This window comes from Homo sapiens, chromosome 6 (assembly GCF_000001405.40).
Source record: "Homo sapiens chromosome 6, GRCh38.p14 Primary Assembly".
Classification (NCBI taxonomy): Eukaryota; Metazoa; Chordata; class Mammalia; order Primates; family Hominidae; genus Homo; species Homo sapiens.
Genome location: NC_000006.12, coordinates 139364882 through 139509060, shown reverse-complemented (window position 1 = coordinate 139509060; position 144179 = coordinate 139364882). Strand labels below are relative to the sequence as shown.

Below are 144179 nucleotides of genomic sequence, written 5' to 3'. Positions count from 1 at the left end.
TATATCTCATAATACAGAATATTCATGAAAGTTTCTATATGATAACTTTTTAATGGTATAATGCAAAGAAAAAATGACAAAAGCATAAAATCAGAACAGATGTATAGCATTAATTCAAGGCTAAGTAGAACATATTTTTGTGGTCACATAGACCATTGACTGGTGAATATGAAGTTCAAGCCCTCTCTTTTCCAATTTTTCCATTAGTTAAATGGGGACAATAACTCCATTCACCTCCTAAGGGTGCTGGAAGCATTCGTGAAGCAATGTTTATGAAGCACTCAAAGTTCTTTCAATGAAAGATTCTATGTAAACACAACCTTGTACTATTCTATCCAACCATAACCACACTCTGCTTGTTGAAAACTCCACCTTTATACCCCAAAAAGGAGAAGTCACATTTCTAATACTATACTATTTGTAGTTAGCTTGCTCTGAGAAATCGGATCATATAAATAGATGGATAAAATTAAAACTATATCTTGAGGTATATGATATATCAATTTATTTCTCTCTCCACAGATTGCCTATGTAAATATTATTTTTAACACCAAGAGCTTATTTTTAATTAGTGACCCATTTTCACTGTTTCTAATTGAAGTGTTATGGGCAATATCAAACATCAATCAAAAGTGCTTTGGAAAGCACCACTGTTCTCATTTGACTTGACTGAAAAGAAGATATTAGTTACTGAAATGAGGCTAAGGTACATGGAAAAAGAGAAGCTACATCTTGATAAGAGTGAAGCTGCCTGTATAGAATAAGGAAGCTAAAACCGGTGTCGCCTCCACTGTAGGATGGAAAAAAAGACTTATGGTTTGTTCCAGATTATTGCCCCACAGCTGTGTTTTGAATTACACCATGGATTTGATGTCACATCATCTGATTACATGTGCCAGGGTTCTCCTCTCCACCCTCAGGAATTCCTGACTATTCCTGCCTATGTCTCACAGGATATGGCCATTCCCTTATGGGGGCACATTCCATCTTTAGTTTTAGAACCTTATTTAAGGAATCCTCAAAGATCTTCCAATGAAAATTGTGCCGGGAAAGAACATAAATGATTTCATTAAAAAAACCATAGTTAAATATTTATTTACATATGAAACCCTCCTATACCAAACTTGAAAAGCTAGAAAGACAGAAAGCATTCACAAAAATGTCAAACAAATTGGCAGCTTGTATTCAATTGAATTTATTAATGATTTATTGAACTCCAGGATTAAGGATGATGCTTCTTGTTTCAAGTGATACAAAGATGATTGAGGTAAAATCTTGCTCTCACAGTTACATTCTATCAGTGCAGGTGAAAGGATAGGGAAGAGAGGTAAAATGGTGAAATTGACACACAGTAAATATAATCAATAGATACCAAGGAGAAGTACAAACTGCATTGGGATAACTAATGAAGAAGAGATGACATTGGGTTGAGGTACGAGGAAAATCTGCATGGAGAATGTATGGGTTTTAAATTTTTATTTTATTTTTAATTTTTTTGGTCACATAGTAGGGATATATATTTATGGGGTACATAAGATACATTGATACAGGTATGCCAAGAATGAATATTGCTCTCACAATGGACCTTAAGCCTGGCCAGGAGCAGTGGCTCACGCCTGTAATCCCAGCACTTTGGGAGGCCGAGGTGGGTAGATCACAAGGTTAGGAGTTTGAGACCAGCCTGGCCAATACAGTGAAATCCCGTCTCTACTAAAAATACAAAAATTAGCTGGGTGTGGTGGGGGGCACCTGTAATCCCAGCTACTCGGAAGGCTGAGGCAGGAGAATCGCTTGAACCCAGGAGGCGGAGGTTGCAGTAAGCCGAGATCGCGCCACTGCACTCTAGCCTGGGCGACAGTGCGAGACTCCATCTAGAAAAAAAATGAAAAAGAAAAAGGAGAATGGACCTTGAAATATGGTTCAAATTTTATAAAGAAGATAATAGAAGAGAACATTTGGAACAAATATAGGAAAAATGAATTTTTACAGTAGATTTGGAGGATTGCAAATGTTCTAGTTTAAATGGAGCGGAGCATACTTATACTGGAGTAGAAGATGAGAGCTGAAAATAGTGGGGGCTAAATTGGGAAGGGTCTTGAAAATCACAATAAGGAGTAAGAACCTAATTAAATAGACTGGGGGGCCACCAAAGTTTTTGAGCAGGAAAACAGCATAAGAGCTATGATCTGGGATAAAAAAAATTAGTCTGCTGTTGTGTAGACTGATTATAGGAGAGCCAGTGAGCAAAGAGAATAGTGATAAAGCTTTTGCAATATTCCAGGTAAGCGGTAATGGGGGCCTAAACCTGGATGGTGGCAGTAGGCATGAAGAGGAAACGCCACAGATGGAATTCTCCAGGAAACATACTCTGAGCCTCTGAAGTGTTTATGCATGAAGTTTACTGAGGAGCACTCCCAGAAACATTTTTTAGGGAATAAGGAAGTTAGGACTGGGTAAAGGGAGAAGTTAAACTGAAATGCAGTTGCAGCAGAGTACTGAGTCCATCCCATGCGAGGTTCTGAGGCTGGGATCGCCCTTCACAGGTCTCCAGTTGAAACAATGGGTCTGGGCCTTTGTACCCACAAGTAGACCAGCCACTGAATATTGGGGAAAAGGGGAAAAGTTTGCTGAATTAAAATCTGCATGAAATACCAGCTGATATGATCTAAAGGTGGAAGGAGAAAGGAGAGCAAAAGCCAAGGTTTAGGAACACCCAGGAAATACCTAGGAATGAGGTGGAAGACCTGGTTTGGAGGTGAAGGTGACAATGTCATTTGGGACACATTGATACATTCCTTGTTTTAGGTAACGCTCTCATTAGAATCATACCTAGAAGGGTGTAAGCCTGTAATACATCATGCTTGTGTGAAAGGAAAATAAATCTTGGGGCCCCCAAATCACTAAGCTAAAGGGGAAAAGTCAAGCTGGGAACTGCTAGGGCAAACCTGCCTCCCATTCTATTCAAAGTCACCCCTCTGCTCCCTGATATAGATGCATATCTGATTGCCTCCTTTGGAAAGGCTAATCGGAAACTCAAAAGAATGCAACCATTTGTCTCTCACCTATTTGTGACCTGGAAGTCCCCTCTCTGCTTCCTGCCTTTGCTTCAAGTTGTCCCGCCTTTCCAGACCAACCAATGTACTTTTTACATATATCAATTGATGTCTCATGTGTCCCTAAAATCTATAAAACTAAGCTGTGCCCCGACCACCTTAGGCACATGTCAGGACTTCCTGAGGCTGCCACAGGTGCGTCCTCAACCTTGGCAAAATAAACTTTCTAAATTAACTGATTTAATTTCTCAGATTTTTTGTCTCAGATTTTTTTGGTTCACACTTGTGTTCATTTGGGTATCTTAATAAAACAGAAAAGACAGAGATACCTTAAGTATTATATTAACAGCAAGGGCCGCATGGAAGAGGGCAAAAAGTGAGAAGGGATTCCAGACACATGTGACAAAAATTGGAAAGTAAAAATTAAATTCTCTCTATTTATAGATGATATGATATAATCCTTGGGAAACCTTTAGCCATTCAGTGATAAAATGCAAACAATAGGCTGGGCGCGGGACTCACCCCTGTAATCCCAGCACTTTGGGAGGCCGACGTGGGCAGATCACCTGAGGTCAGGAGTTTGAGACCAGCCTGGCTAACATGGTGAAACCCCGTTCCTACTAAAAATACAAAAAACTAGCCAGGCATGGTGGCACGTGCCTGTAATCCCAGCTACTTGGGAGGCTGAGGCAGGAGAATCACTTGAACCCAGGAGGTAGAGGTTGCAGTGAGGCAGTGAGCCGAGATCATGCCATTGCACTCCAGCTTGGGTAACAAGAGCGAAACTCTGTCTCAAAAAAAAAAAAAAATGCAAACAATAAAATAATTCAATAATATATCAGGATACAAAATTAATATATAAAAATCAATAACATTCAAATATACAAACCATAGTCAATTAGAAAATATAATTTCTTTGTAAGAGCCACAAAAATAGGTAAGATAATTAGGAATAAACTTAAGATATATACATATATATATATATATGTGTGAGTAAAATTGTAAAGCTTTATTTATTTATTTATTTATTTATGTTTGAGACGGAGTTTTGCTCTTGTCGCCCAGGCTGGAGTGCAATGGTGTGATCTTGGCTCACTGCAACCTCTGCTTCCCGGGTTCAAGTGATTCTTCTACCTCCACCTACTGAGTAACTGGGACTACAGGTGCGCGCCACCACACCCAGCTAATTTTTGTATTTTTAGCAGAGACGGGGTTTTCACCATGTTAGCCAGGCTGGTCTCGAACTCCTGACCTCAGGTGATCCACCCGTCTCGGTCTCCCAAAGTGCTGGGATTACAGGCGCGAGCCACCGCACCTGGCCATAAAGCTTTAAAACACTTCTAAAAGACACTAACTTAGACTTCATACAGTAAAAACACTTCTCTTTCTCTTGGATGGAATGCCTCAACATTACAAAGATATTGACCATTTCATCTCAAGTTAATACATAAATTTAATTGAATCTTAATTAGAATACCAATAAATCTTTGCTGGAGTTAGTCAAGTAGATTCTAAAATGTATATAAAAAACAAATACACCGGCTGGGAGTGGTGGCTCACGCCAGTAATCCCAGCACTTTGGGAGGCCGAGGTAGGCAGATCACGAGGTCAGGAGATCGAGACCATCCTAACACGGTGAAACCCCGTCTCTACTAAAAATACAAAAACCAAATTAGCCGGGCGTGGTGGCGGGCGCCTGTAGTCCCAGCTACTCGGGAGGCTGAGATGGGAGAATGGCGTGAAGTCGGGAGGCAGACCTTGCAAGTGAGCCGAGATGGCGCCACTGCACTCCAGCCTGGGAGACAGAGCAAGACTCCCTCTCAAAAAAAAGAAAAGAAAAAATAGCTAGGAAAATCCTTAAAAAAATGTAATGGGAGGGGGGGAACTAGCCCTACTGATATAAAAGCACAGTATAAAACCTCTGTAATTAAAAAAATGTGGTACTAGAATATGAACAGAGAGATAGGCCATGGAATAGAACGGAAGATAGACCCAAAATAGATAATAAAGATGATGTTGCAATTTAATAGAGAAAAGAAAGACTCATTAAATGGTGCTAAGAAAAATGTAACCCTGGCCGGGCGCAGTGACTTATACCTGTAATCCCAGCACTTTGGGAGGCCGAGGCGGGCTAATCACAAGGTCAGGAGATCGAGACCATCCTGGCTAACATGGTGAAACCCCGTCTCTACTAAAAAATACAAAAAATTAGCCAGGCGTGGTGGCGGGCGCCTGTAGCCCCAGCTACTCGGGAGGCTGAGGCAGGAGAATGGCGTGAACCCGGGAGGTGGAGCTTGCAGTGAGCCGGGATCGCGCCACTGCACTCCAGCCTGGGCAACAGAGTGAGACTCCATCTCAAAAAAAAGAAAAATGTAACCCTATTTGGAAAAAAATAAGGCTAGATTCATACACCAGAATAAACTTCAACAATTACAGATTCAATCATAAAAGATGAAATCACTTAAGTAGTAGAAGAAAACAGAGGAGTAAATATCTTTAAAACATGTTGTAGAGAAAATCTAACTATGATTCAAATACAGATATGTAAAAATACACAAAGTGGATCTAAATAAAATTTTTAAAATAGCTTGGCATGACAAAAAAGTCGTGAGCAAGATTAAAAGACAAGTGACAAATTGAGAGAAAATATTTGAAACATATATCACAGATAAAGACCTAATCTGCCCAATATATTAATATCTCTAAAAAATGTCAGGAAGGAAATAATGGGAAAATGAGCAGAAGACATGTACAAACATTTCACGCACACAAAAAAAAAAGATATAAAAGGATACAAACATATGTAAAGATGTTCAACCTTATTCATAATTAAAGAAATACAAATCAAAACTATACTAAATCTATACTGAGATACTTTCTTATTTATCAAATTGGCACAAATTCAAAGTTTAATGACACATTTTCTTACATCTTGCAGTTGGAAGTGTAAAATGGTATACCCTATGGATGAGAATGTAGCAGTATTTAATAAAACTACATATGCATTTACCCTTCAATCTAACAATCCCATTTCTATGAATTTACCTCAAAGATGCACCTCCACAAATCTAAAACAACATATGCACAAAGGTATCCATTGTGGAATTATTTGTATTGGCAAAGTACTAGAAACAACCTAACTGCCCATTCCTAAGAGATGGCGGAATCAACTATGGAAGAGCCACACAATGAAATACTAAGCAACTGTTTTTAAAAAGTGAGGAAAATCTGTATGAATTATTTTGGAGTGATTTCCAGGGTATATTATTACTTTTATTTTTTATTTATTTATCTATTTTTGAGACGGAGTCTCACTCTGTCGCCCAGGCTAGAGTGCAGTGGTGAGATCTTGGCTCACTGCGACCTCCGCCTCCCGGGTTCAAGCGATTCTCCTGCCTCAGCCTCCCGAGCAGCTGGGATTATAGGCGTGCGCCACCATGCCCAGCTAAATTTTTTGTATTTTTAGTAGAGACGGGGTTTCACCATGTTAGCCAGGATGGTCAGGATCTCCTGGCCTTGTGATTCACCCACCTCAGCCTCCCAAAGTACTGGGATTACAAGAGTGAGCCACCGCACCCGGCCTTCCAGGGTATATTTTTAAGTAGAGAAATCAAAGTTGAAAGAGAATATATACCATCTTACATTTTATGTAAGAAAATTCACGAAAATAGTTATCTGTAGATGGTGGGTTTGGAAAAGGGTGGCAGCGATAGGGATGAGAATAAGACTTTACTGAGTCTATCTTTTTTTAATATTTTTTTTACATTGGAACCAGGCAGATGTTTTATTTATTCAGAAAAATAAAATTTAATTTAAAGCTGTAAAAGGAAATTCTAAGATTGAATATAAACAGAAATAAATGACCAAATATATAAAATTGAACAGCATGATAAAAATAATTCAAGTAGCTTTTGAAAACAATAGTCAGGCTGTATGTACCCTCTTAGTGGAGTGATTCTCAACAGAGGACAGAGGACATTTGATTATGTTTGAGACATTCTTAATTGCCATAACTTGGGGGTGGGAGTACTGGCCACCCCCAGTACTAGAGGCAGGGAGGCTGCTAAACATTCTGCAATGCACAGGGCAGCCCCTACAACAAAGAATGATCCAACCCAAAATGTCAGAGTGCTGAGGCTGAAAAAACCTATCTTAGTGAGAGATAATCTAAAAATCAAAACACAAAAATTAGGAAGAAATTTTTTTTTTTTTTTTGAGACAGAGTCTCGCACTGTCACCCAGGCTAGAGTGCAGTGGCACGATCTCAGCTCACTGCAAGCTTCACCTTCTGGGTTCACGCCATTCTCCTGCCTCAGCCTCTGGAGTAGCTGGGACTACAGGCACCTGCCACTATGCCCGGCTAATTTTTTGTATTTTTTAGTAGAGACGGGTTTTCATTGTGTTAGCCAGGATGGTCTTGATCTCCTGACCTCGTGATCCGCCCACCTCAGCCTCCCAAAGTGCTGGGATTACAGGTGTGAGCCACTGCACCTGGCTGCAATTTTTTAACTTTACTATGGTTTTGTTGTTGGGAGAAGTACTGATGTAATCACTCTAAAACAATTTTGTGTAGATTACGGAATACAGCAAATAAGCAAATGTATTCACATTGTTGAGAACCAAGGTTCTCACTGTAAGAGGAGGAAGCTATAACTAGGGAATAGGGGAAGACAAGGAACCCTGTAATTGCTGAGTATGAACTCCTGATTTAACAAAAAGGAAAAAAGAGATCTCCTAGCTTTCCTCACTGAAAAGGCCTAAAGTAATGACACCTCAGTGGCCATAGCACACTTAGTATTCAGATCATGGTTACTAAATACCATTGTTTACAAAAAGTAGCCAGGTGTCCTTGGGAAGCTGCTGACTCAAGGGTTAAGGGACAAGGTGAGTCAGAATATCTAGCTGTGCCAGAAAGCAAGAAAGTGCTCAAAGACCAATGAGAGTATACTAAAAGAACTACAGGAACCATCTCGAAGGAGCTCTATTGGCCAAATTAGAATAATATGAAAAAGAATAACAATGATAATAAATTATAATACATTGAATCCAAAAGAATACATGAGTTCACAGTTATTCAAAAAATGGAGGATTAAAGTTCTTATTCACAGAAGAATATCAACTATAGACAATATGTTAATATTAGAAAATCTCATTTTGCAACCACCAATGTAATAATTGATGCAGGCAAGATCAGAAGTGGATGCTAAAACCTTTTGGGGGGTGATAGGCCCAAACAATCTCAAAATACTACCCCGTATATTGCTTATTAATTATAAAAGGGAAGAGTCCCCCTTACTGTTGTAACATCTGGCAGACTTCAACTTAACCAAAAAGTCAAGCTTTGCATCACCAATATTGGAGTAAGTGACAAGATATGCCATAATAAGAAGTAAACTGCATCACTTCTGTAATATACATGCACCATCCCCCAGGAAGCAGGATAAGGGGCTCCGGGTCAGGCAAATTTCAGTCGCTATCCCAGCAAGATGAGATAATCACAAGAATTTTAAAAAGAGACATGACTAAATAGTATGCATAAGCCTTCGCTGAGTTAAAAAAATCACAATTTAAAAAGACATTATATTGGAACAAGATGCAATTTGAATATGGATTAATTATTAAATACTATTAGTTTATTTATGTTAAATTTCATTCCTATGCTAATAGAATTGTGGTCAGGTAGACATGTGCTTTTCCTTAGGAAATATATGCCAAAGTATTTAGGAATAAACTGCCATAATGTCTGCAACTTACTTTCAGGTGGTGCACATAGATAGATAGATATAGCAGATGTGGCAAACTGTTAACAACTGAAGCATTAAAGTAAGGGGCATACTCTGTCAACTTTTCTACAGATTTGAATTGTTTCATTTAAAATGAAAGTGATGGAAAAAGATCAGATTGAATCCATAAGTTGATAGGGAACCAATACATTATTTTAAAACTGGTAAAAGGAAGGCATCAAGCATTTATTCTCCCTTCCCTAAAAGAACTGTAACGCAGGGTAACCAAACAGTTCACTAAGGAATTTTCTTTATATAGACATTTTCTGTACAATAAATGGAGTAGAAGTTGAGTAGCACCATTTGTAACTCCTAATGGATTAATGGATCTAGACATAACTGCCAACCAGCATGCTAAAGAGAGAAACACCAAAATATACTTACCACCTGATGGAAGTAGACAGTACCACCCATGACGTAGTCTTGCCAAATCAAACAAACAACAACAACAAAACTCTGATCTTACCAAGTTTCTACATTTGACTGTCAATATAGAGGAAACAGGGAGGTGGGAGGTGGGGGATGGGGAGTGGGAGGCGGCGGGGGTGGGGAGCGGACAGAGCAATATGGTAAACATCACCATGGGGATGCAGTCATTCACATTTGGGAAGAGGTTCCTGGGAGACCTACAGGCCAAACAACCTAGTTCTTGCCCAGTTAAATTACTAGAGGAAAAATGTGGAGAAGGACAACTATTATCTTAAAAGAAACTTAGAAGACGTTGTGATTTATAGACCTTATTTATAATCTTCATTCATGTAAATAAACTTATGGAGGAAAAAAGTATGAGAGAAACGAGTGGAAAATGTAAACATGGCTGGGATATTCATGATGTTAAGGAATTATTTTTAGTCATTTTTAGACAGATAATGGTATTTGTGTTCTTAAAAAGAGCTCTTATCTTTTAGAGATATCCTTTGAAATATTTATGGATGAAATAATATGATGCCGTGGATTTACTGCAAAATAATGGGGTATAGATGGAGCAAGAATGTACAAGTTGATAATTGGGAAAGTAACTGGTGAAGGGTACAGGGCTATGCCTTACATTAATCTCCTTGGAAAATAATTAGAAGTTTGAATTTTTCTGAAATCAAAGATTAGTTGAAAAAATAAAATGAAGTCAGCTTTGGAGAAAAAGTCAGACAAAAGTCAGCTTCGGCAAGTGCCTCCTACTTTGCTTGAGCCCCTACCATGGGGCACTTCCATTCTCTCATTTAATTCTCACAGTCACATCCTCACACAGCAGGCGTTGCAGAGATTCAGCATGTATCCTCTGGTGTCAGGTCTCCTGGTTTCAAATCTCAGTTCTGCCAGTGGCTACTGGGCCAATTAGTCTCAATTTCCTTATCTCTAAAATGGGGTGACAATAATATTTGCTACTTCACAGGATTGTAGTGAGGATTAAACAATGAATTAGTGACACAATTTAGCTATTAGGGCTTGTTGTTAGTAAGTGATGGAGCTGGGATATGATCTAATTTGTTTGGCCTAGAAACTATCATCCTGCACTTCGCTGCCTGGAGGATAGTGGGTATACATGTACGTGTGCATCAGTTTTCAGTACTCTCTGCCAAAGCCACTTCATCCACCCTGTTAGGCACATCTTAAATTTTAAATATCAGCAGCAAAATTTAGGATATGCCAAGAAAAAGGATTGTGCTGTTAACAGAATCATATATAATAACTTAGGTGAATACTCATGGATTTATTGATTCATTCAACACATATTCACTAAACTTGGCTCTGCAATAGATGAGAACAATTTAATAACGTAGATACAGCCACTGTTCTCACAAGTTTACTAATCAGGAACCATGTTGGGACTTCAACTACAGAGCTAGCTGGGAGGTAGAGGATGCCAAGTGGGGCAGAAAGATCCATCCTCTGAGGCTGGCCCAGCAATGACCAATGAGCAGTAAGTCCAGGATTTAATCAACTCTAGCATAATTCTGGAAATCATCAGCAGTTGTAGGAGTAAACCAATAGGCAGATCTCAGCCACAGTGACTCCAGGCAATGATCAAATGTGTGGGAACCAGCCAGGGAGCAGAAGAAGTGTTTCCTGGAACTCTGTCCATCCATAGAAGAATTTTTTTTTAAGAAGCTGGGGAATGGAAGGGAAGATTTCAATTTCAGAAACAAGGTTTGAGGCTGGGTGCCGTGGCTCACAACTGTAATCCCAGCACTTTGGGAGGCTGAAGCGGGCAGATTGCTTGAGCTCAGGAGCTCAAGACCAGCCTGGGCAAATGGTGAGACTCCGTCTATACTAAAAATACAAAAAATAAAAATAAAAAATTGGCCGGGCATAGTGGTGCACGTCCGTGGTCCCAGCTACTCGGGAGGCTGAGGTGGGAGAATCACTTGAGACCAGGGGGCGGAGATTGCAGTAAGCCAAAATCGTGCCACTGCACTGCAGCCTGGGTGACAAAGCAAGACCCTGTCTCAAATAAAAAAAAAAGAAAAAAAAAAGAAAGAAGAAAGGAAAGAAAAGAGGTTTGGCAAGAATAAGAAAGGATATTTGCGCTCTATCATACCAGCAGGGCCCTAATTCTGAGGGATCTGTGGTCCCAGCCAAGAGAGGTAGGAAGACCATGGAGACTATGGGAGATCAAGGTCAGAGGCAAGTTCTGAAGCCTAGACCATGAAGGGTGGGGCCAGGGAATCCTGCCCTAAAACTGCTATTTGAATATTCACTGTGGCCCCTTATCTTACTCTGGTTTCCCAGAATGGTACCCTGAGATAAGAGTTCATGTGCAAGTGGCTTATGAAGAAATTCTCCCAAGAGAAGCGAGGAAGGGAATGGAAGAAATGAGAACAGGAAAGAAGGAGAAGAAGAAAAATATAGCCAGACAAGGATTGCAATTTCAGGCAAAGTCTCAAGGGATAGCTTCGACTGGATCCTTCAGAACTTCTGGAGTATATATTTTGCCTGTGTTTGTTTCAAATGGAGGCAAGAAAGCTGGGCTTTTCTGCTCCTAGATAAGACTGTCACAGGCTCAGGGCTTCCTGTGAGAGATCTACGTTCTCAGGCACTTCCAGGTCTTTGCCTTTCTGGCCAAAATGGCTGGGATAATTCCAGGGCTGACCTCTGAAAAGTGTCAGGTGCAGGCTTGTCAAAGCAAAGAAACCCAGAAGCCAGTTGAGGAGCATACAGACCATCAAATGGGTTCTGAAGAGCTCTGGGCAGAGTACCAGTCATGTCCAGCTCACATCTCTACTCCCAGTTCTGGGCTTACTTGTCAGTAAAGGACCATCTGGGAGATGCCCATGGGTCTAGCCATTGTGAGTATGCTGCAGAGCTTTAGTGCACATGTTGCAAATTACTTTCAACTTCCAAGTATGACAGAGCTAAACAGCTGGTAAACTCAGGGACTTTGATTATTGACTCAAAATTGGGTAACATGGAGCCAACAGGTTCAGAACGCAGGCTCCCACCCATGCCTGATGCCTGTGGATGTCAGTTCTGGTTATTAAGGGTGGCCTGTTGGCCTCAGAGCCACTGGGAGCCCTGGCTGCAGGCTCTCAGCACCACTGCTCTCTCTGCCTCTCTCCAGTATTTCCAAACAGCAAGATCCCAAATCTGTTCCCCACTCAGGTCTCTCCTCATTCCTTCCAGATCCATTCCTTGAAGCTAGATGCTGTTCCTGATCTTCATTGCCTCATATAAATAGGAGGCCTGGCAAGGCACGGTGGCTCGGGCCTGTAATCCCAGCACTTTGGGAGGCCAAAGCAGGCAGATCACCTGAGGTCAGGAATTTGAGACTAGCCTGGCCAACATGGTGAAACCACATCTTTACTAAAAATACAAAAATTAGCCAGGCACGGTGGCACACACCTGTAATCCCCTACTTGGGAGGCTGAGGCAGGAGAATCGCTTGAACCCTGGAGGTGGAGTTTGCAGGGAGCCTAGATTGTGCCACTGCACTCCAGCCTGGACAAAAAAGCAAGACACTGTCTCAAAAAAATAAATAAATAAAAATAAAACATAAGAGTGCTTCACATTAGACCTATGGACTTTTATATCGGAAATTAGAGGAATCTGTGATAACTAAATGAGAATGTGCTGGTTTGCATGTATTTGTCCAGAACGAGGAGTGGGGGCTGAGAGTGGTCCTAATCCTGGAAGGCAAAGGAGAAAGGATTGTCTAATTTATCAGTCAGACCACAGCCACAGATGAAGTGGGCAATAATAACTCAGGCGTGTACAGGATAAAGGGGAGATGGAGACTCCCAGGAACTAAAATGGCTACAGCCAAAGATTATACTTATGAAGACAATAAAGTCCAAGCCACAGAGGCAATCCCGTAGACGCTCAAAGGATGAAAACACTCATCAAAAATCTTGTAGCCTTAAAAGTTTTTCCTACCATATAGCATTGGGAAATGCAGTGCTTTTTTTTAACCTTAAAAAAAAAATCTTTAAGAAATGGCTTCAATCCCTTAACCTCAACATTGATCAGTGTAAAAGACTCCAAATTATTCCACTAGGACCCCAATTAGCCAATTAGAAATGACATCATTTAACTTATCTGTACTGCCAAGATTCCGGAGTCAGAATTCAGTACTGTAGTCAGTAATGTTACTTATTGAAAAGATTATGGTCATGGTATAAACATTTTTTTCCAGGGTTATCCTCACAAATGCAAACCAGGTGTACCTGTTTTTATAGCCATTTTTCCAAAAGGATTGTCAATAAATCACTTACATCTGTCCTTTGACTCCAGGGTGGTAAATAATTAAATTATTTAAGATAAGACTGTTACATTACAGATCTCCTGATGGATGTGTGTAATACAAAAAAAAAAAAAAAAAAAAATCAAGCCTTAGTCTCATCAAGCTTCCAAATCTAGTTACCAATTTAGAGAAAATTCAAGGGTCAATGGAGCATAAGTATCTGTATGGTGGAGGCCGGGCGTGGTGGCTCAAGCCTGTAATCCCAGTACTTTAGGAGGCCAAGGCGGACGGATTACGAGGTCAGGAGATCGAGACCATCCTGGCTAACATGGTGAAACCCTGTCTCTACTAAAAATACAAAAAATTAGCTGGGCATGGTGACGGGCACCTGTAGTTCCAGCTACTCCGGAGGCTGAGGCAGGAGAATGGCGTGAACCCGGGTGGCGGAGCTTGCAGTGAGCGGAGATCGCGCCACTGCACTCCAGCCTGAGCGACAGAGCGAGCCTCCGTTTCAAAAAAAAAAAAAAAGTATCCGTATGGTGGAAATGCTACATCATGTTGCGCTACTGCACATCTCTTCCCACCTTCACATTATGTAACCTCATGCTGGTAGATTGAAACTGGCCATGGTGGGAATGCCTACACCACAAAAAATGACCAATGCTGCAGTCTAAGGTTTTTATTTCCTGAGAGCCAGTCGTTAAACATTTACCGGCATACCACTGCGTTTGTCAATTCCGAAAATGCCCGTGGCCAATACCACCCAATACAAGGAGGAGCATGCCAGAAGGGAAATTGAAAAGGAAAGGGGAAAGCCCAGATTGCAATTGGTCTTAACCAGTTGCAGTTCAAATATCTTACTTTGCAATCTTAAAAAGTCATAAGGCCACTGCTAGTGAGGGGGCCTTGAAACATAATCTTCATTAGCTTCTTGGTCTGCTTGGCTGATTCTTTCAGGTCATTCAAATCTTGTGCAAATGTCAACTCATCAGAAAAGCCTTCCATAACCATTCTAGCTAATCGCTCTCTTTGTCATTCTCTACACTTAATACTGTTTCATTTTTCTTCGGGGTGCTTACCCCTATCTATTATAACAATAAACTTTCTATTCATAATGAATGTATGCTCCATGAGCACGATTCTGTTCTGTTTTTCTCAGTGCAGTGTCCCAGCAATAAGCACAGTTCCTGGTAGGTGCTCAACAAACATGGGATGAATAAATTAAAGACCATAGGCAATGATATGGAAAGATGTGCCTACATTATTGTTGAGGAAGGAAAAGAAAACACATTATAGAAAGATAAAGAGTTGATCCTCATTATTCATTGATTCTGTTTGTTAATTCACCTACTCACTAAGCCAATTTGTAATCCCAAAAGCAACACTCATGACACTTTCTCTGTTATATACAACAATGTGCATTCCTAGCTGAGGCTGAAGAAGAAAATGACACTCTGCCTTCTTGTTTCAGCTCTCATACTGTAAACAAGTGTCCTTTTTGCAATCTATTTAGTGCCATGTTTTTGTATTTTCTTTTGCTGTTTATAATGTCCCCAAACATACTGCTGAAGTGCTATCTAGTGATTTTTGTTTTTTTTTTTTGAGATGGAGTCTCGCACTGTCTCCCAGACTGAAGTGCAGTGGTGCAATCTCAGCTCACTGCAACCTCTGCCTCCCGGGTTCATGTGATTGTCCTGCCTCAGCCTCCCAAGTAACTGGGACTACAGGTGCACACCACCACGCCCAACTAATTTTTGTATTTTTAGTAGAGACAGGGTTTCACCATGTTGGCCAGGATGGTCTCCATCTCTTGACCTCGTGATCCGCCTGCCTCTGCCTCCTAAAGTGCTGGGATTACAGGCGTGAGCCACAGCGCCTGGCCACTCTAGTGTTTTTAAGGGCACAAAGTCTGTGATGTGCCTTACAGGGAAAAGGACCATTTGTGCCATTGGAGAAAATACGTGTGTTTGATAAGCTTTTTTCAGACATGAGTTATAGTACTGTTGGCTATGAGTTCAATGTTAATGAATTAATGTTCAGTGTTGATGAATTAATGATATACACTGAATAAGCTGTCTTTAAACAGAAATACACATAGAACAAGATTATGTATTGACAAGTTGGTGATATGGTTTGGTTGTGTCCTCACCCAAAATCTCATCTTGAATTGTAGTCCCCATAATCCCCCATGCTGTTCCCGTGATAGTGAGTGAGTTCTCATGAGGTCTGATGGTTTTTTGTTTTTGTTTTTGAGATGGAGTCTCACTCTGTTGCCCAGGCTGGAGGGCAGTGGCACAATCTTAGCTCACTGCAACCTCCGCCTCCCGGGTTCAAGCAATTCTCCTGCCTCAGCCTCCCAAGTAGCTGGGATTACAGGTGCATGCCACCACACCTGGCTGATTTTTTTGTTTTTTGAGACGGAGTTTTGCTCTTGTTGCCCAGGCTGGAGTGCTATGGTGCGATCTTGGCTCACTGCAACCCCCACCTCCCGGGTTCAAGGGATTCTCCTGCTTCAGCCTCCCAAGAAGATGGGATTACAGGCATGCACCACTGTGCCTGGCTAATTTTGTATTTTTAGTAGAGATGGGTTTTCTCCACGTTGGTCAGGCTGGTCTTAAACTCCCGACCTCAGGTGATCCACCCGCCTTGGCCTCCCAAACTGTTGGGATTACAGGTGTGAGCTACTGTGCCCAGCCTACCTGGCTGATTTTTGTATTTTTAGTAGAGACAGGGTTTCACTGTGTTGGCCAGGCTGGTTTCGAACTCCTGACCTCAGGTGATCCACTTGCCTCAGCCTCCCAAAGTGTTGGGATTACAGGCGTAAGCCACTGCACCCAGCCTATCTGATGGTTTTATAAGCGCTCGGTAGTTCCTCCTGTGTTCACTTCTCTTTTCTGCCGCCTTATGAAGAAGATTCCTTGCTTCCCCTTCACCTTCCACCATTATTGTAAGTTTCCTGAGGCCTCCCCAGCCATGCTGAACTGTGTGTCAATTAAACCTCTTTTCTTTATAAATTATCCAGTCTCGGGTAGTTCTTTTTTGAGATGGAGTCTCCCTCTGTCGCCTAGGCTGGAGTGCAGTGGCGCAATCTCGGCTCACAGCAAGCTCCGCCTCCTGGGTTCACGCCATTCTCCTGCCTCAGCCTCCCAAGTAGCTGGGACTACAGGCACCCGCCACCACGCCCCGGCTAATGTTTTGTATTTTTAGTGGAGACGGGGTTTCACCGTGTTAGCCAGGATGGTCTCGATCTCCTGACCTCGTGATCCACCCACCTTGGCCTCCTGAAGTGCTGGGATTACAGGCGTGAGCCACCACGCCCGGCCTTTTTTTTTTTTTTTTTTTTAGATGGAATCTTGCTCTGTCGCCCAGGCTGGAGTGCAGTGGCACTATCTTGGCTAACTGTGAGCTCCACCTCCTGGGTTCACGCCATTCTCCTGCCTCAGCCTCCCCAGCAACTGGGACTACAGGCACATGCTGCCACGCCCAGCTAATTTTTTGTATTTTTAGTAGAGACCGGGTTTCACCGTTGTTAGCCAGGATGGTCTGGATCTCCTGACCTCCAGATCCGCCCGCCTTGGCCTCCCAAAGTGCTGGGCTTATAGGTGTGAGCCACCATGCCCGGCCAATCTCAGGTAGTTCCTTATAGCAGTATGAAAACGGACTAATACAGTGGGAAAAAAATGTAACCATAGGCTCACAGGAACCTAACTCTGTATTTCCCCTAGGAGCAATGTTTTAGTATTAACTAATTCAGTGTTCATGGCAATTTTATAAAACATAATTACTGTAAATAATGAGAATTGATTATACATAGATGTTACATTTGCTAAAATATATACATATATAATAGATATAACAGATACAGCCACAGTTATAGATAGATTTGTGTAGACATATCTATCTATTTTCTACATAGCAAAATATCTGGACGTATATAAACTATTAATAGCAGTTACCTCTGGAGAGTGGGATTAAGGACCTATTAGAACAGTTTCATTCTTTGCCATTTTTTACACTTTTATATTTTTGATAATTTTTTCAACAAGTAATTACTACTTTGCTAATTTTTCACACTAACATTTTTAACAAACTAAAACAATAAATTTTTCCTTAAAAAATAAAAACACAACCTTGCTCTCTCCCCCCCTCCACAAAAATAAATAAATATATTCATAAACTTCAGCAAGATTTAGGAAAAAGCTCATATCCTTGGACAGTTTCATTTTAAAAGAAACATCAACAAGAAAGTGCAGGCCTATAAAGAAATAAAAAGTAGACCAGATAAGTGATTGAAAGGAAAAGTAGTATGTGAAAATAACATTTTTTAACCAAATTGCTAAATCAATAATTATATAAATAAATAACAAATATATGCAGGAATGAAGCTGCCCTTAAGCTAGCATGAAAGCAAATGAAAGAGAGCATGAAGGAAAAAAAGAGAGTCTTCAGGTGTGACATGATTGTCATCAAAGAACCAAGTTGGAAAAGCAAAATAAAATACAAAAGCTTAAAAGAAACAAAAGTGTCCAATTCACAATGTAGTAAAAAGAAACAGGTTCACAGCAAAGGAGGTTTTTTGTTTTTTTTTTTTTTTTTTTTTAAGATTGGACTCTTTTCAGCATTCTACACTTAAATAACTGGAATATTTATAAGTAGAATCCTAGTCAACTCTTTCAAAACGATTGGCCCTTTAAGTGTTAAATTAAGTTTGGCCTAAAGCTGCTTCCTTACACATTTTAAGTTTGCCATAAAGGTTTCTCCATACATAGTGAACTGTTATCTAACTGGATGTGTAAACAGACTAACCTACTCTTGCACCAATCACTGAGTTTCAGCCAATCACAGGCAGCCAACTGTTCAAACTGTGTTCAAATAAGGCAAATACCAAGCTGTAACCAATTCAGCTGTTTCTGTACCTCACTTCCGTTTTCTGTCTGTCACTTTCCTTTTCTGTTCATAAATTTTTCTTCACCACCCGGCAGTGCCACAGTCTATTCCGGTTCAGGAGGCTGCCTGATTCTTGAACTGTTCTTTGCTCAATTAAATTCTGTTAAATTTAACTAGTCTAAAGTTTTTCTTTTAACATAAGAAATGTGCTTTTTATTGTCTCCAAAGAAAGAACACCATGTCCATGATGGCTTCGTTACTTTCTGTAAGAGCAGGGTATCTTTCATACAGTGTAGAGTACTGAGTAAAAGTCAGGGATTACTGCTAATTCATTCCAGGCATAAGAGACTTGGGGCATGCACAGGTAGATGAAGTAACAAGAGTTAGCACCCATTTCTAGCATAACACCTGAGAGGTAAAGGCTGTTCTCAGAGATGCAATCATTCTTCACGTTTCATAAACAGAAACCCATGAGGCAAGAAGAATTTGGGTGATATTTTTCCTCTTTCCCAGATAGCAGCAGTATAGAATAGAATAGCACTAATTGGGCCTTAAAATCGCAAAAGTTTAACTCTATTCTCCCTACCTCCTCACCCCTTCATCCTCTCACCAGCCTCAGCCTCATAAGCTCCTTTTTCTGTGGAGCTCCCTATAAGATGTTTTTGTTTTTTGTTTTTAAATAGAGACAGTGTCTCACTCTGCCACCCATGCTGAAGTGCCGTGGTGCAATCATAGCACACGGCAGCCTCAAACTCCTGGGCTCAAGCAATCCTCTCACCTCAGCCTCCCAAATAGCTGGGACTACAGGTGCCTGCCACCATGTCTGGCTAATTTTTTTACTTTTTTGTAGAGATAAGTCTTATGATGTTGCCCAGGCTGGTCTTGATCTCCTAGCATCAAGCAATCCTCCCACCTCAGTAAAGTACTGGGATTACAGGCATGAGCCACTGTGCCTGGCCAGATGTCATTTTTTAAAAGAATTCTGGGGACTAAACATTTGAACTGATGATCAGTTTATCATCAGTAACCAAGTTTAAGAAATTCTAGACAATCAAATGAACCATCTTGAAGTTTTTCCCCTGGAAGGAAAGAAGTTGGAGGAGTAAGTCTCCATTGAAAACTGCTGTAGTGTGAGGGTGTCACTTGAGAAAGCGGCCTTATAAAATGATGGATCAAGGTTTTTACCACCATAGACTTGACTGGCATACATTTCAATCATCAATGAGAAAAAGCCATATAGCTACATTTTGCCCTTTAGAGTCAAGCATACCATATCACAGAATAAGAATTAGGAATCTTCAAAAGGGAGGCTTTTCCCAAAAGGGCCACAGGTAGCATGAGTATATGTCTGCTCAATGAGCATGAAATTGTACTTTCTTTCTTTCTTTCCCAAATGCATTTTGTTTCCTTAAATAAGGCAAAAATTCACTTAAAAAAAAGAAGGCTTCCACGGCATGTATTGATCCTTTAGCATGAACATTTATATTAATGGTTAAGGATAAAATTTAAGCATTTAAGGGGAGAAAAAAAAATCAGTATGCAAGCTAATCTCATGCTAAGCCTGCAGCCCATCTAATTGAATTTTAAGTACAGTTGTGAGTTCTTCTTTCTTCCCACCTCTAGTATATTTTACTGACTGTAGAGATAATTTTTTTCACTGTATATTTAAAAGCGCATTAATAGACAACATTATTGCTCACAGACAAACTAAGAAAAGCCTACTTCTCAGGTTTTTGTTCTTCATCTTACGAAGTCTGCAAGAAAAGAAAAGGTGGACCTTCAATAAAATTTGGCCTTGATCATTTTTAGGGCAAATGAATTATAGGGAAGCCTCCTAGAAAACATCACCAATACTCAGTAAAACAAATATACTTTAGGAGCTCAAAGTTAAATTCACCTAGTGAACCAATAATAAATTTTTTTTCTAGGACTGTTTGCCTAAAGGATTTCGGCTTTGTTATTGGAACATAAGAAATCCTAGACCCTGAGAAAGGCCACTTGGCTAAGCATGGCTGATACTTTCAAATTCCCTGATTCCAGCTCCCGATAGTTTCTCAATTTAAAAATTCATCTAGTCATCTGTTTGAAACAATAAAATGATGCTCCTAGTTTCTCTAGAGTTTTTTGGCAACTGCTTAGTTGAGACATTTATCTTCCAGGTGAGAGTATTTTGGCAATAGCACCTCTTTCTTTTCCTACTGTCCTATTTGTATAAGGTCAGGTTGGCCTCTATACTGTGAGCATGAAGAGCTTAATTGGAACAATATTATTATCCTTCACAATTTACAGAAATATATTTGGCCCTCATGAACTGTCATTTTCCTCAGGGAGAATACGCTGCTTTCTTATTAAGCCTTGCGGAAAAACAGAAATAATTCTTCTGAACCCCTTGGTGTTGCCTAGGCATTCTACCATGTTGCTCTTAAGCGAAAGAACAGAAGAGACACAATGACCTTGAAACTTCATTCTAAAACAACCCCCAAAAGTGAAAACGTAGCAAAATCACTGAGTCAGTTTTGGAATTGGTAGATTTCACGGAAGAATACCTCCCATAGGACCCACGTAGAAAGGGATTTAGTTTGTAAAAAGACAGCATCCGCCCCTCACGTGATCTCCATGAATGAATCTATCTTGACCCTTTTCTTTGCAAACCCAATTCTGATGCCCTTCCCCATTCCAATGTCTTCGTCTCCCTTTTATAGAAGGATGGCACCTGTTCCAGGCAGCCACATCTGTTGCCTCTCTGTCCCTCAAAATTTTAGCCAGAAAAGCTACAACCAGAAATCTTGCCTTTTAAAGATCACAATTAATAAAACCATTGGCTTTCTAGAAAAACTCCTTTCTCGTTCAGATTCTTCTCAATCCTTTTCACATCTATTACTCACTCTCACCTCAACATCAGAATTTTTCACCACGACCCCAACTATTGCACCTTCCTTGGTTTCCCTATATTTTCCCTCAATGGTATTACTTTCCTCAGCCTTTTGTTCTTCAAATTGCCTGGCTGCTTTTCACTGCCTCTTTGTTTGCCCTGTATGCACAGAATCTCGCCAATTCTTTAAGATATCACCCAGGTTTACTTTTTTCCTCTGTGTTTCCACAGCCACTGCCCAAGGTTTGACCCTCTTTACCACATATCTTTATATTACTAGAAAATTCTAATTATTGGTACTTAACATACCTGCATCCAGCTCTTCCATCCCATCATACACCATCACACACCATGCAGCCATCTCTACCTTTCTAAAATACCTTTTTCAGTATTTTGACTTCTATTCCATCTTCTCCATAAATTTCCACCCTAGCTTAAGAACCTACCCTAAAATGGCCGGGCGTGGTGGCTCACGCCTGTAATCCCAGCACTTTGGAAGGCCGAGGCGGGCTGATCACAAGGTCAGGAGATTAAGACCATCCTGGCTAACTCGGTGAAACCCTGTCTCTACTAAAAATACAAAAAAATTAGCCGGGCATGGTGGGGGGTGCCTGTAGTCCCAGCTACTGAGGAGGCTGAGGCAGGAGAATGGCGTGAACCCAGAAGGTGGAGCTTGCAGTGAGCTGAGATCATGCCACTGCACTCCAGCCTGGGTGACAGAGCGAGACTCCATCTCAAAAAAAAAAAAAAAGAACCTACCCTAAAACAACAGCAGTGACCATGCATTAGCTGGTTACCTGCTGCAATCATCCTAGGTGCTATACAAGTTGCTTTTCATACATTATATTTAATCTTCACTATCACCCTATAAGTTTGGTGTCGTTATTACCATTTTGTAATAGAGAAAACTGAAACAAAATAAATAAGCAACTTTTCCAGGAATGACTAGAGCTCAAATTAGAATTCTCATCAGTTCGACTTCCAAACCCATGCTTTCCCCTGATTACAAAGGCCCCCAATTACCTAATGGATCTATCAAAACTCTTCCAACCTCCAGTTTAAATAGCCTCATGATGTGGCACACCTGATCTACTATATCACCACAAACCTTGTGCTCCAAAAGATGGTAGTTAAGGTCATGCAGTCTGGGTTCAGGTGCTAGCTCTGCAACTTACCAGTTCAGTGAGCTGCAACAAGTTCCTTGACCTCTCTGCACCTCAACTTTCTCATAAATCCTGATAATAGCACTCTGAGAAATGTTACATTTGTGGAGGGCATGCTCTCAGGACAAACACCAGTAAGGCAATGAGAGAAGCAAGATTGAGGAAAGAGAGAAGTTGAACGGTGAGGCAGCGGCAACAGAGGCCTCAGCTGATCCCACTAATTCCAGCTCCGAAGCTGGCGTGGCCCTGAAGAGATATTGACCAGTGATTGGATACAGGCCTGAAAAAGTCTGTAGCCTTGGACAGGCAGCTCCTCCCTGCCAAGAGCAATTTCTAGGGAAGGATTTAGCTATGAGCTGTCAGCAGACAACACTTCTGGAAATGGGAGCAATGCCTTGGGCCTATAGGGGGACACCTGTGTGACACACCACAGCATCCATTACAGTTAGCATAAGCACTATATGAATTATTACCTATAAATCACTTAGCTGGCATATTTTAGCCCAAGGTAAGTATTAGCTCTCACATCAGTTTCAATGCCTAGAAAGTTTCTTTGCTTTACCTGAAGGCTGCCTGACTAAAATTTTGAAAGAAGGGTGACAGTGTGGATTTTTGTTTATTTGTTTTAATGCCCAATGCAGCTAAACTCTGTAAATATTTATACATTTATCTGATTATGTGTTTGCTTCTGCCTATTACATAATGCTTTGGTTTGTTGTACTTTAAAGTGCTTATTTCCCTACTGTCTATCAGAGCTGAAAGCAAATACAGAAGAACAGTGTCTTCTTAACTAAATATGGTCATCAGTGAACACATGCCAGAGCAACTGCTGGTTATTTAAAGAGTATTTAAAATTAATCCACGTAGTCTTGAAAAGGAAGATGAAAATTTTTAAACAATACAAAATTGAAGGGCATACGTAAATTCCACCAGCACTAGAAATCAACAAATCCTTCAATCCTCTCAATTATCCTTTCAGTCTTCTTCTCCTGTTAGAAATATTCCTGAAGTCTTAATTTCCTCAACCTGAGCTCTAGACACCCAGCAACCAAAAAGCGTGGGGACTCTGGGGCTAATATTGCAAGGGGTGTGATATATGTATCCAGCTACCAAAAAGGTTGTACATTTGTTGGCCAAAGAATGCAAAATTTCAGCTAGATAGGAGGAAGAAATTCAAAAGATCTATTAAACAACATGGTTATCTGTAGTTAATAACAATGTATTGTATTCTCAAAAATTGCTGACAGTGAATGTTAAGTGTCCTCATCACAACAAAAATAAGCATATGAGATAATACATACGTTAATTAATTTAATTTAGCCATTCCATAATGTATACCTATTTCAAAACAGGTTGTACATGATAAATATATGCAATTTTTGTCAATTAAAAATAAATATAGAAATAAATAATAGTCTATGTCTCTCACCATATATATCATCCCCAAAAATTATATAATACTGTAATTAATAATGTATAAACTCATTTAATGACATTACTGAATAAATATATAGTTCTCTAGCATCATGAATTTCCTTAATGTTTAATATTTACAAATATTATTGGCCAGGCTCGGTGGCTCACGCCTGTAATCCCAGCACTTTGGAAGTCTGAGGCAAGCTGATCATGAGATCAGGAGTTCGAGACCCGCCTGACCAACATGGTGAAACCACATCTCTACTAAAAATACAAAAATTAGCTGGGCATGATGGCAGCCGCCTGTAATCCCAGCTACTCGGGAGGCTGAGGCAGGAGAATCGCTTGAACCTGGGAAGTGGAGGTTGCAGTGACCTGAGATCATGCCACTGCTCTCCAGCCTGGGCAACAGAGCAAGACTCCTTCTCAAAAAAAAAAAAAAGGGAAAAAAAATCACACACATTATGATAAGAAAATATTTCTATAGTCAATCACTACATTTTTTGTATTCCTTTTTATCCCTAATACAATGTATCTTTTCATCTTGAAGGCAATAGAGACACTAAGCGTCCCCATAAGGGCTAACAACAATTATCTATCTATGTATTCCTATAGTATCTCTTATACAGTAGAAAAAGCAAAATATATCATAATTTTACAAATATTTATTGCACACTTGGTTTGTTCCAGATATTGTGCCAGGTCCTAACGATATAATATTAAACTAAATATATTAGTTATCTATTTATAGGTAGCTTACAGTCTAGTAGAAAAAACAAATCATGAAAAAGAAATCTGGCTGGGCGTGGTGGCTCACGCCTGTAATCCTCAGCACTTTGGGAGGCTGAGGTGGGCACATCACTTGAGGTCGGGAGTTTGAGAGCCTGACCAACATGGAGAAACCCTGTCTCTACTAAAAATACAAAATTAGCCGGGTATGGTGGCACATGCCTCTAATCCCAGCTACTCGGGAGGCTGAGGCAGGAGAATCGCTTGAACCCCAGAAGTGGAGGTTGTGGTGAGCCAAGATTGTGCCATTGCACTCCAGCCTGGGCAACAAGAGTGAAACTCTGTCTCCAAAAAAAAAAAAAAAGAAATCTATACTTTTGATAAGTGTTGTGAAAGAAAAATAAAAGGTGTGATGAGTGATGAGTTTAGGGGAAATTGTTTCAGATTGGGTGGGCAAGAGGAGAGAGGGAGATGCTAGGAAAGGAAGCCTCCTTAAAGCTGATATCTAAAGGATGTGTGGGAGTTAATCAACAAAACTGATCAATGCAGAATTCTAGGCAGAAGCAATACCATGTGGAAGTAAATAGAGGAATCTTCAATGTTGCCATGTGCGGAGGAATAGGTCTGTTTGCAATTTATAAGAACATAATTCAGAGATAATTTTTTTTTTTTTTTGAGACAGAGTTTCACTCTTCTTGCCCAGACTGGAGTGCAATGGCACGATCTCGGCTCACTGAACCTCCACCTCCCAGGTTCAAGATTCTCCTGCCTCAGCCTCCTGAGTAGCTGGGATTACAGGCATGTGCCACCACACCCGCCTAATTTTTGTATTTTTAGTAGAGACGGGGTTTCTCCGTGTTGGCCAGGCTGGTCTTGAACGCCCAACCTCAGGTGATCCGCCCGCCTCGGCCTCCCAAAGTGCTGGGATTACAGGTGTGAACCACTGTGCCCGGCCTATGATAAATTTGATTGAAAACTTAAAATGCAAGTTTTTTAAAAATGTGCTTACTTCAGGCCGGGCGCAGTCACATGCTCTCCATCCCTTTCAAATGCCTCCTTCGTACTCTGTCCTCCTTCAAGGCCCTCCCAGGCTCTTTGACATTTGCAGGCAAAATAATCTCCCATCAGCCATCCTGTAGCTTTTGCTGAGGCTGCTATTGTAGCATTTACCATAGAGCACATCTCCAATTATATGCCACTTCCGCAGGAGGCCTCCTTTGAAGTTAATGGCCCCTTCTGGGGTTGTCTTACCTCTTTGTCCTAGCCCCTTTCCCAGGACTTGCTCCTCCTTCCTGTAATGGTCTGTCAACCTCCTCTTCTGGCTGAATCGCAAGCCTCCGGGGGGCTAACACTATCTTGCTCACCTGGTATTAACACACCTACCGTGATGGTCGATTCATAGTGGAATGCATATTTCACTGTCAAACCAAAAAGTGTGCTTTCTTATCATTGTTTTTGATAAGAAAACCTTAAAACATTTTTTAGAAGAGAAATAAGTTGAATTATACCTAAAATTAAATTAATACGCCAAAAAAAAATTTCATGTCACTTTAAAAGCAAATCCAAGTGATTCAGTATTATTTCATTTAATTTTTTACAACTCACTGTTTTTCTCAATTCAGTGAAAGTGTGTTCTCTTAAAACTCCATGTTTACATTTCAGTCAAACTTTTTAAAATTAGCAGCTCTCATCTGCTGAATCTCAAGAGACCCAGTTGTACATATGGGCCTTATGACAGATATCCCATACCTTTTTAAAAAATAATGCTAATAATGGAAACCACACTATCTCAGCATTTCCTGAGTGTTGCAACTTTGATAGTATGCTCTTTACAATGGCTTGGCATTCTAGAAGATGTTCATTTTGGGGTTTTGTTTGTTGTCTCTTCAGACATGACCTTCAGTATCAGCTCTTTCTTAATTAAACCGCTGAATAGCAAACTCAGCTTTTCCCTGGGGAACTGGAACGTTGTAATATAATCCTTCTCTGGGTCCCAACAAAAGACTGTGTCACTTGACTCCCACAGACTCCTTAGACCCCAAGTGTTTGAGTTTAAATACCGATTCCCTCACTTGTGTGAGTAGCAGAGGAACACTGAGTAAAGAAGAACAAGAAGCAGAAGTGGAGGAAGCAGAAAACAAGAGGCAGGAAACAAGAGGTCTGGAAAGGAAAAAGGTAAAACAATTTACTATAGAAAACAGCCAGGAGAAGAGAATGCCCATGAACTCGAGCCCCTTCTTTGTCAGAGGTGACCAGAGTGTCTGAAGTCCGAAAAGCCTAAGCAGTAATTTCATTACAATTTTGGCCACATTTTATAATGATCAAGTATTCCCAAGAGTCTAAGTGCCTTGCATTTTTTAGTAACTCAATTCAATTCTGATCACAGTTCTAAATATACTGGTGCATCCCATCAATACGACCCAGTGGGCCTGTACTAAAAGCAAGCCTTTCTCTTGAAGAACTCCATCCACTTTACTACATAGTAATCAACATATAGGGTAAGAAAAAAGGATAGAAATTGCTGCTGTCTGCACATTTTAGTCAGGGGAAGTTCCAAAGAAATGTATTCTAATGCCTAAGGTCACATGGCCAATCAAAGGCAATGCCAACCCCAAGAGCCATGCACCACTCTGTGGGTTCAACTTCAATGTCTTATAATAGATGACTAGTTTAAATAGAACCATTCTTTAGCCATAAAGCAAACAAAACGGGGATCTTTTGTGATGGATGTAATTTTTTTCCTTAAAAAAATACCCTTTGCAGGAGGAATATATTCACACAATAGAGTGTAGTAAAACTCTTCCTGTAAGTTTTTGAGCCATTCATTGCAGGTGTGAGCTTCTTTCACGTATAACATCTCTCTAAGCTTTCGTCTGCTGAGAGTGAAAATCTGAACCACAGGTGTACATTGTATAGTAGAGGAACCACCAGCCTCTGCTGGGGTGTTACCTAATATTTATTTGAAAAACAATTTTTAAGCCGGACGCAGTGGCTCATGCCTGTAATCCTAGCACTTTGGGAGGCCGAGATGGGCGGATCACGAGGTCAGGCGTTCAAGACCAGCCTGGCCAACATGGTGAAACCCTGTCTCTACCAAAAACACAAAAATCAGCTAGGTGTGGTGGCAGGCACCTGTAATCCCAGCTACTCGGGAGGCTGAGGCAGGAGAATCACTTGAACCTGGGAGGCAGAGGTTGCAGTGAGCTGAGATCATACCACTGCACTCCATCCTGGGTGACAAGAGCGAAACTCCCTCTAAACAACAACAACAACAAAAATTTATTGGGATTCATGCTTCATTTCATGCTTTCACTAGATCTGCATGTGAGAAAGCACAGAGTGCGATGTAAAAATTACTGCACATGAGACCGATTTTCAGCTCTGTGTTCGCCTCTGGTAAAGTAACTCAACTTCGGTATTTCAAATAGGGTCTTCTCATATCTCTAAGTTGTTCTTGGGGACCCTGAACAATACATGAGCTCCTGCTACTGTTCACAACAGCACAGCGGTGGCTTTCAAATGCAGTCATTCAGTTAAACCCAAGCACAACAATGGGAATGGTGGATCTACTCTCCAGCTGGTGTTAAATTGTGCAAGGTATTATCAAATCCTTTTCCCAAGGCTTGCATCTTCCCTTCAATTCAGTAAATTTCTCTACAGAATCCAAATACTTCAGGGTTCAACAGTTGCATGGTAAGCATTGACAATCACCCTGTACTTTCTGCAGGGCATACGCATACACAGTGCTGGTGGCTCAAAGCTTTCAGCAACTTAGACAATCTTGATTGAGTCTTGCTTACAACAATCAAGTTCAAAGATAACATTTGCCACCACCCTGAAACGCAACGTGAGAGAATTTTACTTTATAGAATCATTGAACATAAAGGGGCAGAAAAGAACCCAGAAACCTAAATCCAAATGTTTTACAAGTGAGAGAAGAGATTCTAAGAGCTAAAGTGACTTGTGCAATCTTACATCAGCAAATACTGACACAACCTGGGCCTTGACCCCTGGGGTGTCCTGGCTTCAGCCTGCCTCTCACTGTATCGTATGTCCTACACTGTAAGGTGCAGGAGTGCAGGAATTGCACCTAGTTCATTTGTCACCACATACGCAGATTCTAGCACAGTGTCTAACACATAGCACAGAGGAAAGGAAAGAAAGGAGTATTTAGCAGTTGAGTTCCAAATCTAACTCATTTTTCTGTCTTAAATATTTTAGCTTAGTTAGAGGGATCTGTGAGAATGAGATTATGGTGGAGAAAAGATAGACTCAGACAAAAGGACCACATCGGGAGTGGGTTATGAGGTTTGAAGAGAAAGAATGGGGTTGGCTTGAAATACCAGAAACTTATAACTGGAGAAAGAACATCACAGCAGGACATCTGGCCCCAAAGTATGGCTCTCTGAAGTCACATGTCTCAAAGACATTGTGTTGGTGTGAGTGTGAAGGGGACACAAGAGATCCAGGACAGAGCAGCTGACACACTCATTTTCCCTACCAAGGCAGCAGCCCAGAGCATGAGATGTGGACACTTCCCAGAGCTCTCCTCTCCACTGAGTTCTGACCCATGCTCCTCTTCTAGAAGACTTTATTCTCCATGAAGCATAGCTCAAAAAGTGACCTTTGCAGTAGTAATTTTGAATCCAGCTCCCTGGACCTCTCACAAGGATGTCAGCCAGAGCTCAACTAACGCTAGATTCTACTGCAAGATGTGAAGGGAAGCAGCGCAGGTAGAAACTCACCACTTGACGATCAAAAGCTCCTTTAATGCCTCACGCACCCTGCCAGTCTTGCCCCAGCATTGTAACAACCCCCTCCCCACCCCTCCTCCATCCTGACACTCTGTGTTTACGTTATGTAAATAATCTCACACTCCATCATGGTCTCTCACAAAGTCAGTATCTACTTTCTAGTTCAACATCTCTCCCGACTTTCATTCTAAGACATTGCAGCTGCATGTCTTCAAGGCATATCAAAAGCAAAATTTCCAAATTCCAAACGATTACAGTCAATCTTTATGATTCACAGATCCCACATTTGTGAATTTTTCTCCTTCCTAAAATTTATTTGAAAACCTGAAAATAAAAACTCACACTGTTTCCACACTCATTTCCAGACATTCAGAGAGCAGTGAAAATTTTGGGTAGTGTGTTGGTCACACATGTTCCAAGCGGGGTCAAACAAGGCAATGCTCTACTTTCTTCTTTCAGCTCTTACACAGTCAACAAGTGTCCTTTCTGCAGTCTATGTATTGCCACATTCTTCATATTTTTGTGCTTTTTGCTGGGGATTTCACTTTTTAAAATGCTATCCCCGGCCAGGTGCGGTGGCTCATGCCTGTAATCCCAGCACTTTGGGAGGCCGAGGTGGGCAGATCACCTGAGGTCAGGAATTTGAGACCAGCCTGGCCAACATGGCAAAACCCCATCTGTACTAAAAGTACAAAAATTAGCTGGGTGTGGTGGTGGGTGCCTGTAATCCCAGCTACTTGGGAGGCTGGGGCAGGAGAATTGCTTGAACCTGGGTGGCGGAGGTTGCAGTGAGCCGAGATCATGCCACTGCACTCCAGTCTGGGCTACAAGAGCAAGACTCTTGTCTAAAAAAAAAAAAAATGCTACCCCCTTGGCCAGGAGTGGTGGTGGCTCACACCTGTAATCCTAGCATAGCACTTTGGAAGGCTGAGGCGGGTTGATCACTTGAGGTCAGGAGTTCAAAACCAGCCTGGCCAACACAGTGAAACCCCGTCTCTACTAAAAATACAAAAAATTAATGGGGCATGGTGGTGCATGCCTACAATCCCAGGTATTCAGAAGGCTGAGGCAGAAGAATTGCTTGAACCCAAGAGGCAGAGGTTGCAGTGAGCCAAGATTGTGCCACTGCAGTCTAGCCTGTTCAACAGAGAGAAACTCTATCTCAAAAAACAAAAGAAAAAAAAATAAATAAATTAAATTAAATTAAATGCTATTCCCAAGCGTAGTGCTGAAATATTCTCTAGTATTCCTAAGCACATGAAGAGTGTGATGTGTCTTGCAGAGAAAATGCATGTGTTGGGTTACCTTCATTTAGGCATGAGTTATAGTATTTTTAGCTGTGACTGTGATGTTAATGAATCAACAATACATATTAAATAAGGTGTCTTTAAACAGAAACACATAAAATAAGGTTATGTATCATCAGTTGATGAAAATGTTGTGACCAGAGGCTCAAAGGAACCTAACCCTGTATTTCCCCTAGAACAGTAGTTTAATGTTCCTTAATTCAGTGTTTTAGGCAACTTTATAGAAGTAACTACAGTAAATAATGAAAATCAAACTGTAACTATCTCTTTACTCCATCTTAATTTTCCATCAGTATCCATAAGCTCCATTAATGTCCCAGAAACCTGAGAGTTATCTTAACCTTCTCCTTCTAAACACACCCCATCAGTCCTCAGCCTAAATAAACACATTCTGTCCTCATCCCCACTACCTTGAATAAGGTCCTCATTATCTAGCATGGAAATTAATCACAATGGGCTCCTAACCTGTCTTCCTTCTTCCCTCTTTTACCTTGCATTTCATCCTCTGCCCCTGTGAAGTGACTGTGACTTTCTCTGCTTAAAAACCTTACCTTTGCAATCTCACCATGCCTGAGACCACAACTCCAAATTCCCCAGGGGAAAACTTAAAGGTCCAGTGATAACAAACTGTTGGAGTTCTCTGCATTTGTCAAACTTCTCACCTCTTCTTTGCATATGTTGATCTCCCTACCTAGGATGTCTTTTCTTACTTTTTAAGTTGGGGAACACCTATTCATCTATGAGACACAATTCAACCCACACCTCCAAAATGAAACTTTCTCTGATCCCAAGAAAGAGGCAGGAGCTCCTTGCTCAGTGCTACTTCTGCCCCAGTATATAATTTTCTAATTGCCTTGGTCATATTTAAGAGTAACTGTTTACATTTTCCTACTCCTTTGCCCTACTAGACTAAGCTCATTGAGAACAAGGGCTGGCTTTTCAAGCTTGATCTCATGAGAAGTTTCCTATACTGTTTGGAAAATGGTATTCAGTAAAGGATGGTGAAAAATCAAATGTGTGAACAAATGAATGGGATGATTCCCACAGACATCACTTTGACTTTTTCTCCTGTGTCTTAGGTGAACCTCATCTTTGGCCCCAGCTCTCTACCTGCTTAAAGTCATTATAATTTAGTAACTATCCACTCAGCGAAGAGGGCAGTGGTTTCTGGGCTATTCTATAACTGCCAGGTGTTGACTATTTTAAAGCTTATGGATGAAACCAGAAAAATATTTGACCTTTTGCCCAAGACTTTGCTTTGACATGGAAACTCCCTCCCCCTTTTTTCCATTATCTACAATTTATCCTTCCTTTAGGGTCTAAACTTTTCCTTCTCCAAGGTGTCTTCCCAGCTACCCTCCCATTAACCCCAAACCTCTGACTGCTGTATTTTCTGGGCCCTGTAAGAGTGGCCTCCACCACTGGGGGAAGAGGGCAGGATAAGGGTGAGCTCCCCAGAAGGGCCCCCCCATAGAAAGTCGAATCTGGGAGTGTCTGGAATTAACTGTGAATGCTTTAACCTGAGGAAAAGAGACTGCGACTTCTCTACCCTATTTGCTTTGTTCCCCCAGGGTATCTTCACCTTGGGCAAAGGTCAGTTGTGTGTTTGTGCCCACCCTTAGGGCTGAATTCTCCCTTAGGCACATCGGAAGCACAGTACCCAGGGCCCACAATACTTTTAGGGGTTTACAACAATGTTTTCATTTTATTTAAAATCATAAGAAAAAAACTATATAATAATAACGAATATGTAAACATGAATCCAGCCTGGATTATATGATCTTACACCAATACAGTCATAAAATATGATTATCAATATTTTTATGGAGGAAGAGGCCCACAAAGGCAAAAGCAAAGCAAGTGGACCACTTACCACCAGACAAGCCACAAAAGTCATAATGCAGCGCTGACAATTGTGTGAGCTGGAATCCAGTGAGCAAGAAAATAACATTAGGAAGAAGTACAGAAAATTCCTGAACGCTAGCGCCCTATGTTTGGGAAAGAAATCCCTCTCTTTTGGGTGAGGACAAAGAAGTTCCCATATCCTACCCACCCTCCTGCCCCCACCCCAGCAACAATGCAACTCATAGAACATTCTGTGCCCTATCACATTCATTACACCTATGGGACGCATTCACTCATCAAAGATCACCCGGCTACTGAGGCATCCTCATTTCTATCGTTCAGTGGTCAAGCTCTTCTTCCCGTTCAGCGTACGTAGTACCTAGTCTGTTGAGGGTGCTTTAAAATGTTTAAAGAATGATAATGATCAATTTCTCCTATTTTTTTTTTAGCTTTTGAATCAAACATTTGGAAACATTGAATTTTCATGCTGCATTCTATGTATTAATTATGAAATAACTCTCATGATTGGAATATTCTAAATGAAGAAAACAGAAAAGGAGTTACGTCTTTCTGTTATTTTTCACCAAACACAGTACACTGGGGCTTATAAATACACTTTATCAAATCCCTCTGTGCAAGTAGTCCCGAGTGCTCCCCCTACCAACCCTGCACCATGAGAGAATGAATAAATGAATATCTAACAGGGCCCACACAATACCCACGAGATAATCGGCATTCTGAAAGTGTCTGAAGATATCATGTATGATAGACACCAAAGAGTGACCCTGTGCATTTCACTCCTGAATTACTGGTTGGCAGAAATGGCTGAGCAACACAAACAGATCTGAGAAGGACAAAACAGATAAATTCAGAAAACAGGTCAGCATGATTAGTAGATGTCAGAAATGATACTTTTCTGTCCCCCACCCCCTTCTGATTTATGCAGGACACTGTTTCTAATTTCCTTTGTTTTTCAACCCCAATATATTCCAGCTCCAGTTATTCACTACAAATGGCCACACTGTTTACTGAAGGCTGGCGTGTCAGTTGTTGAAGGAAGAAGGGACCGAAGTAGTGCCTGTCTCCAGAAGCCCAATTTCTAACCCCTCTGGGGTTCCAGCCTCCTAGCGAGTAGACGAAGACTGCCAAAGGTTGATCTCCAAATTGAGTTTCTCCAAGGCCAGCTTGCAGAGGCCTGGCAATCAGAAGAGGATACTAAAGGAGCATCCTAACGACAGACACACTGAAAATAATTATCCTGATTCACAAACACCCTCAAAGCTATGAGAATGGTCTTATAAGCAAGGTCTGCTTTAATGGAAACATAAGTATTATGCATTGCAGTCTATCGTAAATTGGTTGTAATTTTCTCCTGACACTTTCTGAATTAAACTAGTTAGTATACGAAAAATAATAATAATAATAATAAAATAATAATAATAAATGCCACAAAGCAAAAGCAAACTGGGTGTCTGAAGGTTAATGATTGCTCATGAAAGCCACAGAAATAAATTATCTGCCTAGGGACACTGTCACATGATCAGCACAAAAGCTGCAACAGCCAAAAATGTTTATGTAGAGGAAAAAAACACATCAGCGTCACAGAACCCTTCCCCCCACAGCTAAATTCAAGTCCTGAGCCAGCCAGCTGCTCCTGACTGCTTACATTAAACTAATTTGTGCTGCTACATTGCAGCTGCTTAATTTTTAGTCTGAACTTTATCACCAATAAGTGTTACAATAACAAGCGATATGATGGTATCTCTGAAGAAATATCCATCAACCCCCAAACAATGACAACCTCACAAGAGTACACTGCAGAAAAACAAATTTAAAAAACAACAACAAAAAAAAACAAAAAAAAAACACAAAAAAAGAAAGGAAGAAAGAAAATTACCCCCACACTGCCTCTTTAAAGGGGGGGAGGGGCAAACTTTTAGTGGGAAAGGCTTTAAAATGCTGCTTTGTTCCAAAGGCCATTCTGCAATGATGAAGGGGGATGATTGAAAAGGTTAGTAGCAGGGGAAGAGTTAACAAGTAAGATGTGCTTTTGCTAAGAGGGGGTGATTTGCAAGGTGAGAGCTTTAGAAGGGGGAAGGCAATTTCCTTACAACAATGCAATCGGTACTTTCTGTCTTGCTCACAGTCCTCCAAGACGTTATGCAAACCCAAACTGCAGCCTGGGCGGTAATTTCAGAGTTGCCCCAAACATTATTCTTTGGCCAGCCGGGTACTGGAGCTTACAATATTCCGTGTTGTTCCCCATGTTTTCCTGTGTTATTTTCCTAGCTCAGTGCAAATGCAGAAACTCTTCTTTGGGCAGAAAGAGACACTGACCTGAACTGGTTTAAATTCCTGCCAAATATGCAGGCACTGTTTTTGCTACATTTTGGAATTTGGCTTAGACCATATGTCAGGCATTTATTTGTACTCAGAACTAGAATGGAGACCTAACAACTTCAAAAAATAAAAGCTTTTTTGTTTTTAAAGCATTAAGAATGTCCTGAAAGTTTTCTATTATTAATTAATCTGAATATGATTAATGTTTTTAGTTAAGATATCTCATTACACACTCTCCTGTTTACTGCAGGGGAAATTCAGCTTCACCCTGCTCAGTAATTACAAAAACAATTCCTTTGAAAGCAAGGGAAGAACACCCGTGTCAGCTATTTACAGCATTTAAAAAATTCTGTGGTTTTCAGAATTAAGGTTCAAAGTGAATGTTATTAATGTTGAGTAATAAAGTAGTTTTTCTTGCACAGATATACTAAATGTAAAAAGAAATGTTTACACTGGAATGATTTTCCCAGGGTGGGAATCGGGGCTGGGGAGTTGGAGGTTTGGGCCCACCCTAGGTTTTTCAACTTGACATCTTTACATCTTACGGTTCCAGCCCAGGTCCTAGCAGATTTCTTTTTTCAGAGAGCTGGTAAATCACGCTACGGGACTGACTCAGAGTGCCACGGGGCATGGCCTTGTTTCGTGGGTTTCTGTTGATGATCCTCCACCGTGGCGGGGCAACTGTGTTTGCAAGAGCCCTCCAGGAGAGGATCCCGGGGAGAAGTAGATGGATGAGGAGTCCCTGGAGCCCATCAGGATTTCTCTTCCCCTCCCCCTCTCTGGTGCCAAATGGGTCACTTGCACAGTGCAAAGCTTTCTCTCCACAGAGCTCAGCGTGATACCTCCGTCTGCTGTTGGCAAAGCTTTAAGACTGCTGGGAACTCAGACGAAATCATCCACAGGCTTGGAGGTGTGGCAGGGTGTAACTAGAATGAGTGCAACTTTTTAAACGGCTCCTAACCATAGGCAGGCTGGGAAGGCCCCAAGACGGAAGGGCAGCCGAGGGGAGGGTCGCTGAACAGCAGCTTGATCTTAATGATAGAATTGGCAGCGGTGTTTGGTTGCTCTTGAACAGAGTAAAAGACCTTAATAGGCCAGACGTCCTATTAAAACCTCAATTGTGAAATTAGAAATTAACTTGATGGAATGTGACAGTCTATCTTACCTATCTGTTCTTTCAGAGCTGGACTAAATTGGTCTAACTAGGACACTTGAAGGCTTGTGAATCAGTTCACACGATCAGTGTGAAAAGCGGGTATGAAGACCCAGATGCTGGTGTGTACGTGTGCATATAAGCCCCAACAGGTATGAATTCAGAAGCAGTGGATATGCGGGTACTCTTCACTCTCAAGCAAGCCCCACATGACAGAAAGTTCTTGCTACCAGCCAGGAATGATCTCACAGGGTTGAGCAGTTTGAATTGGCTACTTTCCTGAAAATCTCTAGAAACAAATTCTTTTCGACATAGCCTTTTCCAGAACAGCACCAAATTAGAGTAAACTCCACAAATCCTGAATTAGAATCGTAATTCCGAAAAGCGGCTATCTTTATTCTTGTGGGTTCCATAAGCAGCAAGGGACTCTGGTCACCAGTTCCTTCATGGCGTCTCTGAACTTCCCTCAATCTCGCTTTGCTTTTTAGCTAGAAATCAAGCCTTTCTGGCTTCCGATTGTTGGAGAAGTGGAAACAGTTAATGGAGTATGCAATGAGGTATGTTGTAATTTCCAATTCACAGCATTAACGCTTGTAGTCATGAACTTGAAATGTAGCATTTTTCACAGAGGCAAAGTGTGGAAAGTAGTATATATGAGTAAGGAGTACAAATGTTGTTTTGCATTTTTGCTTACATCTGAGAGCATAGGCCAAATTATAGAGTGACAAAAGTCAGATATATAATTGTCTTTCATAGCATTTTTCTTCATAGAATTATAAATGACAAATGATTTATCTAAAATTAAAACCACTGTTACTATTAATATTTTTATATAAATATAAAGCATTTTTCCTCCTAAGATCTTACATGACTTTACAGATTATCAAAAGAGATAATGTATATGAAAGTGTTTTGCAAACTATGGATGCTATTACATAAAGATTATTGACATTATTATCACATCTGTCTCCAAATTTTTTTTTTTTATGGTGGAGTCTTGCTGTGTCACCCAGGCTGGAGTGCAGTGGCACGATCTTGGCTCACTGCAAGCTCTGCCTCCTGGGTTCACGCCATTCTCCTGCCTCAGCCTCCCGAGTAGCTGGGACTACAGGTGCCCACCACCACGCCTGGCTAATTTTTATATTTTTTAGTAGAGATGGGGTTTCACCATGTTAGCCAGGATGGTCTCAATCTCCTGACCTCATGATCCTCCTGCCTTGGCCTCCCAAAGTGCTGGGATTACAGGCGTGAGCCACCGCGCCCAGCCTCTCTCCAAATTTTAACAAGTAATTTATTCTAAGGGCTGGGTGCAGTGGGTCACACCTGTAATCCCAGCACTTTTGGAGGCTGAGATGGGAGGATTGCTTGAACCCAGGAGTTTGAGACCAGCCTGGACAACATAGGGAGATCCCATCTCTACAAAAAAATAAAAATTAAATAGCTAGTCATGGTGGCACACGCCTCCTACTCCTACTCGGGAGGCCGAGGCAGGAGAATCGCTTGAACCTGAAAGGCGGAGGTTGCAGTGAGCCAAGATCGCAGAACCCGGGAGGCAGAGATTGCAGTGAGCCAAGATCACGCCACTGCACTCCAGCCTGGGTAACAGAGTGAGACTCCTTTTCAAACAAACAAATAAACAAACAAAAAAATCTATTCTATCTTTTATTTGAAAGATAGGTAAACAAAGGTATATTGATTGTGCAAGATCTTCCAAGAAACAGAACTAAAAGACAAAAATCTTGTAACAATTCTTCACTCAACTAGAATGTATTGTCTGGTTACTGTGTGTATAGTAAGGGGGCAATCCTGATGTCATGCGACTGAAGACACACTCTGAATAAGTTCTTCTTTCTCAAAATATATATCTCCACCCACGTAAAGTGCCCTCCCATTCAAACATCAGGAAACTAGACAACAGAATGAGAGGTCAGTGTCTCTGAAATCCCTCAGTTGGCATGCACCCGGCTATGCTAGATCCAGAGCGGTGAATGGTGGGGAAGATTTGGACAGAGCAACTCCTACGCAGAGCAGAGCTATCCGTGAGGCTCACCTGACATCGTGCTCAGAGGCCGTGATACTTTTAGGTGCCCATGAAAATGTTTTAATTTCTTTTAAAATCAGAAGAAAAAAAAGGAACTTTTAGGTCAAAGAAAGTTTTTTTGTTTGTTTAGACAGAGTGTTGCTCTGTCACCCAGGCTGGAGTACAGTGGCGCGATCTTGGCTCACCGCAAGCTCCGCCTCCCAGGTTTAAGCAATTCTCTGCCTCAGCCTCCCCAGGAGTTGGGATTACAGGCGCCTGCCACCACGCCCGGCTAATTTTTTGTATTTTTAGTAGAGATGGAGTTTCACCATCTCGGCCAGGCTGGTCTTGAACTTCTGACATTGTGATCCTCCTGCCTTGGCCTCCTAAAGTGCTGAGATTACAGGTGTGAGCCACCACGCCCGGCCTAGAAAGCCTTTTTAATATATACCATATTCATCTTTATACCAACATGATCATAAAATACAATTTTCTACTTTTTCACTGGAGGAAAGAGCCCATGAAGGCAAAAAGTGCCTGGGTTAGTTTCCTATTACTGCTGTTACAAGTTCCCACACACTTAGTGACTTCATTATCTTACAGTTCTGGCGGTCAGAAGTCCAAAATGGGTCTTACACGACTAAAATCCAGATGTCGACAGGGAGGAAGAACTGAGGATCCTACATCATGTTAGGGAGCAGCAAGAGCACTGTAGTAAGACATAACCCTCCTTTGCCTCTCTATGTCCTCTGCCCCATGCTGCTTATGTCCTTATTGAAGTTAAGAGTCCGGCTGTCATTGAGAACCTCTGATACTGCACCATTTGATGAAGGGCTATGAAAAATTCCCCCGAGAACAGCAATGCACACTGATCCTACCAGCTCATTCACTAGAATACACTTTCTAAAGCCAATACTAATGGCTGTAGGCAAATAGAGCAGGACGGTCAAGATACCTCTACCCACTTCATTCTACGCATAGACTGTCTGGTTCTCTGAGGTCACAGCAGTATAATCTTAAGGTGACCATTAAGATCTGATTGACACATTTTCAGGATTTAAAGTAAAATTAAAAGAACGTGGAAGGCAGCTGTTTGTGGCACTGTAACAGATAGCCATGTTTACGAAAACAAATTCAAGTTGAGCAATGATCTGGCAGATTTTGTTTGCCAGGGAGGACCATTGAGCCAATGGGACCCACAATTTTCCCACTTCAAGAGATTTTTTTTTTCTCAATGACATTATATAACTGATTCAGATATCATTTTTCCTTTACATACCCAGACACAACCCTAGAGATGCCGAGCCCCCAGATATTTCACTTTTTATCAGATATTTGGCACAAAGAAACACTTCTGCAGTCTATAGTTTAAACTATACAACTGTCTGGGAAAACTTTGTGATTGTAGGTGCTAATTTCAACTGTCCTGTAACTCATTCCTCGGTATTACCATCTATAAAATGGATGTAGCAATAATAAATTAAGTCATGAAATTGTTTATGGGGAATAACCACTGATGGGATTATGTGGCACTTTACATACGTAAAATCCTAAGTAGTCCAAGCAATCAAAAGTAACATTTTCCAGTGACATCTCCATAAAAGCCACTTTCTTCTGAACAAATACAAACTTTCCAGAGATGTCTAAGCCACAGAACTGCACAGGCAGATGTGAAATGTAAGCCCTATAGAGAAACAGAGAAACGAAACAAAATCTGCATTTGAACATTGGAGTTTTATCACAATTGCAATACATCTAACAGTCTTCTTTGTTTTAGTTACTATACTTTTTCTTACCATCATGAAGAAAAGATATCACAGAAAATGATGTTAAAGACAGGCCTAACATACATTTTCTGAGCTTTCTGGTGAAAGATTATGTTTTCAAAAAACTTCTCCAAGGGAAACTCTTTGAAGTGTTTTTACTGCCATTTGATCAGTTAAAATTTTGTTATTTGCATTATTTTGAAATGTCTTTGTACTCTAAAGGCTGGTAAAAGAATGCATAATTGTGGAAAACAATTTAATAAATAAGAGAAAACTAACAACAACAATATAAAATACTTATGGAATTTCTGACTCCGAAGAATTGAAATGGGGAGAGGGTGACTAAAATGAAGAGAAAAGTTGACAAGTGAAATTTCAAGCAGTTTTATTTTTAATGGGAAAAAAATTCTCCACCATTAATGTGTAATCTGCACAAAGACAAGGTTAAAAAAAAGAAAGAGCAAAGTCAGGAAGGTCAGGGTGTTACATCGGATTTGTGCAGATAAATTATATAATAACACTTTGGATAGACGACTTAAGTGAAACTGGAATAATGACATCCTGAATACTGTTTGGCCACAAACAGTAGAAATTTCTCCCTTTGTAATGCCTTCCACCTCATCCCTGCAAAACAGGATAGGGAACGGAGCAAACTCTGAACAGCAGAGAACTACATCCAACCAACAACAGCAAAGAAGAGAAAAGAAACCATGAAGTGGGGTTATATTATTCCAAAATATTCTTTGACATTCCCTAGATTTTTTTTTTTTCCATTTTGCTACTGTACTTGCCCAACCATGCTGGGGTGTTATGCTATTTTAGACATGAGTTAACAGGTCTCTTTACATACACACATTTCCACATTCCAGTGAGACCTATTATATCCTTTTTCCTCCCTACCCCACCCTTGCAGCGTGCACACACACACCACCACTCTCTCTCCTTCTCCACCCACACAGTACCATCCCCCTCTAGTATTTTTTCCTTGTTGTTCAACAATTCCCCATTACTGAATGTTTCCAAGGCCATGCAAATCCACATGCCTGAGAAAGGTTTTCTACCATATGACATGGTTGATTCTGTGAAATAAAATAGCTGTACACAGAAAGCAGGTAAAACAGAACAAATGGCAAGAAAAAGGAAGAGCTTTGACTTGGCTGGTAATTGAGAGGGTGGGAATAAACCTCAGGGGATCTTGTAGCCCTTGCTACTCAATATGCAATCCATGGACCCATAGCCTCAGCTGGGAGCTTGTCAAAAATGCAGACTCTCAGCTGGGCATGGTGGCTATAACTATAATCCCAGCACTTTGGGAGGTTAAGGCAGGTGGATTTCTTTTTTTTTTTTTTTTTTTTGAGATGGAGTCTCGCTCTTGTCGCCCAGGCTAGAATGCAGTGGCGGGATATCAGCTCACTGCAACTTCCGCCTCCCAGGTTCAAGTGATTCTCCTGGCTCAGCCTCCTGAGTAGCTGGGATTACAGGCGCCCGCCACCATGCCCGGCTAATTTTTGTACTTTTAGTATAGACGGGGTTTTGCCATGTTGGCCAGGCTGGTCTTGAGCTCCTGACCTCAGGTGATCCTGCCGACCTCGGCCTCCCAAAGTGCTGGGATTACAGGCGTGACCCACCACGTCCAGCAGATTTCTTTATTATTATTGTTATTTCAATAGTTTCGGGGAAATAGGTGGTGTTTGGTTACGTGGATAAGTTCTTTGGTGGTGATTTTTGAGATTTTGGTACACCCATCACCCGAATAGTGTACACGGCACCCCAGGAGGATCTCTTGAGCCCAGGAGTTTGAGACCGGCCTGGGCAACATAGAGAAACCCCATCTCTATGAAGAATTTAAAAATTAGCCAGACATGGTGGCACACACCTGTAGTCCCAGCTCCTCAGGAGGCTGAGGTGAGAGGATCACTTGAGCCTAGGAGTGCAACACCAGCCTGGGCAACATAGTGAGACCCCCCCCATCTCCAGAAAAGAAAAATGCCTACTCTGCATCACACCTACTGAGTGCACATTCAAGACAGAGAAACATTTCACTGTGTCAATCTCCACTGAAGACACACTTGTCAATGATTTAAATATTTATATCCAATGGGGAGAAAACTCATAACTTCCCTGGGTACATATTCCAAGAACTATTAGCCTAAGTAATCAAGATGCAGCTGCACTCTCACCCTTCACCCATCGGCCTTCTCATAATTTATTGGGATTTTTTTTGCTCTATGTGCAGATTCCTATTCTCTCAACAACTTCATGGCAATGTAAGGTAATTACAGTCTGGCTGGATGAGATGGCTCACACCTGTAATCTCAGCACTTTGGGAGGCCAAGGCGGGCAGATCACTTGAGGTCAGGAGTTCAAGACCAATCTGGCCAACATGGTGAAACCCAGTGTCTACTAAAAATTCAAAAAAAAAAAAGAAAAAAATAGCTGGCCATCGTGCCACATACCTGTAATCCCACTTACTTGGGAGGCTGAGGCAGGGGAATAGCTTTAACCAGGGAGATGGAGGTTGCAGTCAGCCGAGATTGCTCCACTGCACTCCAGCCTGGGCAACAGAGACCCTTTCTCAAAAAACAAAACAAAAAAAAAGGATGACTACAGTCTAAAATGGTGGGCTTTGGAACAAAGACCTAAGGCCCCAATACTCTCTACCCACTCAGATATTTAATACTGTGATGGGTACTTCATCCTCCATCACACCCAGTGAAACTTCACAGAGAGAGAGAAGGGTGAGAATAGTATTACTCTCCCAGAGGCATTTTTATTTGAGTAAAAGAAATGACTGAATCTACAGTATTTGGCAGAGGAAAAGAAATTTTATTTTTTCCTTTTTATGCCAAGAAGTTGGGCTGGAGGACGTTCCCTTTATCAGGTCTTACAAGCATCAGCCTTGTTTACAAGGCCAGCCCTGCCTTCACTGCAGAGGCAGAAGGTTATTTTTTAAGCATCACTTGGAAGTTTATTGGAAAGTGCTTCCTAGGTCTTTGAAATAATGGAAAACAAGACATGAAGGATCAGAGCAGAATTATGCAAAGTCACCTTTAAAAAGGAAGAATTGCTCCGTGAAAAAAATAAGTCTACCCTAAAGGGGGCTCATTGCCATGGAAGGATGGTAAAGGAAGACTCCCAGAGGCAAACAGTGGCAGGGCCCATCCAGGTGCTCTGGGAATGTCCGCTCCCTCATCAGACTTTGAGGTTGATTGAGCATTTTCGGACCCACTGAAAATTCATTCTTTTAGTAGAGATGAATGCAAAACATGCTGCTAGACCTTAACAATTTCTGGTCCTATTGGCAAGATTATTCCCAATGCTGTTTAGATGTTTCAAGCCAACTTAACCTGATGCCACTATATATCCAATGTATCTAAATCCTACTTTTCAGATTCTGCCCTACAAAACAAATTTGAAGTATGGGTTGACTTGCCTTAAAGTTTGAGTACTCAAGGAAAGGGCTAATCATGGAGGTTCTAATATTCTGGTTCTTAAGGCCGTAACTTGTCACAGTCAATAAATGGGTTGACTTTCTAAATTATACATCAATCTTAAAAGCTGGGTTAACGTGACTCTCCCCACTGAGAAAGGAACACTTGCTCAAAATGTTGACACCTCAGCTTTCTGGGCCTACAAGCCTTAGGGCTAAAGACAAACTATGATAAGTTAATCAAAGCCCAAATGGCTGCTCTATGAAGCTTCTCCAGAGATAAACCTGGGCCCCTTAGTTTGTGGTTACCATACTATTATGAAAATGGGATTACAAATAAATCTCTAAGGTCTGTGGTTCATGAAACTTTCAGGACTCTGTTTTTTGTGTGTGTGTGTGTGTGTGTGTGTGTGTTTCTGAGATGGAGTTTTGCTCTTGTCACCCAGGCTGGAGTGCAATGGCTCAATCTTGGCTCACTGCAACCTCCGCCTCCCAGGTTCAAGTGGTTCTCCTGCCTCAGCCTCCCCAGCAGCTGGGATTACAGGCATGTGCCACCACGCCTGGCTAATTTTGTATTTTTAGTAGAGATGGGGTTTCATCATGTTGGTCAGGCTGGTCTCAAACTCCCGACCTCAGGTGATCTGCCCACCTTGGCCTCCCAAGGTGCTGGGATTACAGGCATGAGCCACCGCACCCAGCCACTTTCAGGACTCTTTAGAAATATTTAGAAATGTATCCTGTTTGCAAAGGCACAATAAAGTTGCGTCTTATAGACTATAGGCAATGAAGCTAACAATAAACCTTATTTAACACAAACCACATCCATATCCTCTGTTCATTTGATTTTGGAAAAAGTCTAGCATATCCAGTAGTTTCAGGGAATTCATTTTAACTTTAAGAATTCTCCTTTAATTTATAAATTTTGGACTGATTTTAATAGAGTTTTGGAAAACTATAAGAAATGCTTTGTTAATGTGTGTATTCCTATGTAAAACATATGGCTTCTCCTGTGTATATTTTTAAAAATTAAAGAAATGCACATTTAAAAAGTGAAAAAAAAAAAGAAAAAGAAATATTTACTTACTACTCCATAAAATGCTGGGAATACCATGGGAATGTCAAAGCACAATCATAAAGTCATCAAGGGGAAATTTTCACCTATCTATTTTTCCACAAATATTTTCTGTGTTTCTCCCATGTGCCTGGCACTGTGAGTAATTCTGAGAACACTTTGAATGGGGAAATAGACAAGTAAGAATCCAGAATGCAATGCGCTAGTGCAATAACAGAATAACAGGGCAGTTTTCTAAATTGTATCTGAGTTGAGACTTAAAGGGGACAAGGATTTGGCCAAGTTGGTGATCTAGGGAGAGAAACTGACTGATGTGCAAAATAAAATGGCTGAAACCATAAAGCAGTTAAAACAGAATGAACGGCAAGGGGAAGAAAGAACCATGACTCCTCTAGTAATTAAGAGACAGGATGAGCATAGATCCTGTAGTCCTTGCTGCTAAGATGTGGTCTGTGGACCAGCAGCATCAGCTGACATCTTACTAGAAATACAGATAGTCTTTTTTTTTTTTTTTTTTTTTTTTTTTTTGAGGTAGAGTCTCACTCTTTTGCCAGGCTGGAGTGCAGTGGCTCAATCTCGGCTCACTGCAACCTCCGCCTCCTGGGTTCAAGCTATTCTCCTGTCACAGCCTCCCGAGTAGCTGGGACTGCAGGCATACGCCATCAACCAGATGGTCGGCAGGGAGTGGTGGCGCATGCCTGTAATCCCAGCACTTTGGGAGGCTGAGGCGGGTGGATCACCTGAGGTCAGGAGTTCAAGACCAGTCTGTCCAACATGGTGAAGCCCCCGTCTCTACTGAAAATACAAAAATTAGCCGGGCGTGGTGGCGGGCGCCTGTAATCCCAGCTACTCGGGAGGCTGAGGCAGGAGAATCGCTTGAGCTCGGGAGGTTGCAGTGAGCTGAGATGGCACCATTCCACTCCAGCCTGGGCAACACAGTGAGACTCCGTCTTTAAAAAAAAAAGAAAAGAAAAGAAAAAGAAATACAGATGGTCCCCAATTTATGATGATTCTCCTTAGGATTTTTCAACTTTACGATAGTACAAAAGCAATATGCATTCTGTTCACTCATTTACTCATGATGAAGTTAGGTCTGGAAAAATCTATTATAAATTGAAAATATTGTAAATTGATGAGTTTATCTGGATGTAACCCCATTGTCAGTTGAGGAGTGTCTGAATAGAATTTACAGCCCCATCTGAATTAGAATCCGTATCGTGGCATGTTTAGAGAACTACATGTCTTTCCGTATTGTTAGACGGTAAAGTCGTTAAAAAATAGCCAGAGACGAACCAAAAAAGTAAGGGAGGGCTAGATTGTAAAGAGTCATATTTGCCATATAAAGGGGTAAGTTTGGCTGGGCGCAGTGGCTCACGCCTGTAATCCCAGCACTTTGGGAGGCCGAGACGGGCAGATCACTTGAGGTCAGGAGTTCGAGACCAAGACCAGCCTGGCCAATGTGGTGAAACCCCGTCTCTACTAAAAATGCAAAAATTAGCCAGGCTTGGGAGCACGCACCTGTAATCCCAGCTACTCGGAAGGCTGAGGCGGGAGAATCACTTGAACCCAGGAGGCAGAGGCTGCAGTGAGACGAGATCCCACCACTGCACTCCAGCCTGGGCTACAGAGAGAGACTCCGTCTCAAAAAATAAATAAAAATAAATAAATAAATAAATAAATAAATAAATAAATAAAGGGGTAAGTTTAAGAATTGCAGAGTGGAGAGATAACAGATTTTTATATTCAACATGTCTCTAACAGCAGGGTGATCACTTCTCGGGCTTTTGGCTAAGATTAAGCCTAACAGCAGGGTGAAGAATGGATTCAATCTAAGACAAGTTTACTAGTTCTAACCAAAACAAACAAACAAAAAGTGGAATTAAGGCAGATCTAGTAAGAGTTTTTTGAGAGGCAGACGGGACAAGAACTAATGACTGATTCATCTAAAGATTAAGGGAGAGGAAGGAGAAGACTAAGATTCTTGTTTCTAACTTGGATACCTACCTGGATGATGATGCTAGTCATACAGATGAAAAAAATGGGAGGGAAAATATGCTTTGGGGTCAGAATGGTCTCTCCCAGACATGTTGTATATGAGGAAGTTTGTACACAACTATGTAGAAAGAGCTATTTATATATTTGGACCAAAGGAGTTATATGTTTGAAGCAAAACTAAGGAAAGTTACAGAAACGCAGACCTAGAAATCACCGACACAGAGAATAATTGATGCCACAGACAAAGATATTATTTAATATTTGCCAAGAAGGTTGTGAAAAGTGAGAAGAGAATCTTCCTCCTGCTTATTTCTGCACAAAGTTCTCTCCTCTTTCCCTTACTGCCCCCCAACAAAAATTCTAGTGTACTGTTGTCATTGCTGGTGAAGATCAAGTTCTAGTTTCTGAAATTTTTTGTGACATTTCTAATTATCTCTGAAACATATCTGCCCAAAATTCCGCTTCATTATGGTTATACCTTGGATCAGATGATTGTATGTGAATCTGATTTTAAAATGCATACCTATAATTTCTGAAAATTAATGTATTTTCCACTCTCAGAAAGATGTGCATTTTGCAAGGTCATTTACCTAGTTCTTATGTTTAGAGCAATAGCCAAAGATACGTAATTCCCTGGTGATTTCTAACACCCATGGCCCACCAATATCAGGCATTTTGGAAAACAGACGAGCTTTGCGCTGATCTTCCTACCACACCGCTACATAAATGCTACTAGTTCTCTTCCCCCTTTCTCTCCCAACAAAAGGCCCATTAAAACCAGGAATGAAGTGATATGATGTCTTGGATTGGATTTAAAATAATCCAGTGGTGTTCAGATGGAGAGAGAAAGGGGTTGGATGGGAATATATATGAAAACAAGACTGGTCATGAGTTTATTATGGTTGAAGTTAGATGAATAATATTGGAGTTATTTTTGTGTATGTTTGAAATTTCCATAATAAAAAGTTTTCTTAAAAAAAAATAAGAAATTATGATCAGCGATTGACTCTAATTTCTTGCTCAGGACCACATTTCTAAGGACAGGGCAGTACACAAAGTAAATAATAGTTTATCTTTGGATTGGCCAATACTCTCCAACTATCACTCTTTGCTTAAGGCGTTTTTGTCATTCCAATTAATCTAACATCATTCAACATGTTCATTAACATTATACTTACTACATCTTCCAAATCATAATTAATAGAAATAAGACCAAGTGTTTTATGGTGGTATAAATCATTGGGAAAACCTTCTCAATTATATAGTTGATGAAAAGCAATAAATGATAATAATTCTGCAAATTCACCTCGAGATGATCCTCAACAGATCCACAAGGTTCATTTATTTAATTTAAATTCCTACATAGTACATTGAAATATCTCCAATATTTCAAAAGCCAAAGTTAAAAAAATAAAAGTATAATGACAGTTATGTCTAATTTAGCTTTTAATCTATTGTTGGGGGGTTGGGGGAAAAAAGATATTTTTACAAGAAATATTTACAAATAGAGCCGCAAAGTCTCTCACTCAGTTCACCAATTAGAAACAAATCAGAAAATACATTTTTTAAAACATTGATTTTTTGAGCACATGTATGAAAATTTCTAATATCAAGTGAGTAAAGAAATATGTGTTTATTTTTGATGCCATAATATGTTGCTAAAATAATACAGAGATAAAGAATTAACTGGACCAGAGATGTTATACATTGTTGTGAAAAGGATTCTTGAGTCCAAAAAGGTAGAGAAATAATTAATGCTGTGTTTCAATCCATGTTAATATTCTTACCCTCAATAAATGTATACAATTATTATTATTATTATTATTATTATTATTATTATATATTTTTGACATGGAGTCTCACTCTGTCACCCAGGCTGGAGTGCAGCGGCATGATCTTGGCTCACTGCAATCTCTGCCTCCCGGGTTCAAACAACTCTCCCTGCCTCAGCCTCCCGAGTAGCTGGGATTACAGGCATCCGCCACCATACCCAGCTAATATTTGTATTTAGTAGACATTGGGGTTTCACCCTGTTGGCCAGGCTGGTCTCAAACTCCTGACCTCAACTGATCCGCCCGCCTCGGCCTCCCAAAGTGCTGGGATCACAGGTGTGAGCCCCTGCGCCCGGCCTCAACAAACATTTATAAACATCTACCACAGGCCAGGTACTTTCTAGGCACTGGAAATAGAGTGCTGAGTGAAAGAGACCAAGCAGCTAGAATAACCTTATATTCTAGCAGGAGAGACAAGCACAAATAAAGGCATAGATATGTGCTGTGCAAGTAGCGATAGGTGCAAAGAGAAATTAAAAGGAGTAACGGAGATGAAGAGATTGAGAGGAGGCGCAGGCCACCTATTTTAGTGGCTTCTCAAGAGCACATTGTTCCACAGTTTTTAGAAGGTTTTCCTCTGGATATAAATGTTTAAATGGTTGGCATCCACCTGTTTTAGTTTCTCAGAGTAGCAAATGATCTAGTTAATCTCCTAAGGTTCCTTTCTGCCCTATTACTTTATTATCAACAACTTCATAATTAACCACATTATGAACAACTCTGTTTTTAGAAATTTGTTCAAAATTTAATATTTATGAAATTCTAACAGTTTCATGGTCCATCTTCCCTAATTCTCTTTTCATTCTAACAGATTCTTTCTCTGTTCCCTGTCCCACTGGCCACACAAATTACTGACATGGATCATAAGTCAGGTATTCGATGTGGAAATACATTAATAATTGTATATACTGAAAAAGCTACACAAATTGTGTTCAGTAATTTTACTACTCACATCCCAGATTCTCCCTGCAGAAGCTGCTGACATATCACAACCTGGCCACAAATTAGTGGACCAGGGTCAACTTCTGAGTCGAGGTCCAGACTGGTCATCAACTCATGGGAACACCAGCACCAAACCTCTGCCCTAAACCAGGTGCCTTAAACCAGGTCTCATGGGATACTATCTCATGGGAAATTTAAAACTGAGGCTCGGAAGTATGTCAGCAAATACAAAGCACTGTGGAAATAAGTGTGCAGTCAGTGCCATGAAGCAATAGAAGCAGAGTGTAATAACAAGGCACGTTCTATGGAGAATGAAAGTGAAGAGAGAATTGCACTATGGAGAAAAAGCAGGTAGACTGGGCACGGTGACTCACACCTGTAATTCTAACACTTTTGGAGGCCGGGAGGGTGGATCACTTGAGGCCAGGAGTTCGAGACCAGCCTGGACAACACAGTGAAACCTGTCTCTACCAAAAAATACAAAAATTAGCCAAGCGTGGTGGTGTGCGCCTGTAGTCCCAGCTACTCGGGAGGCTGAGGCATGAGAATCTCTTGAACCTGAGAAGCAGAGGTTGCAATGAGGCAGGATCATGCCACTGCACTCAGCCTGGGCGACGGAGTGAGACCCTGTCTCAAAAGAAAAAAAAAAAAAGGAAGGTAGAGGAGTTTTGTCCCAAGAATAGCCTCCTCAGAGAGATGCTGTTGGTCACCATCTATCCTCCCAGCCTCCTTGAAGCATCACTGTATGGCATATGCCAGGAACTTTCCCGAGATAAGTCCTCCTTACTTCCCCAGGGTTTATTCTTACTTAAAAGCCTGTCAACTGAGGTTAACTGACAGTTACCAAACAGGATTAAAACTACATTTAATGAAGTTTACCATCACCATTTATGCAACAAGATGACCCTCTTAGTCTGGCTGATGAGGCCACTTATCAATAACATATTCCAAAGGCTCATTGTATGCAGAGCATTCCAGAAAACATAAATGGCACAGGAACATTATGATCCCATGAAAGGGAAATTAATAAATAGTAGCACTCTGCATAAAGTTTTACAGGAAGTTTAACGTGAAGAATTGCATCACTGCAATACAGTCATGATTAGGAGCACACACTCCGGACCTCTAGACTGCCAGGGTTTGGTTCCCAGCCCCCCAGCTAAAAGCTGTTCAGTTTTGAGCAGATAACTCCAATCTTTCTACACCTCAGCATATTCATTTGTAAAACTGAGAATATTAATAGTTCTGCTGCAGAAAGTATTGCAATAATTAAGTGAGTTAATATGTGTAAAATGCTTATTGTTTCACTAATAGTTTATGATAGTGAAAAGGATGGAATCTACAAGTACAAATATTGTGAATGATAAAAAGAAAAAGATTGGGCTGGGCGCAGTGGCTCATGCCTGTAATCCCAGCACTTTGGGAGGCTGAGGCAGGCGGATCATGAGGTCAGGGGATCGAGACCATCCTGGCCAACATGGTGAAACCCCATCTCTACCGAAAAAAAAAAATACAATTAGCTGGGTGTGGTGGCGCATGCCTGTAATCCCAGCTACTCGGGAGGCTGAGACAGGAGAATTGCGTGAACCCGGGAGTCGGAGGTTGCAGTGAGCCGAGATCTCGCCACTGCACTCCAGCCTGGCGACAGAGCGAGACTCTGTCTTGAAAAAGCAAAAGCAAAAGAAAAAGATTGTTTCTATGATATATTTATCCTTTACATTGGTGCTAGTGTTTTACCATGCATAAAGCCTCCCCAACAAGACTATAAACTCTGGAAAATTCAGAACCATGTTTAGTTTGCACGTTGTTGTCTCTTGGGAACTCTCACAGTTTCTAGCACATAGTAGGTGCCCAGTAGTATTTGTTAAATTAACAACTGGCTAATCTCAGCCCTCTTGTATATCCTTGTCAATATACTCAATTATATACTCAATAGTACAATCCTGCCTCACATTTATTTTTACTTTTTATCTTTCACATATAGGTTTTATCTATTTACCTTGCCACTTCATTTATCTCTGGATGCATAACTCTCCTTGACAGTAGTGCAAGGGGATTCACACTTACTGTGACCATATTCCTGCTTGCTAAAACACTTGTCCCACTTAGAAGTCTTTTCTATCTATTCTTTAAGTGTAAACACTTTATCACATGTATGCTTCATTCTAGATTCTGCCAGAAACGGAGTAGAAAAACTGTGGCTCACCCGGGACCCAGTCTTTCCCCAGGTTCCCCACAGATGAGCTCTGAATCTGTTATAATTGACTCACCACGACCTGCATGTACACATGGAATTCCTCATGGCATCCTTAGATCTTTTTTGCCACATCCTTTTGCTCTGACTCGAAGAGGAAGCCAACCCATCTCTTCGCTGGCCTGTGCCACAGATGCATTCCATGTCAATACCATCTGTGATCCCGACGGAAATGATAGTTAAAATTTGTTGCATCTGTTATTGAGCCTATCTTTGTAGTAGGAGTAATGAAATTTGGCTTCCAAACTAATTCATCTTTATGCAGATAGCCCAAACTAACCTGCAATTAAAACACTGAAAGTAGTCACAACTGGGAGATACAAAATAAATGTGGGAAAAAGTTCTTTTTCAATAAAGAAGCTTGATTAGTTTGAGAAACATCAACTCCAAGGACTATAATCTAAGCTGGTAGAAATTAAAATTATGGGAAAATAGAATTTTGCCGATAGACTTGAAACTGTGAAAATAAGTAGTGTTTGATAACCTGAAATAAACTCTTTCTAAAGCACTATTTTTATAGTGGAACCAGGGGCAGCTATTATTTTGTTATTATTTTAATTGTTTGTGAACATATGGGATAAAGAAAAGGAGCATGAATGTGATTGCAGCTACAGTATATCTAGAAGAGTCAATTAAATTTATGTTCTAAAGGAGCATAAGAATGATGATTCTGTCACTCAGAATTGAAGATGTTTAATGTATATTGTAAACTGGTAATGTTTAAGATTTTCAGATAGTGTGTATATTGATTAAACAAGATATTGAGAGATTTCAAATGGCCAAAAAGTAGAATTGTCTTTATGTATATCAAAATATATTTTTGAAACTTCTGAATTTCTCAGTCATATAAACAATAAACATCTACCTCTAGAAGAAAATTTAATCCTATTTTACTTAGTTGGACATACTCTTTCATACACAAGAACACTTTGCTGGTTTTCCAGTGATCACACAAGTGACTGGTGATAGTTGGACCACAGCCCCATTGCTCCACACTTCCTCCGGGCCCCTGTGAGTCCACCCTGTACTCAACAGAGTACAGACAGTTTAACTAGTTAGCCAGAAAATCCTGGGAAATCTGTCTCAGTGTAGACTATTCAAAGCTGGTATGCATCATTGTAATTTACTAACAGTGAATATTGATTCTGCCACAAAGATAAAATAATCTTTGCTTTCAATAAAAATAAAGAATTGGCCAGGCGCGGTGGCTCATGCGTGTAATCCCAGCACTTTGGGAGGCCGAGGCGGGTGGATCATGAGGTCAGGAGATCGAGACCATCCTGGCCAACACGGTGAAACCCCATCTCTACTAAAAATACAAAAAAGTAGCCGAGTGTGGTGGCGGCAGCCTGTAGTCCCAGCTACTCAGGAGGCTGAGGCAGGAGAATGGTGTGAACCCAGGAGGCGGAGCTTGCAGTGAGCTGAGATCGCACCACTGCACTCCAGCCTGGGTGACAGAGTGAGATTCCATCTCAAAAAAAATGTAAATAATTAATTAATTAATTAATTAATTTTGCCAAAGATTCAAGAGATAATTCCTTAGTAAAGAGATAACTTTATGGCTTTAGTTTCATGGATTAATCTATCTTAAACTATGAAGATTACAGAATAAGACATTCTTAGGGCCATTTCACATAGATGAATCAAAAATTCAATCTTGAGAAGTACAAACAAAAGCAAAAATTAAATGCTATTCCAGAGAAACATCTTTCGAGTCTTACCCTACCATATTGGTTGCTCAGTGTTGCATAGGTATAAAGCAGGATCAAAATTGTATTTAAAGAAGTTTTACCAGCATGATTTATACAGTAACATGGCCATCTATGGAAAGGAGCATCACTCTGGGGTTAGGTTGCCTAGATTCAAATTCAGGCTCTATAATTGCCTAGGTGCACACCTCAAACAATCTGCTTAATCTCTCCCAGTTCCCTCATATGGAAAAAAGTGTATAATAGTATCTAATACTTCTAAGGATTACTGTGTGGGTTAAAAAGCTAGTGTAGGCCGGGCACGGTGGCTCATGTCTGTAATCCCAGCACTTTGGGAGGCCAAGGTGGGTGGATCACGAGGTCAGGAGATCGAGACCATCCTGGCTAACACGGTGAAACTCCGTCTCTACTAAAAATACAGAAAATTAGCCAGGCGTGTTGGTGGGCGCCTGTAGTCCCAGCTACTCAGGAGGCTGAGGCAGGAGAATGGCATGAACCCGGGAGGCAGAGCTTGCAGCGAGCCGAGATTGTGCCACTGTACTCCAGCCTGGGTGACAGAGCGAGACTCCGTCTCAAAAAAAAAAAAAGGTAGTGTATAAAGTGTTTAGAACTGTCTGGCACATACTAAGTGCTCAATAAATATTAAGTTGCTATTATTGTTTTTATTAGTGCTAAGTAAGTAGGTCATCAATAACACATATTCATGGATTGTGAACACTTTAGAAGACATTGTGGATTTTCCAAAAGAAAAATATGACTTACCAAGAAGATTATGGTGCAGTGGAAGAAGAAAGAAAAATGCAAATATAACTGATAAAAACAAAAATGTAAATAGGACAATAAAGTCTAAGTTAAGTGGAATAATGTAAACAAATGTTACAAGTGTTAATAGCTATTATAATTACCCTACTACTATCCATTAGTGATCAATATTTAGTAAATTGTGCTTAAGTTCACACTTTTACCATCAAGACAATGGATTTTTTTTTAAAACAGGTGGCTGCAAAATTCTAAGAAACTCTTAATCCAAACAACATATTTTAAAAGCAACTATTGATTACTTAGCATGAAAAAGAACATTTATCTCAAAAAGCAGCTAAAATATGTTCATAAAACACTCAATCCATTCCTTTTAAAACAGGGATGCCAGCATTGTTAATCTTGTTCTACGCATTCTAGTCAATGCAGTAAGAGATGAAATGGAAATAAGAATTATAACTATTATTATTCATAAATGATGCTATGGTCTACTTAGAACTTTCAGGGAATACATTGAAAAACTATGATGATAGAACTAATAAGAATGTTCACCTAATATGATCGAAAACAAAGTACATACCCCCAAAATCAGTACCTTCTTAAATAATGCCAGCAATAGCAGTAAATGTAAGGATAAACAGATTCTTTTCATGATTGCAGTTTTAAAAAATGTTAAATACCTAGAAATAACTTAGAAAGGGTACGACTTCTGTATTTCCCCACCTCACACACACACAAAACACCTACAACAACTTACTGAGAGACAAAAGAAAACTTGAATAAAGTTCATATACCATATTCTTAGATGAGACTAAATATTATCAAAATACCTACTTTCCATGCATTAATTTATCATTTCCAGTCAATTATAATAAAAACATCAGTGAAGTTTTCTCAAAGTTGGCAAGGTGATTGTAGTATCCTCTGGAAGGATAATGCCAGATTTCATTTGGATTTAAGGAAATTAGAAAACATGTCATATATCCAAGCTTATGAAGCAAGGGTCATGCACATGCATATGCATAAGAAAGCCTGGAAGAAAATTATTTTAGTCATGTTTATCTCCGGATGATGGGATTATGGGTAGATTTTTGCTGTTGTTGTCCTCCTGCATTTGAGAAAATCTTTACAGTAACTACTTATCGATTTTTTTTTTTTTTTGAGACAGAGTTTCACTCTTGTCGCCCAGGCTGGAGTGCAGTGGTGCGTTCTCGGCTCACTGCAACCTCTGCCTCTTGGGTTCAAGCGATTCTCCTGCCTCAGCCTCCCGAGTAGCTGGGATTACAGGCACCCGCCACCACGCCCAGCTAATTTTTGTATTTTTAATAGAGACGGGGTTTCCCTGTGTTAGCCAGGATGGTCTTGAAACTACGGACCTCAGGTGATCCACCCACCTCAGCCTCCCAAAGTGCTGGGATTACAGGTGTGAGCCACTGCGCCCGGCCTACTTATCAATTTTAGAATTAGAGATAATATACATTTTTAAGAGAAAAGAGGAAATGAAAAAAATAAAGGAATAGCTTGGGCTTTGCAAGCAAAGATGAGAATTTTGCCATGGTAAGTAAAAACTGTATTCATACACTGAAAATCCACTTATGCGGCCTTTAAGCATATCATTATTAAATCCCGTGTTGCGACGAGGCAATCACACAGGTATAATCTATTAAACTTGTTAATTATTAATTTGTTAATCTGTTTTTGTTAACTATTAGCCTGTTAATTATTTATTAAAAAAAACATTTAATGCCCTCTAACTGAATTTGGCATTCAAGAAGAAGAAAATGACTAGAAATGGGAAAACCATTGAGGTGTGCTAAAAATGAAGATGCCTTTTGAGGAGAAGAATGCATGTGGGTAGTTGAGGCACCGGAGAGCACTTGGGCAGACAATGAGATGTGAGGTGGCTGCCAATGAGAAAGAATAGATTTTGCGGAATCTGTGCTGGCACTGGGTCAAGATTCCCAAGGTTCCTTACTCAATTTGAATCCATTTCACAAGGATTGAGAGAAGTCTCCTGTGACCTCAGCACACTATCAGATGCTGTAATGGCCACAAAAGCGATGTAAAACAGGGGCCTTGGGCAGGTGCAGTGGCTCACGCCTATAATCCCAGCACTTTGGGAGGCTGAGGCGGGCAGATCACCTGAGGCCAGGAGTTCAAGACCAGCCTGGCCAACATGGTGAAACCCCGTCTCTACTAAAAATAAAAAATTAGCCAGATGTGGTGGCACATGCCTGTAGTCCCAGCTACTTGGGAGGCTGAGGCAGGAGACTCGCTTGAACCCGGGAGACCGAGGTTGCAGTGACCCGAGATTGCACCACTGCACTCCAGCCTGGGTGACAGAATGAGACTCCATCTCAAGAAAAAAAAAAAAAAAACCATGACCCTTGCTCTCCAGGACCTTTCAATCTGGTTGTGAAGGCAAGTCAACACATGGACAATTTGAAAACAAGACAAAAGAATAAATAGATTAAGTGCCCATATGAGAGGCTCAGAGAATTGGTGTAATAGAAGGCCACTGAAGGATAAAATTTAGGGGCCAGAGTAGAAAGAGGAATGTTCATGCCCCAGGAAACATGTTGTGACTTGTAAGTTCAGCCCTACATCCTCCGTTCCCTCTTTGATGTTGCACAAGAATCACAAGTCCTACAGGCAAGCCCGTCTCCAAACTAGAAGTCAGCCCTTAGAAATAGCCCATCTGTTGAACAATAGCTTGGTCTCAAATTACATTCTTCTTTTTCTTATATCAAGGATTAATCATACCACTTTTTCCTGACAACACCCTTATATTTCCTAAATTCATGAAGCTGATATACCAAGATGTTTTTACACTAAAGTGAATTTATCCAAGCTGTGATAGTATGAGGGACTTGAGAGAAACCTTGGTCTAAACAGCTTTGAATCACATACAGAAAAACAATGTGGGCAATGATCCAGTATGAGAGCATGCTTTTCACATAGACTACTCTTGAGATCCATGTCAATATCAGATTGCATCAAAAATTTCAAAGGGAATTGGATTATTCTGTTGTCTTTGATTGAGATTCAGAGGCAAATGGAATTCAGGGTGAGATCTAAAGAGATAAGACCTTTGTTTTTGAAGAGATACCAAGGCCTTAAAGTGCTCAGAGATCATTCCAATAGAGAGGAGTTCAAATTACGAAGGAATTTAGCCTAACACACACAATTACATTGGATCCCACAGATAAACATGACATATAACAACCAGTAGTAGGTTGATGTAATAAAATCACAGTACAACTCATTACTTCAAGTTTTTTGTTATGTCATATGAAAACCAAAAATCTGTAGGAATTGGTGCATTTTTTTTACAATGAATTACTTTAATCATCCAGGATATTTCTGGAGCATAATGAAATATAACCCAGAGTTGGAATTTATGCATTCCCTGGATAGAGATACTTGGTCTCATATTCTGTCCTTGTATCAGGCAATAACACTGAAGATAATACACACTTAAAATGCACTTCAGCTTCTTTGGTAGAATTTCTTTGGCACCTGTTAAATTTTAAAGGGCTCTGTGAAAAGCATTTTCTTAACCATCCACTGGCTCTTGATTCATTCATGTGCATAGAAACACTCTGAAAGTTTAAAATTGAAAGTACATTACTTACCAAAAATTTTTCTCTGGCGTTTATTCTCACACGTCCGTGTTACAGGCCTACTCATAAGTGAACAGCCTATTTGGAATCCTTATGGTCCAGAATCATGAAGATCTCATACTGTCTGTTGTTTGGATAAATAAATATGAATGAATCTCATCATGCATTTATAATAAATTTTATCTCAAGTCCATGGTAATTTAGGTTCCAATTCTAAATAGTGGAAACTGAATCTTACAGCTATGTCCATGTGATTGAAATAACCAGATCTCCATTCACTCCGTTATTTCAACCACTTATTCATTGATGAGTATCACTGAATAGACAATTGTGTAGACAAAAGACAAAATGTTGATAAAATTCAAAGTACCAAACACAGGCCTCAGAAAAGTTGATGGCTTATACAGGGATGCTTAAAACCATACACAACAACCTACAATCCTCCCCAATGGGCCGCACCCTTCACTCTTGGGTATCATTATAAAAATTGCCCTTTCCTAAAATACCTTTCTCTTTTTCACCTGCTGATCCCTTCAGGAGCCTCCACCTCCAGGATGTCTTCTCTGATTGTGAGATGCAGAGACTTGAGCTCCTGAACACTCTCTTTCTTTTTTTTTTTTTTTTGAGACAGAGTCTCGCTCTGTCACCCAGGATGGAATGCAGTGGCACCATCTCGGCTCACTGCAAACTCCACCTCCTGGGTTCAAGCGAGTCTCCTACCTCAGCCTCCCAAGCAGCTGGGACTACAGGCACTGCCACCACACCTGGCTAATTTTTGTAGTTTTGGTTGAGATGGGATTTCACTATGTTGGCCAGGCTGGTCTCAAATTCCTGACCTCAAGTGATCCTCCCACCTCAGCCTCCAAAGTGCTGGGATTACAGGCGTGAGCCACCACACTTGGCCCCTGAACACTTCTCAAATCACAGTGCACCATAAGAGAACACTCCTGAGGAATTAGGCAGAATGGATTCAATCACAGCAAGTTGTTTGTTAATTGCACGATCCTAGGCAAGTTCTCTCAACTTTAGTTTCCTCCTATGTAAAATAGAGTAATAACATTGCTTGCCTCACTGGACTGCTGAGAAGATTAAAAGAAGCAATGCTTATACAAAATAGCAGAGGTACCTGGCACAGAGAGACATTCATTGAAGATTAGCCCATGGATATTCAGTTAGATCCACCGTTTTTCCTTTAATACATTTAAGCTATTTATTTAGGCTAGGGACTTATTTTGACAGCTTACATTAGTTTTATATATTATTAATATTTTTTAGAAATTCATGCAATCTAAATATGTAATCTAAATGCACTTGTTAAACTGTTGAAAATGATTTCATAATGAATGGGGCCAAATTACTATTCCAGACAAGCCCATCTCCAATTTTATCAAGAAAATGAGTAAGAATATAGGCTTTGGGACACAGAAAGCAGATTTTCCTCACCCCTGGGAATACATCAATTCTGTAATTTAAATTTCTCGTGCCTGGCTGTAACTATGTAGCCTTCATGACCAAGAAGAATGATAACATATCTTATTTTCAGATATTCAAGCCTATTCAGTAGGAAAAAGTAGAATGATTGGTCGTCAAAAGCTATTAACAAATAATGTAACTGTTGAAGATTTTTTTAAAATCATGCACATCCGATTTTTCTCCTTCTCTATAATATTGTTTTGGTTTTTCTCACAGCTTGACAGTTCTTTAAAATTAAAAAAAAAAAATTAAAAAAAAAAAAGGTTGGGGGGAGTATCAGGCAGGAAATAATCACAAAAGAAAATTCAGCCTCCTTGCTATGAGAGCTTTAGGATTCCAGAATCTGAATGTCCTTCCTGATAATGGCTGACAAACTGCTGAGTCAGAAAATGTTAAAAAGCAAACAAAAACAGAAAGGAATCTTAGTGAGATTATTGAGTTACAAGGACAAAGAGAAAAAAAATCTAAAAATTTTCCAAGGAGAAAAAAACATGGGTAACCTAAAAGAACAAAAATCAGTTTGTCATCACATTTTATATCAACAAGTACTACATAACAAAGAAATTGCTTTAAAAAGAGAAGAGAAAACTCTCTTGAACCCAGAATCCCATAACCAGAGAAAACATCAATCTAGAATGCAGAAAATATAAAGATATTGTTACACATGCAATGATTTATAATCCTTACCACCAGGATGTCTATTCCAGTGGAAAAAATTAAAACTACAAAAGAGCAATTTAAAAAGAAATGACATGGTGCAAGAGGATTTCATTAAATACAGAAAATGGGAGAGGAGAGGGAAAAGTAAAAGCGTGCTACCGGTTTGGTCATGTTCAGGAGAAAGAGGAAGTTATAGATTCAGATAAATTCTCCATGTTGATTAAAATACGGTAGATAGATTTTACTATGTTTGCTAAAATTGTAAAGATGGGTAGCCCAGACTCATGTGGGCAGCTTCCACATTAGAATGTGAATCTGGAAGGTGTGGTGTGGTGGGGGCAGCTATTGGAGGCCAGCTACCACAAGAAGAGTCTATCCAAGTGACCCAGCAGCTCTACTTTGAGGAACTCAGCCTCAGAAATCTTGCATGTGTGCACAAAGATATGTATGTAGTTAGCATTGTGGAAACCAATCCATGTATTCTTCTAAATGGAATTGGTTTACAGGGTATGCATTCCTTAACGTAGAACACTATGTAGCCATTAAAAAGATTGAAGTAGATTGATTCATACAGACACGTGAAGATATATTGTTATAAGAAAAATGTGCTAAAGAAAGTGTATACTGTGATCTCAGTTTATGAAATTAAAAAACTCAACATGTACGCATATATGCACATTTGTGTTTATAATGCCTAGAAAAAGTATAGTAAGCAAAATGAATGAAGGAAAATAATTGAGGATATATAGCAAAGGAGATTTTAAAATTTTACTATATACAATTTTGTATTTTGGATATTTTCTACAATATAATGTATTACTTTTGTAATTTCACAAACACTAATAGAGCTGTCAAGTACCTGAGATGGGTACAGTCTCACTCAACAAAAAAAGTCCTCTTTCAGACTATGACATGACTTGAATTTGTTGTCAGCTTATATTCTGTGAAATGTGGTATTTATCTCTGAATAGATAAGGGTCTTTTCAAGTAAACTTTCCATCTGAACACAACAGCTAAAAAACTGCTAAAGGGAGAGAGAAGCAGATACAGATTGTCAGGGCAGCAGTTATTTTACCTTTGGGAACTGAAACTATTTTTACTCAAAAAGAAAGTTTGCAGAGACAGCATTTTCACATTAGACTTCATAATGCTACACAAAACAAATGATTTGCAATGGAAAACATATAATAAAGTGGGTGCATATCAGTTGCCCTAGAAAAACAACCCAAAGACAACAATAGCCAATCTGTCTATCGGTCTCTCTTTCTCTCCACATTGATCCAACTTGCATTTTGTGACTAGATAAAAGGTTTTAAAGTTGAAAATGACATCATCTGGGCCTTCAAGGAGCTGAAGGAAGTGTGCAAGATGGAAGCACCTAAGTGGTTACTCATAGAACAATTTGGGAAGTTTTGTCATAGAGATAAATAATACAAAGTACATTCTCACTTGGCTACTTCATAGGCTATGCAGTTTTGAGCAAGATACGCCTCAATTTCCTCATTTATAAAATAGGTATCATGATTATACTCCTTCCTAACTGTTCTGGGGACTAAATGAGACAACACAGAAAATCCACGCACAAAGTAATCAGTCAGTAAAAGTTAGCTACTATTATTTGGGGAGGTTATTCAGACTCCCTGGAATTGAAACTTTATTATGGGACCCTGGTCAAGTTACTACATGGAGTCTTAGGTTCCTCATCCAAAATTGGTAGAGTAACTTTATCAGAGGCTACCAGGCAGAATGAATGAGATAATGTGTGTGAAAAATTTAGATCAGCAATTGGCACCTAAGAATTCCATTAATGTAAGTCATTATGTCTATCAAAATGCTTCAAAAAGAAGAAAGGAAATAACAACTAACTCTTCCTAAGAGTGACAAAGAACAGATAGCAGGAGAGCTGGTCTTGAATAATTAGCGGGAGTGCTCCAAGCTGGTGTGGTGAAAGAAGGATGTAGGAAGCAAAGAAAACAGCATGTGCAAACTGGTGGAGAATTTAATCATGATGATCATGATAATGGTAATAATAATAACAGTAATACAGCCTGTTCAGAGAAAATAAGAGATGTCCTATAGGCCCTAGGAAATATGAACTGGACTTCAGCTGAGAAGTTATGAGCCACAGAACTTTATCAATGCTTATGGAGCTATTAAAGAAATTAGAATAGGGCAGGAGTGTGCAGTGTGAGCTGACCATAAATTGATCCCCTAGAAAAACAACATCAAAGGGTGGGAGAAACCAGCAAAGGAAGCCCAAGAAGAAAGCTTAGAGAGGCAGAAGCTGGTGAAATAAAAGAGGCGGAGAAAGAAGAGAGAGTTTCAATAAGGAGGGACTGGTCAACCGTGTCAAATGTTGCATAAATGTCAAGTAGGATAACAAGAGAAAGTGAGGCCATTGAACTGCCCACTTGGGAGGATGTTGGTCAGAGAGTATTTTTAATTGAGTGGTGTTGGTGGAAGCCAGACAGTATTGGGTTGAGGAATTAATGAAATGTAAAGACACTAAGTATAGACCAAGTGTAGACCTCTTTCAAGAAGTTTAGTGATTTAGAAAAAAAAAAAAAAAAGTGAAAAAACCGTAGTATTTTAGCCTCATCAAAACTAGAAAATGAATTCTTAAATGTCCAAATGAGCATAATTCACATTTGGCAAAAAGGGTAAACTTCCCAAGATATAAAAATAAATAAATAAAAAATAGAAAACTACGGGGAGAAAACAAAGAAAAGAACTTACTACTTTGCTCGAATGGGATTAGAGGATTAAGGTGAAGGACAGGTGGAGGAGAAAATCGAAAAACAGCAAATTTGAAATGACTAGGAAATTAAGATTTTAAAAAAGAGGAAAGAGGAGAATGAGGAATCTCATGGATTTGTTGAAAGAGCAAGAGGCAGGCATAGACTGCCACAAATGAAAGTGATCAAAACAAAACCACTCCTCTCTGTCCCTCAGACTGAGCCGGGGTATAGTAAACCCAGAAAACATGGTCCTGATTAGAATTCTGTCTCCTGTGTGCTAAAGAAGCCTTAGCTACAAGTCACGGGCAAACTGCTAAGCACAAAGGCCTACGTTGGCAGCTGTAGTGGTTTATCTCTAGCTGCAGGTATGGTTCCCTCTACCCAGGGGCAGACTCTAGGTCCTTCTCTTGGAATATTTGCCCCCCAAGACAGTTTACCAAAAATTAGACCTGGCCTGAACTAGTCAGCATGAGAAATTTGAGAGAAATATGGGAAAAGACTGTAATATGAATGATTGGATTTTCGAATAAAAGAGAATATTGGATGAGTTTTTTTTCTAGCATATCTAGAAAAATCTGCCTTGAAATGTTTACATTAGCTCTTGGACCATAGGCCAGTGCTTTTAGAAAATGTGATCAGTCATGAGGTCAGGTGTTCGAGACCAGCCTGGCCAACATGGTGAAACCCCATCTCTACTAAAAATGCAAAAATTAGCCTGGCGTAATGGCCGGCCCCTGTAGTCCCAGCTACTTGGGAGGCTAAGGCAGGAGAATTGCTTGAACCCAGGAGGCAGAAGTTGCAATGAGCTGAGATCGCTCAACTGCACTCCAGCCTGGGCAACAGAGCAAGACTCCGTCTCAAAAAAAAAAAAAAAAAAAAGAGAAAGAAAAAAGAAAATGTGGTCAGTCACTTTGCTCTGTGTGGTTCTCCATTTCCACAGCTGTAGAATAAGGAAGATTAGATTAGTTTTAAGTCCTTCCAGCTCTATTATGAAATTTAATGATTCTGTCCTTTACATTTCTTTCATTTTCACAAGGATATCTGTCCCTGGTTTAATACTAATGTCCTATCTTCCTAACCATATTGTTAGCCCCAATTTTGTTTTAGTTTCCTTCTTTTGTCTAAAAGGAGTCAGAAAGTGTGTTAAAAGATAAGACCATCTTAGGACACCCTGGGTGAGGCCAGTTTTTGTCCAATCAGGAGGCTTTTATGTGGAAAACACCCCTTAACCAGGCTGAGCCTACTAGTTTGAGATAAACATTTTGATGAAACATTCAGTAAAGAAGAACTGGATCTTACATGAAGAAATTAATGCCTACGCCCCAGTGCAATAGTTAATTCCTCCCTGAAACATTTTCTTATTGTTATGTAAACATAACCTAAGTGGGTTTGTTAGAGATAATTAGAAACATTCTCTTAGCCTAGTGACTTGGGGAAGAATAAAAAGAGATGGGAATTATTAAGACGGGATATACAGGCAATGGGGGAAGGGCTAGTTCGCATGGAACAACCAAATATATCTTTTGTAGGCCAAAGACTCTGAGAAATTATTTTTGTACCTGCTCTCTATTTCTATTTCTATTCTGGTTACTAAGTGGACAGGTGACTTCTCAGCCTCTCTTTGAATACTTTTTTCTATGTGTGTGTAAGTATGTATGTCAGAATACCTTTGCATCTTGGATGTAAATGTGGACAAAATGCATTTCTAAGTTAAAATAACATTTAAATTGTGAATACCCAATTTTTAGAGATAAGAACACTGTCTTTTTAGTACAGTTTCATGTCTTCTCTCCATATTCTATTTTACCAACCTATTTAGCAAAATAGCCAAGACCCTCCTTCTGAGTTAGCCAAGAGCCTGACTGCCAAAATCTCCTGAAGACCTGTAAAGATACCTTTCTTTAGCTGAATCCTTGGCAGCTAAAGATAGATAACAAAGATTTTTTTTTAAATAATAGCTCAAACAGAAAGAGATCTAGGGATTTTGCTCCTGATCAATCTCATAGCAAAGAAGTATAAGGCCTTATCCAGGAACTCACAGTTTGGTACATTATATATAATTTCAGTGTTTGTGAGATGGCTGTTGCCTGTGTCAACCCCATATGAGATTTGGTGGGTCCAACGAAAGGCGTGGGGTGAACTCTCCAGGTTAAAAAGGGCCTGGCAGGGGTGGCCATGTTTCTGACTTGGGACACTCAGAAATCTGCACAATCCATGGTAAGGGTAACCTGGAGCTCCGTGAGCCAGCATTTTTTTTTTTTTTTTTTTGAGATGGAGTTTCACTCTTGTTGCGCAGGCTGGAGTGCAATGGTGCGATCTCGGCTCACGGCAACCTCTGCCTCCTGGGTTCAAGCAATTCTCCTGCCTCAGCCTCCTGAGTAGCTGGAATGACAAGCATGAGCCACCACGCCCGGCTAATTTTGTATTTTTAGTAGAGACGGGATTTCTCCATGTTGGTCACGCTGGTCTTGAACTCCTGACCTCAGGTGATCTGCCTGCCTCAGTCTCCCAAAGTGCTGGGATTACAGGCATGAGCCACTGCGCCCGGCGAGCCAACACTCTTTAAAGGAAGAGCTGCCAGGTCTGAGATGAGGTCTTCCTCAGCAGAGCTGGCTCTTTCCAATCCATATGGGCCACTCTGCCTTTCCCTGCCCTTTCAGAAAAATTTCATGTTTAACCAGCACTGCAGGTAAAAAACAAAAAGCCAGCTTAAGAGAGGGCAGTGCTCTAACAAACCTGCGAATTTTCAATTCTGGCCGAGATTCTCATGTTTTTTTTGCCTCTGACTTGATAGGAAATGTTAAGACACCAGCAGAGCAGCTTGGTGACTTGGTTTACCTCTCCAGGAAAACATTTGCGCTACTCCTCAAGGTTGTGAAATAAAATGGCCTCAGGTTGTTATGAACTTCCACGTTTGCATAATCTTTTCTCTAGCATTTAAAGTTTGTGGAACTAAACCAGAGGGAGACCTGCAGCAAAATCCGAATTCAAATGAACCAGGTGGAAGCAAGTTAGCACTATCGTGTTATGAATGAGGCTGCGCCACACTCAGTTACATGAGCAAAGAGGAGCAGCCTGCATCCCTTCTGTGAGACGCAGCAGTTTCTGGTGGGAGTTTTTGTTTGTTATTCTTGTTGAGTGAATCTCTAACAGAACACACTTGGGTGACCACTGCGAGACAAAGAGAGTTTAGGCTTTAATTATTCTTATATTCTGATTAGGGGAAATAGTTTGAATCCAAAAGGATGTCATTGAGTGCAAACACAGTCCTGGAACTGGGCCCGTTGGGCGTGAACCTCAGGAGCTATTAATCGACATGCTTCAATTTGTAAGTATGCGGGAGACTGAGTCAGTAGAAAAAAAAAATTTTAAACATCTGTGGTATTCTTTCTGTTCCAGATTAATTACACTGCTTGTTTGTTGATGCTGACCAGAATTTTCAATCCTCTGATGCTATGCTTGGAACGTCATAAGTATTTTTCTATGTGTTTATCATTGCGTCCCATGAGACTTTATCTCTGTCACAGTCTGCCTTTCATAATTTATTTTAGGTCCCAGTTTTGTTCTTTTGCTCACCTGCCTTAGACTTCTTGTTTTTGCTTTTATACTGAGCAATATGCAACTCTTTCTCATTGAGTACTTATTATTACTTTTAAGAGACACCTTGTTAATACACAGCCCCACGTACACACACATCATTCAATCAAAATGATGATATAAATGAAAATCCAAATGTGCTGTTTAATCAACTGGAGAGGCTGGTAATTATTTTCAATCAGCTAGGATTGCTCTGCTAGCTCAAAGAATTATTAATAAGAGCCATATTTGTTAATAAATTGTGAGCAGCCCTTTTCCGGGAGTGGGGGCAGGTATCAGGGCAGGCTATTTCAGAAGTTGTTGTCCAGCCTTACATTATACCCTAAAAAGCCAAACCCCTCCTTCTAAGTTAGCCAAGAACCCAGCTGCTAACATTTCCATCCTAACATCCATAAAGATACCTTTCTTGAACTGAATCCTTGGCAGCTCTAAACAGAAGAGAATCACAAAGATATTTCTTTCTAAAATAGCCCAATTTGAAAATGAGAAATGGGCAGGCCCGTTGCTGTCTGTAAGGCAACCGTAATCCCTAACCCTTCCCCCAGTCAGCTTTTGGGGTCACCTGCCCTTGTCTCATTTCCCCACCATCAATACCCAACAGTGTCTTGTGACTTCTGTGGCCCCAAGATGACCAAAGAGCTCCTGTTTGAGGACCCAAGCTCCCTCCCCTCACTCTTAGCCCCAACGGCTTCTCCTCAAACCCCAGCCTATTTACAGGCTCTTCCTTTCCTCTTTGCCAAACACCTGAGATCTCAGGTTGCTTTGGGTCTCTTTCTAACCTTGCCACAATCCATTCTGTTCCCTGGAGTTTTCTCTCTTTAGGCTGAGGAGAGTGAGGCCTCCTGTGCTTCTTTCTGCTCACTTCCTTCCTCCTTCTCGTGATAAGCCCACAGCTCTTTTCGTTTCGTGGGTTTTACTGAGAATTACCAAGGAGGAAAAAAAAAAAACCAAAATAATTCATATGGAAGAGATGTGACTGTTTGAGAACTCCTATAATTGCTCAGCTCAGCAATGAACATACACTGATCACTTTTTATATGGTGATCATGGATGCCCTCTGAGATCCAATATTTATTGTTTCTGGGCTACCCTTGGGTGATCCTGGAAGCCCCGTTGGCCACTCACTGCCGTTGGCAAATAGTTCCCTAGCCTTTCCTGCTCTTAGCAATGAACACAAAATTAAAAGTGATCAGTGCTCTCTCCTTGGCTAATTTTTTTTTTTTTTGAGACAGAGTCTCACTCTGTTGCCCAGGCTGGAGTGCAGTGGCGTGATCTCGGCTCACTGCAACCTCCACCTCCCGGGTTCAAGTGATTCTCCTGCCTCAGCCTCCCAAGTAGCTGGGAGTACAGGCGCCCGCCACCATGCCAGGCTAATTTTTTTTATTTTTAGTAGAGGCGGGGTTTCACCATGTTGGCCAGGATGGTCTCGATCTCTTGACCTTGTGATCCGCCCACCTCAGCCTCCCAAAGTGCTGGGATTACAGGCGTGAGCCACTGTGCCTGGCCGCTCCTTGGATAATTTTTATTTCTCTACAGCACCACACATATGGATAGCATATGTGTCAATGTTCTCCTACCTATAATGACATTAAGATAACATGAATTGGCCGGGTGCGGTGGCTCACGCCTGTAATCCCAGCACTTTGGGAGGCCGAGGCGGGTGGATCATGAGGTCAGGAGATCGAGACCATCCTGTCTAACATGGTGAAACCCCGTTTCTACTAAAAACACAGAAATTAGCTGGGCGTGGTGGTGGGCGCCTGTAGTCCCAGCTACTCGGGAGGCTGAGGCAGGAGAATGGCATGAACCCAGGAGGTGGAGTTTGCAGTGAGCCAAGATCATGCCACTGCACTCCAGCCTGGGCGACAGAGCGAGACTCCGTCTCAAAAAAAAAAAAAAAAAAAAAAGGTAACGTGAATTAAATTAACAGATACACACATGCACAAGATCTAACTGTAATAATAATGAAATTATTTGACATTAAGACTATTTTGAAAACTTCGGATTCTGCTCATTTTTTCACACTCTGTCTACCTGCTTTCCTCCCACTATTGTGTTTTGACCAATGAAGTTTTCTGTGGAAATCAGATGGTTGAGCGTCTATCTGCTGACGTGCTTCTGAATCTGCTCTCTAAAAAGGACAGACATTGGATGGCATAGCCTCCAAAAAACTTTTTTTAAGCTAAAAGAACAGACAAACAAACAAAAAAGTCTTGATTCATAACGTTTGACCATTTCTATGATGTAAGTAGTTCCCCCATGGTCAATTTTATTGGCAGAATGATTTCAAACAACCAGATAGCAAGAGCTCTTCCAAGCCAGTTGAAATCAGTTCTAGCACACCATCTATCCTTCCAGTCTTTTCCCTTATCAAAACTTGATCTGGGCCTCATCTCCAAAGGACTGTTCTGGAATTGGTTTTCATTTGGAAAAGCAATATAATAAGCAAATTCCAGCAGTGTTAATGATAGAATGAAAAATGCTTGATGTGTTAACCCTGCCAGGGGTGTCTGCCTGCAGGAAGCCCTCCACCCAATGGATGAAATCCAGTGTCAGAACTGCAGGGGAACTCTGAGGCCCAGGGAGCAACCCTCAATGTCAATTCAGAGATAAACAGGGGAAAGCCCAGGCCAAATGCCTGGAAAAGAGCATACTTCTGAGCCAGGATGCCAAGGTGTATTATTGGGCAAAGTTACTGAACCTCTCAGTGCCTTCATTCTCCATTTGTAAAATGGGAATATTAATATTGCATTTCATGGAATCTAAGCTGTCATTGTAAAACACACCATTATGTTATGGTCCATTAAGAAATTTTAAAATGCTGCCCATTAAACTATGTCACACCATCAAAAGTAAGATACATTCTAAGTTCACAAATGTTAAAATGTGAGAGAAAATTGTTTTACAACCCATGAATTACAGTAGCACCTTCCACATAGGGTTGTTGGAAAGATCAAATGAACTGCTATCTGTAAAGTGCTTAGCACGATGCCTGGCACATTACAGGAATGATGGAAGATTTTGCTTTTATAGTATCTTTATTATTACCAAGAGATTAATGAAAAGGAAAAAGAAATGCAAAATCTCTGATTCACAAATTAAATCTTCCAATGTCCTCATAAGTGTGAATAAAAGTGGTCCTAAACTAACATTTTTCAAGCTATTTTTCTGATAGCCACGTGGGCCTCAGGGACTGCAGCGGTAAAGAAGTAGAGTTGAGAGTAAGGGTGAGGTGAAGGCCAAGAGTGAGAAATTTTGTCACCTCACTCAAAACCCAATCAAAGCAGCTCCATTTTTACCAGTTGAAGGCACTGGAGTTCAATGTAAGGTTGCATTTAATTGTGTATATATAAGTTGTGCCCAGCCACCTTAACAAAACACCTGCACCCAGGTAGAGAGGGACCTGTGCAGCCACACAAAGGTGACTTTTCCCAATTGTAAACTAAATTCTCATTCAAATCCACAGATCCCTGGGTCCAGAAAGTGCTCTTCTTGGTCTGTGGGCAGAAACGGCTTCCTTCCCTTCCTTCCAGCAGCCTGCACTATCTTCTGTGACAATGGCCTCTGCCAGACCACATCCATCACTCCTAGGACATTTGTGTCTTAACTGGAGCTGTTTAAATTTTCAAGTACAATAACCAAGGACTGCTGCAAGAAATTTAAATATGATAGCAAAGTTTATACCCTCACCGTTTCTCTAGCGGTTCCCTTAGCAACAGCTCTTACTTTTTACGACTCACCTTGGCTACACACTGCCTTCGCAATCGTTTGTCAGACTGATTTCCAAAACAGCTCAGATCCCTCTCAGAACTAAACATTCAGAGCAGGAGTTGAAGTGGAAAACATAAAACCTTTTTGAACAGAGGTTTAAAATCTCCTTAAAAGTCATCATAGCTTCCCAGGTCAACGGAAAAAAATATATATGTCAAAAAATAAGTGGGGAAAAGTAAAGAAACTACAAAAAGCTGTTGCACTGCAATTCTAAGTATTTGACAAATGTATACAGAGATGAAGAATAACAGCTGAAAATGAAAATAGTTTTATTGGTGTATTACGAAAGTAGGAGATTAAAAAATAATATTATATTCTTGTTATATTTGTTTTTTATAAAAATGTCAAAACACCTCTCATGCACTCATTCAACAAACATTTATGGTACTCTTAACTTGTGTTTACCTTTGTTTACTCCACCCTCCCCTCATCTTTTTCTCATCTCTCCTATGCCTTCAGGTGTTTAATCAGTCCTTTAATATTTGCACCTGTGTGTATACTTTCCCTCCCGATCGGGCTTTTCGATGGCAATGGATTGTCTATTTTTTTCCCCTATAAACCTTCACTACTTCTCTCCTGTGGATAGTATACTTGAGTTACATGAAACAAGTTCAAGTTTACAAGTTCAGCTAACATACCGGATAAAATACAGAGAAGGATCTTCATGCCTTCCCCCACTAGGGTTGGTGGTCCCCAAGAGAGGATAAACAACATCTGAACACCAGGGCCACCGTTTTAAAAGGGATGCTGGTATTCATTTAGGGTAAGAATGGGTGTGTGAATCAAGGTTCAATGAGATAAGCAGAACTACCGTGAGTGATGTAAAATAGGGATTCAAGTCTTAACACTAGTATGGGAGCTAGTGGAAAAGTCTACATGAGGCTGTGGCTTCTGTGACTGGCATGGGCATGGAGTGGCTGTGGACCTGAGCCAACAGTCAAGAAGGAAAGCTGGTCGTCAGTGCAGGAGCGCAAGGACAAACCAGAGCGTAAGAGAATAAACTGGGCCAAGCACGGTGGCTCACGCCTGTAATCCCAGCACTTTGGGAGGCCGAAGCGGGTGGATCACTTGAGATCAGGAGTTCGAGACCAGCCTGGCCAACATGGTGAAACCCCATCTCTACTAAAAATACAAAAAGTAGCTGGGCCTGGTGGCATGCACCTGTAATCCCAGCTACTCAGGAGGCTGAGGCACGAGAATCACTTGAACCCGGGAGGCAGAGGTTGCAGTGAGCCGGAATCGCATCACTGCACTCCAGCATGGGCGACAGAGCGAGACTCCTTATCAGGAAAAAAAAAAAAAAAAAGGAGAAAGAGAGAGAATAAACTGGAACCCATGAGGACAAATTGGAATTCACGTCTGTCTTTCATCCGCTTCAGCATCAGTGACAAGGAAATCTGCATGGTAAAGCCAACACACTTTACCATGGAGCTGTGCATATATCAGGCTAGAGATTCAGAGAAGCCAAAGGAAGATCCGTGGTTGCTGGAGGAGCTGTGGCCTGGGTGGTCCACAATGTGAACTCATGACCGTCATCAGTTTGCATAATCTGCCACTGCACCTGCAGTTCTACATCCACCTTCAGTGGGTGAAATATGGCTGCTGCTTCACTTTCTCCTTCCAGATCTTGTTCAAATCTTTTTTGTGCCTAAATGTAACCTGGAGCCACAATGAAAGGGATTACGAGAAATGGAGTTTAACTAAGATGACCCAGTACAAAGGTACACAATAGATGTCTCCATTTCTCTCCCCGGAATGAGTTTGTAGAAACAACAGCTATAATCATTCTAAATTCAATTTAATCCTAGGCTTGGCACCAAATCTCAAGGTTCTGGAATTTCCAGAAGACTTGCTTAAGGGTCTCATTCTCATGTCTAAATGTAGGAATGGAGAAGTCAACTAAATAGGAGATCCTTACAGAAACAAGAAGAAATGAAGGATTGGAGTTGGGAACTATTTGAAATTATACTAATGATCATGTCTTCTATTGAATTAAAAGCAACTACCAGTAATGTACTAAGGAGTTTTCCAAATTCCTAATCCTCTCTGTTGCCCTCCAAAAAAAAGGAGAGAGACAGAGAGAAAGATAAAAGTAGCAAGCTGCTCTTTGCATGAAGAAGTCATTCATGTATTCATCGACAAGAAGCAGCAGCCAAGCATTTACAGAGTACCTATCCAGCTACTCGGGCAGGCTGGGCACTGTGCTAATATAGCGTCCTACATGGGGACTGTCTTACAGAAGATTGGAAAAAGGATAAGAATCCATTTTTAGCATATTTGAACAGAAAGTTGCTATGCAACAGCCTCACACCTAAGCAAAATGCTGGCTGCTGGCCTTCAGCCTGGGCATGGCCCAGGGCAGGTGGAGGCAACTGACACCAAGGACATTCTCTCAGAGACAAGACAGCCCCTGGAAGCCCCACTAGCAGATCTACCTGGGATCCTTAGATTAAAAATTATGTGCAAATAGCTATCAAAATGTCAGAGAACACTCAACTAAAAGCATGATCATGATCGTCATCATCATCATCATCGTCATGACTCCTGCTACCCACACAATCTGCAAATAGCAAGACTTTTGTCCTTCTACACAGACGTGGAGTCCAGCCAAATACCTCTGTGGCCTGAGGCATCTGCAGATCTGGACCCAGTCAACAGAGGTTGAGTGATTGGATGTGGGCCAGAAAATTCCTTACTTTTATTTCTTCCACTTGGTGGAATAAGAACACAGTGTTGTCTTGGTAAAACCCGCTCCTGTGCTTCTTCCCTTTGCAAAAGGCAGGCTGGACATCATTACTTTGAAAACATGACATTTTTTGCATTGGTGAGTTGGGTTGGGTTTTGTTTTGCTGTTGTTGTTTCCTGTATAATGATTATTCACATACACCTGACTAATCACTTGTCACATTAAAAGTCAAAGGCCTCCCATCAGGAATTTAGAGGATTTATTTTCCCCACCATGGAGTTCTCATCAGGACTGACCTGTTAGAACCAGTTTGATGGCCACAGCTGCTTGCATCCCCATGACTGCCGCACAGTCCCTTTAATCACTTCTCAGAGTCCAGGGAGGTCCCTGGGAAGGCTGATTCCACTGCGGGATATTTATCTGAAGTAAATTCAGAAAATGGTGTCATCTCTTGCCATGTGGATGCAGAATATCATAATAATATCATTCCTATTCGTTCCAGTAAGGTTCATTTGACTGTATCTGCTTTTATTTTAAAATAGAAATCTTGCCCTGCTGTGGATCACACATTTTCCCACCCAAGTTAATTGGTAATGCCAAAAATGTACCTTATAATGGATTTTTACTAGGCATTAAAAATATATAATTGGCCAGGCACAGTGGCTCACTCCTGTAATCTCAGCACTTTGGAAGGCAGAGGCGGGAGGATCGTTTGAGCCAGGGAGTTCGAGACCAGCATGGGCAACATGAGACCCTGTCTCTATTTTATAAATAAAAAATAATAACAAAATTTTAAAATACATAATCAAGTAAGAGCAGCTATATTGAAACATTCATATAAACTCTAGTCAATACATTTGGTTTCTCAGCTATTCCTCCACAGTGAAATATTTGGTATTAAATAAGTGTATGTTAAGTGGTAATAAATCTTCAACTTCAGTCATTTCAATATTTTGCTAACCTCCAAGCAATTGACTTTTAAATTCATCTAATTTTTATTATTATGATAATACATAAAATCATGTTCATCAATACAAAATAGATCCATTTAGCTCATCAGTATTTTATATATTCATAAATTTTATAAAATATGAGGAAATTTTCATGGTATTTTCTGATGTGCCTTGTTAGAGAATAAAATTTATGCTTTTGAAAAATTATATTTGGTTACTAGTCTTTCCCTCTAGTCTTATAATTTTCTGACAAAAAATACACCCTCTACAATAAAACATAAATATTCAGAATTTGAAAACACATGACAATGATGAATTGGTCACATTTACATTTATTAACTATAACAAAAATGTAATATCTACCATCAGTAAGAACTTGCTATATGCCAGGTGCTGTGCTAAACACATTATGTGGGTTACCTCCCTTAATCCTTATAAAACTTCTGTGTGTGAGTACTGAGTACTATAAGTATTAGACCCATTTCATACATAAATAACATATGCTGTAGAGAGGTAAAGTAAATATACAAGGCTACCCAGCTGGTAAGTGGTACAACTGGGATATCAGTCACAGGTCTGATTCTAGAGTTTGAGCTCGTGCCACACAGACTAGTGATCTTCAGTTTAAGGGGGATGAAGGGTTACAGAGTTCTCTGAGAAGCTGGTTAAAGTTACAGGACCTCTCACGAGGAAAATGCAACCCCCCCCACACGTACACACACATTTTCACTGCATACAGTTATAAGGGTTTCTAGAACCCCTTAAAAACCATCCAGCATTTCCTTGGTATCCATAAGCCCTAAATTATGGCACTCCTATTTAAATATTTCCTTAAGTATTAAGGTGTAGGGATTTGATTGCTGACTATCTAAAGACATTGCTCTGCAAATGAAAATGTTACATGAATGTGGAGAAAGAGCAACCCAGATACTTAGACACCTGAATGTCCTACCTGTGGTCAGAGCCAGGGAGTCAGAAAATAAGGAGTCCTGCCCTACAGGTGTCTGTGTTAGGTTCTTCCAGTTACTGCAAGAAATGAGGGAGGAGTGGTGGTTGTAAGAATACACACTGGAGAGAGAACCTCACAGAAATAAGAACAAGCACTGTGGTAGGGCCAGACCTTTCTGAGCATGAAATTGGACAAGAAGATTGTGCAGGTCCAGAGACAATTCTCTGCCAGCAGCAGCAGGGTTATGTGGTGGGACCCCTGTGATCTGTCTCTGCTCATCCACTCAGTTCTCTTCTATCTAACTGATTTATTCTTTACTCCAGATTGTATGGTTCACACCTCGGGGACTCCCACGTGGAAGTGCAACCTCTGAATTCTTAAAAATTCCAGTTTCTGCTTCTTCATAACTTCAGGTTACCATGACACTTCATGGTTCTAACTTTACCTGAGTTTCTCTCTTGCATCTTCACAGCTACCATTTCCTCCTCTGGAATTAATGGAGTTAATGGTCCCATTCTCTCAGTATTTCTCAATTCAAGAGTCTGGTTGCAGCTGATGTCTTTTGCATGAGGTCAGGCCACAGGTTTTGAACCAGTTCATAGTCTGGCTGTGCTGACAGACACCACCCCTAATCCAATCAGCAGCAGCTGGTGGCAGAGAAGATAGGGGACTCCTCTAGGGAACTGAACATGCCCCTGTACTAGACCAGCATAGGGTCCTTTCCTCATGGGCTGGAGAATTTCCTGTACATAGGTATAGGGAGAAAATATCTAGTACAGACCCCCAGGATAGGCTGTCTGTGAAAAACACCATGCCACCATCTACACTTTGAACTGATTCCATCTACTATCCAGTCCTCCACACCGTTCAGGTGGGTGTATGTTTAGATAGGGATTAAATGGCAGTAGAAATCCACATTCCTGATGAAAGGCCAGGGATTAAGGAAAACATCTGGAGCTGAGACCGGCCAGGTGTGCCCATCAGTTGCATGTTGTCCAGGATACTTGTGCCAAGAGATTTTTGTGTCAAGCTTCAGGATACATCATACTTCCTGGTATATTTCACTGGTTGCTCACTGAGCCTTTTAAGGAGGAAGTAGCTTAAAGGGCACTGTGACACATGCAGCATAATAGAATTACAGAGTTAGACCTTTAAACATCATCTAATCTACCCACATATATTATGGAGAGGGAGCCTGGCCTGGGAGGAGCTAAGTGCTGTAAGAGAAGCACACAGAGAGTTAGCAGTGGGCTCCCCATTTCTAAGCAGTCACATTTGCTCTTTATTCCCTTGCTGTCTTTGAGAATGCTATCATTCTGTAGCAAAATTTTAAAAGAAAACTAGAAAAGCCTATCAAATAGTATCTCACATTAAGGTTTAACCCCAATTCATGTATATGTACAGAGTCTCTCTAATCACAGATAAATAATTTATTAGGAATAACCCTAGATTAGAGGACTCACTCTGTCCCTCTTAGACATGTGAATTAACCTTTATTTCTTCATATGAGAAATAATTCATTATGCAACATGTATTTATCTAACAGACACTAACTGAACGTCTGCTCAGTTTGGGCTCTAAGTGTAAAATGATGTATTAACAATTGTCTTTTCTTTATTTAAAAAAAAAAAAAAGGTGGCCAGGCGCAGTGGCTCACTCCTGTAACCCCAGTACTTTGGGAGGTCAAGGCGGGTGGATCATGAGGTCAAGAGATCAAGACCAATCCTGGCCAACATTGTGAAACCCTATCTCTACTAAAAATGCAAAAAGTAGCTGGGAGTGGTGGCACACGCCGTAATCCCAGCTACTCGGTAGGCTGAGGCAGGAGAATGGCATGAACCCGGGAGGCAGAGGTTGCAGTGAGCCAAGATTGTGCCACTGCACTCCAGCCTGGCGACCAGGTGAGACTCTGTCAAAAAAAAAAAAAAAAAAAAAAAAAAAAAGCTTTTATACTCTAGTAGGGGGTATAAAATAGCTGCAACACCCAAGGAATTATGGTAGCAAATAAAGAGAAGAAAACTCACTCTGCCTAGCTAGAAGGGGTCAGGGAAATCTTGCCAGATGGACATAACAAATGTAAAGGTGCAGGTATAGGAAGAGTTAGCCAAGCAGAGTGGGGCTTTGCAGGCAGACGAGGGACAGCATGGGGCATTGAGGAAAGAAGTACAGAATGAAGCACAGACATCAAGGAAAAGGCAGAGTGGGAATGGCAGAAGATGAGGCTGGTAAGTAACACTAGTACCAAAGAACTGCACACAGCATCCTTTCTGTCTGGCCATTGGCAATGAGTAATGCAGGCAGGTTTTTATTTTACAACTGTTATCCCAATGGCAGTATAGAGTACGTGCATGGAGAGCTTACAACCACGAAGACAAGTCCAGAGACTGATGCAGTGGTAGTGGGGCCAGAGAGGATTAGGCATATTCTAGAGACTTTTTAAAGTATAATTGAAGGTTTTGAGGTGGATTATAAGCCATGGGTAAGGATGTGAGGGGAGAAGGAGAAGTGGAAGATGCAGCCGTGATCCTGGCCATGGTAGGGGGAGCAGGAACTAGTGGGTTTTGTTTGGGACATTTGATTGAGGCTCTAGTAAAACAGCCAGGCCTAAAGTTCCTGTAGAAGATTAGGTAGTAGATCCAGAGTTCAATGAAGAGATCGGCTAGGAATGTAACCATTGGCATCTATAGGTAGGTGGTTCCCAAAACAGAAAGGAATGAGGGCTGTCAGATTTACCTGGGAAACTATTTCCAACTACATCTACCAACCCTTTGACATCCTCCAGTGCCATTCCTCCCATCCCCTAACTGCAAGCCATTCCAATTATTGGGTTTGTCAGCCATCAGTGGAGTACATTAACACCAGTGATAGAGAACAGGAGATAGTCTCCTTAGGGACACTGATATTTAAGGGGTAGGATAAAGGAAAAGAGTGGCAATAGATCCCAAGGAGCATCCAAGAAGACAGTAAATGCCTAGCCTGTCTGGGCCACTATAGCAAAATGCCATAAACTGGATACCTTATAAACAACAGCAATGTATTTCTCACAGTTCTAGAGGCTGGGAAGTCCAAGATCAAGGCAGATTCCACATCTGGTGGTGAGGACCCACTTCCTCATTGACAGCTGTCTTCTCCCTCTAACCTCACATGGCAGAAGGGGTAAGAAATCTCTCTAGAGCCTCTCTTATAAGGGCACTAACCTCATTTATGAGGGCTCTGGCCTCATGACCTAATCATCTCCCAAAGGCCTTGCCTCCTCACACCATCATTTTGGGGGTGAGGACTTCAACATATGAGTGAGGGGATCCAGAGGGATGGGGGCAGACACAAACATTCAGACCATAGCAGTAAGAAACTATTGGTTCAAAGTCTCACAGACACCAGGAGAGAATGTCAACAATAAGGGCATGGCCAGTCATGTCAAACACAGTAAAGAGGTTATGTGAAGTAGACTCAAAAGGATTGGCACTGTCTGCACTGCCCCACATAGCTGTGACAAGGACCAAATAAGAAATACATAAAGGTGCTTTCTAAAATACAAAATACGATACAACATAAGCAGTTATTATTATTATAACCTAAGACTCAACTCAGGCCCAGCTTATTCTGGAGAGCTTCACTGTCCCTCCAAGCCACTCCACTGAGGTTCCTCAGCACCAAGTAGCAGCCCGGGGCAGAGGCTGTGTTTACTCAGCCTGTGCCCAGCATTAGAATGGCGCCTGGCCTCCAGGAGGCAGGGAGCATATGCTCATGGGATGAGTGGAGGACTACGATTGCCTCACTGCATCCCATGATTTCCTTAAGAGGAGGACTAGGATTGCCTCACTGCAACCCATGATTCCCTTCAACATGGAAAATATACAGATTCAGATTGCTTTTTGAAAAAACAGAATCCAATCTGCTTATTTCTTTTTCTTGGCATATATTTGTTTCTGTTTTATTTTATGCCTTCACAGTTTAGGAAAATTGAATCAGCTCCTTATAATTATTGAATAAATATAAATCTAAGAAGTATTCCTTGTGGAGAGCCTTGTCCTCCTCCTCCTATCTCCCTTTCTGCTGGGCACCCTGGATCTCACCAAAGCCCATGCTGGCTGTCTAATTTCCAGCATGCTCATATCCAAATGAATCTGAACTCATTTTGCAAGTAAAATGTTTTGAGAGCTGACCCAAAGTGCTTTCCTAAATTCTGAATATTTAACATCTGTTTGGCCAGACTCAATTGTTAGTCTTGTAAGTCTCCTTAAATCCACCAGTTTGGCTTGCCGCAATTGATCACTTCGAAATCTATGTTATTTATTGCCCTTGATTACATCAACAAAGGTATTCTGAACTGTTTTTGTGGGTGGCAGGGGGGATCTTTTTCTTTTTCTTTTTATCTTTTTTTTTTTTTTTTTTGAGACAGAGTCTCACTCTGTCGCCCAGGCTGCAGTACAGTGGCACAATCTCGGCTCACTGCAGCCTTGACTTCTTGGGCTCAAGCAATCCTCCTGACTCGGCCTCCTGAATAGCTAGGTGTTCAATACTGCTGTTGTTTCTCTCAATTTTTCTTACATTGTCTTGTGAAATCATCATATCTAATTTACTAGGAGGTCATTTCCAGACACCTTTTTTCCAGCCATTGCAAATTTATTCCTGAATCTCCTCCCAGCTCTATGGTGCATTGTAAAGGATAATAAACTCAGAAAGTTTATCTTCTAGACTTGCAGATTTTTCCGAGCATTTACATTTCAGACACCTACTTTTAATGAGCAGATATTTTTACAAGGTGTTTCTGCTAATCATCTATTTTTGTTTCTCAGGTGGTTATGCAATCTCTCCAAGGCTGAGAGGAGCTTTTTAGTCTTTAGGGCATGCGCACCTACCCCCCACCACCACACTCCTTGTGTACACACTCTGTCCCTCTGCAGTATACCGGCCTTCCTCTTTTTCCTTTCTTACCCAACAGGGAGCCATGAAGAGAACATCCCCACCCTGCAAGTTTTGTTAGCAGCAGCTACCATTGCTTTCAGCCTCACTTCATCCTCTCACCCTTTCAGCCTCAGGCCTGGCAGCAACAACAGATAGGGAAGGGGGAGCTAGCAGTTGCTAAGCGCTATCATAGTAACATGAACAAGCCGAGGAGACTCTTCTGGGCCTCTGTGCTCACCCTGCAACACACAAAGACAGAATGGATTTCTGCCTCTTCCTGCGGACGGGGAGGTTCAAGGCAGAAGAGGGATTAAAACAGAGAGCTGAACATACCTTGTTCAGATGACACAGGGGTGCCTGTTAGTAAACTCCTGGCCAGGCTCAAGATTTGTGAAATACCAGAAGCATCAGGCATCCACACAGACAGAGAGACACCCTTCTCAGAAGTCTCAGGAGCAGGCAGTCTTGAGCCACCACTCTTCCTTGCTATGAGTTTGATCAGCACCCAGGGCTTCTAATCTTGTGTCTCTCAGTGCCATATTCACAGGAGAGAGAAGCTTACATATCAAGCTTGGATCAAGAATTTCTGGACCAGTCAGCTAATAGTCAGGAGCAAAGAGTTCATGTAGATACGGAGATCTTGCAAATTTCTGTCAACCATGGCACCATCATAATTTGTACCTTTGACATCCTAAAACACCAGCTCTTCCTTTAAAAAAATATTTCCTGCTCACACTCCCATATCTCTGCCAAAGGATCTCAATCCTCCAAACTGCTAAATTTTTCTCTAGCGAACCTTCTAAATACGCTTTTCCTTGATCAAAAGTAGAAATAAAAATTGTTGAGGTTCTTCGTTTCTTCCAGCTCTGGAAAAACAAAGGAAAAAGAACATTTGGAGAAGTCATCAGGTAAAATATTGATATACAGGCTGGGGCGGTGGCTCACGCCTGCAATCCCAGCACTTTGAGAGGCTGAAGTGGGAGGATCGCTGGAGCTCAGGAGTTCAAGACTAGGTTGGGCAACATAACGAAACTCTATCTCTACAAAAAATACAAAACAACAACAACAACAACAAACAATTAGCTGGGTGTGGTGGTGTGCACGTGTGGTCCCAACTACTCAGGAGGCTGAAGTGGAGGGACTGCTTGAGCCCGGGAGGTCGTTGCAGTGAGCTGTGATCATGCCATTGCACTCCAGCCTAGGTGACAGAGTGAGACCTTGTCTCAAAAAAAAAAAAAAAAAAAGATACACAGGTTAAAATATGTAACATCCTAAAGCCTCATTTTGTTTATTGATAAAGCGGTGATAATTATGTCTATCTCTTAGGGCTGTGGAAACTGAAGGAGCTATGGAATATAAAGCATAAAGCATCCCACCTCAAAAGAGCTCAATGACTATGAACCATAGTTGTGTATGTAGTGTGTATGTGAGTACATATGTTGTCTTCCTTAAGGTTTATTGCCTTGTTGGAAGTACACCAGCAAGATCACCCTAACATTGGGAGGTCGAGGTGGGCAGATCACTTGAGGTCAGGGGTTCGAGACCAGCCTGGCCAACATGGTGAAACCCCATCCCTACTAAAACTAATACAAAAATTAGCCAGACCTGGTGGTGGATGCCTGTAGTCCCAGCTACTCGGGAGGCTGAGGCATGAGAATTGCTTGAACCTAGGAGGCAGAGGTTGCAGTGAGCCAAGATCGTGCCACTGCACTCCAGCTTGGGCAACAGAGCAAAAGTCTGTCCCAAAAAAAAAAAAAAAAAAAAAGATCACCCTAACTTCAGTATTAAAAACAAGTATGTTTTCAATGAACCCTCAGTCCTTCATATTATGAATTAGAGCATTAGTATGTGTAGCAACCATGGGTCCCTGAGTGTTCAGTAGGTAACTTCTTGGTTGGAACTCTGTTTCACCTATCTGTTTGGGTTCTTTGGCTCTCTTGGGTCTTCTGCTGCACCCTGGGGCCCCTCCTCTTCTGTGGCTGATAGCCAAACATCCTGAATGGGCAAGTAATTTATTTGCCCCTGAATCTTATCAGGGGGCACTCTACCAACCTAAGGGAAACTGCCCACCTGGTGGAGAAATTCTGACTGTGGAAAATTACTGATCCACCCTGAACTACATAAAAAATCCATTTGCAAAAATCCTAAGAAGAGCAAATACTTCCCCTGGCAAGTTCTCCAGCAGGGTCCTTGGCTGGCAGGAGCAACCACCCTCGCTAGGCACCAACCAAAAGCCCAGTCCTGAGTGGTGACAAATCTGGAATCCTCTGGCAGACTCCAGCCCAGGGCCTCCTGCACAAAGGAGGCCCTTCTTACAAAGTGAGCACTGAATATGAACACACTTAGAATTAGTTTTGGCTGTAAGGGAAAAGCCAATGTGGAAAATATAATCTGATGGATAGGATTTGAAATGAAAGACAAAATATGGCTCAAGCTTCCAGAGCCTAAGCTCTTGGCAGAAGCATAAACACTTTGTGGAATCTAAGACCAGGACACAATATGATACCTCAGCAAGAACTCAAGGATAGCAAGGGATTTAAACATTAAAGGACTCACTCCACTTTTCAAACTGTGAATCACAGACTCTAAATAGAGAGGAAAAGGTGTATCAGCCAACATTTACCTTGCCTCCCCTGGGCTGAAAAACTCTTCTAGTGCCTGCAGCACTCTCTTACAAAGATGAATAAGCCAAGACCTGGCCCTTGAAGAGTTTGTACCTGGTTGGGAAGGCTGGCAGGTAACTAAAACACACGTCTTAGTATGGGACGTGCCAAACGTTGAATAAAAGTGAAGGGCAGCAGGACAGATAACTCCAGTCTTCAGGGGAGGGGGATAAGGTTTCCCAGAAGAGAAGAGAGGGCACCCTATCTGGGTCTTGGAAAGACAGCGGGATTCTGAGAGGAGCAGCAAGGACAGAGGCAGCTCAGAGAGGCCAGGACAGGGTGTGGGGAGGAACCGGGCTCTGCATGGGTGTGGCAGCTTCTCTGCCAATCGGGGTCGGCGATGGGGAGGTTTTGAACGTCCAGGGACATTGGACTTGACTCCTTGGTTCTTTCGAACATTTCAGGTCTGCTTTCAAATTGAAAAGCAACTCTGCCCTGTGTATCAATGATGAATTAGAATCAGGGAGAGAACTGAAAAGAGTATCTTTGCATATGCTTTTTGTTTCTTTTCTGCTATTTGAAAAAGTGATCACACATGCAAATCAACGATTGGCTCTTCGCTGTATCCAGCAAGTACTTATTCCTGAGTACACATTTACTCTCCACAGCAGTACTATAGGGGGTTCCCTCACCCCTGCTTTGTGGGGCCCTACCAGACCAGATCAACTTTTAGCTTAGAGGTTTTATCACCCATGTGTTCTTGGCACATTGAAGGCTAGCCTTCAATACAAAAGGGTCATTATTACCATTGCAGGGGCACAAGTCCCTTGAAATTATCTACAACATTGTTCCTGTTTGGTTTTTGTTTGGTTTACTGGGTTTCCTCTGCCTATTCTGGATGCAAATAGGAGTTAAAAATAATTCTAAAGGGATGCTATTAAGTACTTAAGCTTTCTTTTATATTATAAGAAACAATCCCATGTCTTGTTGGTAAAATCAAAACTATGTTGATGACAATTTAGACATGAAATACCCAGCAGAGACAGACCATGATTATTTATGAAAGGCTCTATCAGGAAATTATTTACATCTTTGGGCAATTTCCACTTTGCTTGTGATTTAAGTCCTATGAGTATATTTCATCTAGTTATTCACACAAAGTTAATGGAGCTGTCTCTACTGTGTTTTTGATAGCACAGCATGTTGAATCTGACTCCCACCTTCCTTTCCCTAATTATTTGTAAGCTTTCCTCACCTCTGTTTTATTTTCTTTGCAGAGTCATTCTTTATTTCAGAAGGAAGGCAACATGTGGAGTGTGAGATGTGGTTTTGGAATGTTCTCTATTTCCAGAGCCGTTGTTTGGGACCAGGTGCTGACCGGTCAGATTACAAAAACAGGAGAGTAATTTGTACTTGTCACCTGGAGAAGCTCTTGTCTAGAGATATCAAATACTATCCTTTTCACCTGATTCAGAGGAAAGAGGTAGCATCTTGGTGGCACCATTGTGCCCTCTCAAAGTGCCCTCTAGTCCTCCAAACTGTAGCTTTATTTTCTCAGTACTGAAATCATTGTGCTTTTCCCAGGCATTGAATTAAGAGAGAAGCAGTTGACTATAGGATGGGTTACTTGTCAGAAACTCACGCCTGTGGTGCTGATGGCAAAGAAAGTTCTGGCACCAGAGTTTCAAGCTGAAGGAAGATTTATTGAGAGACTAAATCAGAAGAGTATCAGTTATTTCTCCAGCACATTTTCAAATTAGATGAACATACCTGACCTCCTAATTCCCAAACCAACAGATTTTAAAGGGCAAAACAGTCACACCACAATACTGAAAGAGATCAGCCCACAAGGCAGACTGTCATTTTTAGCCACAGGTTTAAATGAGTGTGTCTTGGAATCAACACAGTGGGAAAGAGAATACATTTTCCACCATAACACACATGGGGAGCCAACACCTCCAGGACACATGGCAGACTGTGTGAGATTGTTCTAATGGAGAAATAAACCAGTCACATAAAAATTTCATTCCCAAGAAAGCATCATCACCAAACGAAGGGGGAGAATGTAGAAGGGGGGGGAGGAAAGATGGAAACTGACATATCCTGAGTATATTCTATCTAAATTTCAACCACTTTCTCCATTACCCCTTTTATATCCCTAAAAAGATTTGTAAGGTGTAACTTTTCCTCCCATTTTACAGAAAAAGAAAAAGAAACTAAGTTTCAGAGAGTAAGCTAAATAGGCTAAAGTCACACAATTAATAAAATATTATATCAGGTTTTGCACCCAAGATTCCTTATTTGAAAGCCCACCTTCCCTTTAAGGGACCACACTGCCTAATTTTAACCTGTTGTAATTCAATATTAGTACTGAATTACAACATACTCTAAAAAGCATACTCTAAAAAAGAGAAGAGTGTGGAAAGACACTAAGCTAGAAGTTCCTCAGTTGTTCACATCACTGGTAAGAGCAGGATTCTAGATTATTTTGGATAGGGTACAGAAAAAAATCATTTACATGTGATGTTAGAATGCATTACATAAGAATATTTTTGCTACAACAGAAGTAAAGTTACCTTCCCTAATGTGTTCTGATTGTACTAATACTGAAATTGGACCATGGATACAGACCACCTAGCAACTGATTAAAAGGCACCAAGAGCTTTCATAGAAAGCCAATCTAGGGACAAAAGTTTTGTCACAGATTGCAATGTTAGGAGGAAATTGTCTGGCGGCAGGAATAGGGGACCAAAGAAATTCAGAGATAAAACTTTCACCTTTATAGCCTGTCAAATTATATACCCTGAATGTACACAGACAAATTCCCCAGGCACTTTAGGAATCACATGCGGGTGTGTCTATGTGTGTGTGCGTGTCTCTATGTGTCCCATTTGCCCTCTGAAGAAGGCTTAACTAGATTATATCAAACGATGCAACCCATTTCCAGAAGATGCAATTGACGTTAAATCCCAGAAGGCAGGCTGGTATCTGCCAGTATCATTAGGGTCTAGGGAGAAACCAAAACAGATCTTGCACTTCACCAATTTTATGCTGTGGAGAAAAATGTCCCCCCACCATGATGAGCAGGGCAGGTTGCCAGCTCTCTAAAGAAATCACAGGTGGCCTGTAAGGATAACCTGGTATCAGGAACCACAGTGGTGATAATCGAGCACACAATGTAAGCAGATTTCTTTTTAACCACCACTTTCCCGGAACTGGAAATATGCCATCAGGTGTGAACCTACTTAATCACTATATTAGAAGTTGCCAGCTGGGCACAGTGGCTCACGCCTGTAATCCTAGCACGTTGGGAGGCCGAGGCGGGTGGATTGCAAGATCAGGAGTTCGAGACCAGCCATTTCAAGAATAACCTGGCCAACATGGTGAAACCCCATCTCTACTAAAAATACAAAATTAGCCAGGCCTGGTGGTGCGTACCTGTAATCCCAGCTACTCAGGAGGCTGAAGCAGGAGAATTGCTTGAACCCGGGAGGCAGAGATTGCAGTGAGCCGAGATCGTGCCATTGCACTCTAGCCTGGGTGACAGAGTGAGACTCCCTCTCAGAAAAAAAAAAAAAAAAAAAAAATGAAGTTGCCAACAAATAGCCAGGTTTGCTCTAAATAATTGTTTTGAAAAAAATTGAAGCAAAACAAAAATATTTCCCACTTAAGTCTGAAAAAGAATACTGAGAAAAAAAAAAAATTCAAGACACTCAGCTTTTCAAAGACTCCATGAACCTTGGGCTTTTTGTCTGTAAAATGCTCTTTCTGCCCAAGTTGTGGTAGTATTGAAAGGAAAATTTAGAAAATGTTTCACTGAACAGAGCCAAGGCACTTCCACATTACGCAATGCATAAAGTGTATTCATATAGAATGAAATTAGTCTCAAGCAATACTGTAGTCACGCTAGCAACGAAAAAAACTAAAGAATAAGAAATTATAATATGAAGAAAATATTTGGGGGTATTCTAAATGTTGGAGCTAAAGAAAAACTAAAACGCGAATGATGAAGTAAATGATGGCTTTTCCTTTCTTTTCTTTCCTTAGTTCCATCACCTTCTAACATGCCATTTAATTTATTATCTTTATTGTGTGTCTGTCTCCCCTGCCAGACTGTACCCTCCCTGAGGGCAGGAATCTTGATAGGTTTGTTTATTCATTGCTACATCCCAAGCATCCAGCACAGTGACTGGCACATTGTAGTCAGCAAGCACATATTTCTTAACAAATTCATTTATAATGTGATAATGATGAAAGGCGCCCAGTGCACCTTTGAGAAAGACTGATGGGATGACTTTGGGCCATTTCACAGGGGAAAATCTTCTGGCTGCTTTCTTTTAGTCAGGGATTTATAATGATGGAGGAATCTGGGGTTGCTCTGGACACCGTAGATCTCAAGGAGCTGGAATGGTGTTCTCTGAATATTTTGTGATGAAGAGTGAGAGCATCCGTCACCTCCTGGTCACCTCAGCTGCTCCTCTTCCCACGCTGGGTGTGTGTGTGCTAACAACACGCTGGTACATTCGCTTTTGGCTCTTCCACCCAGAAGAACATCTGAATCCTCCATGGGGTCTTCCTCTCTCTTCCCCTGGGCCTGTTGTTGGCGTTTCCCTTAGCAGAGTTCCATCCATTTTCCTAGAAACACTGCCTATTATCAAAAGGTCTGGAGCTAGGGGCAGGGAGCAGGTTGTGGTGTGAAACCCTCTAGACTCTTTGGTGGAAGGGAGGAAGCTCCAGCCCACCCCTCCCTTTGGGGTAGGAGGAAGAGCCCAGGGTTTGCTTACCCAGGGGAGACAGTTCTGCTGGGATCCAGCTCCCCAGCCTTGCTGAAGTCTGTGTTCTCAAGCCAGCCCTGTCATTAACCAATGTTTCTTATTTAGTTCTTAGAATTTTAGAGTAAACTTAGAAATACAATTTAACTTCCTCATTTTAGAAAAAAGAAAACTAAAGCTCAGAGAGGGAAATTGACTTGCTAAGGTCACACAACTAGCAAGTCGGAGGCAGAGAAGCCTTCACCACCTTGACGACACCTGTCCTGGCAGCACTAGGTGTGTCTGGTGAAAGTCAGGCATGACCTTGACAAGAGTCAATAGTAGCAACACGGTAAGAGTAGCAGCAAAAGTTGCATGCCTTTGTAGGAATGAATCAGATTTTTGTAATTTTTGAAATGATACAGCCAGATAAATCCAGTAATAGTTACTTGATTTATATTTTTTTAGAGTACTCATCTTTTTTTCCAAAAGGCTTTCCCAGCAGGTTACTTAAAATAACCTATTCCCACAATGTATTTGAAATATGGTTTCATTCACACATTTTGCTGCTTAATCTCAATGCACTGTGTAGTCTTTTAAGGTGTGATTGAACTCACAACTTCCTGATGTAATCATTATGACAAATGAGTTGTCTTTTTCAAGAGATGTGGCTGAGTTTATTCTTATTTATGGGTTAACAAAGTTAGGCTTTGGGGTGGTGAGTGAGCGGGAGTAAGTACAGGTGAAATCAAGCAGATCAACCCTAAACAATATTTTGGCAAAAAACAAGTTATAGATTGGTGCCCTTGTGGGGAGTAGAGGGTTGCCCCTAAAGTCTAAATTGGCAGATTAAAGAAGCCAAGAAAAGCAAGAACATTCAGGTCATAATATTCTAAGCTCCTTTCTGCTCTAGAACTGAATTAAGTAGAATTGAAGGTGTACCGTCTAGTCCAACTATTTCACAGTTGGATAAGAAAACAAAAGTCCAGAGCAGAGACTGACTTGTCCAAGGTCAGCGAGGTCAGCTGGTTCCCAGTGGGGTTCTTTTTTTTAGTGTAGAGCTTGCACCGGGTGGAAAGGGAGAGCAGTAGGATAAGACAAGAGAGGAGCATGGAATTCTCAGGAAATGTCAGGAGCTCCTCCCTACCGATAGGGAAGCTCTCAAAGTATTTTTGTCAACTCCAGCTAGTTCAGGCAAAAGAGAGTAAATGGATCTTTCAGAATCACTGGACACAGAGCATAAGCTAAGGCTAGGTAAGCAAGCAGGCCTTCTTGGAGGTGAATTTCTTTCTAGGACTTGAGACGTTCCCTGGATGGGGACAGATAGCCCATGAGTGGGAGTGGGCTGACTGTCAAAGCCCCCACCAGCATCTACAAGTACAGTCCTAAGAGTCTTGCCTCTAAGTCTATGGTTCTAAGCCTGGAGACCTTGGGAAATGTCTGAAGATCCTTTGGTTGTCACAACTGGGGAAGGTGGTGCTACCCCCATCTAGTGCCTAGATGCCAGAGATACTGTGAAAAATCACAGCCTACCACTCTACCAAAAAGTATCCCACTCCAACTGTCAATAGTGCCAAGGTTGAGAACGAAACCTTGCTCTACCTACCTATCCATCAGTGTTCTGCTAAGACTCAGTATTACTTCATCAAATGTTACTTTCTGAACCCAAGAAATCAAATAACAATTATAATGGTTCATTCTTCTCTCTCTTTAGATGTTTTGATTTTAAACTCCCCCCTAACCCCCCCACCAAAAAAAAAAAAAATCCGGATGAAGAGGAGCTAAGCAGGAGAATAGGAAACAGCAATTTCAATAAAAAATACTTAACACTGAAAATGTATGCGTAGGAGAGACTATTTTCCATGTACTTATATTTTTCTTGTTCTTTGTTGTCATTCCACCATCCTTGGTAAATTTGTTTTCATTTTAAGTGTTACAAGCAGTTATTATGTATTCCAGGCAGGATTCCCAAGCTGTGACAATTTAAATGAGGGAGACTTTTTTGTAAGGAAAAAAAATGATAAAAAATATATAAATGGTTTGTTGAAACACTGAAGAAAAGCTTGCCTCAGAGAGCAAAATGCTTTTTAGGTAGTCTTAATATTAACCGAAAATGAAAATGTCCTTCACTTTGAAAGGGTAAGATTTGGCAGGTATGAGATATAAGAGGGCAACGAGAGTCTCCTCCACATTGACAACTGCATGTTTCTTGAAAAGACTTTGAAAGAAATAGTAGATAAGGAGCTACAAGTAATTTTTAAAATGGCTTAAATCTTTTACATGTTCACCTCAAAGAAAGAGAGAAACTCACAATGGCAGCGTGGAAGAAGAGAAGGGGTTGTGGATGAAGGATCTGAAAACTTGGATTTTATCCAAGATCGTTAAAATGTTCCATGACCTTGGACAAATGATCTATCACTTAGGTTTCCGTTTACTCTAAATAATAATAATAATAATAATAATAATAATAATAATAATAATAATAATATGTGACTTGGCCGGGCTCAGTGGCTCATCCCCACAATCCCAGAGCTTTGGGAGGTCAAGAGGGGAATATAGCTTGAGGCCGGGAGTTCCAGACCAGCTTGGGCAACATAGGGAGACTCGCTTCATCTCTACAAAAAAATTAAAAATTAGCCAGATATGATGATGAGCGCCTGCAGTCACAACTACTCAGAGGGTGAGGCAAGAAAATCACTTAAACCAAGGAGTTCGCAGTTGCAGTGAGCTAAGATCACACCACTGCACTCCAGCCTGGGCAACAGAGTGAAAGCTGTCTTTCTAAAAATTAAACATAATAATAATAATAATGCATACTTACCGACTTCATAAGGTTATTTCAAGTTTCAAAAGGTATGTAAGTGAAAATGCCAGTGCTCAGACTCCCCTCAGTATTGCTTTATAGTTCCCACACCAGCGTGATCAATGCTTTCATGAATATGAAGAGTGATCACTCCTGGCAAACAAAGTCAGGATCAAACCAGGAAATTATGACAAAGGAGACTGTTGTGTTACTTATCACACATTTTCAAAGTTCCTTTTTTTAATTCCTTTTTTTTTTTGTCTGTTTAAGTTGAGGCATCGTTGGTGTAGGATGTATGTGGCCCAAATAAATATCTTTACAGAAAAAAGAAGTCATGACAAGGTATCATGCCCCTGAAACCAAAATATTGGAATGTTTGCTCCCAAAGGGAAAATTTGCTTTCTTGAAATTTCTGACAAGCTGGTAAATAAGTGAAAGAGTTAGCAAGGCATGTTTCTTACAGTGCAGAAGGAGCCAACCAGTGGAATTTATTTACCTCGTAAAGTCACTCAAAATCTTATCAGTTATGTTGCAGCATTAATATGAGACAGGGAATGCATCTTGGTTTGCAGAGGTTCAGTGACAGGCTGGGGTTGACACAAACAGAAAATTAATATTAAAGGAAAGGAGAAAAAAAGCAGTACCAGATGACAAACCAGCATATCCAAAAAGAAGAGAAGAACATTTGGAAGTTGTTATTTTCTTTATGTGTCTTTAGTATTTTTAATGCAGAATTTTGTGGAGACCACAAAATGGTGGGTAAAGGAAAACTACTGGATGTAATTTATTTAGACTCTCAAAGGGCTTTTGATAAAGTCCTACACAGGAGACTATTAAGGAAACTTGGTAACTACTGGGCAAGAGGTAAAGAGCTGTCAATCATAGGTTAAAAGTGGGTTAAGAGATAGAGGCGGAGCAAAAGAATAAACGACCAGCTCTCAGCATGGAAAGGAGTTAATTGTGGGGTGTCAGCGATCGATGCAAGAGCACTGTCCTCCAGGATACGTGGTAACATCCTAGAAAATGGACTAAATAATGAGGTGCTGAGATTTGCTGACTACACAAAACTATTTTGGTTCCCTAAGTTTACACAGATGGATGTGAAAAACATAGAATCCAAACTCAGTAATTGGGCAAAACAGTGGCAGATGAAGCTCAGAACAGACAAGTGCAAAGTCATGCACATTGGAAGTAGCAACTTAAATTACTCATCCACTTGGGTAAGTTCTGAATTAGTTCTAACCTTACAGGAAAAAGATGTAGGCTCACAGAACACATCTTAATGAAGATGTATGCATGATGCTCAACAGAATTTTAAAGCAGAAAAGTAAATATACTGTTAAATTGTAGTAAGAATAACAGAGAATATATTCCAGTGTTGCTACAAGATCATTGTACCCATTTGTCCTACATTTAGTTAAAGTCATCTTATTACCAAAGGAAGATGGTGAAAATAGAAAGCAGCATCTGATAACATCCAGGAAAATAATTAGGAGCAGTGGGAAGGGACAGGCAAAATTTTATATGAGAAGTGTTTTTTTAAGTGAGCAATTAGTTAATAATTTGAACAAAGAAAAGTTGAATATAAGGAGGGCATACATGTTTTCCATAAAGGTAAAAATGTAGAGTAATAATTTTGTAACTTAGATTTAGGTAGACTAGAAACTGTCTGTAAATGGCATCAAAGATAACCTGGATTTTCTTCTGATGTGAGATGCTGTGAGCTGTTGGAGTTCTGTTTTTCCTCATGAAAGCCAGTCCATCTTCCAACCTACAGTAGCCATATTTCATTTGTTCTAAGATGGGAAATAAGGGAATATACCCATTATAAAGTTTCAGGATGGGTGTGGTGGCTCACACCTGCAATCCCAGCACTTTGGGAGGCCAAGGTGGGAGAATCACTTGAGGCCAAGAATTCGAGACCAGCCTGGGCAACATAACAAGAACCCATCTCTACAAAAAGTAAAAGAAATAGCCAGGCGTGGTGATGTGTGCCTGTGGTCCCAGCTACTCAGGAAGCTGAAGTGGGAGGATCCCTTGAGCCTGGGAGGTCAAGGTTGCAGTGAGCCGTAATCGTGCCACTGCACATCAGCCTGTGTGACTTTGTCTCAGAAATAAAAGAAACAAAAAGTAAAGTTTCATAGACGTAATTTGTGACTTTGTCTCAAAAATAAAACAAACAAAAAGTAAAATTTCATAGATGCTATTTCTAAAATCATTTATGATATTTTGTCTCTTCTTCCAAGCCCAGAAAGTTGCATATTGATTTCATATTGATATTATGTATCAACTCCAATGAAATAAAGACAAGTGCCAGGTTAATCCAACAGTTAAGTTATTGAGTTCACCTTATCTTGTAAGTTCCCAGATACACAAATCATTGCACACTTTCCCTCTTCCCTCTTCTCCAAGAGGCAATTTATCCATGGACCTGACCACCAGGAGCAGTAAGATCTGTTTGCCTCTCTGTCCTTTCCTTCTCCTCAGATGTTTAGCTGAGATTGGCAGCTATGGTTACTGAAGTCAGGAGGAACTAAACCCCAGGCTTCCAGAGATTAAGCATCCATTGATGGAGGCCTGAAAGAAATACTCTCCCCCAATGCCAAAGTGCTTTACAATTGACCCAGTGCTTGTTGAGAAAATGACATCCTCACAGTCAAGCTAAGGATTGCACAAGTGGGCAGGTGCATGGAGGGTGAGGGAAAAAATGGGTGGGTTGGAAAGCGAGGACAACTACTGACTAATTCCCTTCCTGCAGCATTTACACCTCACCAGAAGACTGGAGTCGAGTTGTTAGAGTCTTGGGTGCTTCTTAGCCTGTATTTACTATTTACCATGTTCAAGCAATTGATGTGGTACGGGACTTCAGAAGTACCTTTCCCTGTGTGTTTTCCTTCCCGAAATCTAATCCTTTTGCACTGTGGTAAACAAAAATGAACTAAGAATGAATAGCAATAAAGCACGAGCAAGAACAAACCAAATACTGATGTAACAATAGCATTAATAGAAGCTAAAATTTGAATTTCACTGCAAAAAGAGTCTCAGCATAGCAATTTTTTTTAAATCCTGCAAGTGGTGTATAAGTATTCTGTAAAGGATCAGCTTACCCTTAAGAAATGATATATATTAGACACGCATTTAAATGCTTACTGAAACATTTCAAGTGACATATAGATATTTTCCTCTTCAAATATGTAGATTCTTTCTAAAAGAGGGCATAAGGTAACATTTTCCACAGCAACTCTGCAAATCATAAAAGGCAGACATTTTGCTAAGTGTTGGCATCACACAAGAGGGTTATATCAAGTGGAAAGTTACTGGCATGGGTCAGTGTTTACATAAGTATCTTTACCTCTCCACTCTTTGTATCAAATGTCTTACAAGCTTCTTTTCAAAAGAAAAAAATATATATATATATATATACACAGCTGCTGAATCACTTGCTATTTTAGGAAAGTTTTACTCATCATTTATCTGTAGTTCTACCAATGACGACTCGTGGATACCAACATATCAATATTGCCCTCTCAGCTTCCACTCATACCTCACCATCCCCCAGTCTCTACAGAGACCAGATATTAAAGCATCTTTTATGAATGGCAGTATTACCACCACCATCATCCAAAACTGTTAAACTTACACATATACAAAAATGCAGAGAGACAGAGAGAAACATCTTCAGTCCCTTCAGTACTGGTCATCTAAAAGGCAATTAAAATTCTTGTAAACAACTCATTCAGATGGACATTACTTACCCAAGGCAATAACTCTCCAGAATATAGCCAAAAAGAAAAAGATTCCTGAACAGTGAAAATAGATGTCAAAAATCCATGCATTTCCCTTTCTCATGAACCCTTCAGATTGTCCCTCAAAGCCAAAGCCAGTTCACTTTTTAAAAAATTCATTAATATATTAATTGCATAAGAATATTTTTCTTCAGTTTAGATCATGCTTGCTGTTTATGAATTAAATGATAGTTCATGATAACATATATTTTAAAAATCTTAACAGCTTTATTGAGATGTAATTCACATGGCATAAAATGCATCCATTAAAGTGTTCTATTCAATGGTTTTTAAGACATTTACTGATATGTACACCTATCACCACAGACAATTTTAGAACATTTTTATCACCTCAGTGAGAAATCTCATAACTTTTAGCTGTTACTCTCCTGCCTCCCTATCTTCGTTTCCACCCCAGCCCTAAGCAAACAATAACCTACTTTCTATCTCTATAGATTGTTCTGTTCTGGACTTTCACATGAATGGAGTCATAGAATACATGGTCATTTGTGACTGACTTCTTTCACTTAGCATAATGTGCTTAAAGTTTATCCAGGCTGGGCACGGTGGCTCATGCCTGTAATCCCAGCATTTTGGGAGGCCAAGGTTCGGGGATCACTGGAGCCCAGGAGTTAGAGATCAGCCTGGGCAACATGGTGAAACCCCGTCTCTTCAAAAATTAGCAGGGTGTGGTGGTGCAAGCCTATAGTCCCAGCTACTTAAGAGGCTGAGGTGGGAAGACAGCTTGAGTCCAGGCAGGGGAGGTGTCAGTGAGCCAGGATTGCACCACTGCATTCCAGCCTGAGTGACAGAGCGAGACCCTGTCTCTAAATAAATAAATAAATAAATAAAGTTTATCCATACTGTAGCATGTATCAGTGCTTCATGCCTTTTTATGGCCAAATAATATTCCATGGACTGGATATACCAAATTTTTACTATTTCTTTTTCAGTTGATGGACATTTAGGTTCTTTCCACTGTGGCCATCGTGAATAATGCTGCTGTAAACATTCTTATACTCATACATTTCTGTGTGGACATATGTTTTCATTGCTCTTGGATATATGCTGAGGAGCAGAAGTACTGGGTCATACACTAATTGTGCAATTATTGGAAAAACTTCCAGACTATTTTCCAACATTGTTGTACCATTTTACATTCCTGCCAACAGTGATAATGGTCCCAATTTCTCCACATCCTCATCAACTTCTTATTATTGGGCTTTTTGATTGTAGACAGTGGGTGTGAAGTGGTATCTCATTGTGGTTTTGATTTGCATTTCCCCAATGACTAATGATCTGGTACCCCTTTTCATGTGCTTATTGACCCTTTGTATATTTTCCTTGGAGAAAAGTCTATTCAGATCCTTTGCCCATTCTTTAATTGGGAACCAGTTACTTTTACTTTACATATAATGTTAAAGCTGATTTTTCAGCTAACAAAATGATCAGAAATAGCAAATAAGAAGTGGGAAGGAGCTATTAGAGACAGCCACACCAACTAACCTGGTATAATGAGAGAAAGAAAAAATTACAGAGAGCAAAGATAAAAACCGCAAAAAATAGAGCATTCTCTAGTCCTATAGAGAAAATTTCAATGGGCCCTGGCAGCATCTCTGTGCTATAATATGGCAAGTGACTGAAGTTTACTGTGATTATCTTAAATCCTCTTTATAGGATCATTTTAAATTCTATTTGGCTTTTTTTTTTGAAAGGCTAGGAGGATTATAATTTGGAGCTATGCTGAAGGGGAATTGATAGTTATTATCAATGGTGTACTCCTAAATGTTTAACAACCAACTCTCCAAGGGGAAGAAAAAGTCTGATTCATACTTTCACCATAACTGATTTCAAGCTACCAAATCAGGTCAACCTGCTCAAGAACTTCCAGAAAATTCAACTATCAGCTCCCAAACTATTAGAAGCCAGCTTAGACTTACTACAGCTTAATGTGTGACTTTTAAAAAGCTGGTCACTAGGTTCATCTCCTTACATACTACCATAGTTTGAATGTTTACATCCCTTCCAAAATTCATGTTGAAACTTCATCCCCAATGCAACATTATTAAAAGGTATGGAATTGGGAGGTGATTAGGCCAAAGGGTTCTGCTCTCATGAATGAATTAGTGCTCCGATAAAAGGTCTGGAGGGAATGAGCTAGGTCATTTTTTTTTCACTTCCTTCCTTTCTATCATGTGAGGACACAGCATTCAAGGTGTCATCTTGGAAGTACAGAGCAGCCCTCACCAGATGCTGAATCTGCCATTGCCTTGGCTTGGACTTTCCAGTCTCTAGATCTTTAGAAGATGTTTGTTCTTTTCTTTTCTTTTTGAGACGGAGTCTTACTCTCACCCAGGCTGGAGTGCAGTGGTGCAATCTCGGCTCACTGCAACCTCCACCTCCTAGGTTCAAGGGATTCTCCTGCCTCAGTCTCCAAGTAGCTAAGACTACAGGCACGTGCCACCACATGCAGCTAATTTTTGTACTTTTAGTATAGACGGCGTTTCACCATGTTGTCCAACATGGTCATGAGGTCATGAGGTCGAACTCCTGACCTCAAGTAATCTGCCCACCACATCCCAAAATACTGGGATTATAGGTGTGAGCCACCATGCCTGACCTAGAAAATGTTTATTCTTCATAAATTACCTAGTCTCAGGTATTCTGTGATAGCGGCAGGAACAGAACAAGACACATGACCTCATTTACTGTGCTCAACAACCTCAAAGAAGAAGTAAGCGTATTCATTTCCCTTTTACACAGAAGTAGACTACGGCTCAGAAAAAGTTTAGAAACTTGTCCAGGGAGACACAGCCAGGTATTGCCATGATGTTCTTTCCAAAGAGTGCGTTCTTCCTAGTACAGTAAATAAATTCCTCATTTTTAAAAGTGCACTAAGAACAATTCTTTTTGTTTTTTTTGTTTTTTTTGTTTTTTTTTTTTGAGACAGGATCTCACTCTGTCGCCCAGACTGGAGGGCAGTGGCACAATCTCGGCTCACTGCAACCTCTGCCTCCCAGGGTCAAGTGATTCTCCTGCCTCAGCCTCCCGAGTAGCTGGGATTACAGGCATGCATCCCCACGCCTAGCTAATTTTCGTATTTTTAGTAGAGACGGGATTTCACCACGTTGGCCAGGCTGGTCTCAAGCTCCTGACTTCAAAGATCTACCCGCCTCAGCCTCCCAAAGTGTTGGGATTACAAGCATGAGCCACCGCACCCAGCCAGAACAATTCTTAAATTGGGTTAAAAGGCACTTCTGAAGGAATGTGATCCATTATTCTGAAATTACACTCATTTGAAACACCACAGGCCTTGGCATCAATGGGCAAGTGAGGTGTTGATACATAGATATTTCTTTTTTTTTTTAATTATACTTTAAATTCTAGGGTACACGTGCACAACGTGCAGGTTTGTTACATAGGTATACATGTGCCATGTTGGTTTGCTGCACCCATTAACTCGTCATTTACATTGAGTCTTTCTCCTAATGCTATCCCTCCCCCTGCCCCTCACCCCAGGACAGGCCCCAGTGTGCTATGTTCCCCACCCTGTGTCCATGTGTTCTCATTGTTCAATTCCCACCTATGAGTGAGAACATGCAGTGTTTGGTTTTCTGTCCTTGTGATAGTTGGCTCAGAATGATGGTTTCCAGCTGCATCCATGTCCCTGCAAAGGACATGAACTCATCCTTTTTTATGGCTGCATAGTATTCCATCATGTATATGTGCCACATTTTCTTAATCCAGTCTATCATTGATGGACATTTGGGTTGGTTCCAAGTTTTTGCTATTGTGAATAGTGCCACAATAAACATACGTGTGCAACATACATAGATATTTCTTACTGAAACAACTAATAGCAGCTTCATCAGAAAAAAATGAACAGAGGACTAATCAGTGATGAAACCTAAAGTCAAGCAGGAATTTACAAACAAAGCTTCCCAGCACAGGCAAGCAGTGTAGAAAGTGGCTGTAAGTAATCAAGGGATAGTCCTTCCAGCTTCCCATTCAGCTGTGACTCCTGCCACGGCCAGCCCCTGCAAGGGCCCAGCAAGAGACTCTTCCACAAGTTCCAAATGCCCTAAGTGTGTGCATTCACGCATGCAAAGTTAGTGCATTAACACACCTTAACAACCTTATGGCAAAATGCGAGAAATTCCATTTCAGCCTATAGTATGTAACAATATTCCCCTCTACTTGCATTATGCATAAAAAAAGTAACACCTAACCCTGCTTTTTGAAAGCAGAGAAAGTATATCTTGGGACTGAACATTACCCAGATTCTATTCAAATAAAACAGCAAGTTCTCCACCCAGAAGCTAATGACTACTGGGATGGTTAATACTCAATGTCAACTTGCTTGGATTGAAGGATACAAAATATTGATCCTGGGTGTGTCTATGAGGTTGTTGCCAAAGGAGATTAACATTTGAGTCAGTGGGCTGGGAAAGGCAGACGGGCCCTAAATCTGGGTGGGCACAATCTAATCAGCTGCCAGCATGGCTAGAATAAAAAGCAGGCAGAAAAAGTTGAAAAGAGAGATCGGTCTAGCCTCTCAGGCTGCATCTTTCTCCCGTGCTGGATGCTTCCTGCCCTTGAACATTGGACTCCAAGTTCTTCAGTTTTGGAGCTTGGACTGGCTCTCCTTGCTCCTCAGACTGCAGATGGCCTATTGTGGGACCTTGTGATTGTGTGAGTTAATACTTAATAAACTCCCCTTTATATATATGTGTGTATATATATATATATAATTTATTTATTTATTTATTCCATTAGTTCTGTCCCTCTTGAGAACCCTAATACAATTTTTATACTTAAAAATTTGTAATTAGGCCAGGAGCGGTGGCTCACGCCTGTAATCCCAGCATTTTGGGAGGCCGAGGCTGGAGGATCACCTAAGGTCAGGAGTTCGAGACCAGTCTGGCCAACATGGTGACACCCCATCTCTACTAAAAATACAAAAATTAACTGGGCATGATGGCATGTGCCTGTAATCCCAACTACTCAGTAGGCTGAGGCACAAGAATCCCTTGAACCTAAGATGCAGAGGCTGCAGTAAGCCAAGATTGCACCATTGCACTCCAACCTGGGTGACACAGTGAGACTCCATCTCAAAAAAAAAAAAAAAAAATTTGTAATTAGACATATCGTATACAAGGAATCACTTATGCAACCGGTGGCAAGTTTCAACTTCTGTTTCCAGCCGGTATCAAAGAGATGGGTTGATCTACCACGGGATAACACATTCCCTTTGCCCTATCTGGCACCCATCATGAAATATATTACTCTGTTATGGAAGCTGCTATTGTGTGCTTGTTTGGTAAGAAGGACTTGCAACTCAGCAACCAAGCTTATACTAGCTGAGACTCAAATCTCTCCACATACCAATGTCCACAGGCTTCAATACTACAAAAATCTAAGAAGGACATCAGTCAAGGCTTTGGAAGGTCTCCCTTTAATTTATGGCGAGAACACAAAGCTATATTCTCTCAGTATCTCAAGAAACTGGGACCATTAATGTACAATACTCTTCATTGTATTTTGCTCTGCTCTATATTCAAACCTGAATGAACCGGATTAAAAAAACACGCACTTTTTTTTTAACCTTTCACCTAACAAAGAATACAATAAACAGTAGCCTCATTCAGAGATCTTTGGTACAGAGCAGGATGCTTTAGACACTTAATATTAGTCTTATTAAGTCTTATTAGGCTTAGTAGTAGACATGTAAGAGAATAAGAGGAAAAGAGATGAGAAGAAGGCAGCTATTGGCAAAGTTTGGGAATCCCTAGCCCCCTTTTCCTCAGCCCGCATCTTTGGCACCGACATCCACCCACTACAGATGGCCTGTCAATGTCTTTCCAGGGCATCACAGCATTCTAGCCCAACCGTTTTCATGCCGTGCTCTCTTCGTCCTGTCTCTGACCCCCTCACACTCCACTTTGCAGGTTAGACATCTGGAATCTCATGTCCTCGGGGCCAGGTTTGGTTGTTAGGAAGCACAATAAACTATTCCTTTCAACTAATAGGATAGAGTAAAGTAGAAGACACCACTCACTTCACCACTTCGTATAGGTACATTCAAACTGCTACCAGGGCTTCCTGGAGGTGATGGCCACTCTTTTTTTTTTGAGATGGAGTCTCACTCTGTCGCCCAGGCTGGAGTGCAGTGGTGCAATCTTGGCTTACTGCAAGCTCTGCCTCCCAGGTTCATGCCATTCTCCTGCCTCAGCCTCCCAAGTAGCTGGGACCACAGGCCCGACTAATTTTTTGTATTTTCAGTAGAGACAGGGTTTCACCACCAGGATGGCATCGATCTCCTGACCTCGCGATCCGCCCATCTCGGCCTCCCAAAGTGCTGGGATTACAGGCGTGAGACACCGCGCCCGGCCGATGGCCACTCTTTTATTGACTCACCCCAAGACTGATCCCAGGGGTGAGGATCCTAGCCCAGGCTATAAGAAGAGATAATACCACGTCAGGTTTCAATTTTGGCCACTGGGCTGGAGATGGCTGAGTGAGGGATGAGTGAGGGGAGATCACAGCACTAGACCTGGCCTCATCAGTTGGCATGTTCCCTAACAGTATGCAGATGGACTAGCTGCAATCCAGCTAGCCTTCCTGGAGGAATCACTTCTACTCCCATCTCTGTGCAGGTTAACCACAATCAACATTTGAGTCACAATATCCAACATATATGGATGGCTTGTAGAAAACAACCTTTTAGAATTCCAGCACCAGTAACACCAGTCGCTAGCAACAGCCCTTGTCATAACAAGATATTGTGAGTTGTGCAACCAATTTCTTGTGGCTAGGAGGTTCTTTTGTCTGGCAGCCAGGTAAAACAAGGGCTGACTCCTTTAAACAGTCTCCCTTCCCCTACATACCCTTCATACACAGAATTCCTTTCGAAGCCACCGAAAATCCCTTTCCCAAAACAGAGATGAGAACAATTCGTTTGTTTTTGTATGAACCTTGGCTTTCCCTCCAACTATCCTAGCTAGTTCCCTTTTCTCTTTCAGACCCCTTCTCAAAGCTCCCGCATTCCACGTTCCCACGAGGGCTTTTCCGACGATGGGTCTTCTCTAAATCAAAGTGGCTACAGTCCAAAGTTGTACCAAAGAAAAATTCACCAGCTTCCAGCAAAGTCTCAGCAGTATGATTGACCTTTTCTTCCTGCATGTTTTTATTATTGTTTAATTGTCATGTCTGTCCCAGTTAGGTGACAAACATGAGGTAGGAATCGCTTTAATCCTTGCGTTTTTATAGTACTTCAAATGAATACTCCACTCAGTAAATTGAAAATCATTATTATATATAAATACATATGTTAATGCATGACCTGGAAGATCAAGTGGCAGAATGAATAAACAATTACTGGCAAACACCAGGGTATGGCATTTCAAGGAAGTCATCGCAGAATCACCAGCAATTATCTTCACAAACTTAAGGTATCTATGGACTGAAAGAGAGAAATGCACATGTGTTTCTGAAAGAAAAATAAGAAAACTAAAAAAATTAGACTCAATGTCTTAACATTCAAATCCAGAAATATATTGTTATCCTATAGACACACACACACACACACACACAGACACACACACACACACACACACACACACACACATACACACTAGCTTACTGGAAAAAAATTAAGACCGTTCTGTTTAAAAAGAAACTGTCTCAATCAGTTTCTTTTTAATTAGCATTTGACTAAGATCACATTAGTCAACTGCTACTCCTCAAAAGTATGACAAGTCGGGTAAAAATCAAGTAGAAGGCAAAGACATAAATAGTTTTGAGTATTGTGCAGTTTTAAGTGTTGTCTTGCTATTGGGCAATTCAGAACTGCACCCTGAAATCATCCCCTCATCCGGTAGATGCATAAGTGATTAGAAGGCTTTTCTCACTAAGTAATTATTAATGGTCCAGTGGCAGCCCAGAGATGCATACCTCATGGAATTCCAGAGAGGTTGGTCTTAACTTAGTGCTATTTTTAGTAGTGACTTAGATGATGGGAGAGAATGTGGTTATTAAATTCAGCGATGACATCAAATCAGGTGTGGTACATTCCACTTTGGAAAACTGGATAGAAGTGCAAATGATCTTGATAAGTTGGAGAAGTGGGTGGACATAAACAGGGTGAGGTTCTGTAGTGTCATTCATATGGGAAGAAAAACAAACCACAGAAATGCAGGATTCATTCTGTGATGTCATACAGAAAACGCTCTGGAGATCATCGTCAACACAAGCTATTAGGGTTCAGGCTTGAGCTTTAAAAGCATGTTTGATTTAGTAAAAGAAAAACAAGTGTTCTTTCCTTGATGCTCAGTACCAGCTACAGGCTATCCTAGAATACTCCACACCATCTTTAAGTTCGCATTTTAAAGTGGAATACGGAGAATGTGAGGGTGTTTAATAAAAAATCAGTTTTTTAAATTGGTTATATGTTGAAGAAATAGCCCTTAGAGAAACAACTAAAATCATAAAGCTATTTGGCCTAGAGAAGACTATGAAAGGGACTTACTCAATTTCAACCTCAGGAAGAAGAAGGTGGGAGAAGATCAGTTTCAAATTAGATTAGAAAAGCTTTCTAATTTTTCTTTTAAAAAAGCTATAGAAAATCAGATATCCCTCACTGAAAACTTAAAAAAATGGGTTTAAGTTGGGAATTGCTTTATGTGTAGACAGAAGACAAAACTACACCTGGGAGAGTAAAATCAAACCCAAAATCTCTGTGTGTCCTGTTTATCTGGTTTGTCTCCCTTTTATCTGACAAAGAAAGCAGGGTTGAGAAGGAAGAGGAAGAACTGTCCAGGGCTTCAGGACCCTCACTTCCTTGACAGGACTCTGACAGCTCAAGCCCCATTGCTCACTCTTGCTTCCCAGGTCTAAATGCTGCATTGCTTGGATTCTTGGCTATTTTGTTTCAGGGATGGTCACTTTGCAGGTAATATTGAGCACAGAAACGCACACACATGCACACACACACACACACACACAAAGCCGAAGCCCTTCACCACCTCTAAGGTGGGAGGCAGCCTGATTCACCTCAAATTTCACTTTTGCTCATTCCCATCACTGGGCTTTGGCTCAAACCTTGGGCTCTGGTCTGAAATGCATAATACATCTTTTCATCGCCCTCCTAAGAACTCCCTGCTTTTCAAGGCCGGATGCAGTTCCACCTCTCACAGAGCCTGTCTGACCTCTTCTAGTCATAGCAATTTCTCCTTCTTAGGAACTCCCAGCATTTGTTTACTGTCAATGTCATTCACTTGATACATAGTCACACTCAGCCTTGTGACATCTCAGGTACTGTTGAATCACCATTTAACATTTACTGTGTGTCTACACTATACTACTACCTAGGCCATAAGCTCTTTAGGGTGAGGATTCTGTGTTAAACTGTGTTGTATCTACAGCACCTAACTCAGCAAGTGATGTACTCTGCTCATGGTAGGGACTAGGTTATTCCTTGCTTAATGAGTGAATGAATGATTAAGGAGAATGTTTAGAGTAAATTCGATCTGGAAACGTTGCTCTCTACCTTGGAAAACTGTTTCTAAGGAGGGACTATTTCATGAGAAAATAAAACCCAATTCAGGGAAAAACTTAACGTTTCATAAATTTTTGGTGGGAAAAGTAGATGTCAACATTATAAAACCCAGTAAAACAATCACAATGTCTGTTTTTATCTAGGAAATATTAAATTGCACAGTTCCTCACAGGAAAAGAAAACCAAATACCAAGTGTTCTCATTTATAAGTAGGAACTAAATGCTGGGGACTCATGGACACTGGGGACTATTAGAGGCGGGAGGAAGAATGGGGGGAGAGGGCGGAAAAACTATTGGGTACTATGCTTAGTACCTGGGTGAGAGGATCTATTGTACCCCAAACCTCAGCATCACACAATATACCCATGTAGCAAACCTGCACACGGACCCCTTGAATCTAAAATAAAAGTTGCAATATAAAAAACAATGGTTAATACTTGGCTTCTCATCGACAACAATGGAAGCCAAAATTCTTGTCAATCAAGAATTCTATGTCCAGATAACTCTCCTACAAGCTGTAGTAGCCATAGCTTTACCAATAAAGCAATGGCATTTTTAAAAATTTGTTAGACATCACCAATATATGTAATTCTTTTTTTTTTTTTTTTTGGGAAATGAAGTCTCACCCTGTCACCCAGGCTGGAGTGCAGTGGCGCCATCTTGACTCACTGTCACCTCCTCCTCCTGGGTTCAAGCAATTCTCGTGCCCCAGCCTCTGGAGCAGCTGGGATTACAGGTGTGTGCCACCCCACCTGGCTAATTTTTGTATTTTTTTAGTGAAGACACAGTTTCTCCATGTTGGCCAGGATGGTCTCGAACTTCTGACCTCAGGTGGTCCACCCACCTCAGCCTCCCAAATTGGTGGGATTACAGGCATGAGCCACTACACCCAGCCATATATACAATTTTTATTTGTCAATTTAAAAAAGTAAATTAAAAAAAGCAGAAATTAAGAAACTTTCAAATTAACAAATGCAGAAAATTTATCTCTAGCAGATCTGCCCTAACCACTAAAGGGAGTCTTTCAGGCCAAAATTACACTAGCCAGTAACATAAATCCATATGAAGAAATAAAGATAATCGTAAAAGTAACTACATAGAAAAATATAGACAATATGAGTGAATTTTTCTTATAACTCTCATTTGTTTTTAAAAAAACTGCATTAAGGAAAAATTATAAAGCTGTTGCTGATTGGGCTTATAGCATATAAAGCTGTAATTTACAATAATTGGCAATAATACTACAAAAAAATTTAAATAAATAAAATACATTACTAATTTCCTAAAATGATAGATTATAAAAAATACACAATTCTTGATATGTTCATCTAAGTAGAACACTTACTATTAGCATATGCAATATGAAAGCAAAAAAACCCACCGTGTGTGTTTAAGATGATTTAGTCTAATAAAATTTGAACACTTCTCCTTTATTATTTTAAGATTAATATTTTATGTTCATTCTGTCCCAACTCACTATGACTGGTCTTTCTACTAATACCCCAACAAAGTGTCAAAGGTGGTGGCCATTTTTCAAAATGCATCCAGCTGTATCTTAGATTTTGAGTTTAGGACACAGATTTTGCAGAGACAAATATCCCATGATAGTTGCAGATTGGGTTGCATTTGAACCTATGACCTGGAGCCTACAAGCACCATATCCACAGCATCTTCTCAACAACCTCAACATGAAGCATAGCTACTGTAAGCAGTGTTCAGTTGTTTGTTATCTACATACTGCAGTTAGATGTTTAAATCTTTGAAAAATACTAAGGCAGCATTACGATGTGCATTGGTTGAGGAGGTTGTTTGACAGCTCGGTAAGACCTGTTGCTTGCTTGAGCTACACTTGGAGTAACTTCCCAGGAACCTTTTGCCCATGGTAGCAACACAATGTCCCCCAAATTTCCAAAATAATTCAGGATGTCCAAAGATCTTGTAAATGCATGTGGGGTTGGTTGGGGTGGAGAAATGAATTTTGGCATGAACTATGGATTTGAGAATCAACCAAAAAAGAATAATTTCCTTTCATTAATCCTCCTGTCAACCTAAGTAAAGATTTTTTTTTTATTTGTTTATTTTTTATTTTTTCGAGACAGAGTCTCGCTCTGTCGCCCAGGCTGGAGCGCAGTGGCGCGATCTTGGCTCACTGCAAGCTCTGCCGCCCGGCCTCTTGCCATTCTCCTGCCTCAGCCTCCCGAGTAGTTGGGACTACAGGTGCCCGCCACCACACCCGGCTAAATTTTATTTATTTTTTTTTAGTAGAGACAGGGTTTCACCGTGTTAGCCAGGATGGTCCTGATCTCCTGACCTGTGATCCGCCCGCCTCGGCCTCCCAAAGTGCTGGCATTACAGGCTTGAGCCGCGGTGCCCGGCCAAGATTATTTTTAAATGAGGAAACTAAAACAGACAGGGCCCAACTAGTAAGCATGCTAATTGAGTCCTGATGAGTACTAAGAGTGCTGGTTAAGACTGCGGATGGCAGAGCTGGGGCCTGTGGGTCTCTGAAGCCAGTTTCTCAGTCATTACCCTATTCTACCTGCATGCCTGAAGTAATATTTGTGCAGTGTCTAGTACAGCACCTAGAACATACTATTAATCACCCAACTAGTTGTTCCTTATAGTCTTTGGGACAAAGTAGCTCATCACATATCCAGGGCAGGCAGGATCCCCTGCACTGGAAGCACCTGCACGGAGGTAGGGCCCCGAATGGAAGTGTCACAAAGCAGGTGTCTGGAAAAGCAGAACAGGGGCTCCCACGCCAGGGGCCTATCTCCCATCTGTTTGCCCAGTACCTCTGCTATTGGCCTAGACACACTGAGTGCTTCCCAGCTGTTTACTGAATAAACTGAACAAAAGAACAAGACGGTGCAGAACAGGAGCAGAAGCAACATCCTGAAAATCTAAGGTGCTGTCATTATAGCAATTACAAACTAAAGTCACAAAACTTTCTTTTAAAGACAGTATTCATGCTCTGAGTGCATTATTCTGATGTATTCTCTTTCCCCACCACACCCCCACCACCCCCTCACTCTCAGCTTCGGGCCAAAGTTTGTGAACTCTAAATACTTCAACCAGATGTAATTCATTACTAAAATTGCGAAGTCCTCTTTCATTCTATTTTCATTCCACATTTGTCAGCAGGTCAGAGTGTGACATGCACAGCATTAAGTGCTCAAAGATTGTGACCGATGTTAGTCATTCTTCCCACTCGTCCAACAGGAGTGTTCTTAGAGGACGAGAGAAACCACAGGCCAGCAAGAGGCAATGGGAGAAGTCCATCACATGCTCTCTAAAGGTCCTGTTCCTGGGCCTGGTTACACATCAGACCTGTTGTTACGGTGTCTCTATGCCAAGGGTGTCATTTCCTGGCTGAGAGGAGAGGAGGAAGTAGATGACGCAGGTGTATTTTTCCAGGGAAAAGATGTATGGATGTGATTCATAAGTTCTTCCTTAACTTCCAGAAATGTTAAAAGCCTGTGGAGCATTTCACGCCCTTCTGATGGGAAACAGGTCACACTCCTCATTCATCCCACTTCAAGCATTCTTTCTCAAGGGCTCAAGACTTAGAAAGGCTGGCTGAAACTCAGCCAAAGAGATTCAGAATAATGATGGAGAACAAGGGCCGGGAGCGGTGGCTCACGCCTGTAATCCCAGCACTTTGGAAGGCTGAGGCGGGTGGATCACGAGGTCAGGAGATTGAGACCATCCTGGCTAACACGGTGAAACCCCGTCTCTACTAAAAACACAAAAAATTCTCCGGGCGTGGTGGCGGGCGCCTGTAGTCCCAGCTACTCCGGAGTCTGAGGCAGGAGAATGGCGTGAGCCTGGGAGCGGGAGCTTGCAGTGAGCCGAGATGCAACACTGCACTCCAGCCTGGGCGACAGAGCGAGACTCCGCCTCGGAAAAAAAAAAAAAATGATGGAGAACAAGAAATTTCACTTGGTTTTTCAGTTGGGTCACATGTGAACACAGAATTTTCCCAAATTCTCAAAATATTTTGTGTGGTATTAACACTCCTCAAAGAATGTGGATCCTGGACATCCCCTCAAAATTGTTTCATAGGCGGAATGCTAGTGAGAGGATTATCCATCCAGGGGCTTTGAAAAAATGGTGCAAAAGCCCTAAATACCCGGTTACATTTCAAATACAATCATAATTTGATATGTAGTATCAGATGTATTCATTTTAATAAATAGTAAACATTTATTAAAACGTAAAAACAATTTTAATCCCAGAAACGTATGTTAAACAAACAGTAAAAGAAAATGTTATAAAAAAAAATTAATGACTTTTCCACCTAAAAGCTATGGGAATTCCAAAGTTATACTTAATCCAATTGACATTTACTAAGAGAGTACACAGTAATTGGAAATCAGAGGTGAATAAGACGTAGTCATTGCCTCATGGAGCTCCAATCCTAGCTGTGCAAGGCAGGAAAATAAGCAAATTGGTGTAATACAAAACAAGGTATGCTTAGAGCAGCCAGCACCCCAGAAACAGCTCCTAATCTCATCTAGAGAGAATTAAGGGAAGCTTCTCTGAAGAATTATGCATAAGAGAATCCTGAAAGGTGAAGAGGGATTTTCCAGGTGGACATGGCAGAGGGATGATGATGGCAGACACCCTCATGGAACCCAAGACAATTTATGAGACTAGCATGAAGCATTTGTACTTATTAACAGTGCTCCTGCCGGATGCAGTGGCTCACACCTACAATCCCAGCACTTTGGGAGGCTGAGGCGGGCAGCTCACGAGGTCAGGAGTTTGAGACCAGCCTGGCCAACATGGTGAAACCCCGTCTCCACTAAAGATACAAAAAATTAGCTGGGTGTGGTAGTGCGTGCCTGTAATCCCAACTACTCGGGAGGCTGAGGCAGGAGAATCGCTTGAACCCAAGAGGTGGAGGTTTCAGTGAGCCCAGATCGTGCCATTGCACTCCAGCCTGGGAAAGAGGGTGAGACTCCATTTCAAAAAACAAACAAACAAACAACAACAACAACAACAAACAGTGCTCCTAGGCAGTCTCACAAGTGTCCCAGATTGATTGATAACCTGCATGGTCTTCCTAGTGATTAGAATCCATTATGAATACAAACAAAACCTGACCAGTGTCCTCAAAGAGCTCCTAGAAATGGAAAAGACAGGGCTGGGTGTGGTGGCTCACACTTGTAATCCCAGCACTTTGGGAGGCTGAGGCAGGAAGATTGCTTGACCCTGGGAGGTCGAGGCTGCAGTGAGCTGTGATCGCACCACTGCACTCCAGTCTGGGAAACAGAGCAAGACCTTGTCTCAAAAAAAAAAAGAAAAGAATAAGAAAAAAGGAATAGGCAGACATAAAAAAAGCTAATTGTAATACATATCAAAAGATGATATGCTGTATAATATAAGAATGAGTAAACATTTCCAGACATGATGACATTTAAGCAGGACTTTGGAGAACAAGTGGGAATTGAACAGGAATGCCAGACCATTTGGGGGTGAATGGTCATGTCATGTTGTAGAAAGGCTGGCATCAAAGGAGGCTGAAGGAGAAACTTAGGGCTCTGGTGGCAGCTGAAGCTGAAAAGTTAGCCTTGAAGACAAATTGTCAAGGGCCTCGAATAGCCAGAATTCTTCAACTTTGGGCAATCAACTTAATATTTGGAGTTGATAATGTCAGCAATGAGGATCCCTTAAAGATTTCTAATCAGGAGACGAACGGGATCCAATCTCCCTTTTGAACAGATAACTCCAGCTTCTCCGGAGGATGAACTTGAGGGAGGAGATAATGGCTGCACTTCAGATGGAATTGAATTTGGCACTACAGATATCAGAGCCTGATTGCTGTCTTCTATGAAGCTTGATGACTATGATGTTTCAGGGTCTAGAAATGAAGAAAAGAGTAGTCTGATCTATGAATGATGGTAAGCAAGAAATGGAAGAATATTTACAATCCTAGGAAGATTGTATTGGCCAAACAATACAAGGGAATGAGAGGAGATATTACAAAAGGTTTGATGAGTTTACTACCCCAAAGGTTATGGCAATGTTTACACACTATAAATTTTACAATAAATCATGAGACCAAATGAACCCGCAGAAAGGCTTGTGACAGAGCCAAACTACTAATGAAGGACCTTTTGCCTTCACTGACAGGGATGAAATAATTTATAATAGTGATGGTGTATTCCAGACCAAGTCAGTGAAAAATGTGACAAATTGGAGATTTGGAATTTATTTCAATAAAGTAACCTGCTGAGAGTTTTAATAATTAAAATACATAGGCCAGAAGCCATAGGGAGGAATGAGAAAAACCTGTTTGTCTCCTTTGCTCTCTTATCTTTTCCTTTTTCTTTTTTTTGGAAAGAAAGTAACAATGAAATTTTTGAAAGAACATAAATCCAACTCAATAAGCCATATTAAACCTAATCATCAATGGATAGCAGAAAAAGAACCCAGATCACCCTTACATACAATTGTCAATAGAGAAGTTTTTTTAAAAAAAATGTTCAATAGAAAAGCCATATTTGCCCAATCATAAAATAATTTCCTTGGCTTTTTGAAAAGGGGCTTCTGTGCAGATTAGGAGATTGCGGGCTACATTAGTCCATTAATTAAGATGGAAACTTACCCATACTTGTATCATGAAAGATCCACTTTTTTTTTTTTTTTTTTGAGATAAAGTCTCACTCTGTTGCCATCTAGGTTCACTCTAGTCTCAACCTGCCCAGCTCAATCGATCTCAGCCTCCTGAGTAGTTGAGACTATACACGTAAACCACCACCGTGCCCAGCTAATTTTTTGTATTTTTTGTAGAGATGAGGTTCCACTCTGTTGCCAAGGCTGGTCTTGAACTCCTGTGCTCAAGCGATCCGCCTGCCTCGACCTCCCAAAGTGTTGAGATTACAAGCGTGAGCCACCACACCCAGCCAGGTTTTACTTTTATTTGGAGTTTTCTCCCTGTAATTCTAATCTTTGAAGAATTTCTTCCACTAAACAAGCAGTATTTAAGTAACAGATCACTTATTTTCTTATTGTGTTATTAATCACACCTAGCCCTTCCTGCCAGTCAGAGTTTCTGATCATTAGGAGAGAATCTCTGTTACCAGAGATTGTTGTTACCACAACAAGTTGATATGATTTTAGCCAAGAGCAAAGAAACTTGACATTTTATTTAGCCTCTAGGGACTTATTGTAAGTAAATGTAATGGTTTCTGTTAGCCTTTTGAAATATTGAAAATAACTCAAGGAGCTATTACAATCTTCAAGGACCCTGAGGGATGTAAAAACCACAGATGGGAAATTTTTGCACCAGAGAATAGACAAGATTCTATTAAAAATAAGCAAATCATGTGCACATTATATTTCCCCAGCTCCTATCAATTCATTCTTACATTCATACCATTCAACAAGAATTTATTGAGCCTCAACTAATCATGTATTAGACACTGACATCAGCATTAGGGATATAAAAATAAAATTCCTTGCCCTCAAACGGCCCACAGTCCAGTCACAGAACTAGATATGTAAGATGTAAGCAAACCCAAGGCAAGCAAATAACAGCTTGATTGCACACAGCATTTGGCTGTATGGTTGCAGAGCATTGTGTCCTAACACTGCCTTGGAGAGCTGGAAAGGCTTCTGGAGAAATTAACAACTGAGTGGAGATGTTAGGGTGGAGAAAGAGCCAGCAGTTGAACAAATGTGATTGATCTTTCCAGGAAATGGGAACAGCATGTGTAAAGACATAAGTCATAAGAGAGAATGAACAGGGTGTTCAGAAACAGCTAGCAATTCAGCAGAAGAAATAGCATAGTGTAGTGGTTGAACACACAGACTTTGACGTCAGATCATCAGGAAGGGTCTCTAGGCTTCACCACTTAGAAACTGGAGACTTCCCACAAGTTACCTAAGCTCTCTAAGCCTCTGTTTCCACATCTGCAAAATTGAGATAATAATACTATCTACTTCTTGAAGTCATGAAGAGAATCAAATTGCACTTTTTATTTATTTTTTATTTTTATTTATTTATTTATTTATTTTTGAGATGGAGTCTCACTCTGTCACCCAGGCTGAAGTGCAGTAGCATGATATCGGCTCACTGCAACCTCCGCCTCCTGGGTTCAAGCGATTCTCCTGCCTCAGTCTCCCGAGTGGCTGTGATTACAGGTGCCTGCCACCACACCCAGCTAATTTTTGTATTTTCAGTAGAGACGGGATTTCACTATGTTGGCCAGGCTGGTCTCGAGCTCCTGACCTCAGGTGATCCACCCACCTCGGCCTCCCAGAGTATTCAGATTACAGGCGTGAGCCACTGCGCCCGGCCAAATTGCACTTTTTAAAGCATTTAGCCCTGTTCTTGGTACTTAGTAATTAGTACTTATACATGTTGGCTCTCTATTGCTCTTTAGGAAGCATGCTCCTTGTGGGAGAGTAAAGTTGGAGAGATTGTCAGGGACCAGGGCATGAAGGATTTTTCTGCCACGCTAAAAAGGTGGCATCACCTTCTGTGGATCCTTGAAGAATTTTAAGCTCAGGAATAAGGAGCAACATGATAGCATTTTTAAGTTAGAAAGAACACTTTGGCTCTAGTGTGTAGGAAGAATTGGATAAATGGGAACTGGAGGTATAGAGCTAACTAGGAAACTATCACAATGGCACAAAATAAGCTTAATATTGGGCCAGGCGTGATGACTCACGCGTGTAATCCCAGCACTCTGGGAGGCTGAGACAGGAGGATCTCTTGAAGCCAGGACTTCCAGACCAACCTGGGAAACACTGAGATCCAGTCGCTACAAAAAATTAGAAGAAAGGAAAAAAAAAAAAACAACTTTTGAGCCTGCCCTAGCCAACATGGTGAAACTCCGTCTCTACTAAAAATACAAAAATTAGCCGGGCGTTGTGGCAGGCACCTGTAATCCCAGCTACTCAGGAGGCTGAGGAGGAGAATCGTTTGAACCCAGGAGACAGAGGTTGCAGTGAGCCGAGATCATGCCACTGCACTCCAGCCTGGGTGACAAGAGCGAGATTCCGTCTCAAAAAAAAAAAAAAAAGAACTTAGCCAGGCATGGTGGCATGCATACCTGTAGTCCTAGATACTCAAGAGGCTAAACTGGGAGGATCAGTTGATCCCAGGATTTCGAGGCTTCAGTGAGCTATTGTCATGCCCCTGCACTTCAGACTGAGCAACAGAGCGAGACCCTGTCTCTAAAATTTAAAAAAAAGTATATATGTGTATATATATATATATATATTTTTTTTTTTTTTTTTTTTTTAGACGGAGTCTCGCTCTGTCGCCCAGGCTGGAGTGCAGTGGCACGATCTCGGCTCACTGCAAGCTCCGCCTCCCGGGTTCAGGCCATTCTCCTGCCTCAGCCTCCCGAGTAGCTGGGACTACAGGCTCCCGCCACCACGCCCAACTAATTTTTTACTATTTTTAGTAGAGACGGGGTTTCACCGTGTTAGCCAGGATGGTCTCGATCTCCTGACCTCGTGATCCGCCCGCCTCGGCCTCCCAAAGTGCTGGGATTACAGGCGTGAGCCACCGTGCCCGGCCAAAAAATATTTTTTTAAAGCTTACTGTCGGCCGGGTGCGGTGGCTCACGCCTGTAATCCCAGCACTTTGGGAGGCCGAGGCGGGCGGATCACCTGAGGTCAGGAGTTTCAGACCGGCCTGGCCAACGTGGCGAAACCCTATCTCTACTAAAAATACAAAAATTACCTGGGCATGGGGCCTGCGCCTGTAATCCCAGCTACTTGGGAGGCTGAGGTGAGAGAATCGCTTGGACCTGGAAGGCGGAGGTTGCACTGCGCCGAGATCACGCCACTGCACTCCAGCCTGGGCGACAGAGCGAGACTCCACCTCAAAAATAAATAAATAAACAAACAAACAAACAAATAAATAAATAAATAAATAAAAATTAAAGCTTAGTGTCACTAAGTGATAGTTATAACTGTGATTGCCAAAGACGAAGCTGCTGAGGGGAGAAAAACTGCTGTATGCACTCACACCAGGTCTACAATACTCTGTGAAAATTTCTCTTCCTGAAGTGTTTGTTTATCTCCTAAGAGCAACAAAACATATTTTAAATTAGCATAGCAACCAATGTGGGAACTTCATTGTCAGCTCAACACAGGGGAATGTATAGAAAGTCCTTTCTAAAGGCACCTGTAAAAAGCCTCTTTTGCCTTAAACGTGATGACTTAACTAATGGGATAAATAAACCCTCTTTGAAATGCAGAAGTGGCTTAGAAGGAGCCTCCAGGAAGTCGTATTTGATATGCGCATGCATCTTGAAAAATAGTTTCCTTCTCCCAGTGCTGCCTTGGGGATCCGTGAAGGACAATTCTTCAAGCCAGGCAAGAACACCAGCAGAGCGGTGTCTTCACAGCTCAGCCTCCAGACCCCAACAGCTGGGCTTTCATTACAGTACATATTGCAAACCGCCTTTTGCCAGAATTCTCCAACTTCAGGCTAACACAAGGCTGCCAAGGGAGCTGGGGCACTTGAGAGCTGTGGGCCAGAAAAAGGGACCCCGCCAAAGCTAGGGACTCTTAAGAGGCGATGCGAATGGAATTCTGCTCTTCCAGGATTACAACTCCACCATGCTTCCCTTCCTCTTAAAAAGCGTACTATGAAAAAAATAATTATACTGCATAGATAATTAGAAAGGGAAAGCTCAATAGCTTTAAATAAAGGTTCTTAGCCAGGGGATGGGGAAACAAGAAAATATTTAGAGAGGGAAGGAGAGGTCCCTTAGAGCCGACAGCAAAGTGCCATATTTTAAGGTGGTATGTTTTGCCCAAATGGTTTCTTCACAGCTTGTTAACAGCTGAGGCTCTTTCCCATACTAAAGACCACCCAGTTGTGATAACTTGGTGGTGGACTTATCTTATTGGCATTTATAATGGCAGCTGCCTATAGCCCAGGGAGTTAGAAGCAACCCACAGAGCAATTTCAGTCAAATGCAAGTTCAAGGTACATGACCTTGCAAGCAATGCTGCTGGAGAGAGATATATGTATTTCTCCTCCAGCCCCCAACTCCCTCTGGAGTCCTTGGAAAGTCCTTCTGAAAAATTCTGAAAGAAAAAATGCTAAACTGTCAAACTCAGGGAAGCTGGGCAATTTTTGTCCCCTTTAAAAAAATATTTTCTTGTATTTTCCGTGAAAGTTATTTTCCTGCAAAGGAACAAAATTTCACTCCTCTATAATTTGTATTTATATCAACCACTTTCATCACAATCATAAAAAATTTGTTACAATCAGCTGTAAACTAATTTGTACTATTACAATATAATCTCCTCTTTGGTTTGAGAAACTTTGGTAAAGTTTACTCTACAAGCCAGAAAAAAAAGTTATGCACCTGTATAATGCTAGAGATACACAAACCTATGGATGCAGAAGCTGTCCTTAAAGGAAGTATGTGTAGAAATGCAACTGAAGAGTTGTTATTTGTTATTAATAGAAGAAATTTGAAAAAAATAACTATAAATACTTTATAATTCTAACAAATGTAGTGAGGAAGAAATGGATTATTTAAGTCCAAAAGTAAGTACAGTACAGAAAGTTCTGATTTCTGACATTGTAACCAGAGACAAAAGAGAGAGAGGGCCTGGCGCGGTGGCTCAGGCCTGTAATCCCAGCACTCTGGGAGGCTGAGGCAGGCTGACCACTTGAGGCTAGGAGTTTGAGGCCAGCCTGGCCAACATGGCAAAACCCCATCTCTATTGAAAATACAAAAAGTTAGCTGGGCATGGAGGTGCACACCTCTAATCCTATCTACTCGGGAGGCTAAGGCAGGAGAATCACTTGAACCCGGGAGGCAGAGGTTGCAGTGAGCTGAGATTATACCACTGCTCTCCAGCCTGGGTGACACAGTAAGACTCTGTCTCAAAAAAAAAAAAAAAAGAAAAGAAAAGAAAAGAAAGAAAGAAAGAAAAAAAGAAACACACAGAGAGAGGAACACTTGTGAATGGTTCAATCTGGAAGTATAAAAAGGGGAGAAAACAAATACATACATGGATCATAGGTCAGATGTAAGAGATAAGGTTTAATGGCTAACACTAAGATGACTTGCACTATGGCTGTTTTGTAAGTAGGTATTGGAGGAGATTTTTTTAAAGTGTGAAACATTATGAAAACCTCCTCTCCCTCCTCTCCATGGAAAAAAACTATACGTGCTCTGTGTGTGTGTGTGTGTGTGTGTGTGTTTGGTATGTGGGGTGTGTGTGTGTGTGTGTGTTTGGTATGTGGGGTGTGTGTGTGTGTATGGTGTGGGGTGTGTGTGTGTGTATGGTGTGGGGTGTGTGTGTGTATGGTGTGGTGTATGTGTGTGTGTGTATTTTAAACAAAGCACAAGAAACCAGCACAGAACATCTTCACAGTAATTTTCTATCTAAAATGTGGCAGGACAAGAATAAAGAGACCTACACTTAAAAAAAAAACTTATGGCAGAAATAGCCTGGGTGAAATATGGGAGGAAGCAATTGAAGACCTTCAGGGGAAGATTTTCCTTGGTCAACATATGGAAAGTTATTGTTTCACAGTGAATAAGCAACTAGAACATAAAAATCTATCCCTCTACTAGAGTTGTTCATCAAAGGGACATTGTAGCAAGCCAAAAAAAAAATTTTTTTTTGTAACATTAAAACTGTTCTCCAGTACTTTTTCACTTATGTCATTCAATGCCCTTCTAGGATAACTCACATGACGAATTTCTCTCAGCTACGAGTAAAAAAAATCATTTATCTTTCCTAATAAACTAGTAGTCCTTTCCTTATTGGACACTGAAAGCTACATAATACAACATATTTCTCCCTTTGCCTTGGCTACCAGGAAGCGCTAAGAAAATTTGCATCCCCCAGGATTCACTGAAACCATTATCCATTGCTCCTCTTCTTTTGTAGTTTGTCTTGTTTTATTTTTGTGTTAAGATTCCTTAATTATATGTTTTGAAAAGCTGTTATTTCATTCAAAGTTGGAAAGAGAGAATGGAAAGAAGAGTATTTTTCACCTTTCCATCTAGGATAGTGCTGATTATTATGTCCTGTCCTTAAAGTGGAGAAAAGAGGGATGAAAGGTTAAAGAATTTGGGAGCAGTTTCTCTAGATTTGGAGAAACAAAACACAACCCTTGCTTGGAAAAGCTTAACTTCTGTCCAAAGTCCTACTCTACTCTACTGTCTTTTAAAAGCAATAAACAAGAATAGAAAGCCTTACAGTGTTGAAGTCAGGTCGATTTCACCTGAAACCCCAGCTGTGCCACCTGGGAACTGAGTGACTTCAGTCAAATCACTTACCCTCTCTGGGCCTCAGATAGTAACACCATTTGAGCAGAGTTGACGTTGAGATTCAATAAGACAATGTATATGAAAGCCAATGGCATACTCTAAGGCTCCTACAGTCATTCAGCAAGTATGGTCTCTCCTTTCTTCCTTCTTTTACTTCCCCCAATGGTATACTGTTTTTCTGTTTCTGAGTCATTAGACACAGTGCTGTGTTAAGTAAAGAATGCAGTGTAATTGATGCCAGCCAAAAGCCATCACTAAAGACCTCTTTTTTTACAGCTTACATTTTATGTTTTAGGGAGGGAAGGGAAGGATTCTTAACCAATTGAATTAATTAATAATTAACTTTCCTTTCCTTTCTTTTTTTTGAGACAGGATCTCACTCTGTTGCCTAGGCTGGAGTGCATGGAGTACAGTGGTGCAATCATGGCTCACTGCAGCCTCTACCTCCTGGGCTCAGGCGATTTTCCTGCCTCAGCCTCCCTACTAGCTGGGACTACATGCACACACTACCACACCTGGCTAATTTTTCTGTTTTGTTTTGTTTTGTTTTTGAGACAGAGTCTCGCTCTGTCACCCAGGCTGGAGTGCAGTGGCGCGATCTCGGCTCACTGCAAGCTCCGCCTCCCGGATTCATGCCATTCTCCTGCCTCAGCCTCCCGAGTAGCTGAAACTACAGGAGCCTGCCACCATGCCCTACTAATTTTTTGTATTTTTAGTAGAGACGGGGTGTCACCGTGTGAGCCAGGATGGTCTCGATCTTCTGACCTAGTGATCCACCTGCCTCGGCCTCCCAAAGTGTTGGGATTACAGGCGTGAGCCACCACGCCCGGCCCAAAGTCTTGTTCTTTTATGGGTTGTGTGTGTGTGTGTGTGTGTGTGTGTGTGTGTGTGCGCGCGCATGGTTTGTTTGTTTATTTGTTTTTAGAGACAGGGTCTCACTCTGTTGCCCAGACTGGAGTGCAGTGTCACTATCATACCTCACTGCAGCCTTGAACTCCTGGGCTCAAGCAAAGTCTTGCTCTTTCAATTCCACTTAACATGGGTTCCATGCTGACCATCTGCCTTTGGTTAACGCCTCTTTCTTCAGATATCTCACTGGACTTCAGCTTTCGTAGCTAACATTCTGATCATTGATTGCTGCTTTGCACCTTTTTGAAAGCAGTTTCATTCCTCTGTTGTCAACCAGAGTGCCTCCCCAAGCTCACAGCCCAGCCATTGATTAGAAATAGGTGCCTCCTGTTGTCCCAGCCATACCTGTATTGACAGACTCTTGAGCTATTTCTCTAGATAGCTAATCTCAGGGGCATGGCCCATTCTAGTTTCGCTCCCTTTCAGAGGGTGGACTATAGGTCTATTCACACCTCAAAATTCCAGTGATGCTGACCTCACTTGTACATTCCAGAAATTAAAAGAGCCTTGTAATAAACAGAGGATACTGGAAAGAAGGGTGATCAGTCTCTCTGGCACTGATAAAGGGACACAGTTGGGTTAAGAGAAATGCCTGGTTAATTGGTCAGTATGATCCATATAAATATATATATATATTTATATGTATATATATATATTTATATGTATATATATATTTATATGTATATATATTTATATGTATATATATATTTATATGTATATATATTTATATGTATATATATATTTATATGTATATATATATTTATATGTATATATATATTTATATGTATATATATATATTTATATGTGTATATATATATATTTTTTTTTTTGAGACAGAGTCTTGCTCAGTCACCCAGCTTGGAGTGCAGTAGCACGATCTCGGCTCACTGCAAGCTCCGCCTCCCGGGTTCAGGCCATTCTCCTGCCTCAGCCTCCCGAGTAGCTAGGACTACAGACGCCCGCCACGACGCCCAGCTAATTTTTTTGTGTGTGTTTTTAGTAGAGACGGGATTTCACCATGTTAGCCAGGATGGTCTCGATCTCCTGACCTCATGATCCACCTGCCTCGGCCTCCCAAAGTGCTGGGATTACAGGAGTGAGCCACCGCGCCCGGCCCAGTATGATCCATATTAGGCACTTTGCTTTTTCAGACTCTATTTGCTCACTGAGCAGTCTTTACCTAAGTCAGAATTGTAATGGTGCTTCCAGATGTTTCAAACTCCTAGTCGTGGACCTGGATTCACACCTTCGATAGCATCACTTTTGCTCCCAGTATTCTTCAAACCAATGCTTCTGCCTATGATAAACAGTTTTCATGAAATAATCTGAAAGCAAAACATCAAGATTTTTGCAATGAACAGGGTCTGTGCATTTGGCTGAGCAAGGGGCGCTGACCTTTCATGTGTCCTCAGAGCACCCTGCTAGCCACCAGCTTGACCTGCACATATGGCCCAGTTCGAGTTCTGATATGAAGTTGGCTTTCCAGAGATTCCAGAGAGCTAAGAACAACTCTGATCATTTTTCTAACCACCAGCCCATCTCTCATGACTGCTGTCTTTGGTCTGTACTTTGAGCGAAGTCTTTGGCTACACATAGGTTTTTTGTGGTGGCAGCTGGTGCACAGTTGATCCCTTCAGGATTGTCAGCAGGACATAAACAACAGGGCCTGAACTTCACATGACAGTTGATATAATCTTCTGCAACTCTTTCAAGTTTTGCTCTTTATTGTCTCTGTGTCCTGGGGCAAGTCACTTTACCTCCTTTAGCCTGAATTTCTATCATCTCTAAATAAAGTGGATTGAATAAGATGGTTTGTATGGGCCTTGCCATCTGCAACTGACTACAATTCCATCATTCTTATAAATCTACTACAAAAACTCCATCTCTGCATTCAAGGTATGGCTGGAATCAGGCACATTTTTGCATGCGCTTGTGAAATCTTTTCTACAACTTTATAGTCACACTTTGTGCACCAATTACTAGATAAACTCCTGTAAGAGTTTTGATGGTGGTTGTAACTTGATGTTTACAGAAAACTTTCTAGCTGTGGCTGCCTAGGCCTTTTGACTTGAAGGAGGATAGCTACATCAGATAGGTTGAATGACTACCATTAAGATTCAGTTGTACATTATTGATGGTAAGGAAGGAATCCAGGCTGGGCACGATGGTTCACGTCTGTAATCCCAGCACTTTGGGAGGCTGAGGCGGGCGGATCACCTGAGGTCAGGAGTTCAAGACCAGCCTGGCCAACATGTTGAAACCCCGTCTCTACTTAAAAATACAAAAAAAATTAGCCTGGCATGGTGACGTCCACCTGTAATCCCAGCTACCCGGGAGGCTGAGGCAGGAGAATCATTGGAACCCAGGAGGCGGAGGCTGCAGTGAGCCGAGATTGCACCACTGCACTCCAGCCTGGGCAACAGCGCGAGACTCCATCTCAAAAAAAAAAGAAAAAAAAAAAGAAGGAATCCAGGGTGAGCTCAGTGGCTCACACCTGTAATCCCAACACTTTGGGAGGCTGAGTCGGGAGGATCACTTGAGCCCAGGAGTTTAATACCAGCCTGGGCAACACAGTGAGACCCTGTTTCTGTGAAAAAATTAAAAAATCATGCCAGGTGCAGCGGCTCACGCCTGTAATCCCAGCACTTTGGGAGGCCGAGGCGGGCAGATCACGAGGTCAGGAGATCGAGACCATCCTGGCTAACACGGTGAAACCCCATCTCTACTAAAAATACAAAAAATTAGCCAGGTGTGGTGGCGGGTGCCTGTAGTCCCAGCTACTTGGGAGGCTGAGGCAGGAGAATGGCATGAAGCCGGGAGGCAGAGCTTGCAGTGAGCCGAGATTGTGCCACTGCACTCCAGCCTGGGCGACAGAACAAGACTCTGTCTCAAAAATAAAATAAAATAAAATAAAATAATTAACTGAGTGTGGTGGCATGCGCCTGTCATCTCAGCTACTCGGGGGGCTGAGGTGGAAGGATTGCTTGAGCCTGAGAGGTTGAGGCTGCAGTGAGAGATGATCATGCCACTGCGTTTCAGCCTGAGCAACAGAGTGAGACTCTGTCTCAAAAAAAAAAAAAAAAAAAAAAGAGAGAGATTCAACAGAGAATGACCAATGGTGATAATCAGAGAATTACAGATCAAGGCACAGACTTAAACCTCAGTGAACTTCTGTACTATCTAAGTAATATATGTAGTGAATGCAAGAGTCCCTGTCCACAAAAACAAAACCAAAAAACACATACTTTTTTTTTTGAGCCACTGCGCCCAGCCAAAAACACATACTTTTAAAAAGTTTTGTAAAGCTATTCAATCCAGTTTGTTGTTTACCAAATGAATATATACCATAACATAATTTCTGCCTCCTATTTAATTTTAAGACTATATTTAAAGAGAGAAAATGTTTTCCAACCTGTTATTGGACCTATATTTATTTCCTGAGAATAATTTTACTTATGAAAATGTGTTATCCCTGAATTAATGTCCTTCTATCATCCAAGTGTAGTGACAAGAGAATGGGTTTGGGGGTCAACAGATGTTAGGTGTTAGGGCACAAGGAAAAATAAGTTACACTCCAGCCCGGAGGAGCTTGTAGGCAGTGGCTGCTGGGGTGGGGCTGGGGGAGGGTGACATGTAGGAAAACTGTTCTTTGTTAGAGCAAGTTGGAAGAGTTATTATACTCCCTGGGTTCTGATCTTGCACCTTTTATCTAATCTCCTGAGATCTCTGGTAGCAGAGTTCATCTAGCCTCATGAACTCTGAACCTTTCTCTCTGTCTGCAATAGTTTATCCTGCCTTCTTTTCGTGGAATTCTCCCTGGTAAACAACAAAGACCATGAAAAGGATGATTTGTTGGTGTCATGATGCTCTGGAATTTATATCTAAATTAATATTTCTTTTTTTTCTTTTTTTTGAGACGGAGTCTCACTCTGTTGCCCAGGCTGGAGTGCAGTGGCACAATCTCAACTCACTGCAACCTCTGCCTCCCAGGTTCAAGTGATTCTCTTGCCTCAGTCTCTCGAGTAGCTGGGACTACAGGCACATGTCACCACACCCAGCTAATTTTTTGTATTTTTAGTAGAGACGGGGTTTCACCGTGTTAGCCAGGATGGTCTCGATCTCCTGACATCATGATCTGCCCGCCTCGGCCTCCCAAAGTGCTGGGATTACAGGCAAGAGCCATCGTGCCTGGCTAAATTAATATTTCAAAAGAAGCATCCTTAAGCTCCACTATGGCACCAGGTAATCTGAAAATCCATGACCATGGTGGGATCAGAGGGAACTACATGTGGGTTCATCTTTTGCTGCATCTGCTTCTATAATATCCTCTTTAATGTGTAAGTAGTCCCTACCTCCAGGTGGAGAACTGATTCTTTCTCTGAATTCTCTTTCTCCTGATGATGCATTATGAAGGATCCACAAAGCCAATTGAAAATACAGGAAATGTTGGCCTCATGAAGAGCTTAAATTACTGGAGAGAAGTTAAAACATCGAAAAGGTGGTAAAGGAAAGAAAGACTGAAAAAAAATCTTAATTCTAAACAACAACTAATTTTATAAATGATCTTTCTAAATTATTTAGTATAGTTTAGCATGTATGGAGAACACTTTGAGAGTTGACACAGTAGCAAACTAGAAGATTAGAAAATGTTTTCAATTATTCAATTTTTTTTTTTTAAAGGAGATTTAAGGGCCGGGCACAGTGGCTCACACTTGTAATCCCAGCACTTTGGGAGGCCAAGGTGGGTGGATCACCTGAGGTCAGGAGTTTAAGACCAGCCGGGCCAACATGGTGAAACCCATCTCTACCAAAAAAAAAAAAAAACAAAAAAAATTAGCTGGACATAGTGGTGGGCACCTGTAATCCCAGCTACTCAGGAGGCTGAGGCAGGAGAATCACTTGAACCCGGGAGGCGGAGGTTGCAGTGAGCCGAGATTGTGCCACTGCACTCCAGCCTGGGAGACAGAGTGAAACTCCATCTCAGAAAAAAAAAAAAGGAGATTTGAAATTAGATCTCAATTGCTTAACTGTAAGTGTTAAAGGAATTTGCATTTTTTAGCTGCATGATCACCTACTCTGAGTCAGGTACTATTTCTGCACTGGAGATGCAATGATGTGACACTGGGCACAAGATAGAAGCCTAGACCTTCCCTTCATGGGGACAGTATTGAAGGAGCCACAACAATTTATCTAACTATACATTTTGAGAGGGTCTGTGAAAGAAACTGTCAAGGCAACTGTATATAACAAAGGCAATAATGGGAGACCTGACCAGTCTGGAGCAAAATCACAGTTTCCCTCATGGAAGAATGCCAAAGCATTATGAGATATCAGTAAGTAAGGGGTCTCCCACCCAATTCAGAATTTCAAATTATTTCAATAGACCCACTGCAGTTACAGGACAGAGGTAACAGGAAGGGAGGGAGGCCAAAGGACCCTCATGCTGTCGCTGTACCCTTCCCTTGGCGACACCACCACAGATGAAGGCCTGCTCTTCAGCTCAGCTGCTCCATTCATCCTGAGTTCAACTGACTCCCACACTCATCAGATTCACAAGAGATTGATGAACAGCAGTTGATTCATTTACAATTCCAGGTGACTGCTAACTCCCAAGGTACCCAAGAGCCCGGGAAGCTGAGATGTTCCTGCTAAAGATGCTGATCTTATCTTGTACATGTTTATGCTCCTTGAAGGCACTCACGGAAGCTAATCTTATCTCAAACTTCTGAGGCTGTTTCTCTGGTGCCCCCACACACTGATTCCAGAAGCTGGGCTGCACTTGAAATCAGTCTAGAAATCCTTTGCTCATACAAGCTAATGATGTGAACAAGATTGTCTAAAATACTTAAAAGACCTGAAGCACCTACAAGCACTCCAGAAAATGCCATTTAAAATATAAATAATTGCCAGGCACAGTGGCTCAAGCCTGTAATCCCAGCACTGTGGGAGGCCGAGGCGGGTGGGTCATGAGGTCAGGAGATCGAGAGCATCCTGGCCAACACGGTGAAACTCTGTCTCTACTAAAAATACAAAAAAATTAGCTGGGTGTGGAGGCACATGCCTGTAATAATCCTGGCTACTTGGGAGGCTGAGGTAGAAGAATCACTTGAACCCAGGAGGTGGAGATTGCAGTGAGCTGAGATCGCGCCATTGCACTCTAGCCTGGGCAACAGAGTGAGACTCTGTCTCAATAAAAATAAAAATAAAAATAATAAAAAAAATTGACATGAATATAAATCATTCTTTTCTAGTTATTACCCAGCTCACCTAAGCATTTCTGTAAAGCTGGTATTTGAATGAATAGAAGCGGGAACTGATGAGTCAATGACTAAAAACAATTGAACTCACAGACAACTTTGGGGTCACATATTTATTTGATATAGGAAAGAAACCTGTATTTTTTTAAGGAAGTGGCTAACACTCAGCCTTCGATAGTTTAACCTTTCTATTCCATTCTCTGCCAACTATAGATCCAAATTATTTATTATAATACACAGTTATATGACCCAAAGTATTGGTAATAATAAAGACCGGATACCACCAAAACCAGGGTTTCTTTAATAGGAGTTCACAGATCCTTCACAAACCTTAAAGTAGTCTTCGGTGTTCTCTTTTTCTCCTCAAGAATTCTTTAATTTTATGTTTTCATTTTGTTGATTTTTTTTTTTTTTTTTTTTTTTTTTGAGACGGAGTCTTGCTCTGTCGCCCAGGCTAGAGTGCAATGGCACGATCTCGGCTCATTGCAAGCTCCGCCTCCCAGGTTCATGCCATTCTCCTGCCTCAACCTCCCGAGCAGCTGGGACTACAGGTGCCCGCCACCACGCCCAGCTAATTTTTTGTATTTTTAGTAGAGACGGGGTTTCACTGTGTTAGCCAGGATGGTCTTGATCTCCTGACCTTGTGATCCGCCCGCCTCGGCCTCCCAAAGTGCTGGGATTACAGGCTTGAGCCACCGTGCCCGGCCTTTGTTGATCATTTCTAACAAATTATTAGACACGCATTATGAATCATCCAAATGATCATCTTTCATTATTTAGATTTGTGATTATAACTGTGATGGTGCCAAGTAGCATGACTTTAAAATGTTGAAGACAAATCAGGAAAGAACAGAGATGGCTTTAATATACTGAAATGGTCACACCATGTGAAGACCAACTGAAATTGTGGTGCACAGTATACAAGTTTGCACAGTGGTTCCAATACAAATTTCACTACATGGCATGCTATAGCATCAGCAGGCCAAACTCAGTAGCAAAAAACAGATACTGTAGTTCTTGTTGCTGGATTCACATTGCAAGGGGTGGCTTAATTTTGACAAAATCTGCCAGATAAATATTGTTAATTTCTATTTTTATTGGTTCTGAATTTTTATTTAACATGTACATGTGTTCTAGTATTACAGTTGTATAAGAGCTATAAACATAAGGATATCATGCATTGTTCCCTATTTTTACATAGTTAAGAAATATAAATAATGTAAATAAACATTTGAAATCTAAGACAATTTTTTTTTTCTGAGACAGACTCTTGCTCTGTTGCCCAGGCTGGAGTGCAGTGGTGCAATCTTGGCTCAGTGCAAGCTCCACCTTCTGGGTTCACCCCATCCTCCTGCTTCAGCCTCCCGAGTAGCTGGGTCTACAGACGCCTACCACCACACCCAGCTAATTTTTTGTATTTTTAGTAGAAATGGGGTTTCACCGTGTTAGCCAGGATGGTCTCGATCTCCTGACCTCATGATCTGCCCACCTTGGCCTCCCAAAGTGCTGGGATTACAGGCGTGAGCCACTGCGCCCGGCCAAGATAATTTTTTCTTTTGAAAGAGAGCTTTATTATTCTTGGCCAGGCACTGTGGCTCACGCCTGTATTCCCAGCACTTTGGGAGGCCATGGTGGGCGGATCACGAGGTCAGGAATTCAAGACCAGCCTGGCCAACATGGTGAAAACCTGTCTCTACTAAAGATACAAAAAATTAGCAGGGCATGGTGGCGCGTGCCTGTAGTCCCAGCTACTCAGGAGACTGAGGCAGGAGAATGGTGTGAACCCAGGAGGCGGAGGTTGCAGTGAGCCGAGATTGAGCCACTGTACTCCAGCCTGGGCAACAGGGAAAGACTTTGCCTCAAAAAACTGTAAACAAACAAACAAACAAACAAACAACAGAGCTTTATTATTCTTTATTCTGAAAGAGAGCTTTATTATTCTTGAGAAACACTGACTTAAACCAGCATTTTTCAACATTTTTTTCCTGTGAGTCTCCTTCATTGTTATCTCATGAACCACTTAGGCATTTTCAGATCATTTAAAAAATTTTTGTATGGCATGTAAGAAGAGAGTTCACAGAAAACATTATGTTTTAGATAAATGTATAATAGAAGCTTGTTTTGTGGTGTTTATTTTAAATAATATTTATTACAAAGACTATAAAACAAATTATTTTTTGTTATAAAATACAATTATAAGATCTCTTTTCAATTAATTATAAGAAGTAAAGCACAGCTTGTTAACAAATTCAAAATTGACAATATATTCTCTGTGGATCTGAGACTAAATACATATTTAAACATATTGAAATACAACTACATATTATGACATTACAAATTGGCACGAAATATTTTCCTTTCCTGATGTTTTTAGTTTTTGACTTTTGTACATAAAAATCAACTGGGATTTTAAAAAATAATGTTTGTGCTTTGTTTGTAAGTAATGAGATCAGAGGAATAGTTTCAGGCTATTATTTGCAAACATACTTCCGTAATTATTACATACAGCAGCTGAATCTTTATTTCTAATAAATTGACAGACAATTTGAGTGTAGTCATCACTATGTTTTCTCTCTTTTGGATTCATTTTTTAGTCCTAGAGTTATGTAATTTGTACTATATAAAAGTTTTCATGATATGAATGCAACTTCTGGGTGAGATGAGCATCATCATAAGTTAGTTGTGAAATAATTATCACAATTCGGCTGGGCACCATGGTCATGCCTGTAATCTCAGTGCTTTGGGAGGCCAAGGTGAGAGGACCACTTGAGTCCAGGAGTTTAAGGTTACATGAGCTATGGCCACATCACTGCACTCCAGCCTGGACGTCACAGTGAGACCCTATCTCAAAAAAAAAATTATCACAATTATATTTCTCACAGGTTTATTTTATTCAGGACCATTAGTCTTCTATCTTTAAAAAAAAAAAAATCCGTATGTGTAAAAGAATTAAAAGCAACTTAAAGTTGTTAAATAGTGCAACAACCACTCTGACATGAGTATTTAGCTGAGAGAGTAACTACATTACTTAATGCTTGTCATCAGATGTCTACAACCAGCTCTGTGGGCTCACTCAGCACAACTCAGAGACTCTCAAACTTCCATCTTGCTGGGGTTTTTTTGTTTTGTTATTGTTTTGAGACAGGGTTTCGTTCTGTCATCCAGGCTGGAGTGCAGTGGCACAATCACAGCTCATGGCAGCCTCAAGCTCCTGGGCTCAAGTGATCCTCACGCCTCAGCCTCTCAAGTAGCTGGGATTACAAGTGTGTGCCACCATGTCTGGCTAAGTTTAAAATTTCTTTTTTTTTTTTTTTTTGAGATGGAATCTTGCTCTGTCACCAGGCTGGAGTGCAGTGACGTGATCTTGGCTCACTGCAACCTCCGCCTCCTGGATTCAAGTGATTCTCCTGCCTCAGCCTCCCAAGTAGCTGGGACCACAGGTGTGCGCCACCACGCCTGGCTAATTTTGTGTATTTTTAGTAGAGACCAGGTTTCACCATGTTAACCAGGATGGTCTCGATCTCCTGACCTTGTGATCCACCCGCCTCAGCCTCCCAAAGTTCTGAGATTACAGGTGTGAGCCACCGTGCCCAGCCTCAAATTTTTTTTTGTAGAAACAAAGTCTCTCCATGTTGCCCAGGATGGTCTCAAACTCCTGGGCTCAAGCCATCCTCTTGCCTCAGCCTCCCAAAGTGCTGGGATTAAAGACGTGAGCCACTGCACCCAGCCCCAAACTTCCATTTTGAACTGGAAAACTACTTTTAAATGATTTTAATTCCCACTGTTTTAAAAGTAGAAATTGATATAGATTCTATTACTGTCTTCTGCAATCCTATCCACCTATAATATAGAACATCAGCTGGGAAACGCTGATCTAAAAAACCACTCAACACATCTCTATTTCACTTCAGTGAAGTCTTCATAAAGACTTGGTCTGCTCCGATAATCCATACCAGTGTTTTTAAATCCTGATGGTTAGGAAGTCCTTTATGAGCAAGTCACTTAACCTCTCAGGACCTCAGATTTCTCATCTAGAAAAGGAAGGAGTTTGGATAAGATTATTTTTAAAAGTCCTACCCACACTAGAATTCTATGATTTTTATGTATTATCCAAAGCATTAGTTTTCATAACTGTTTAACATCAGAACAATATGTTTTTAAAACAAACAGAAACCCTTAATATATAAAGCACTTAAAAGTGAAGCTGAGAATACACAACATCTACAGAACACAAATTTGGAAACCACTGATCTAAAGCTCTCTTTTTAAAAACGCCTTCCTTTTTTCTTTGTCTCAGTGGAAAAGGAAAACATCTGGAAAGGATCCACCATATTAGTTTTCCTCTATGTAGACCAGAACATATGTATTAAGTCACCTGTCAGCTTTTTCTTCCCCAGATTAAATAGCCATTATAAGTCCCATTTCCCGTCCCTTTAAAAATATATTTCCTTTTTTTTTTTTCAATGAACTTTCTTTGGTTTTGGTAACTCTTTATTAAAAGGTAAAGTTGCAAACTAACCATGATCTCTCAGAAGAGCCCAGTGTAGCAAAAGGATTACTTCCAGCTCTGTCATGTGATTCTCACTCCTGATATACTCCGAGTTGTGTCCTTTTCAATAACAGCATTCCGTGGCTGCCTCTGATTCAACCAATAGCTTAGGAGGACCCGCAGTTTTGTTTTGGTTTGGTTTTTGGCTGAACTTGTTATATCTACTCAATAATTTCCCATCCAATACCCATGTAATTTGTTATTGTCCTCGTGAAGCCTCTGCAGTTTTTCTTATTGAACATAATCTTGTTTTTGATAGAGTGTTTTTCTAATTATTTAAGGTCACTGAATTTTTCTTCTGCTTTCCAACATACCTCATCCAACTTCAAAACCAATGTGAATGTTCTCTAGCTTATTGTTAAAGCTGCAGACTAAGAAAATGCCAATTATCTAAAAAAGAATCTATATGTGACGTGTGTTATATAGGCTGAATTGTACCCCCACCCAAATTCCTCTGCTGACAGCTAACTCCCGGTATCTAAGAATGTAACCATAACTAGAGATAAGGTCTTTAAAGAGGTGATTCAGTTAAAATGAGGACATTAGGGAGGGTCCTAATCCAATCTGACTGATGTCCTCATAAGAAGAGGAAATTTGGACACACGAAAGAGACACCAGGGTTTCCTGTGCACAGAGGAAAGACCATGTGAAGACACACCAGAAGCAGCCATCTGCAAGCCAAGGAGAGGGGTCCTGACACTTTGATCATGGACTTTCAGCCTCCACAACTATGAGGAAATACATTTCTGTTATTTAGGCCTCCCAGGCTGATATTTTGTTATGGCAGCCCTAGCAGCACTAGCAAACTTATACACATGCTCCTGGCTTATGATGGTTTCACAGATGATGTTTTCAACTTATAGAACGGGGTTTATCAGAGCATGACCCCATGGTAAGTCGAGAGGCATCTGTCGAAGGTTGACCTTATTCTGTGCACGACATTTTGCAGCCCCTTGGAGCTCACCTGGGAACCTCTGCCATCACAGAGAAGGTTACAGAAGAATACAAATACCCATAACTCAAGTCAGAATAGGTCAAAAAAGAAGATCTGAGTAAATTGCCCTGGAAGCACCAACGAGCCAGAATTCTTGCCATCTAGGGGATCAGGGGAGGCTAAAAAAGAGGAAATGTCATCTGAGCTGGGCCTTCAAAGACAGGCAAAATTCCAGTCATGGGCGGGAGGCGGAGAGGAAACGGGTGGCAGTCCAGGGAAACTGGACATTATGAGTGTGAACCAGGTTCACAGTACACCCATGAACCCTGTGAGAATGACCCCAGTTGTCATCAACCTATAAACAAGGTTGGCTGTTTGCAAACCTAGCTAAATATCAGAACCAACCGGGAGCTTTTAAAAAATATACAGCTCCTCAGGCCCCACTCCCAGCCTGATGAATCAAGAACTCCAGGAATGACATCCTAAAATATTTATTTTAATCAAATTCTCAAGCGGGATAGTACCAACTTCATCAATTTAAAGACCCTTTAATACAAACATTTCATTGACCTCTACGTGATAATGGCTATATTTCTCTTGAATGAAAAAATACCTAAAGACAGAAAAACTATTATGAGTTTGGTAATAATTTCAAGTGAATTTGTATTTTATGAGTTAGAACCAAGTTTACATGTTTAAAAGTGATATTCACATCTCAGTTTGACATATATACTACATGTAAGACATTATTCAGTTTGCAGATAACACCAGGTTGCATATAGGGCCTCTGTCACTATTAAATCATGTGTTAACAGACTCTCTGGCTACCTCTCTCCTCTTTTCCCTATTCCTCTCCTTCTGAGAAGGTGGCCATGTTTTTCATTGTTTTTATTTTTATTTTTAAAAGATTCTCTGAGACTCAAAGTCCTCCTTACTAAAGTGATGAAAGTAATCCCTACTCCTTACATTGAGGATTAAGTGAGCTTTGGGGTTTTGTTTCATTTTGTTGTTTTGTTTTTTGGGTTTTATTTTTTTTGAGACAAGGTCTTGCTCTGTCACCCAGGCTGGAGTGCAGTGGCACGACCTCGACCTCGACCTGCAGCCTTGACCTCCTGGGCTCAAGTAATGCTCCCACCTCAGCTTCGCGGCTTCCTGAGATGCTGGAACTACAGTCATGCACCACCATGCTCAGCTACTTTTCATATTTTTTGTAGAGTCTGGGGTTTTGCCATATTGCCTAGGCTGGTCTCAAACTTCTGGGCTTAAGCAATTCTCCCACCTCAGCCTCCCAAAGTGCTGGTGATTGTGGGCATGAGTCACTGCCCTCAGCTGAGATAATTTAAATAACGTACAAAATACAGTGCTAAATCTCACCTTCCTCCCTTCCCTAGCTGCACCACACAAGTATGAGGTCTTTCAATATATTTTTTGAAGCTGGGTCCTTCAGTCAGCCTTTTCTCAATTCAGGTTTTAGCTAAAGCCAGAGACTCACCTCTAAAAACTTGTTTCAGTCAAAAGTTCACACCAATGGGGACCTTTGTCCATTACTCAGCAGTCAGTGATGCCCAGGTGAGTCATCTTCCCAAACAGATAACAGTTTTGCCCAAGTGGCTGCCACAATGCAGACAAAGGTAAGCTGCTGTTCTCCTTTTCCACTTGACTTTTCTACCTCCAGCTTTTTTTTGGTAGAAGGGATGAAGGTCTCACTCTATTGCCAAGGCTGGAGTGGAGTAGTGTGATCACAGCTCACTGCAATCTCGAACTCCTGGGCTCAAGCAATCCCCCCGCTTCGGCCTCCCCAGTATCTAGGACTACAGGTATGCACCTCCACACCCAGCTCATTTTCTAATTTTATTTTGTTGAGACAGGATCTCAAGATGTTGCCCAGGTTGGTCTCGAATTCCTGGGCTCAAGTGATCCTCCCACTTCAACCTCCCAAAGTTCTGGGACTACAGGTGTGAGCCACTGCACCTGGCCTACCTCCAGCCTTGAGAGTGACCTTCTCCAGAAAGTCTTCCTTGGCCCCTCATTGGGGTTCCCATAGTGCCAATGCCATATTTTATTCATGCATTCACCCTTCAATTAGTAAAAGTCTAATACCTGCCAGGACTTGTTTCAGACAGTGAATGAACAACCAGGCTAGGTCTCTGCTCTCATGGAGCTGTCATTCTAATGGGGAAGGCAGTAAACTGTCAATTTACCATGCAGCATGTCAGGTAGGAAGATACTCTAAGATGAAACATAAAGCAGGGCAAGGAAACAAGAGAGATATTGCTATTTGGGTAGGACAGTCAGGGAGAGTTTGTTGAGGTGATATTTGAGCAGAGACATGAAGAAATGAGAATATGGGCCAGTAGGACGTCTGGGAAGACAGTTCCAGGTGGCAACTTTCTTTGTCAGCAGCAGGGGTCTTGTATTACTCAGTTTATTTACCACTGTTATTAGTCAAATTGTGTCCCCGCAAAAATATCTTGGAGATATGTTGGAGTTCTAACCTCCAGAATATGACCTTCTTTGGAGTCAGGAGCTTATAGAGGTGATCAAGTTAACATGAGGCCAGTAGGAGAAGCCCTAATCCAAAAGGACTAGAGTCCTTGTCAAAAGGGGAACTTTGGACACAGAGATACACATACAGGGGGGCGGGGGGTGGAAAACGTCACATGAAGATGAAGGTGGGGATCAGTGTGATGCATCTACAAGTCAAGGGACACCAAAGATTGCCGGGAAACCACCAAAAGCCAGGAAAGAGACACGGAATAGATTCTCTCTCACGGTCTTCAGAACCAACCCTGCCAACAACTTGGCCTTGTACCTCTAGCCTCCAGAACTGTGAGACAATAATGTTTTGTTGTTTAAAGCTTGATCAGCCTTAAGTTTGTATTAGACTGGTGCAAAAGTAATTACAGTTTTCGCCATTGCTTTCAATGGCAAAAATCACAATTACTTTTGCACCAACCTAAATAGTACTGTGTTATGGCAGCTCTGGGAAATGAATACAACCATTCAGTGCTGTGAGGGCCACAGACAGATCACTTGCTCGCTCACCCAGGTTCACGGGATAAACCCTGGTTATACGGAACTTCTGGGAGCCCTGGGTTACTGTAAGTGCCCCCTAACTGGACTCCCTGTTTCCTGTCTTACTTTCTCTAACCATTCTCCACAGTACTGCCCTGATCTTTCTAAAATCCAAATCTTTCCTATCTCATGGCTTCACAAGCTTTTACCTGCCTCCCAATGTCTTTGGGATACAGCAAAATTTCTCAGCTTGAGGCCACAATGCCCTTGGCATCCGGCCCCAGCATATTTCTCCAACCTTATTTCTCTCATCTTTGCATTCACTCCCTAGCCATACATTTTCTACCCCACTCCTAATGGGACCAAACTTCCATTCATCCTGAGGCCTCCACTTAGTCACCATCTCCACCGGAAAGCCTTCCCAAAGCACCCAGGAGGGGGGTAGGTGTCCCTCCTATGTGCTCTCCAAAGCCCTTTCCTTCAATGCCTTTGTGGCATTTATCACAGTGTGTTCAAGGCCTGTTTGTCAGTTTTCTCCCTGTGACCATGAGTTCCTATCTTGTTTGTATCTCCAGGCACCAAGAAAGCACTTGGCACTTGGAGGACATTCAGTGGACGGATGAGAATAAATGAACAAAGCATGCCATGTTCCAACCAGCTGGTCCCAGAACTATTTTGTTCTCCTTTAAGGGATGGGGGATGGGCAGGTGACCTTTCCAGGGATTTCCCAATAGTAGGTAGAACCACTGGAGCTGGATGGAGCTCCACCTTTCCTTAGTGGTTGCAAGAGGAATTTAGATTAGACATTCAAAAGCTGTTTCTTGTGTCGAAAGACACTTGCAGTACAAAGAAGGGAAAGTAAACAATCCCGCGATTTTTCAGGTTGGGTTTTACCAATATTTTAGAATCTGTTTTTTTATAGGAAGTGGCCCCTTCAGGTATCCAAGCCTCTGATACGGTAAACTGCATGTCCTGACCTACAGGTAAAGGTGGTGGGAGGTTAGGAGAATAGGGAATTGTTGCAACTAACAATGCAATGTGTCATGTGCCCGTATCTCTAAAAAGTAAATATTTTTGAGGTTTAAAAATTATTTGCCTGCACGGTTTGCCGGAGAGCCTGGAAGAGGAAAGAAGACAAGACACAAAGTAACAACATTTACAAAAATATGCCTGACTAGGAAAAGACAGAGGGGTCATAGACGAAAATAATCAGGATTGGGTCTCTTTTGCAAATTCCTGAACGGGGAAATGTATCAGAATTTCCAGTCCTCAAGAAACAGGGCCTTTAAAAGTCTTGTGTGCAAGAAGGGGGAAAAAGACGAGGGGGGGGCGGGGAGGCGGACTCGCTCTTCGCAGCAGGAAGTCTTCAATGGCTATCGAGTTATGAAGAAACAACTGCCCAGAAGTCCTTATTCGGAGCGCTAAACTCGATTTTACCACATAAAGAGCAATGTAAAAGCTCAGAACAGCCCCATCATGGTGTTGGGGAAACAACTCGGCTTCCCCATGTGAGAAAGCCAGAGAGCTCCGACTTGGTAGTAGCCCAGACCTGTGTTAGGGGTTTTATTTGCAAGTCAATGAACCAAACGGGCGACCAGGCTCGTTGTGCCGCGTTGTGGAAGCAAGGTTATTATTATCGCCCATTGCCCCACTGAACAATTTCACTGAAAAGGAAGAGTCCCAGCCGTGTGTGTGCGCGTGGTGCCATACGGGACGTGCAGCTACGTGCCCACCTCCAGAACGACTTTATTTACAAAGCGATTACCACGTTATCTATTTGTTTTCCTTTTCCAGCAAGAGCAGCCTTACTCAGCCCTCAAATTTCTTAATTACAAACCCGTTTGCTTCTAAATCAACCCCAAACCGTCAGGCAGAGCCCGGAGGGAGGCTCTGCAAGTTTGTACACACCCCCACCTCCCGGATCCAGGGCAACAGCAGAAGCAAGTAACTGTGTATGTGCAAAAAGGTGGATCTGGGGACGAGGATCGCTGAGTTTGTTTACAGAGCAGAGACGCCTCAGCTCGGATGCCAAAGCTACCAAGAGCTGCAAACGCAAACTTAGCAGAAGCACACGTACCCCGGGAGCGGCAGGCGGGCCCGAAAGCGCGGACTGGAATTCCAGGGCGCGGGAGCGGGGGTGGCCGGGCCCTCGAGCGCGCTCCGTCCACCTGCAGCGGCTGCCCCTCCCCGCCCCCAGCTCCTGTCCTTGAAAGGAGTGGAGGAAAAAAATGCATCTACAAGCGGTGATCTAGAGTAGGTCTACCCACTGCCCGTATGAAAACACAAAGGCACAGCCTAGGAAGGCGCGCTCAGGAAAGGGCGCATTATTTGTCCGGGTCTTTAAAACCCAACTCGAGGAAGCACAGCCATTCTTCGCTGCCTGTGGAAGCTTTTGCAAAACCGGGGAGGCACAAGGGCACTCTGGAGGGCGGGGGGCGCTGGGCGAGTCCCCTTTTCCCGTAGAGAGCGGGGCAGATCGCTAGGTGAACCGAGTGAGAAAGCTGGGGGTGGGGTAGATCCAGCCTGAGGGGGGCGGTGAGCTCTCCTCGTGGCTATCCCGGCAGGCTCTACCTTCGGGCGGGGCGGCAGGGGAGGATTTTCCCCCTGCCTCGGGGGTGGCTGAGCCAACCTCGCGTTTCTGGGCCGGGAAGAAACCAGAGTCGGGGGGCGACGGGGCGACTGGGCGGCCCCCGGGCCCCGCAGCCTCTGCAGCACGTGCCGCGGGCGGCGGGGACGCGGCTCCGGGACCCGGTCCAGGGTGTTCGCGGTGTTCCGGAATCCGCGTCTTGGCGCCGCCCGCCCTGGAGGCTCTCGCTCCGCCTTTCCGAAATGCCTATATTAACTGTGGCCAAAGCCCTAAGAAACACAGCTCATTGTTGGCAGCTGCCGGGCGGTCCTGCCGAGCTGTGAGGGCAACGGAGGGGAAATAAAAGGGAACGGCTCCGAATCTGCCCCAGCGGCCGCTGCGAGACCTCGGCGCCGACATCGCGACAGCGAAGCGCTTTGCACGCCAGGAAGGTCCCCTCTATGTGCTGCTGAGCCGGTCCTGGACGCGACGAGCCCGCCCTCGGTCTTCGGAGCAGAAATCGCAAAAACGGAAGGTAAGCGCGACGGGCGAAGCTGGCTGGGGCTCTTGCCAGCCCAGTCCTCCGAGGGCAGGGTTTGCCCGGAGGAAGAGCGTGAGGCGAAGCTGGGGAATAACAACAGGATGTGCAACAACAGGATGAGGAGGGCTGATTTAATGCCTGAAGTTCGCAGCAGGGCTACGGGGCACTTCCTTTATTAGGCCACTTCGGGGAGCAAAGGGGGTGTGGGCTCGGGTCCCCCCGCCCGATCGCAGGGGAAGGGGCTGTTTGTGCAGCGTCCGGCTGTGTTATGAGTGGTAGCTCTTCCGTGGTGGCTAGCCCGGGTGCACAGGCTGTTAGTGGGATCTTGGGGGTGGTGGTTCGCAGCCGACGTGCGCCCGGGAATCCTGGGGGGCAGAGGCGAGCAAAAGTGGGGTGCGCTGTGGTGGGCGACACGTGTGGCGCGGGTCTCATTATCTGCCCTTTTCACTTCCAGGACTGGAAATGGCAGACCATATGATGGCCATGAACCACGGGCGCTTCCCCGACGGCACCAATGGGCTGCACCATCACCCTGCCCACCGCATGGGCATGGGGCAGTTCCCGAGCCCCCATCACCACCAGCAGCAGCAGCCCCAGCACGCCTTCAACGCCCTAATGGGCGAGCACATACACTACGGCGCGGGCAACATGAATGCCACGAGCGGCATCAGGCATGCGATGGGGCCGGGGACTGTGAACGGAGGGCACCCCCCGAGCGCGCTGGCCCCCGCGGCCAGGTTTAACAACTCCCAGTTCATGGGTCCCCCGGTGGCCAGCCAGGGAGGCTCCCTGCCGGCCAGCATGCAGCTGCAGAAGCTCAACAACCAGTATTTCAACCATCACCCCTACCCCCACAACCACTACATGCCGGATTTGCACCCTGCTGCAGGCCACCAGATGAACGGGACAAACCAGCACTTCCGAGATTGCAACCCCAAGCACAGCGGCGGCAGCAGCACCCCCGGCGGCTCGGGCGGCAGCAGCACCCCCGGCGGCTCTGGCAGCAGCTCGGGCGGCGGCGCGGGCAGCAGCAACAGCGGCGGCGGCAGCGGCAGCGGCAACATGCCCGCCTCCGTGGCCCACGTCCCCGCTGCAATGCTGCCGCCCAATGTCATAGACACTGATTTCATCGACGAGGAAGTTCTTATGTCCTTGGTGATAGAAATGGGTTTGGACCGCATCAAGGAGCTGCCCGAACTCTGGCTGGGGCAAAACGAGTTTGATTTTATGACGGACTTCGTGTGCAAACAGCAGCCCAGCAGAGTGAGCTGTTGACTCGATCGAAACCCCGGCGAAAGAAATCAAACCCCCAACTTCTTCGGCGTGAATTAAAAGAAACATTCCCTTAGACACAGTATCTCACTTTTCAGATCTTGAAAGGTTTGAGAACTTGGAAACAAAGTAAACTATAAACTTGTACAAATTGGTTTTAAAAAAAATTGCTGCCACTTTTTTTTCCTGTTTTTGTTTCGTTTTTGTAGCCTTGACATTCACCCACCTCCCTTATGTAGTTGAAATATCTAGCTAACTTGGTCTTTTTCGTTGTTTGTTTTTACTCCTTTCCCTCACTTTCTCCAGTGCTCAACTGTTAGATATTAATCTTGGCAAACTGCTTAATCTTGTGGATTTTGTAGATGGTTTCAAATGACTGAACTGCATTCAGATTTACGAGTGAAAGGAAAAATTGCATTAGTTGGTTGCATGAACTTCGAAGGGCAGATATTACTGCACAAACTGCCATCTCGCTTCATTTTTTTAACTATGCATTTGAGTACAGACTAATTTTTAAAATATGCTAAACTGGAAGATTAAACAGATGTGGGCCAAACTGTTCTGGATCAGGAAAGTCATACTGTTCACTTTCAAGTTGGCTGTCCCCCCCGCCGCCCCCCCCACCCCCATATGTACAGATGATAATAGGGTGTGGAATGTCGTCAGTGGCAAACATTTCACAGATTTTTATTTTGTTTCTGTCTTCAACATTTTTGACACTGTGCTAATAGTTATATTCAGTACATGAAAAGATACTACTGTGTTGAAAGCTTTTTAGGAAATTTTGACAGTATTTTTGTACAAAACATTTTTTTGAAAAAATACTTGTTAATTTATTCTATTTTAATTTGCCAATGTCAATAAAAAGTTAAGAAATAACTTGTTTTCTAGAAGTCATTTGGGGGTGGTTGTTCCCTTTGGTGGCTTTTTTCCCCCCGTCTTTGAGTTGAACACTATTGATGAGAGTAAGCATTCCAAAGGATAAATTACAGGACACTAAAACAGGTCATGATGAGCTTAAGCGGAGAGCAGGATTTAACATAATTGGCATAATGCTTCATTGTTATCATTGTAACATGCCTCTTGGTGTGCTTTAATCAAAAGCTGCAAAGTTGTCACTGCTTTTTTTTTTTTCTTAATTGCCATCATATCAAGTGTACTCCAGAGTTAGAAAGGTTTGCAATACTCAACATTATCTTTTTCAATGGGCAGGAGGCAAAAAAAATCAAGTGTTTCTGTTTATACCTGATTCAACTACTTAAATAGAGGTAGATTGGAATAATACACTGATTGATTGATGGGTGGCATTAAATATAAATCTACCTTTATCTCCAGTGATGAGAGTTTTATTTCTCAGCAAAAGTGCCAAGGATAGGTACATATTTTCTAGCGTAATCTCTGAAACAGTGTCTGACTGGTTTATAGTTCTGAGAAAGATGAGGCAGAATTCCACTTTGAGGCTTTTGTCCTATAATATTTAAAATGTACTCAGGTTGACTCAAAGGTCAAATTACAGTCTTTACAAGATGTTCCCTCTTAAGCATGCCCTGTTTTCCTGAATTCTGAGTTTTCCTGTTGCATGCATGGGATGCAAATCACCTGAAAATTATACTTTAATTTTACCTGGATAGATGTCTTATCAAGAAGACCATAGCTACAACTAAGTGGGTATCAAGTTTTGCCTTATATAATCAAGCAAAGGAAAAAGTAATATTGTGAAAATCTCAAATTATCCCAGGTGGAAGGAGAAGGAATTTTGTTTTTCATGTTTTCATGGCTTATCTTATGTTTATAAGAGCAACACACCTACCTTCAAGAAAAAATACAGACTTTTGTACGCAACTTACTAGGGGAAGTAAAAAATGTAGGTTGAGGAAAATCTTATAAATAATGCTTTAAAAGAACATTTCATTTAGACTCCGATTCTCATCTTAAATTCCATATTTTATAAGAAATCAGGAGGAGCGGATATTTAGAAGTGTTATGAGAGAGTAAGTTGGGCATAAAGGCTGCTTTAAGTATAATTCAGATCACCTGCATTTTATAATTTTATTTCCAAGGTAGGCCATGTAAAATTAAAATGCACACACTCCACTGGGTTTTTTATATACCTCTATAATTGACACTTTCTTCTTTAAAATTATGTTCAAATAAATATACTGAATCATCCAAAACTCTTTTTACCCTACTTTAAAAGCTGATCCAGATTTCCACATTAATAGTTAAAGCTGAAGTTTTCTTCAGCTAAGACATGTCAATACTAAATCTGCAATCAGCAATGAATCTTTCTGGCTAAGCATTTTCACAGTAAGTTTTTCTTTCTCTCTCTCTCTTTTTTTTTTCCAGAGGCTTAAGTGAAAAAATATGTTTGCATACATATTAATACAGCAACTCCAATCCTTTTTCACTAGTGCCAGGAAAAAAGGAAAGTGATTAAATGCATTTTTTTTTTTTTTTTTGCATAAAGAAGCCAAAGAATTGTCTTGCCACCACCCTTCACCATTTATTCTGCCAGGGAATAAGCCACAACACCTGCTCTGTCACTAAATTCCTCCTGCTGCTCAAACGCCGGAACACGTATGTGGAGATGCAGAGCCCAAGGAACTATTATTAGATCTTGAGCCCATCCCTACCAGAACAGAGGACTCAAACAGAGGAGCTGGGCTAAAAAGCACAATTTGTCTTCAGTACAAATACAAACGCTCCCGCACCCCAGTTCACTTGAGTGATCTCTGTTTCATTAAAAACTCTTTCTTGATCAACAATTGAGCAGATTCTACATGATATCTGCAGGTCTCTTAAGCAGAGAAAAATAACTCCTTGTTTCAACAACCTGATTAATGAAACCTGTACAGTGACCTAGATCACCCGGCTACTGGCAGACATTTGCAAAACCTTTTGTGGTCTTGCTTCCTACTAAGTTGCTTATAGCATATGGGGAAATTTGACCTCTGTACCTTGGCTGTTTGTCAAAAAGTTCTAATATGATACAAGAGAGCTTCTGTTCTTTAAGCTTTGCCCAAAAATAGACACTCCATGCTTGATTTTCAAGAAGAGATCAATGATAAGCTGCAGTGCAACCTCATAGCTACATGTCAGAAAAATAAGTCCACATTAATAAAAACGTATACTTCTGTCTTGTGCCTGATAAAATCCTCGTGACAGTATCTTTGCGGGAGCTGATAAAGACGTTAGAGCTATGGATGGGTCTTTGAAGAACAGTTACCTAATCACCACTGTTTATGGGGTGCTGGGCTAGAGCACTAGTAGCAGAAGGCTGACATCTATTGTGAAGTTTATGGTCTCCATGACTTTTACTACTGTAAACGCCTGGGATGGCTATAAATTGATGTCAACATTAAAGGCCAGATCCTTTAGAGAAAAATATTAATCCACTAATCTATTATGGGTGGCCAGCTTTGCAATAAAAACTTTGCAGCCCCGGACCATTAGGTGTTTTCGCCCCCTTGTGGAATTTATTTAGAAGGTCAATGAAAAGCTGTTTCCTCAAGAGCTTTTTCGCTTTTTTGTTTGTTTTGTTGCCATTTCTGAAGACTTTGTTTTCTTCTTTGAGCAAACAGCACATATTCGAGCAACACATTTTTTAAATCAAAGAAGATTCCAAAATAAACATCCTTTATAAAATAAGAATATTTTACTTACCAAAAACCTTAACCTATGATTAAGTGTGCATAATTGAGATTTGCCTCATATTTGAAAATATGCATTACCTAAGGGGTTTTCTTTTAAAAGTGTAAGGAGCAGTGGTTTGGGCTGATGCTTTAGCCTGCAAACTGAGGGGATGGCAAACCCTCAGCGCCTCCACAACAGGACTGTTGATTTGCAGTAAGGGTAAATAACAATGCATTTGACGGTATGAGGTTGGAAAGGTGGAGGGAAATATCCAGGAATGCAGAATGCAATTATCCACATTGGAATGTGACCAAGCCACCAGCCCTAATCTTGTGAAAGGACTGCAGGATCTTTAATGAGGATGAGTGTTGCTGTCTAATTGAGTCAGTAAAATTTACTTTAAAATAAACTGGGCAGATAACATTGTCTCCAAAAAATAAATAAATTTAGAATTCAAGGAATTTAAGACCCATGCCATTGGCAATTTTTTCCTCTGCAGTGGAAATGTTTTGCTAGCATGAAAGCAGCAGTACACCTCTTCAGAAATGCATGCTTCAGAGATGGTATTTATCATTTTGGGACTGCACCACTATCATCAAAATCAGCGCTCCCAGGCAGGTTGAGGCTGAGCCTCCAGAAGAGAACAATAGGTAGCACATCAAATGACTCAGCCAGTGAACCCCTATTATCATGGGCTCTGTTTGTCTTCTCCCCCTAGAATAGAAGGAACAATGGCAATGTCAGAATTTTAATTGCAATGGACTGGCTTAAATTACTTGACCTATTTTTATGCAGCAAGGAGAAAAATGATTCTTTTTTTTTCCTGGTAGCCATACTTTTAATTTAAACTGGAAAAGGAAATATAAGAATATTTTCCATCAAATAACATACTGCTGATAATTTTAGTTTGCCTTGTAGTGAGACCTACCTATATTTTAAAAAAATATTAAAACATCTGAAATAAAGAACTTCTTCCCTTCCCAGGAAGAAATTAAACTCATAAGTAATGCAGTAATGCTAAAGAGTGAGAAAATATTCTAAGAGCGGCTGGCGTGAATTTCTATCATATTTTGATATTTATACACAATGAAAGAAAAGCTATGATAAGTAAGAGTCTGTTGTGTTGAGGAACTGAATCCATGATCCTTGGGAAAGAGAAACTATCAGACCGACCTCTTCCATACTGTCTATGAACAAATAATGACTTTTTAGCGGCTGGATTCTTATCAGTTACTTCCTTCCCCTAGAGGAGCACTAAATGAAGCAGCCCCAGGAGGCAGTTAGTGGTGCTTTTTGAGAATTCAGCTTGGCTAAATCAGGACTTGCAGAGTGAGCAAAAAGCACATGAAAGAAAGATGGACGGTGAATATTATTACTTGCTTTATATGTTATTAGTTTTCATTAGGCTGAACTAATCTGAAAGATTAGTGAGGCAGGGGCACAACCAGGGGTGAGGACTGTGGTTCACGGAATTCTTGGAATTTTCCCATGGTATCACCATTGTGCTCAGCCCTGAAATCCCTCCCTTTCTTCCCTCTACAGTAGAGTGGTTACTTGATTACATTTTGGGTTGCTGAACAAAGCCGACAGGGGAATCTGTCTCCTGAGGAGCCTGTAGCAAGGCAAGGTTAGCGTGGTGCGCATTGCAGGAGATATGCAAATAGGCGAGTGGCTTTTGAAAAGTTAATAGTGCCCAAAGAATTCTGCCTGTCCATTCCTGAAAGCTGAGTGGGGAGCAAAATTAAGGCTTGAGTGCAAGTCAAACTAGCACAAAATCAGGAAAAGTCAGCCAACTCCAGATTGTCAGTACTGTTTTTATGAACACATGCTACAGTGAAGGAAATGGGATTGGAGGCTATTGAGGTCTTTTCTCTTTGGGTTTTCCTATGGATTGGTATAACATTTGGCCTTGTGATTTCCTTAGTCACTAGGCCACAGAATTTTATTGTTGTTAGTGGTGGTGGTTTATTCTCGTAACCCACTGGGTTTGGGGTTTGGTTTGGGTTCCGTTGGGTTTTTTGCTTCATGACAGTTGCTATCTCCTTAAAGCACATATAGTATACTTCAATTGTGCATACACATTCTTAGATCACCTTGTAAATATGGCCCCGTTGCATGTATTTTGGATAACTCTTGAAAGGAGGATAAGCAAGATGATGACCAGTTTCATACATCTCTCTTCACCCTATGTGTTTAGCAAACATAAGGACGATGAGGCCAGTAGGTGAAAAATGATTGAACTGACTGTTATGTTCCTAATATGAACTTAAATATCTAAATGTTTCTAAGATCCCCTTCTGACACCATTTTTTGGATCAATAGTTCTCAGCTGGGTAGAGGTACCTCTCAGGCTGGGGAGAAGGGAGAGAAAACAGTAACTTATAAAAACATATTCCATACTATATTTGGACAGATGTTTTAATACACATTCTTTTAGTAAAACAAAATGTAGAAAGACATTTCAAACTCTTATTATTTTTTTATTTATTTTGTTTGAGACAGAGTCTTGCTCTGTTGCCAGGCTGGAGTGCAGTGGCGCAATCTCAGCTCACTGCAACCTCCACCTACTGGGTTCAAGCGATTCTCCTGCCTCAGCCTCCTGAGTAGCTGGGACTACAGGCACGCACCACCATGCACAACTAGTTTTTTTGTATTTGTTGGCCAGGATGATCGCAATCTCTTGACCGCGTGATCCACTCACCTCGGCCTCCCAAAGTGCTGGGATTACAGCGTGAGCCACTGCGCCTGGCCTCAAAATCTTCTTGACTGATAGGGCATAGATTTTTAAATGGTAAGAAACACTGTTTAGACTGCATGGGATCAAATCGAAGAAATTTACCCTTCAATCAACATCTCTTAACAAATCTCTCTGTTGACCATAAGTTTCCTGTGGCTGCCTTGGTTGAGCACTTACTATGTGACAGATATTGTGGTAGGCACTTTACATACATAATCTCATTTAATGCTCACAATATGCTTGCAAGATTCATGATATTCTTCCAAATTTACATAAGGAAATTGACATTTAGAGAGGAAGTCAACTGCTCAAGGACAACACAGTAGCGGATAGAGGAGCAGAGTAGTTTCCAGACCTAGCTTCCGAGTCAGTGCTCTTTCTAAGACGCAGTGCTGCTGTGATAAACCAAATGACACCTATTCTTAAATGCCACTGATTGTAAAATGATCAATAAGTGATTAAGAGAAAAACCCATTACATTACATGAACACAAGTTCTAAAATATATGAACACAACTATACCATGTATTTATCCGTACAATCACACACCGTTTCCTTTTGGGATTCACAAGATTCGGGTCTACGCTTTTTCAAATTTGGTATAAAAATTCCTCCAAATTAAGTGTGACCCCTGAAAGTGCATGAGTAGCCTCATGGTGAGCTGCTTACCCCTTCTTAATATTTTGACCTCGTTAGCACTTCAAGTCAAATGAAAGAATATCAGTGATTTAAATTGCGGTTTCAGTTTTTTTTTCCTTAACTGAATTCCTTCTTGCTGGAAATAAACAGTTTCTTTCAGAAATTAAGCCAATGCCTTACCCTCCCAATTCTATACTCTATTAAATGAGAATGTTAGTTACTAAATTCTGGCACATAAATATGACCGCTTTACAACTCGCCCAACTGCCTGCCAGCGATTATGTTTTAATATTGATTATAAGATTCAGGCTGATTTCATAATGTTAAGATTTTTTTTAAGTACATGTTAGAATAAAGGAAATACAATATTTAGTTACTTTACACTTAACTAATCTTCCTCAATTTATCCAAAGTTTCTTGATGCAAATGTAAACTCACATTCTCTTACTTTGGTCTTCTATGGAAATGGAGAACTCTTCTATTAATAGTTACTGAAAAGAATAGTAGATCAGGAATAAAAAACATAGGTCTAGTCTTAACTCTGCAACCAAATAGCTGTGTAATTTAATCATTGTTGACTCAAGTTTCTCCATCAGTAAAATGAAGATGTTTAATTAATACATCTTGTATTCAAATTCTCATGAAGAAAACATAAGCCCGTTCCTATCATTTCTCCTCCTCTGAAAACATGGAGTACAATATTATAAGACCACCTCAAAACCTGTTCCATCATTCTTACCATTGTTTTTCCAAGCTCACCGTGAGTCTGTGGGTGTGCCATAGACCTGACCCAGTTGTGTCAACTTTCCAAAGATTGGAATCGTCTCTGTAAATATTCCCTTTCATTGCCATAATGAGCACAAATTTTGGCTACTGAGATTTATCAGCCTGCAAGCAAATGCCAAAAAAGCTTGCCACCCTAGGAAATATTTCCAGAACATGACATTGCAAATTTGCTGATGCAGTTGTTTAAATTATGTGTGTGTGTGTATGGTGTGTAACTTACTGAAAATAATTCGATCAATTCTTTATTTCAGGTTCTGTTTTATATTCTTACAGATTAATTTCACTTTTCCAACCTCATAAATAACAAACCATAACTATTTGAACTCTCTTCCTTTCAAACATCTTTTCCTGGGCCACAATTATTATCGTCATCATTAGCATAACTGTTAGTATTATTTACTTTCTCAGAGAGGCAATCCTATATACAATGCTAAGTCAGAGGAAGCTAGCATGTGTTGA

At 41.3% G+C, this 144179-nt stretch overlaps 1 protein-coding gene and 2 long non-coding RNA genes across 5 annotated transcripts, besides 11 other annotated features; 2 read left to right on the top strand and 1 right to left on the bottom strand.

Moving 5' to 3' along the window:
• The first annotated feature begins 34464 nt into the window (after positions 1–34464).
• LINC01625 (long intergenic non-protein coding RNA 1625) lies at positions 34465–40066 on the top strand. Its single transcript, NR_033919.1, has 4 exons — positions 34465–34495; positions 36006–36129; positions 36466–36534; positions 38601–40066. It is a non-coding gene; the product is annotated as a long intergenic non-protein coding RNA 1625 (long non-coding RNA).
• Positions 35576–36076: an enhancer, noted in NCBI's record as "H3K4me1 hESC enhancer chr6:139794122-139794622 (GRCh37/hg19 assembly coordinates)". NCBI's record gives its function as "activates a minimal SCP1, AML or CMV promoter by ChIP-STARR-seq in primed H9 embryonic stem cells {active_cell/tissue: H9 hESC(primed)}" and the evidence as "EXISTENCE:reporter gene assay evidence [ECO:0000049][PMID:30033119]".
• Positions 40067–51358: 11292 nt separating the features above from the next.
• LOC107986651 (uncharacterized) lies at positions 51359–89394 on the bottom strand. Its single transcript, XR_001744382.1, has 6 exons — positions 89290–89394; positions 79448–79980; positions 74210–74283; positions 72601–72724; positions 57392–57503; positions 51359–51443 (listed from the first exon to the last, which is right to left on the bottom strand). It is a non-coding gene; the product is annotated as an uncharacterized LOC107986651 (long non-coding RNA).
• Positions 59783–59911: a transcriptional cis regulatory region, noted in NCBI's record as "candidate enhancer chr6.4960 targeted for multiplex CRISPR interference". NCBI's record gives its function as "positively regulates CITED2 gene expression with high confidence in K562 cells {active_cell/tissue: K562}" and the evidence as "EXISTENCE:mutant phenotype evidence [ECO:0000015][PMID:30612741]".
• Positions 63198–63650: a transcriptional cis regulatory region, noted in NCBI's record as "candidate enhancer chr6.4959 targeted for multiplex CRISPR interference". NCBI's record gives its function as "positively regulates CITED2 gene expression with high confidence in K562 cells {active_cell/tissue: K562}" and the evidence as "EXISTENCE:mutant phenotype evidence [ECO:0000015][PMID:30612741]".
• Positions 132015–132309: a silencer, noted in NCBI's record as "tiled region #8989; K562 Repressive non-DNase unmatched - State 5:Enh". NCBI's record gives its function as "represses a minimal TATA promoter and a strong SV40 promoter by Sharpr-MPRA in K562 cells {active_cell/tissue: K562}" and the evidence as "EXISTENCE:reporter gene assay evidence [ECO:0000049][PMID:27701403]".
• Positions 133565–133874: a silencer, noted in NCBI's record as "silent region_17612". NCBI's record gives its function as "represses an Ori minimal core promoter by ATAC-STARR-seq in GM12878 lymphoblastoid cells {active_cell/tissue: GM12878}" and the evidence as "EXISTENCE:reporter gene assay evidence [ECO:0000049][PMID:35858748]".
• Positions 134045–134424: a silencer, noted in NCBI's record as "silent region_17611". NCBI's record gives its function as "represses an Ori minimal core promoter by ATAC-STARR-seq in GM12878 lymphoblastoid cells {active_cell/tissue: GM12878}" and the evidence as "EXISTENCE:reporter gene assay evidence [ECO:0000049][PMID:35858748]".
• On the top strand, positions 134413–137254 carry CITED2 (Cbp/p300 interacting transactivator with Glu/Asp rich carboxy-terminal domain 2). 3 transcript variants are annotated; one of them, NM_006079.5, is made up of 2 exons: positions 134413–134648; positions 135109–137254. In NM_006079.5, the coding sequence occupies exon 2, from the start codon at positions 135117–135119 to the stop codon at positions 135927–135929; it is 813 nt and encodes a 270-aa protein (NP_006070.2). In that variant the 5' UTR covers positions 134413–134648; positions 135109–135116; the 3' UTR covers positions 135930–137254. The 3 variants fall into 3 exon arrangements, with proteins under 3 accessions (NP_006070.2, NP_001161860.1, NP_001161861.2); NM_001168388.3 differs by lacking the exon at positions 134413–134648 and adding an exon at positions 134699–134797; NM_001168389.3 differs by lacking the exon at positions 134413–134648 and adding an exon at positions 134848–134929.
• Positions 134575–134744: an enhancer, noted in NCBI's record as "active region_25172". NCBI's record gives its function as "activates an Ori minimal core promoter by ATAC-STARR-seq in GM12878 lymphoblastoid cells {active_cell/tissue: GM12878}" and the evidence as "EXISTENCE:reporter gene assay evidence [ECO:0000049][PMID:35858748]".
• Positions 134885–135034: a silencer, noted in NCBI's record as "silent region_17610". NCBI's record gives its function as "represses an Ori minimal core promoter by ATAC-STARR-seq in GM12878 lymphoblastoid cells {active_cell/tissue: GM12878}" and the evidence as "EXISTENCE:reporter gene assay evidence [ECO:0000049][PMID:35858748]".
• Positions 135255–135314: an enhancer, noted in NCBI's record as "active region_25171". NCBI's record gives its function as "activates an Ori minimal core promoter by ATAC-STARR-seq in GM12878 lymphoblastoid cells {active_cell/tissue: GM12878}" and the evidence as "EXISTENCE:reporter gene assay evidence [ECO:0000049][PMID:35858748]".
• Positions 135605–135704: a silencer, noted in NCBI's record as "silent region_17609". NCBI's record gives its function as "represses an Ori minimal core promoter by ATAC-STARR-seq in GM12878 lymphoblastoid cells {active_cell/tissue: GM12878}" and the evidence as "EXISTENCE:reporter gene assay evidence [ECO:0000049][PMID:35858748]".
• Positions 139424–140242: an enhancer, noted in NCBI's record as "OCT4-NANOG-H3K27ac hESC enhancer chr6:139689956-139690774 (GRCh37/hg19 assembly coordinates)". NCBI's record gives its function as "activates a minimal SCP1, AML or CMV promoter by ChIP-STARR-seq in primed H9 embryonic stem cells {active_cell/tissue: H9 hESC(primed)}" and the evidence as "EXISTENCE:reporter gene assay evidence [ECO:0000049][PMID:30033119]".